The 110,739-nt window shown below is 43.8% G+C and overlaps 16 protein-coding genes across 26 annotated transcripts in view; 6 read left to right on the forward strand and 10 right to left on the reverse strand.

Annotated features, from left to right (window-relative positions):
* Window positions 1-9,390: 9,390 nt before the first annotated feature.
* LOC4329854 (uncharacterized) lies at window positions 9,391-12,530 on the reverse strand. Its single transcript, XM_015771715.3, has 2 exons — window positions 12,086-12,530; window positions 9,391-10,837 (listed from the first exon to the last, which is right to left on the reverse strand). The coding sequence occupies exons 1-2, from the start codon at window positions 12,152-12,154 to the stop codon at window positions 9,737-9,739; spliced, it is 1,170 nt and encodes a 389-aa protein (XP_015627201.1). The 5' UTR covers window positions 12,155-12,530; the 3' UTR covers window positions 9,391-9,736.
* An 11,430-nt stretch (window positions 12,531-23,960) lies between these two features.
* Window positions 23,961-28,172, forward strand: LOC4329855 (uncharacterized). 6 transcript variants are annotated; one of them, XM_015767236.3, is made up of 2 exons: window positions 23,961-24,641; window positions 24,747-28,172. In XM_015767236.3, exons 1-2 carry the CDS (start codon window positions 24,136-24,138, stop codon window positions 24,793-24,795), a joined length of 555 nt encoding a protein of 184 aa, XP_015622722.1. In that variant the 5' UTR covers window positions 23,961-24,135; the 3' UTR covers window positions 24,796-28,172. The 6 variants fall into 6 exon arrangements, with proteins under 6 accessions (XP_015622722.1, XP_015622720.1, XP_066163888.1 ...); XM_015767234.3 differs by having other exon boundaries at window positions 27,117-27,601; XM_066307791.1 differs by having other exon boundaries at window positions 27,122-27,601.
* LOC4329856 (uncharacterized) lies at window positions 24,819-28,909 on the reverse strand. 2 transcript variants are annotated; one of them, XM_066307790.1, is made up of 5 exons: window positions 28,457-28,909; window positions 27,950-28,181; window positions 27,111-27,434; window positions 25,460-26,223; window positions 24,819-25,368 (listed from the first exon to the last, which is right to left on the reverse strand). In XM_066307790.1, the coding sequence occupies exons 1-3, from the start codon at window positions 28,832-28,834 to the stop codon at window positions 27,385-27,387; spliced, it is 660 nt and encodes a 219-aa protein (XP_066163887.1). In that variant the 5' UTR covers window positions 28,835-28,909; the 3' UTR covers window positions 24,819-25,368; window positions 25,460-26,223; window positions 27,111-27,384. The 2 variants fall into 2 exon arrangements, with proteins under 2 accessions (XP_066163887.1, XP_015622719.1); XM_015767233.3 differs by having other exon boundaries at window positions 24,819-25,548.
* Window positions 28,910-31,778: 2,869 nt separating this feature from the next.
* On the reverse strand, window positions 31,779-32,625 carry LOC4329857 (uncharacterized). Its single transcript, XM_015767643.3, has one exon. The coding sequence runs from the start codon at window positions 32,563-32,565 to the stop codon at window positions 31,957-31,959; it is 609 nt and encodes a 202-aa protein (XP_015623129.1). The 5' UTR covers window positions 32,566-32,625; the 3' UTR covers window positions 31,779-31,956.
* A 471-nt stretch (window positions 32,626-33,096) lies between these two features.
* On the reverse strand, window positions 33,097-36,414 carry LOC4329858 (isocitrate dehydrogenase [NAD] regulatory subunit 1, mitochondrial). Of its 2 annotated transcripts, none has more exons than XM_015767276.3 (4): window positions 35,829-36,414; window positions 34,396-34,623; window positions 33,975-34,053; window positions 33,097-33,683 (listed from the first exon to the last, which is right to left on the reverse strand). In XM_015767276.3, exons 1-4 carry the CDS (start codon window positions 36,369-36,371, stop codon window positions 33,409-33,411), a joined length of 1,125 nt encoding a protein of 374 aa, XP_015622762.1. In that variant the 5' UTR covers window positions 36,372-36,414; the 3' UTR covers window positions 33,097-33,408. The 2 variants fall into 2 exon arrangements, with proteins under 2 accessions (XP_015622762.1, XP_015622761.1); XM_015767275.3 differs by having other exon boundaries at window positions 34,396-34,635.
* A 1,595-nt stretch (window positions 36,415-38,009) lies between these two features.
* Window positions 38,010-39,740, forward strand: LOC9270837 (elongation factor Tu, chloroplastic). The gene has a single exon (XM_015771575.3). The coding sequence runs from the start codon at window positions 38,130-38,132 to the stop codon at window positions 39,531-39,533; it is 1,404 nt and encodes a 467-aa protein (XP_015627061.1). The 5' UTR covers window positions 38,010-38,129; the 3' UTR covers window positions 39,534-39,740.
* Window positions 39,741-42,270: 2,530 nt separating this feature from the next.
* On the forward strand, window positions 42,271-46,551 carry LOC4329860 (eukaryotic translation initiation factor 4B1). Its single transcript, XM_015767066.3, has 3 exons — window positions 42,271-43,586; window positions 45,654-46,031; window positions 46,204-46,551. Exons 1-3 carry the CDS (start codon window positions 42,430-42,432, stop codon window positions 46,226-46,228), a joined length of 1,560 nt encoding a protein of 519 aa, XP_015622552.1. The 5' UTR covers window positions 42,271-42,429; the 3' UTR covers window positions 46,229-46,551.
* Window positions 46,552-47,229: 678 nt separating this feature from the next.
* LOC4329861 (high-affinity nitrate transporter-activating protein 2.1) lies at window positions 47,230-49,240 on the reverse strand. Its single transcript, NM_001416699.1, has 2 exons — window positions 48,986-49,240; window positions 47,230-47,922 (listed from the first exon to the last, which is right to left on the reverse strand). Exons 1-2 carry the CDS (start codon window positions 49,143-49,145, stop codon window positions 47,462-47,464), a joined length of 621 nt encoding a protein of 206 aa, NP_001403628.1. The 5' UTR covers window positions 49,146-49,240; the 3' UTR covers window positions 47,230-47,461.
* A 3,772-nt stretch (window positions 49,241-53,012) lies between these two features.
* On the reverse strand, window positions 53,013-56,065 carry LOC4329862 (rhodanese-like domain-containing protein 11, chloroplastic). The gene is made up of 10 exons (XM_015768364.2): window positions 55,830-56,065; window positions 55,614-55,730; window positions 55,343-55,450; window positions 55,137-55,233; window positions 54,703-54,742; window positions 54,543-54,617; window positions 54,286-54,373; window positions 53,898-53,965; window positions 53,484-53,556; window positions 53,013-53,399 (listed from the first exon to the last, which is right to left on the reverse strand). Exons 1-10 carry the CDS (start codon window positions 55,956-55,958, stop codon window positions 53,316-53,318), a joined length of 879 nt encoding a protein of 292 aa, XP_015623850.1. The 5' UTR covers window positions 55,959-56,065; the 3' UTR covers window positions 53,013-53,315.
* Window positions 56,066-58,204: 2,139 nt separating this feature from the next.
* Window positions 58,205-66,421, reverse strand: LOC4329863 (mRNA export factor GLE1). Its single transcript, XM_015767359.3, has 15 exons — window positions 66,039-66,421; window positions 65,799-65,945; window positions 65,534-65,689; window positions 65,276-65,399; window positions 64,498-64,646; window positions 63,284-63,455; window positions 62,788-62,974; window positions 61,967-62,061; window positions 61,745-61,815; window positions 61,433-61,514; window positions 60,707-60,802; window positions 59,889-59,972; window positions 59,561-59,689; window positions 58,901-59,023; window positions 58,205-58,808 (listed from the first exon to the last, which is right to left on the reverse strand). Coding segments are annotated over exons 1-15 (1,839 nt in total). The 5' UTR covers window positions 66,041-66,421; the 3' UTR covers window positions 58,205-58,586.
* Window positions 66,422-68,033: 1,612 nt separating this feature from the next.
* On the forward strand, window positions 68,034-70,370 carry LOC4329864 (glycosyl hydrolase 5 family protein). The gene is made up of 2 exons (XM_015768998.3): window positions 68,034-69,455; window positions 69,554-70,370. The coding sequence occupies exons 1-2, from the start codon at window positions 68,084-68,086 to the stop codon at window positions 70,114-70,116; spliced, it is 1,935 nt and encodes a 644-aa protein (XP_015624484.2). The 5' UTR covers window positions 68,034-68,083; the 3' UTR covers window positions 70,117-70,370.
* An 8,407-nt stretch (window positions 70,371-78,777) lies between these two features.
* On the reverse strand, window positions 78,778-80,989 carry LOC4329865 (cytochrome P450 86B1). The gene is made up of 2 exons (XM_015769317.3): window positions 79,273-80,989; window positions 78,778-79,125 (listed from the first exon to the last, which is right to left on the reverse strand). The coding sequence occupies exons 1-2, from the start codon at window positions 80,897-80,899 to the stop codon at window positions 79,115-79,117; spliced, it is 1,638 nt and encodes a 545-aa protein (XP_015624803.1). The 5' UTR covers window positions 80,900-80,989; the 3' UTR covers window positions 78,778-79,114.
* A 4,945-nt stretch (window positions 80,990-85,934) lies between these two features.
* LOC4329866 (vacuolar protein sorting-associated protein 20 homolog 2) lies at window positions 85,935-89,403 on the reverse strand. The gene is made up of 6 exons (XM_015767926.3): window positions 89,186-89,403; window positions 87,496-87,648; window positions 87,193-87,345; window positions 86,534-86,617; window positions 86,227-86,395; window positions 85,935-86,146 (listed from the first exon to the last, which is right to left on the reverse strand). The coding sequence occupies exons 1-6, from the start codon at window positions 89,285-89,287 to the stop codon at window positions 86,121-86,123; spliced, it is 687 nt and encodes a 228-aa protein (XP_015623412.1). The 5' UTR covers window positions 89,288-89,403; the 3' UTR covers window positions 85,935-86,120.
* Window positions 89,404-98,531: 9,128 nt separating this feature from the next.
* LOC107276987 (BTB/POZ and TAZ domain-containing protein 1) lies at window positions 98,532-101,003 on the forward strand. The gene is made up of 4 exons (XM_026022650.2): window positions 98,532-98,800; window positions 98,927-99,054; window positions 99,138-99,806; window positions 100,598-101,003. Exons 1-4 carry the CDS (start codon window positions 98,699-98,701, stop codon window positions 100,782-100,784), a joined length of 1,086 nt encoding a protein of 361 aa, XP_025878435.1. The 5' UTR covers window positions 98,532-98,698; the 3' UTR covers window positions 100,785-101,003.
* Window positions 101,004-103,562: 2,559 nt separating this feature from the next.
* On the forward strand, window positions 103,563-108,256 carry LOC4329867 (actin-related protein 3-like). Of its 2 annotated transcripts, NM_001416700.1 has the most exons (10): window positions 103,563-104,038; window positions 104,141-104,378; window positions 104,490-104,714; window positions 105,314-105,460; window positions 106,113-106,205; window positions 106,623-106,742; window positions 107,001-107,111; window positions 107,184-107,309; window positions 107,429-107,527; window positions 107,722-108,256. In NM_001416700.1, exons 1-10 carry the CDS (start codon window positions 103,992-103,994, stop codon window positions 107,800-107,802), a joined length of 1,287 nt encoding a protein of 428 aa, NP_001403629.1. In that variant the 5' UTR covers window positions 103,563-103,991; the 3' UTR covers window positions 107,803-108,256. The 2 variants fall into 2 exon arrangements, with proteins under 2 accessions (NP_001403629.1, XP_015623038.1); XM_015767552.3 differs by having other exon boundaries at window positions 103,658-104,038; window positions 107,001-107,309; window positions 107,722-108,140.
* Window positions 108,257-109,240: 984 nt separating this feature from the next.
* The window catches only part of LOC4329868 (ultraviolet-B receptor UVR8), a 3,313-nt gene continuing 1,814 nt past the window's right edge, over window positions 109,241-110,739 (reverse strand). For all 3 annotated transcript variants that reach the window (XM_066307705.1, XM_015771761.3, XM_015771763.3), the window contains exons 4-6: window positions 110,290-110,688; window positions 109,801-110,167; window positions 109,241-109,709 (exon numbers count right to left, since the gene is read on the reverse strand). In XM_066307705.1, the coding sequence (XP_066163802.1) occupies window positions 109,437-109,709; window positions 109,801-110,167; window positions 110,290-110,688 (1,039 nt within the window). In that variant the 3' untranslated portion in view covers window positions 109,241-109,436. The remainder of the gene's footprint in view (window positions 109,710-109,800; window positions 110,168-110,289; window positions 110,689-110,739) is intronic.

The following is a 110,739-nucleotide window of genomic DNA, read 5'->3' on the forward strand; positions in this document are numbered from 1 at the left end:
GCGCGGTGGCGGGGCGAGGAGGAGCGGTGGCGGCGACGAAGTGAGTAGGAGGAGGTGCGACGCCCGTGGAAAGCGATGGGAGAAAAAAAAACAAGCGAACCGTTTTTTTAATGGCAGAGGTGGGTAATTTTTTTCTCCCAAAAATAGGTGAAAGCAGGGGGGTAGATGTGCTTTTGATTTGTACTACACCAAAAGCTGGCTTTGGGTAAAAGCAGCCGTAGCTTTTGAACCCTTTGGTTGGCTTTTGGCTTTTCCAAGCAGGTTGAAAAGTCCAACCAAATACACCCATAGTATACCATTTTTTAAGGAAAAAAATATAAAATGAGATGCCGGGGTTAATATCGATTTGCGTTAAGACCATAATACACACTCAAATGTAAAAGAGCCAAATGGATGATCCGCCTCTAGATGGGGAGATTGGCAAAATTCATGAGCAACACTATTTGTTTTCTTCTAGTTTTGATGACTCTTTTAACTTTTATTTGTGATTATAGGGAAGATGAATAATGGTTACGATTGGTTGAGAGGAGGAGTATATAAAAAATAGTTTTGTTTAGAATAAAATTATTGCGCTAGAAACCAAACGTGTTTCTACCCATATCTGTGTGTAAGTATTTCCCATATTTTTATTATATGAAAGACATGTGCACGCATATCACTATATATGCACATCGCACACACTCTCCGTAAATGTGTCCTTAACACACCCTCAAATTAAAATGCACATGGCAACGACAAATTCATAACCTTCAATTAATTTCCTTTTTATCTCTCTCTCATTATATGATAGGTAAATCGATTTTTCAGTGCCAAATGTGTATCTTTGGCACGCTGTTAGTTTGAAACTAAGTCGAAACAAATACACGCTTTCTCAAATATCTTTGGCACGAAGGAAAAAAAACCCTGTCCTGGTTGGATTCGAATATTTTTTGCATGGATGATAATGACGAGGATCTAGGATGTAATAACAAATCAGGCATCTCGGCGAGATGCTTCCTATATGCTGATCCATGTACTTAGTGCCCTGCACTTTTTTTTTCTCTCTCTCCATTCATTCTTTTCATGACATGGAAGTATGGAACTATGTTAGACTGGGGCTAAATCATGGCAGACCATGTGCAAATTGCCAACTAGCGTGTGGCCTTTTCTCCATATTAATAACATATGCTAACTGCTTGAATGAAATAAAGTAATCCCAAACGTTAAAAGCAGCTGAGCATGTTAAGGTGTACTACTAAGATATATAAAGTATTGACAATCTAGTAAGTTTTCTTCCAAAGAGAAAGAGAAGGTTATGAACCGATAAGAAAAACATACATTTAGTACGTCCTCCCTCCATTCTTATTTCCATACGAAGTTGGTTAGTTCAAATTCAAGTAACCAATGTTACATAAGAAGAAAAAAAAAAGGGAGCATATAACAAAAATACTGCAACAATGTGACCAATTCTCATCGAGGAAATAAGCGCGCGCACATAATAATTTTATTACCTGATAATGAAAAGAAAATCAACTTAGTACTCACATAAGCTAACAGAACGGCCATCTCGAAGAAATAATATTAGATATTTTCTCCGGTTTTCAAAAGATATTGCCGTTAACTTTTAAAAATATGTTCGATCATTTATCTTATTCAAAAGCTATGAAAACATGTAAAAATTATAAGTCATGTGAAAGTTACCTTTAGTGATAAACTAAACCACAACAAAAATAAATGATAATTATTATGTTTTAATACGACAAGTGTGTACTTATAATCCCATAACTGATTAAGAAAACCATTCCAACTGAATCATTGAGAAACACAGCAGAATTGAACAAGTCATTGCAGCGAGTGACGAGTCGGTCAGCGGAGCATATGCAGCAAACACTCGAAACAATCAGATTCTGACTGCGCGGCGCGGTTCCTGTGTCCTGTCGTCTCTTCTTCTTTCCCTGAAAACGGAACCCGTCAACACTGCATCGCTGCTTCTCGTTTTCGTCGATCGATAAGCAGCATATGCTGTCTTTTCTTTTCTTCTTCGTTCGAGCCAAAGCCCAAATTAAGGCAAATTATCAAAGTGCAGAGTTTGTAAGTGTCAGCGTTGTACTGTGTAATTCTAAGAAGAAAACAGAGTCATGTGCCGCGTTGTGTTTTCATTTTTCTTATTCTTCCTTGTATCGACTGCTCGTCGATACTACGTACTTCTCCTTGGTGGAGCTTTAGCTAAACTGGGGCTTTTAACTATTTGCCACTCTTACGGATGTTGCTTAACGATTTGCCACTAGGCCCACATGTCATAGACACATGAGGGCCCACATGTCATTGACAGGGTGTGGCAAATCGTTAATTGCCATGTCACAAGAGTGGCAAATAGTTAAATTTCCCAGCTAAACTGTACCACGGTACAGCTCACATGAGTAATGGTTTTTGAGTTTCTCGTAATGTATAATTCTACGGTCGTCGCGAAGTCATGTTTGATATATCTGCTTTTGAGATTTTCTTGAGTAAAGTATAAGTTGTGCCAAACGACAGAATGATGCAGTAATTGTCGAGTATTTTCTATAAACTTGTTCAGATTGTAGCTAAAATAAACTTTACTAAATTTTGGCATGATTTCTTATGTACTTCCTCCATTTCACAATGTAAGTCATTTTAGTATTTTCCACATTCATTTTGATGTTAATGAATCTAGACATATATATCTATCTAGATTCATTAACATTAATATGAATGTGGAAAATGATAAAATGACTCACATTATAAAACGGAGGAAGTATTAAACAAAGTTTGGCAACAAACTAAACATAGACATATTTTTAGCAACTATGCCAAAAAAAATGATATGGTTGAAAATTGCATCAATCTGAACAGCCCATATGTATAAAAAACTTAACCTAGCAGGGGTCTACAACGAATCTAGATATGACCCTGCTAGGTTGAGTTTTTTGAAATGGAGTGAGTAGGTTTTTAAGAATGAGCTAAAGCAGGTACTACTCAACACTAGATTTTTCTATAAAGTAGTATATTCTACACAGCCATACCTATATAAGATGGTTGCAGCAAAACGCACACACGATATCAAAAATATAAATGACAGGAGAAATTATTCCTTACTCTCTTCATCCTAAAATATAAAACTTAGAATCGGATGAAACATTTTCTAGTAGCCTGTTCAGATTCATAGTACTAAAAAATATCATATCCGATTTTTTTAATAAATCATATCCGATTTTAAGTTCTTATATTTTGGGACTAGGGAATACTCCTCTCTCTCCAAAGAATATTTGGAATGAGCTTCAGTCGGTGGTGAACCAGTGATTGGTACATGAACCAAAGGAGCTAGCCGTTGCCTCCGGATTAAGATAATCTGCACTAAGGCAGAGAGCTCATATGCTAACAATAGTCTACTACAGTAACTACAAAATGGTACTGTAGCAAAACTCCTGTAGTAACAGTGAGCCCTTAGGTTTAATATTGAGCCTCTCCTGTACATAGCACGCTACAATAGCGATGTAATATGAACCGTTAGATTACTGTTCCTTATCTGTGTTAGGCTATTCCCAACTCAAGACTCTAGACATAGTTTTTATAAACTCCACATCATCAAGAAACTAGTACTAGACACTACTCTTCCAATACAAACACCACTATTCCATACTTAAATTTAATGCTACTTATCTCACATGATGTTTTGGATATTGTGTAGAAATCAAGTCTCATGCAAGACATGGTTTCCTTCTATTTTCTCATTTATTCGCTTGCCACATCATTTTTTATTTTAGGTGACATCTTATTTAATGCTATAGACACCATCTCAGTCATTGGGTTAGGAATGGCCTTAGTACCTCTAAGAGCAAGTCTAATAGTACAGTCCACTACTAGCTCCAATTCATCTATAGTCAATCTAATAGCCAATTATACAATAGTTCTTATTACATTATTAATATATGGTCACGCCTATCATACACACAGTGTGTCTTAGAATCCGTGCTGCAGCTGGCTACAGATCTGTAGCCCCTGCTTTTCTCTCTCATCGTTTATCTCATTAAAATATGTTTATAGCTGGCTAATAGTCTGCTATTATACCTTCTCTAATGGAGACAATCTGAATTCTACCCACATGGGCATGTACCCCGGGCCACATGGAGTATTATGTGGGTATTGGCAAGTGCCCAAGCACACTGCATTTTGATTCGGCAAGTGACGACTTGAGTGTTTATTCCTCCCAACATCTTAAAAAAAATCTAAAATTAAATGTGATATAACGAATATGGATAGAAACCTGTCTAAATTCGTTACGAATCCGAACAGACTCCTGTCCAGATTTATTATATTAGGATATACCACTTTTAATTATAGGTTTATTTTTGGGACGGAAGAAGTATGATTTAGATGCAAAAAGGTATTGAGCCGTTGCTGGGGTCACCGTGATTTCGTCGTCATTGAATGATGGGTACTTAGACGTAGCCATGTGGATAATTTAAGAGCGCATTTTGCAATAGGATTCAACTTATCTGTCTATTTCCGTACGTGGATGTGACCTAAGATATGGTTTACTTAGTTTGATGTCGTAACAATGAAATTCGGTGGTATCAAAGCCGGGACAAGTTTTTGCGATTATGAAATTCGTTTTAGTCTTGGTACAGTTAGAAAATGATTGTTGTTTTTTTTTTCTTACCAGCCCTAGCGCACTCCGATAGGAATTACTACATCCGTTTCACAATGTAAATCATTCTATTATTTTCCACATTCATATTAATGTTAATAAATCTAGATATATATATCTATCTAGATTTATTAACATCAATATGAATGTGGGAAATGCTAAAATAATTTACAGTGTGAAACGAAGGAAGTACCAAAATAAAAATAAAAAATCATACTAGTACATTCGAAGGAAACCCGGAAGAACTATTAAAAAACAAGCTTGCGTTGCTGTTCTTGACTTGGACCAGGCAAGTCGTAGCCTTTTGACGTTTGGTAACGCCGCTGTCTAAGACGACTTATAAAAAAATTTAACATCTGTCGATGCATCGCCATTGGGACGTGCAGACTCGATCAACACGTACGGGCAGTATCTAATTAAGCGCGTCATTTTCTGCCGTTCGCAGATACTATACCGTCTACCGGCCCGGTTGCACTGCCAAAACCGGCGGCAGTACAAAACCCTGCATTTTCTGTAATATTGTTCCGTCTCTCTCATCGTTCTTGATAGTAAAATAATAATAATAATAATCTAAATTAAAATGTGATACAATCTTAATATTATAGATCTGAACAGAATGTCTAGATTTATACTATTACGATGTCACACTCCGTTTTAAGTTTGTTTATTTTGGAACGGAGGGGAGAAATTCGAATGAAATGTATACGTTGTTTCGTCTGAATATATCAGAGAAATGAGTTCTTAGCAAGCATTTTTTTTAAGCACAGTCCCAGTGCAAATTCTGAACATGAACTCTGAATCTCTGATAATGCCGCTGTTGTCTTGAGCCAGAATAATTAAGCTAAGAAGATAAGACAAATACGGTATTTAAGGCTTAATGTCACTGAAATCTACTCCCTTCGTCCATCGGTCCATATTGTACATGAATCTGTCTCGCTGTCATGAGTTCTTAATAAATGCTAAAAAAACGCATGTTGTTTGTCTGAAACTCTGAATATATCAGAGGAATGAGTTCTTAACAATCATGCTATTTTCAGTGCATTCGTTGTGAAAAATCTAAACATCTCTGATGTTTTCTTGAGCTAGAAAGATACAGTTTTGGTTCTGGCTCTTGACCTGTACTGCGAGCTTGAAAAGTCGGAGGCCATATCCAGATATATATGCCATTTGTCGCACAGATTTGAAGAGTATTTTGTTCCGTTGCTTCTACCTCAGCCGTTAATCTTATGTAGAAAGATAAAGCCAGAGAGAAACACAAGCTACAAAGATAAGTTGTGTGCGTACAGCTTACCAAAGCAACAATACAAGGAGCAACAAGAGGAAAGCACAAGAGAAATCTGTGGACTCTGAACTTTCTGAACTTTTCTGAAGAGATAGTGGACTCTGAACTTCCTTGAAACTGCTTGATGGCCTGTAGGCTTATAGTTAGCCTGTGGATCGGTGGATGTTCAGAAATACAGAATAATCAGAGAGGTAACTAGCACTAGTATAATTCAACTAGGGCATCTCTTAGGCAGTGCTTATGTCCAGGAAATTATATATCATGGAACATTAAGAGATTATTGCTGCAGAGTTTTTTTTGTGCCAAATTGGAAAAGGAGTAGAATATGTAAACATATGCCTGCCAGCGCCAAAGATGACTTGGAAGCAAGTCAATGAGGCTTACTCATGCATAGCTTCAACAAGTTCAACAAGAGAGATACTCCAAATTCTTGCATTTTGGCACAATGGCCGTTGGCTGCTGGGTATCAGAAAGCAATCCCAGTGTCATGTCCAAACTCCAAATTCTCCATCATAAACCTCCAAATTTCCAAATCTAGTCAAAATTCTCCGGTTGTACTGCCAAACCGACAACAGTACAAGCCTGCATTTTCTGTCATGCTGATGTCGTAGGACTAGTCATACTGTACCTGAAGTCTGCTTCTCTGTCATCATTCTGCATCGTACGATCCAGTGACATGTATACGTTGTTTGTCTGAATAGTCATAGAGAAATCTTGAGATAACGGTTATGCAACTGTTTATTAATTTTGGATGAAGATTCACAAACAGAATTCAATAATTGTATACTCCTTATCTTTGGTTGGTAGTTTTTAGTTTGCTTTTTCTTCACGGTTGGTGTCCTCTTTTTTATGTGTGAACCTTTTTATTTTTGAGTGTTACGCTGTAATAATTGGCTGTAGCTCGTTGAGCAAAGCCAGAATATTCTATTCCATTATCTAAAAAAAAGTCATCAGAGAAATGAGTTATTATAGCAAGCTTTTCTTTTCTTTTAGTATAGTCCCTGTGGAAATTCTGAACAAGAACTCTGAATCTCTGACAATGGTGATCTTGAACCAGAATAATTAAGGTCAGAAGATAAGACAAATATGGTATTCAAGGCTTTATCTGTACATTTTGGACATGGCTCTTGACTGGCTCTACGAGCTTGAAAAGTCGGAGCCATATCCAGATATGCCATTTGTCGCAGAGCTGGAGAGTACTTTGTTCCGTTGCTTCGAATTCACCCGTTAATCTTCTGTAGATAGATGAAGCCAGAGAGAGACAGAAGCTACACAAGTTCTGTAAAGCTAATTAAAAGCCATTGTGAGGTATGAGTGCTGAGTACCCAATACTCATACACTGGGAGGAACAACCGGACAAGAGCTCTTTAGTGGTGATCCAGAAAAAGTATATCAGGATCCAATAATACTAATAATAATATAATTATCATGTATAAGTTTGTAATTAATATATTATAGGATAGATAGAAATTGATATCTTACCCAGTGTCCGGTACAATAGGATAAGTTCCGGTACAATAGGATAAGTACATGAAGGTATGCCCCTCTCTCAGCACGGTTTTATTATCTTGATGTAATTAACTGAGTTTAATTAAAGTTTATATCATCTTTTAAAAACCTAGACTATGGCTAAAGAGGAATCTTTGGACTCTGAAATTTCTTTGAACTGCATGATGGCCTGTAGGCTGTAGGATGTAGTGAGCCTGTGAATATTCAGAAATTCAGAACAATCAGAGAGGGTAAACTAGTATTCAACTGTGGCATCTTTTTTGAACGAACTGGGGCATCTTTTTTTGTTAGGCAGGGCTTGTGTACACCAGCAAATTTTAAATATGGCTCGGGACATTAAAATATTCTTATTGCATTTTTTTGCCGGTTTGGTAAAAAGAGAACATGTAAATGTAAAGCATATATGCCCTTCAGTGACTGCCGTACATGACCTGAAAGCAAGTCAATGAGGCTTTATCAACAACTAAGCCTAAGGGACTCACCCACAGTCTTCAACAAGATATATTTACAACCTTAAATCTTTTCTTGGAAACTAGGCAGAAATTGATTAATCTTTTTATCAGAAAGAAAACGACCACAAAACTGTCACTCCGTATGTCTAAATTCCAAAGTTATTTAGGAAGAGAGAGATGCGTTTCAGATTCAGGGTATTCTTTTACTTGACCCATCAGAATTGAGATTTTCTTTCTCTTTAAGTGGAGGCATGGGCGACGCAAAGATTAATAGCGACATTACATTAGAAGTGGGGATCTACTCGGCCATGATTCTTGGAACCACGAAATCTTTTTGGGTTTTGTTTGTTTCGTCCTAGTGTGCCTCGACGATTTTCAATTGGACGTGGATGGATGCTCACTCGAGGTCCCAGACCACTTTCCGGGCAGCCAATCGTCGACCCTGCGAAAGTCTTCCACTTAGAATTATCAGCGATGCGCTTTGCACTTTTATGCTCTAATGTTTGAATTATTTATGGGTAAGCCATAGAAAAATGAAGAAAAATTGAATGAAACAATTAAAAGTAATTTATCAATAGGACTTTTATATCTACATGTTACTAGTGGTTTAAAAGGTGCGAGGTGCTAGTGGTGACTTCGTTTCTCAAGATATTGCGGCACAGTCTTCCGAAGATGCTCATAAGAGAAGAACATGCATGTGTGTTCATAGGAGTAAGTGTGTACGCATTATAGACACATGCGTTTGTACTATATTTAAAAAAGGATAATGTTATAAAATGATTACGATGAAAAACTCTGAAATCAATTCCAAAATTAAGTTAAAAATTTAAATTTTAGTTACGGTAGATAAGCTAAGAACCTGACCATGAGAGACCTCGCCTCAACGCAATGCAACGTGTATGAGAGCAAAAGGTAAACCTGCGGAATTCGTAGCTTGCAATGTTTTTTCAAAAAATATTTGAAATAATTTTAACAGAATAAAAATCCATAAAAAAATATTTCATTTTTTTTTAAAAAGGAATACTTGCTGGAGCTCGTCAGGCAGATGAACCTGTACATGATGTTTGTCAATCTGGCTGAAGCGGACGTCCGACAAGAACAGCCTGTTCCAACCCACTTCGTCCCACAAAATGCCGCCTTAACATGTCGCTTAACGGCACGAACAGACGAACCCTCACAATAACTAAAAATATATATATAAGAGAATGTGATAGTTTACCCAACTGAACCTGCCAGCCAAGCAGCTCATTAACCATTACCAAGAGGATAAAATGATAAAAGGCAGTGAAAACACTGCATTTCTTGCCAACCTGCAACGACTCTGGTTGTTTGCTCTGGTTGTTTGCAAACAGTTAGCTGAGACCAAACACCAACTGCATTATACATGTGCTTTCTGTAGTGTACAGCAAATATATCAAATGACAGGAGGATGATTATTGCCCGGAGAATCAATGCAGGGTAACTCGTCTGGTAAGTAAATGATACTGTACAGAACAAGATAAAAAAAAATTCTGGATGTCATCCAGTTCACAATCTACAAGAGTTTCTGAGTTCATATATCAACCATGGAAGTAATGGGTAAAACTCAGGAGGTAAAAGCACACACACTGCTGAGCTCCTCTAAAAAAACAAGAACGCAGCGCCCAAGCATGCGCTATGCTGTCAGGCCTTCTTCCAATGTTTGGCTACACCAGTACAAAATCATGAACTCACCCAAATCGCCAAGCGATCGCTCAACTAAGTCAGCCAAATTGTATCAGGTACAACCAATATCTCGCATGTTGTTCTCCAAAGGGGCATCATCCACGATCCCCATGCGCATCAGGTTATGCAAGCTGCAAGTGCCTAGCCACTCTCTCTCATGCATCGCCCTGGAAGAAGATAACTGTACTGATCTACTTTCTCTAGCAAATAAGCAGGAAGATGAACGGCAGAAAATGTGCTTGGGATTGGACCCAGCTTGGCAATGATTTCTTGGAATGTGTATTCTTCAGGAAGCATGTCGAAAAGATCGGCTCCTCGGCATATCACATGCTGAATTCTTTTGGGGTTCAGGAAGTACTTAAATCTAATCCGATCAACATGGCTATAAGCTTGCATTTTGAAGACAAAATCACTAATGTAGCGAAAACAAAAGCTGCAGTGCCATCCTGAATCAGCCAGAAGGTCATCTGTTTGCCGGAAATGTGCATACCTCGTCTTTCCAGCCCGGTATCTGTGAATTGAAGCCCTCCAACTTTTGTCATCAAGGAAAAATTCAAATGAGTACAGATAGTTCCTGAGCTGGAGATGGAGTACTTCAGGTATGTCATCACACCATCTCAAGAGGTTGATCGTATGCCCACTTGGAATCTCATCAACATCAGACATGATCAACAGGTCATCATCTGTGATCCCGGCAATTTTAATAAGCTGGTCAAGAGCAACCCTCTGATATGACTCCTCGACAAATGGGTTCTCCCCCTTCACAAACCGACCACCTATCATACCATAGGTCAACCGTGATTCAGCAAATTCAAAACGTTGACGGTTTTCCTTGAAGTGGAGATCCTTTTTAAGGCCAGTGAAGGTTGAGTTGGACTCAAGCAACACAAACTCTGACACATAAGGGCTAAGCTCATGCCAACGGATATCAAGAATATCAAGCTCGTTGCTGAAAAGCACAGCATCAAAAACACGCCGCGGCGTTTCCCTGACTTTCCATCCATGTAACTTGCATAAGTTGGCCATTGAGACATTTTCGTTGTAGTAGTGAGGAAGTACTTTGAAGGGCTTTGGGGGCTTTTCCCAGATTGGTCTGAGGAAGTAAGTGACTTTCTGGCCATGAAGGTATATAACAAAGATCAGAATTGGCAGACCAATCAAGAGGATCAAAAGTGCTCTTAAATCAAACCCCCGAAGTGCGCACTTCAGCCTTGACATACTAAAAACTGCCTTTGAACCATGCTGCAAATGAAATCAGAAGAAAGTGAGAAATCAGATCGTCAACTGGAGCCAAAACCTGAATAGAGCTAAAAGTAAAAAAAGGCAATCTATGTCGATATCCTTCCACAGCCATAGAAACCCCAGTGAAATATATATAAAAACCACAAAGATTTTCAACAACAACGGTTACAACACCCAGGACGTTGGTTTATCAACCACTAGCACAGCAAAGCTTACAAAAGATGCAGGTTGTATGGCAGAATTGAGGATTTTGGCAAAGATGCTTATGAATGTAGTCCTATCAGAGATGACAGTTACAAACGATGCAGGTTGTGTATGGCAGAATTGAGGATTTTGGCAAAGATGCTTATGAATATAGTCCTATCAGAGATGACAGGGTGGCAGTGGTACTAAGCAATGGAAAGACAATAAAACAGCATAACTTAGTACGCAGGAGTACATGAACACTTTCCAGTGATTCAAGGCACAGAATTGAGAAAGCAAGTTAAAAAAAATCAATATCCTAAGATAGCATCACCGCGGCATAAAGCACAAGATTTTCCAGCATCCACCGTGAATTTCGCGGCAGCATCCAAAAGATAATTTATTTTGTTTAACAATGTTACCGCGTACTTTAAGACAATAAAGTATAGCTGGAGCAAAGTACTCATTACCATGTCGGATTATTTTTTTAATTAAAAAAAAACAGCATCCCTATGAATAACATGCTAATGCAGATCCACCAAACAAAGAAAAAGTGGGGAATCATCTAATCATTTATTTGCAAAATTATTTTCTTCCACGGCATGAATGATCCAAATCTGGACTGCCACAAAGAGAGATGATTTCCAGATACTTTCTACCAAGAAAAATAATAAAGCTCCAGAATTATAGGCTGGACAGCCAATTCTGCCAGCTCGCGAGATTCTACCGGCACCAGATGCATCCAAGCCTCGAACTCCACCTAATCCCAATCTCGAGCAGATGCCCCCGATTCCTCGAAAGCAATCAAGCAAACCTCGCGACTAAATCAATCGAAAACCTGAGCTCTCCGAGAGAAAGCTAAAGCCACCACTAATCGAGATTGAGATTGAGGAGCAAATTTCTTTTTTTCTCATAGCAAACCAAACGCGATAAAAAGAAAAATAGCAGAACAAGGCAAGGCGCCGTCAAGAACGGGTTCGAGAGAGAGAGAAACACGCGGCGCGGGGAGTGAAAGCGACAGATCTGATGGCGGAAGGAGGAGGAGGAGGGAGCCGGGCCGCTCACCTCGCTGTCGCAGACGTCCTCGCAGATGCCGTCCGTCTTCTTGCAGTTGTAGTACCCGCCGGCCTCCATCCCCGCGGCGGCGGCGGCGGCGGCGAAGAAGACGAGCGAGGAGGAGGAGGATCACGGGGGGAGCCTCTCGACGGGGGGGAACGGGAAACGGCTGACGCGCTGCTCCCGCCTCTCTCCAGCCCACGTCTCCCAATGGCAGGCGGCGGCGGGAGACCTCGCCGGCGGCGAGGTGGGGGGGAGGCGGTGCGCGTGCGCTCCCTGGTCGTCTTCTCCTGGTCTTTTTGCGTTCTCCCCCTCGGACTAAGCCCGTAATTACCGCGGCCTCCTCGCCGCGTGCGGCAGTCGGGCCGTCGGGGACGTGTTCCGAAATACGGGGAGTGTGCGGGGGGTGGGAGCGGAAGAGTGTTGTTGGGGTTGGGTTCGGTGCGAGAAGGGCGAGAGGGTGGGATAATTGGAAGCGACTAGTTATAGCCGTTTGTGGGTGGAGGGGGGGGAGGCTGGATTGAGAGGAGCCGGAGCGGGTCTTGGTTTGTCCTCGTGCAAACGGGGGCATCTTCCGTCAGGGTTAAGCCTGCCTGTGTTATTTCTCAGTTTTCTAACTCAGCTTTCTCGTTTTTGAAACTGCCAGACCGTGTATTTTTTATTAAAAAAAATCTATATAAAAATTATTTTAAAAATCATATTAACCTATTTTATAAAAAGCTAAAACTTAATTACTCATGCAATAATACGTATTTCGTTTTACGTGCCCTCCTCCCGAACGCAGCCTAAATGCTTTAACTTTCTCATTTTCTGTTTCAAACTGCTATACTGTATATTTATTCGTAAAATAATATATAAAAATTGTCTTTTAAAAAACTAAATATATTAACTTTTAAGTTTATAATAATTAATATTTATTTAATCATCTGGTAATGAGTTTTCTAGTTTCAATATTCTTCTCTCTCGATGAAACGAATGATTAAGTCAAGGTCTTTTAAGTCATACTGTCATCCTCTTCTGAAAATCACCTTTTATGGAACTTTTTGTGACTCATCTCACGATGAAATAGATATTTTCATCGAGGACGATGGGGAGAGGATGAAGAGATACATATCAATATTGTATACCTACAAGTACTCTCTTTCGGAAACACACAACATACCATGCACCCACAAACAGGCGTCTTTATAAACACACACATGTACACCGACCAACATACTTCCTCCGTCATCTTAATACTATAAATCTAAACAGCTTCCTGTCAATATTTGTAGTATTAGTATATATCTCATCTAACCATAATCTATTATATTTTGGAGTATTTTAAGATTAGTGAAGTCACCGTAGTCCATAGATGCTTTGATGTAGATAGGTACGACACCTACATATACATATCACCCCAAGATAATTGTGCCGTACATACATAATTGTAAAAGTTTATTTAAAACACAAGCATATTTGCACCTACAACCTTTTCCGTAAGAATTTTTTTGAGGTTGCGTAGAAATAAAGCACAATGTTGTATTCCTCTGTTCACTACTCCCTCCATCATATTTTGATCATCCCTTAAGGGTTTTGAGGTTTTCCTAAAAATGATTATCGTCTAACAAGTGTTTCTTTGTTTATTTGTGCAAAGATTAAATATGCATCATTTAATGTGTTGCATACAACCAACCAAGATTAATTTCTATTAGTGCAATGGCATACGATACTTAAAACATGAGCAATTCACATGATACGAAGCGATGAATCACCTTAACCAATGAGCTTAACCAATGAGGATTAATTTGAGATTAATAAATATTTTGTTTTCCTTGGTCTTAGTGTCATTTGTTTAGGGGATGATCAAATTGAAATGGAGGGTTGTGCTACACAATCTCAAATCCTCAATAAAGCATATAATGTCTTGAAGGAAGCACACCCTTACACATAAAACTCATCTTTGTTGGAAACACAAACGATCAAGTGCAATCACAAGATTATATATTTCAGTTGGTTAGGTTTCTTATAGTACAATATATTCACGTGTAAGTTATAAACTTAACGATGGTGCTTGTATATTTAATTATAAAAGCATATGATTTCATCAAAACTCATATCAGCTCAACCTCTTAGAGACGTGTTCACAAGGCTGCGCGCGGATATGTATACAAGCATTGTGATTGTACCGTGTTTAAAAAAACTGCAACCATAATCAACCAATCGGAAGTGTTTATAAAGGTATGGCGTGTGAACGTGTAGAAGAGGCCGGTTTCTCTGACGTAATTTTTCACCTAACATGATCACTGACACGTGACCCCATGAGCGATGGGATCCACGCATTAGTGACCACGTCCCTCTAACTTTATGTTAGAGGATCCTAATCCATATACGAGCGTTTATATTGTGTGTGAAAAAAAAATTGCCAACCGTAAGAAGTATTGTACGGTGTTGTAGATGATCCATTTTCGTTCAATCGCGTCCTAGGTGGTGCCGTGCTATGTTCGTGGGAAATTTCAGCACTTGTTAGCTACATTATCGAAAACAAATATACGCTTTTTTTTTGCTTTCTCAAGGAAAAGGCGTATGATCGGCAGTCCAAAACTATACACTAATGAGCTTGCCTGTCTTTCTGTCTATCTGTCTAGCTAGGTTGGATTCGAGTATGAACGATGATGAGGATTGAGGAGCATATTTATGAGATGTAACTGACAATGAGATCTCTCGGCGAGACGCTTTCAATTCTATACTCCCTCCATCCCTAAATATTTGACACCGTTGACTTTTTAAAATATGTTTGACCGTTCGTCTTATTCAAAAAATTTAAGCAATTATTAATTCTTTTCCTACCATTTAATTCATTGTTAAATATACTTTTATGTATACATATAGTTTTACATATTTCACAAAAGTTTTTGAATAAGACGAACGGTCAAACATGTTTAAAAAAGTCAACGGCGTCAAACATTTAGGGAAGGAGGTAGTATTCTGGTCCATGTACTCCACGCTTTATGTTTCTGGGTTTCTCTCCTCCGTTTATTTTTTTCTCATTTGGATAATATATAAAGACAGTTGTGTCTGAATCATGGCAAACCATGTGCTGTTAGTTGTTTACTAACCATGCAAACTTTTCATTGTTAAGGAAATAAATACTTTATAGACTTGAAAGTAACTAAGCATGTAGCAATGCCAAAAAAGTGCTAGATCCTCCAAAGGAACTATGCATAGCTATACATGCAGTTAAATTGGCAAAGCCTCAGAGCAGGTACAATAGCAGGCTATAAACCAGCTATAACCATATATCAAGAAGAAAAAAGAAGACAGAAGAAAGCGAGCTACAGATTTATAACCAACTGTAACACGGACTCCAAAACATTATATGTGTATGAGAGGTGGGACCGGGTATTAATGATGTAGTATATTTTTATAGCTAACTATTGTATGAATAGGCTATTAGATTAGCTATATATGATTTGGAGCCCGTAGTTGACTATACTATTAAACTTGCTCTCATGAGATCATGTCCCCCATTACAAGATTAAGATAATTAAACATGCCAATAAATCAAGGAACAGACATCGAAGTGAGCATAGCTTAACTGGTAGATTACTTGTGGTAGAATATGTCCATCCACGTTTAACGTCCTAAACTTGATACATGTGCTCGAATTTATGGATAGTTATTTTTTTCAATAATAGACAACGTACCCATTAATAACAAGACGCCCATATGTGATGACTTCATCAATCTCAAGATATGTTGATCCAGTCTTTCGAAGGTATACATCGAGGTAATAGGTAATGTGTACGTGCATGGGGGATCGATTATAGGAATAAGTGTGCGCATAGACAACAATACGTCTGTGGTGATTTCGACAATCTTAAGATATGTCAGCTCAGTCTTTCGGAGACGCTTATAAGGGTAGGATGTGCGTGCATGCGTATATAGCGGTGAGTGAAATTTGTGTTTGTACGTAATTTTTTAAAAAAATCAGGGAAAATCAGAATTAAACAGGTCTTTCAGGCGGTCGGCAGCTGGATTATCAGGCCAATCAATCAATCAATTATCAATCCCTCTTGCGGCGCATATCAAGTTGCAGTTTTTGTGTTCGTTTCTTTTTTTGTTTCCCTGAAACCGGAGTCGTCAACGGCTGCTTCCCCTTTTGGTTTTGGATATTTTTGTTTAATTTGCTTTCTCTTTTCTGAGGCAGAGAAGGGGAACGGCGAAAGTTTCGTCAAAGCGGTCTCACACGGTACGGTACGGTGTAACAACTTCTTCCTTTACTGAATTTTTACTTGAAACAAACACGCATGAAAACGTATTTTGTCGCCTAAAAACGCATCAAATTCTGTTTGCTTCCGACCGAAGCAACGCGCATTTGTTTGTACCACCGCCGTTGGTCGGTAACAAAATCTCAGGTTTTAGGACCGGTCGTATCTGTTGACTACTGCAAAGTGCCAATGTGACCACAGAAACAGTACCAAGCAGGGCACCTAGTACGACTTATCAAGGACCTGTTCACTTTGATGCTAAAAAAAACCTTATCGAATTTTGATATTACCAAAATTTTGGTATAATTGACAAAATTTTAGCAGGATTTCTTATATAGTTACCAAAATTTGACAGCAAACTAAATGTAGCCACTTTTTTGGTTGAAAATGGCATCAAAGTAAACAGGTCCTAACTGCTACTAGTAGTAAGGGCCTGTTTAGTTCGCGAAATGAAAATTTTTGTGTGTCACATCGAATGTATGACCGGATGTTGGAAGAGGTTTTTAGAAACGAATGAAAAAACTAATTTCATAACTCACCTGAAAACCGCGAGACGAATCTTTTAAGCCTAATTAATCCGTCATTAGCACATATGGCTTACTGTAGCACTTATGGCTAATCATGGACTAATTAGGTTTAAAAGATTCGTCTCGCGATTTCCTTCCTAACTGTGCAATTAGTTTTTCTTTTAATCTATATTTAATGCTTCATGCATGTGACCAAAGATTCGATGTTAATGTTTTTGGGAAAAACTTTTGGGGAACTAAACGGGGCCTTAAGTTCTAGCTAGAGTCATCGTGTGTTTTTTTAAAAAAAATCATATCAATATATTTCTCAAGATTATTTTAACTAATGATTAATTAATCACGTGTTGATGTATTGTTCCGTTTTACGTTAAGAAAGGTGAAGTTTTCACCCTCTATCTCCGAACAGAGTCTTTGAAAGAGAGGTTGGGATTGAATTCTTCTTACATGAAAAAAAGAGAAGTTATTAGCTTTTATTAATTTATATTAGTTATTATTGTAAACTTGAAAATAGATTTAGCTTTCTAAAAGAATCTCCATATATAAAAGGTTTCTAAAAAATATCATTTAGTAGTTGAGAAACATGGTCACAGAAAATGATGGAGTACGTAGGTCCTCCAACTTAAATTTGGAACTCAGCTAGGCTTAACCACCATTGGAAAAATCAAAGCTCCCACTTTAGGATTCAGATCCGGTGCAGTTTATACTTGAAACTGCAATTTAACAACTGCAAACAATTTTGTCGTTTCTCCGATCAACGGTTTAGATCCTATGCTACAGTAATCTGTACTACAATATATTTTTGCTACCATGATATGAGCCGTACAGTGTGTGATCTAGACTGTCCGATTTTCTTTCAATGACACACAATGCTACTTCTTAAGTTGCAGTCACCATTTCCCTGTGTAACTAGTTTCGCAGCTTATGACCCTTACCCAGGTTAATTTGCCTAATTTCAGAAGAGGAGCACTACTATGTTTGAAAACCGACCTAATTTACCGTGGTCACTGTTTAGTCAATTAGCTATACTAGGGCTGAAGTTTGAAAGTTTGGTTGAAATTGATACGATATGATAGAAGAGTTATGTGTGTATGAAAGATTTGATATGATGGAAAGTTAGAAGTTTGAAAAAAAAAACTTTGGAACTAAACGGGGCCTAGAGTTCGATGGGTAAATATAATAACGGGATCAGTGTGGATTAACTTAATCTTTCTCAGCAGCAGAATGTTTTCGACGTGATTGGCCGGCGTTGATGGGTACAATACAATTAAAATAGTGGTACAAACTGAAAGGAGCCGTTGCCCTCCACATGGACTTGTACCCCCTCCCACATGGAGAGGCATCAATCAATTAGCTAGCTTGGATTATGTATGTACAATGCATTGCATGCGTGACCCCGGGTGTTAATACGCGGGCGGCAAAAGTTTCGGCTAAGTACCCCCTACCTAACCACGTGATAGTGCCTCGAGTGCTCCAAGTAGGAAAGCACAGAATTTTATTTCCTTAAAAAACAAACTACAAACTCACGCCCACACTATCTCTATAAATACCTTCAAAATATTAGACCAGTATATTTTAAAATTAACGAAGTTACAACGGACGAGTATGTCACCTACCACCACTATAAATACGAGTTGGGAAACTATATGGGTGATAGTTTCTCAAATAGCATCCTACTAGCAACATTGATGGGGAATAATCAAATGTGTTGGTTTAGAAAGTGATACCTTTGAGGTTCCATGAATCGAGTCGATACTTCGAGCGGCCTCCATCGCCCTTAGATTTATCAACATTAAAAGAACAAATACACATAATCAGAGCAGTTGATCTCCCCGAATTCAATCAGTGTCCCACGACAAAATCGACAATATTCAAGAGCACAATCAAAGAAACAATATACAAGAACAAAATTGACATCCACAGATCAACACAAAGTCTAAAAACGCAGCTAAGACATGGTGAAGTCCGCCGTCAAACCGATGCATCGTCCAAATCCGACTGACCCCAGATCCAACGATCGATGAGCTCTAGGCGGTTGGATCTGGTGTTCCTCGATCTCCAGATGGCTGCCACCACTACATGCCATCACCTCGCCGCCAAGCCCCTTCGTCTTTCCTACAACGGCATAGGGACTTCCGTTGTTGAGTCGACAAGCTCCCCCTATCCCCACTGAGCCGACTATCTCCTCCACCGCTATGAAACCACATGTGTAGCGCCTTCTTCCCTAACCTCAATGAGCTCCACCATTGAGCCGATGCCGTTGCTCCTAAGCGCTTTCCAGCGGTTGCTTCGTCGAGGGCTCTGGCCCAAAATGCTCCCCTTCGTGTAGATATAGCTGGTCATTTCCAAACCATATCATCGACGAGTTTGCTGGATTTTAAATAATGTAGGAGGAATGAAGTAGATTGGATGGAGGGGATGACGACAACAATGGCTATGACAAGGGAAGAGAGGGTCGATTACGAGTTTATGATGGTGAACAAATAATAGAGAGGGCTCCGGCAACCAAGGGGAGAGGGTTACGGCTACAATCGTGGCATGCGAGAGGGTGGAGGCGACCGTGCTTGCATCGCTCGAGAAGCCGAGGGGAATATGGGATACCACATGTGCGTTGTTGGGGATCCTTTTCGAAACATCGGGGATGATACCCAGTAAATAGCATTTCGGGTGCTAAAAAGACATACGCCAATGATAAATTCTTGACTTGGTTAAAGTTTTATTACGCACACCGCGAATATTAGAATTTAAACCATGGTGTGTAGCCTGGAGCTTGAGAGTTCAAACTACTTTGAGAATATGTAGTGACTCATAAAATATTATTTCACGGCATAACTTAATTATTAAATCCTCTATCAGTGTACTTTTGAAGAGGAGTGACAGAAACAAGAAAAGCACGGAAGACTCGATTTTTGTCTCCTTTTCTTGTGAAGTGTTAACTCCTATATAAACTGATTCCCGTGAAATTTCCGTGGTTGAAACCAAAGAATTAATGAGGGTCGCGAAGTGAGCATAGTCAACTGGTTAGGTTCCTTGTGGTGGAACCAGCCCACCCGGGTTCAAATCCTAGATTTGACACGGGTACTCGCATTTACGGCTAATTATTATTTCAGTGGTAGGCGACGTACCCGTCGACAGCGAGGCGCCTGTGGTGACTTCGTCAATCTCAAGAAGGGTAGGGTGTGCGTGTGTGCGTTCATAGGGGTGAGTGTGCGCATGTTGTGAGCGCCTGCGTTTGTACTGTGTTTCTCAAAAAAAAAAAGAATTAATGAGGGTCGTGTGATTCCTTGATCACATTCCTGTGTAGTTGACCTCGACAACGCAAGTCTTACACCTTAATTCGCTAAAAGTAAATGCAATTTTCTCAGACCACTTGTCTAGTGATGCTCGGACTCGATCAACACCAGCAGTATTAATGACAAAGCGTCATGTTCTGATCAGACAGGGGCACATATATATGGCTGGGTAATACACTAGCTAGTACTACTTCCAAAATCGGAGATACAAATTAAACCGTTATGTACACTAGCAATTTAGCATACATAAAATGGATCGTTTTGTTATTAGAATGTGTGCTTAGCAACAAGCATCTAACTGTTAATTCAGTATAATTCAGAGATGAGACAAGAGAAGTACTCCCTCCATCCAAAAAAAAACTAAATTTCTAGAGTTTGATTTTTGTCCCACAGAAAACCAATTTCTACCATCTTACTTACCTTCAGCTCATAAAACGAGAAGTTTTATTTTTTAAATACCCTTTACCTACCTATCATCACTATTACTTTTTCCATTGTGAGGGTCATTTTGATCATTTTTACTCCTCACTGAATTTGTCTTGGGATGCTAGGAATTCTCTTTTTTGGGATTGAGGAAGTAGTCATCAAAATCTAGCTATTTTGCACTTTTTGGGCAGATCATTGATCGAGCTCAGTCCGAGGCGATCTTGAAAGGTCAGAGCCTTATCGAAACATCTACCGTCCAATCCAGATGTCACTTGCCAGTTACTACCACAGAATCAAAGTGTTGAACAGTATATTGGATGTTCTACTGTTTCAATACCCACCATTATCTTTGTAGAAATATACATATCCGGTCCAGAAGTAAAAGCAACAAAATAAAATCTGTAAGTATAAAGCAACAAAAGCATCTCTGAACTGATCCTATCCTATCCATACAAGTCATTTGCACACAGAGCTGACGTGTTGAACAGTGTCTTGGAAGTTCCATCGCTTCAATACCAACCATTTATTTATCTTCTGTAGATATACATATCCCAGAAGTAAAAAAAAAAAAGGGACAGCAAAAGTTCTGTAAATAAAACTGGTGCAAGATGTACCCATCGTAATACTCTGTTTAATATATGAGCAGACAGAAGATCAGAGGAATCTGCTGAACCATTCAACTAGGGCAGCTCTTATGTCAGCCAGGTCCTATATGTATCAGTAGAAGATTTAGGGAATGTTTGGTTGATGCCTAACATTGCCATAACTAAGTTTAGACTAGTTGTGGTATGGTGGCATAAATGTGGCTTAGAAATAGTTGGCCATAAGTGTGGCATGCTTATCTCTAATTTTGAGAGCATGACATGTGGATCCCAAAGTTAAGAAAGTGTGGCATAACATAATTGCGGCAGCGAACCAAACACATGCCTTAAAAAACTATGGCATGGCTAAAGTGTGGCGTGGCAAAGTGTGGCAACCAACCAAACAGCCCCTTAATTATGGGTAGTTCTTATTCATAACAGAGGGCATTAAGAGATGTAGTACTAAGTACAGATAAGCATATTCATTTGAAGTGGGAGTACATGCTTATATAGAATTTTTTAAAAAGAGAGAGAGAGAGAGAAGAGAATATGCAGTTAAGGAATATGCTCGCCCTACACATGACTTGGAAAAAAGTCACCTAGGATTCCTCAACAACTATGAATTTAGCTATGTGATCAGACACTTGTCCAAATTTTAAGTGTTCTTTTCCAGGTCGATCTTTGTGATTGATGATCTCTCTTGGCTGCCTAACCTTGACATTTCCAAAGTTCCAATGTATTTAAGCCCATCAAATCGAGATTTCAGAGAAGACGCATGTGTCATTACGACGCAAAGTAATAGAGACATTTGGCACGCACGCATGTATGCTTTTGCCTACTCAATGCTAATATGAAAAATCTATAGTTTGATTTGGATGGAATGAGTTGTTGTTGAGATCATGGTTAGGAGGAAGTCCTGTTGTTTCTGTCAAACTCACTAACATCGACTCGTGTTTATTTGACAGTCAAGTTTGGAACGGCGGAATTTCAATACTAGCTTTTACTGCAAAATCGTATAATTTGCAAGCTATTCTTGCTAAATTCTCATGTTCTGAAACAAAGTTCATCTCTGCCTCTCTGGTCATAACCAATCGATTGCATGGCTATTGCCTACTCGTTTCATCAGACTTTCAGTTCAGCTCAGCCACTTCTTTTTCTTGCGATCAAAAGGCGATCACCACAGTAGCACGCACACACAGCTAGCTAGTGCAGACAGATGACAAAAAGGAGAAGAAAAATGGACATAAGAGACCACTGCAAATCAAGATTTTCTCCGGGTGTGTGTGTGTGTGTGGTGCAGCGGACAGAAGTTCAGACCACCGGGAGAGAGACGAGACGACGACTTGGAAGAAGCAGATTAGCAGAGCAATTTGACTTGAGACAAAGGCACGGATAATTCGTCTAGCTAGGATCTGAATATCTCAAATGTGATGGACGCAGTGGTCGCCATCATGTGCTCATCCTCCACCGGTTGCCAATGCCAAACCACATGTGTGTATGTTTGGCTGAGCTACCACCAGTTTGCCTATCTCCCAGGACACCTTGAAGCAGATCCATCTCGACTGACCAAGAAAGATTTGATGGCAATTGACATGACTTAAAGGATGGCAATTCGCCGCGTGTCAGATATCCAATTCTGTAGCAATCCAAAGCGTTTTTTATAGTGCTGATCACAGTATCCAGAAATATCACTTCTTCAGAAGCCTGATCTTTCTCTTCTTCTTTGGTCTGGTTTGTTCCTCGCCAGGAAATGTTTGGCTGCTTTTTTTTTTCTGCACAAGAATTTACTTGCACCATGCATGACAGAACAGGGAAACTGAAATGACTGCAAATTGGATATCGAATAGTGAAATTTCTCAAAACTTTGATTATCTAGCCACTAGCAGCAGACATTAGACGGACCATGGATGCAGGTTCTGCAACAAAAGCTCATCAGAGTCTACACTTGACAGTCACTTGGAGCTTCGGAATATCCCCATAGCATCTTCCATTTCTGTGGCTTGAATCTGGGGTGTTCATGTCAGCAGCAGAGACAGTGAGTGGCCATTACCACTGTTTGTGGAGTGTGTGCACACACCACCTCCGATGGCTGAAAAACCGTGGACCTACACATGATTGTGTTTTCAACTCTGAACCTTTTCTTGTGTTTCGTCAGAGTTTACTCAAAAAAACGCTTTTCTCACAGGCATCAACGGAAGTAGTACAATTTTTGTAGCGGATTACTGACTTTTCTTTTTGTCAAAATCAACCCGCGTTCTAAAGTGCTAATTAAGGTTAGTTACTCCTCATTTTTGTTAACACGTCTTTTAAACAGTTAAACTGTATGTCCTGTAAAAAAAGTGCTTACAAAATTAATTAAATCGATTTTTAAAAAAATTAATAATTATTATTTAACTAATCATATACTCCCTCCGTCCCAAAATAAACTTTTAGCACTCAGGATTTGTCCTAAAATATAACAGCATCTCCACCAACATTCTATTTTCAACCAATCACAACCCTTTACCATTCACATTTCTCACATACATCCACTACTTATTCAATCACAACCCTTCACTACTCATTTCTACCTATTTTCTTAATAACCGTGTCTAATTATAGAACTTCTTATATTTTAAGACGAATGGAGTACTAAATATATTTCTCGTTTAACGTGCGACTAATTAGCCAAAAACCTAATACATCCTATTTTTTCGCTTATACTTATAAGCTAAAATTTGAATTTTCAACCTTAAAATTTAAGTTAATTTTGGGATTTTTTTCATCGTAGTTTATTTTTCAGATTTTGCTTTAAAATTATTTAGAATACATGCATAAAAATTTTATTAATAAATTATTTTTTATTTGCAAATATGTTGTGCTTGTTCCGGCTCAATCTTGAATAAGCCAAACGGCGTACACTAATCCGAAAAGAACGCGCCAAGTGGGACATCCATGCGAGCGCAAACGAGAGGCTGACGCGCGCGCGCGCGCGGGGCGGCGGGCATGAAGGGCTCGGCGGCGGCGGGCGGCGAGGACGACGTGGAGCTGCTCAAGGCGGTGGCGCAGGCGTGGCACGCGCAGTCGGGCAACCCGCGCGCGGTGGCGTCGGCGGCGGCGCAAGGGGCGGACGACGACGGCGGCGGCGGCGGCGTCTCTTCCTCGGGCACGCGCCGCGCGGGAGTGGGAGGCCCGGGACGGCGCAGGCCGTCACGGTTCAAGCTGGAGGCCGCGGCGATCCGTGACCGGGACACGCGCGGCGGCGGCGGCGGCGAGAGGGCGTGGGACTTCGCGCAGTCGCTGTGGGACACGTACGAGCTCGTCGCCGTGGCGCGGAGGCTCGAGTCCGGCCTCGTCCTCGCCGACCACCATCCCGGCGCCGCCGCCGCCCAGGAGCGCGCCGCCACCACGCGGGAAGGAGGAGGAGGAGGAGGAGGGGTGAAGCGAGCGAGGGAGAGCAGCCGCAGCCTGAGGAGCATATTCCTCCGGTCATCGTGGTCATCGTCCAGGAGGTTCGACGAACCACGCAGCTAGTGCTCTCTCTTCCTCCCCATTATATTGACGTGCAATCCTTTTCCGCAATCGTGAAAAAAAAAATCTGTTCTCCCCATTAACAGGTGTAAAGCTCTCCCAAACACAGATCTTCTCCATTGTTTTTTCAGATAGAGAATCATCGAACAATCAAATCATAAGCATAATTCAAGATGCCTTGTTGCAGAAAGCACCTCTACTTCATCCATTCAGTCAGAAAATGGTAACAGAAACAGAAATTCTTAGATAGGGATACATCATCTGAGCTCCTCCAGTGGATTTGGGGTGAAGTGCACCATCAGAAGGACTGAAGGGGGATCAGCTGCTTGCGCGACGACGACGGTAGCCGCTCCACCGCTTGTCTGAATCACGCTCACCGCATCAGTCGCGGCGCCGCCGCGACCATAAGCTGCCTGGTAGCCATGATAGTTGGAGTAGACATTCTGAACATACCCAGCAGGGTAGGGATGATAGTTGTAGATGGCATTTTCTGATCATAGCCAGCATGGTGGTATGCAGGATTGTTGGAGATGGCATTCTGATCATGATCATCAGGGTAGGCAGGATTCTTGTAGATGGCATTCTGATCATAACCTGCAGATGGTTAGCCAGCATTCCCATGAGCCTGCTGGTAAGACATAGGGTTGGCATATGCATAAGGTGGAGCACAATATGGCCCAGCATGAGCTCCTTGCTGATAGGATGCAGCTGCAGGAAGATAAGGCACAGCTTGAGCTCTTTGCTGATAAGTGATAACCGTCAGAGTGGTTGTTACATGAAGCTGCAAAAGGGGTTATACATGCTGGTGCAGCTTGAGCTTGTGGCATGATGCCACTGGCATCCCAGATTGACCTATTGGTGCTTGTGCCGCTGTTAGCCATATTGCATCTGCTTGTTCAAGAACCAAAGTATGAAATATGTTAGAATCATGGTGTTATCTGCTAAGGGAACATCTTAAGAGTGGGGCTCAATGAATTGATGACCAATTGTTAACAGAACATATTCTCAAAACACACACTCACAAACTGACACACTAGCACTGACACACAAACACTAATACACATCAACTGTGACACATTTTAAGGGGATGCAAATTGGCAAATATTACTAGGACAGAAGAAGGAAATATTATAGTAACAATCTCCAAACTGTAGCTAGATCAAACTTTGCAATGGGAGATACTCCAGGCAAGCTGAAAAAGTGAAAATGGCAGTTGGACATAAGCAGGTTGAAAAGAATTGTACGATGCTGGCAAGGAATGTTTCTTGCCATTCACTAGTTCTGCACCAGAGTATAACTTGCAACATGCTAAGATTGTAACTCAAGCATGTAAACTTACACAAACTAGACTAAAAATGCCAACCATTAAAGACATCATCGTCAAGACACTTGATTTGGTCCTAGTCACGAACTTGTCCGGAGATAAGGATCTCTTCCTAGGCACTTCCTGTTGCTCGCAGCCGCAGCTCATCTTCTTCGTTGATTCCTCTCCTTTTCTTTTGCTCTCTTAAATCTTCAGCTGGTATATCTCACCAAATGCATTTTTGTACGATGGATGCATACCTTGGAATATTTCATTTTTAGAACATGCATTTAACAAAGTGTAATAGTTGTTCTCAGTAAGCTCTATTTGTAACTTATGCTATATGTGTAGTCATTCAATCAAATCATAGTCTCAGAATTGAACTCATGCTGCATTGCTGCCACAATTTTCAAGCACAGTTGTTTTATCAGTTAATCATACAACGATACAATATATTTCATTACAAACTCAAAAGATAGAAAGATAAGTAGGGTGATAATAAGATTATGTGCCAAGTGACAATATGTTCAGATTCAATGAGAAGTAATATCGACAACCAAAAGAACTAGTTTTACCTGCACATAATGATCTAAGAGAAGAGAAACCAGCAATCATTATCAAGCACAAAATAACCACCAGACATTTCAGTGCCAAGGTCGTTAAAAGCATGAAATACAACACTACAATACAAACAATAGGTTATAGCTTCATTTTACAACTAATCTTACTGATTTATCTCACTTCATTTCACCTGCTTCACCCATTATACCTCACAAATGCATCTTGATACTTGATATGACGGATATCTACCTACTATATTTGTTTGCACAACATGCACTTCACTTAATGTGGACATATCTTTTTTAGCAAGCCTAAGGAATTCCACTTTAACTGAGCGTCAACACTGCAGTCTAACAGCAACAATTTTAACAAATGAAAAATAAGGGTATAATTTTACTTGGAATATGTAGGGACAAAAATTGAAATATGCAGGCTTGGTTGTAATCGAATTGCAATTATATTCAGGCATCAGAGAACTAACCACAACCTGCATGTTAACTTTCTATAAAGAATGTTGGCATTTTCCTAACAAAAAGCACCATAAATTGCACTTGTTTGTCAAAACAAAATATTCATATGGTCATACCTGCAGAACAGCCAATGCAAAGTGGCAGATGATGTCACCAGTTCAGAGATCAGCTTGATGTCTTCAAATTTTCAACAAAGGAACAATACAACAAGAAACAGAGATGTCACGGGAAGAATTTGAAGGAGAATTGATTTTTTGGTGGTCGGCACTTGGCAGGAAGCCGACACATCCTCTGAGACAACAAATATTAAGAAGACTATATGAGCTCTCCTTTGGACAGTATACTGGCTTCACAATTCCTCTTCCTCCAATCCAAGTAGAGCAAAAATAATCAGAGATTCAGTAAACTGAGATGGTACTCTGTAGATGCCATGGTGCCAACTGCATTCAAAGTTATGGTATGAAACACTAATTTCTCCACAAACTGGCATAACTTAACTGTACAATAGTAGCAATATCCTGGATAAGAATTTGAGTTTTCAACTTGTCTACACAGCAAGTTGTATTTGGAAGGTGCAAAAATAAATTTATGCCAATATTGTGCTGAACTCCAAGAAGTAAAAGATCATCATTTTTGAAAAGCACGAATTTCATATAAGCAAACAAGGCACAACAGCTCTTCCATACATAGCTACAATTCCAACAGTTCTGATGGCATCCCACAGAAAAATAAATTAACATCTCAACTCAAGATACCCTAATTAAATTAAATTAGTTACAACATGCTGATTTGCCCCCATCCTTAGTACAACAGCGGCCGTCTCAGCCATTCTACAGCATTCACATATGAGCCTAATTTCAGCCACCAAATTAGATGACCACAATAACGCAAATTATCTAGGTAAGCCGTAAGCATAGAAAGCACCAATAGAGTAGGTGGGATGCCTAATTGGTACCAGAGACAGGCTTCTCGCCGGGGCTGCACAAGGAGCTCATGACCTCCCGTGGATCGCCACATACTGGCAGCTCGGCGGGGCTGCACAAGGAGTTCATGAGCTCCCGTGGATCGCCCCATACCGGCAGGTCGGTGACGGCATCCACCAAGGCTGCCTCGTGCGCGTGGCAGAACTCATCGATCTCGTCGCACACCTCCGTCAACCGCTTGAGCAACTGCTCCGTCACCTCCGCCTGCAATGGCCACCACCCCCACAAATGGATAGTGAACAATAAGTCTTTATAAGTACATCAACATACCATACTAACATTCTTACTTGATGATCTACAGTGGGGATTAGAGGATTAGGAAAAACATGTTAAAAAATTTGCAACCTAGCCAGTTGGCAAAAACATGCTGTAACAGTTTCATATCAAGGGTTCTCAGTTTCATTTTTATTTTTATTTAAGAGCAAGGGTTTTCAAGATTCTGGGAGGTGAGGAATGGGCGAGTTGTTACGGTGAGTTACCTGGGCGAGGAGGCCGTCGATGACGGTGAGGTCGGAGGAGGAGGAGGAGGAGCCGGGAGGCGGCGAGGCGGCGACGGGGTCGGAAGGCGGTCGGGGAGGAAGGTCCGCGGCCGGCGCGGCGGGGAGCGGCGCGAGGACGTCCGAGGAGAGCGACTCCCAGCGGGAGAGCTCGTCGAGGTACCTGGCGCGGAGCCGGAGGAGCGCCTGGCGGCGGCGGCGGCGGAGTACGGCCTCGGGTGGCGGCCCCGGGGCGGAGGAGGTCGCGGCGGTGGCGGCGGCGTCCTCGAGGTCGGGCGGGTGGAGGACCCGGCGGCGCTTGTAGACGAAGCCGTCGCAGTTGCAGATCTCCCAGTCCTCGTCGCCGTCGGCGGCGGCCATCCGTGCGCGTGTAGACGGCGGCGGCGGGGGAGCGCGCGTGTGGGTGAGGGAGGAAGGGATTTCGATTTGGGTTTCGGGTTTTTTTTTTTTTGGTTTTTTCGGGGGGTTTAGATTTGGGAGAGATGCAGATTCGAATTCGGAATCGTGGCCGCGGCTCGGCGGGGCGCGTGCGTGCGTGCGTGTCGGCTGCGCTGAAAAAAAAAATCAGCTAATCTGATGGAGTGATGGTACAGGTTGCGCGGCCAGTGTCTTCACTCTCTAGTTCAATTCCGCGCTCGATCCCGGGTTGGGGACGGACACATCCTAGCCCTCGATACCCGCCGCGGGGCTCGATCCAACGGCGGAAAACACACGCGCCTGCCATGACGCCACGCTCCTTTCCGCCTGATAAAAGCACGGCCCGATTTGGCACGAAGCACGCTGGGCCGTGCCGTGCTAGCCCGGCACGGCCCAAGTCCCAGCTCTACTGCCGTCCGTCAGGCCGTAGAGCGTAGTGCTGGCCGAACGGGCGGCCGGCCGAGCACGGCACGGGCATGCCGGTGGCACGGCTCCTGTAGCGGGCCGGGCCGTGCTGCACGGGCCCAAATATAGCACGTAGGCTGGTGTAGGCCCATTAGCACGTTTGCCTCACAGAATTTGAATATGAAGCCGAAAATAAATAAAAAATGTGAAAAGAAGATGAAAAGGTGAAATTTGTGAAAATATTAGAAAAAATGACGAAAAGTAGTGGGAAATAGAAAATAACTTCTAGGTCGGTTACAGGTGAAGCCAATTGCTGCTACTTGATCTCCTGAAGAAAGCGAGCGGTAGTTCAGTCTCCGACAAGTGAGGCCGAACTACTACTACTGCTCCTTCTTACTTATTTCCGTTTTTTGAAAAATTGGGAGGAAATGAGAAAAGTGAGAGAAAATAGACATAATATATGAAACAACATCTGGATCGTGCATCTTGACTTATTCCTTCCTTGAGGAACCAAAAGGCCATAGCGCTGGAGCTCAGCCATGGCGGCGACAAGGTCACTCTCGAGGAGGCAGCCAAGGGAGGTGGAGGTCACGACAATGGCGGTGGCGGGGGACGGAGGCTGAGTCGCACCCTTCTGCTACTGGCAACGGTGGTCACCAGAGGACTAGGGAAAACAAAGAGGGGGTGGAGGCCGAACTAGACCCTGCCTCCATCGGCAGCGATGGCCGTCGTCCTCGACGGGGAGACCAGTGCTCAATAGGGAGTTGCAGGCTTAAAGTGGCTGATGGGAGGAGACTGAGGAAGAAGACGAGAACAATATAGTCTACACATTTTGTTCGATGTATCGATGGGGTATGCAGTGGCATTTTTTTTTGATACGCCAACAGTTATAATGGCATGACTACAAATAAGTAAATATTAATTGTACATTTTAAAACTGAAGAATTTATAATTGTATAGATTAATTACCTTATTTAAGGGTATTAAACCTATTTTTCAGTTTGTTTGGTTTGAGGACAAATAAGATGGGATGATCCATGACACAGAATATTCCCCTAAGACCAAGATCAAGTTAGCCTAGTCCCTTAGAAATTGGCGGACCAATTCAACCTATTATTTTTCTCACTGACACGTGGAGAAAATTCCAATTCTAAAAATAAATCTAAACATACACCATATTCAAATTAATCTTTATTTTTGGGACAGAACGAGTAGCGTATTCAAATTAATCTTCAGGACTGAAATTTTTTGGGACTGAACGAGTAGCAAGAAGAGACCATTAACGGGCAGATCGTCAGCAACATCTTTAGGCTGAGGCTTGTTTATTTCCTAAAACAAAAACTTTTCACCCATCATATCGATTGTTTGCACACATGCATGGAGTATTAAATGTGGAAAAAAAAACCTATTACACAGTTTGCGTGTAAATTGTGAGACGAATCTTTTAAGCCTAATTGTGCCATGATTTGACAATGTGGTGCTACAGTAAACATTTGCTAATGACAGATTAATTAGGCTTAATAAAGTCGTCTCGCGGTTTCCTAGCGGAATCTGTAACTTGTTTTTGTTATTAGATAATGTTTAATATACTTTAAATGTGCGTCCGTATGTATGTCCGTATATTCGATGTGATAAACTGATACCCCAAAACAAAAATTTATGGTAACTAAACCGGGCCTGAATGTTTCTGCGGGGAGACATGAGAGACATAAATCGACGTTATGCGGCGTATGGAGAATTGGAGATCACCGGTTTGCATATATCAAAGGCCGGCAAAAACTTACATGCATCGATGTGCCATCCCTAAACAGTGTCAGTGAAAAATGGATGTTTAGTTTACAGTTTGCAAGAATCGAGCGTTCACAAATCTTTGCACCTCGCCACCACACAGCTGCAACAAGGTATTAATAATTAATTGTCACATGGATCAAGAGCAATAAGCAGTTAAGCACCCAGCACAGATGGTGACTCGGTGACCAAGGTCTCAAAATTCCAGAACATAAACCAAACCAAGCAGCGCGGCATCTTACGATCTTCAAGAAAGCTATGAAAGCAGCTCGGGAGCAAACAATAGGAAATACAGTTGATCCAGGGTTCACCAAGCTGTTCTGGGTAGGGTTACCGCCACCTCACGATTTGACTGGTGCAATTACTGCGAGATATACCATTATTTCCACACGGTTTGGTAAACCCTGGTATGATCACTTCATAGAAACAATCGAACATCAGACCAAAACACTTCAGAGAAACAATCGATCATTGGGACCAACCCGAAATTCAGCTCGTCGTTTTACAATCACTGCTCCCTGCTTGTTTCAGTCCAAAGAGATTTTGAATTTTGATGGGTGGATTTTTTCCCCCTCTCTTCTCAGCAATCATCAAAACAGATAATAACAATCAATGAAATTCACAAAGAGAACACCTAAAATTAATCCTAAGATAATTTCAAGCAGGCAATCAGCAATGCATGGAACACAGAAAATCAGCAACGAACCTGCACCCAACATCATTCATACCAACATAATTGCTGGATTGACCATACTTAAAATCTCATGCTAAAGCATTAGTACAAAATCTCGTTGCGCAATGTAAAAACTAGTAAGCTGCACTGTAACATGGGTATCACAGATAACAAAAGGATTTGTTTGGTAAGGCGATCTTCAGTTGTCTAGGCCGGGCACCTGCATGCGGCGGTTGGCGTCCGACTTCTTGCCGCCGAGGAACTCGTCGGGGACGACCTTGAGCTGCTTCCGCTTCTTGGACTTGGCGATCTTCTGGATGGTCTTGGGGTTGGTGACCCGCTGCAGCTTGGTGCCCGAGCGGAGCACGTTCTCCTTCTTGCGCTTCTCCCGCTCCTCCCGCTGCTTCCGCTTCGCCGCCTTGCTCTGCCGGATCTCCTCCTTGAGCTCCGCCACGCGGGCCTGGTACGCGCGCTTCAGGGACTTGTCGCGGGCGCGCTGCTCCAGCGGGGTCGGCTTCCGGGACGCCGCCAGCGCGGAGGCGCGGCGGGTGCGGGCCTCCTTCCAGCGCCGCCCGGAGACGCGCCCGGCGATGACGCCGTCGTAGGTGGGCTGCCCGAAGGAGGCGGGCTTGGAGGGGTCGGACAGGGAGGGCACCGCGCGGAGCTTGGACGGCCTCGGCGCGTCGGCGTCGGCGTCGAGGTCCATGGAGTCGGCGGCGGCCGCCTCCTCCGCCTCGCGGCGCTTGCGCTTCCCGCGCTCGCCGCCGAGGCCCTCGTCGAGGTAGCGGAAGTCGAGGTGGGACGCCATGGGGGGGATGGGAGAATCGGGAAGCTAGGGTCGCCGCCGCCTCGGGTCGGGGAGGAAGAGAGGTTGGAGGCGAGCGAAGGGGAGAAGTTTTATTAGGGTTTGCATCACAAGAGGCGGCGGGCCATATGGGCCAGCTTGCAAATATTTGGGCCAGGCCAGCTTAGCGCGGCCTTGTTTCTTTTTTTTTCCTTTTATGTACTATTTCCGCCAATAATGTGAGAATAAATCCTCTTTTACATTGCAAAATTTAGACTCCATACCGCAAAAACAAGTCATTTTAGACTTTTTTGTCAACATTATACAATTTTTTACTACCTTTTAACATAAATTTTAAAAGTTACATATTTATACATCCAAAATCCATATTTTGAATAATTTTTATTGTTAAAGTAAACTCATGTTCACTACATGCATTTTAAACTTATTATTTTGAGACCAGAACGAGTTCTTAGAATATATAACAAGAATTAGTATTTTGCCAGTTAACTGCAACACAACTCTTTCTACAAGGAAATCAGGCAGACATTATCATTATAGTAAAGATCAGAATATGTAATAATAAGTAGAAGTAATCAACGCAATAGTGTTACAGTTAAGAGAATCGTTCTCTCTTATTTCCAGTTAAGACCGCAAAAACATTGCGTTAAAAATCGATCCTGGATTCCTGGTGATTTGCTCCATCATTCCGAAGCAAAATCCACCAGACACAAGACACCTGAAGATTGTACAAGGCTGTGACGAACGAAATGATGATCTAACGCTATAAGAAACGAAAATCAGTCGGGACTAGACACCTAGTCCAAAGGGAAAATTTTGTTTCAAAAGAACGCAGCCGGCCAGCAATTAATCAAGATGCGCGATCACTGCATCCGTGACTTCCTGCGTGGTGCTGCTGCCGCCCAAGTCTTTGGTTCTGTACTTGCCTTCTGCGATGACACGCTTCACCGCCGTCTCCAGCCGGTCAGCGAATGATGGGAATTGCAAATGCCGCAACATCATGGCAGATGAGAGGAGCAGAGCAACGGGGTTAGCTTTCTTCTGCTCCACAACTTTGACGTTTCCAACATTTCCTGCAGAAGCTCCTTGCTCGAAGACAGCATGGTCCTGACCCACATTACCTAAAATTTGTGCATTTCATGAGGATTGTATGTATTTGTTTTTTGCATATGCACAAATATGAAATATGCACAAGTTGAGAGTTAACACATTTGTAAGAGGTTCTGGCAGCATACAAAATTGAGTGGGTCCAAGAAAGTGTATAAAATGCAACACAAAATATCACACAACACATAGCCTGTAACTAACAGACAACTGCAAAAGCAAGCCTGTCGGTTTCCAGCTCCTGATAGCCGTATTGACTATTTGTGCAGGTAAAAGTACAGAATTACAAGCGATAGTTCAAAATTTACCTCCAGGCATGACACCAGTGCCTCCAGCAATACCTGCAGCCGTGTTAGCCACCAGATTGCCATAAAGATTTGGCGTGACCTACAAACACACAAAACAAGAGCATGCTAAATCAAAAGTTCCTAGTTAATCAAACAAACTTGATCTGAAAACTCTGTGACAATCAAGAAAACATCCTTCAGACAGAAGTGCAAAGGGAATTAATATTCTATCACATTCATTGCAGATAATCTACTAAGTACTCTGATAATGTGCATTTGATCAATATATGTAAACATCAAGCAGAAACTAAAAACTTTACTTTGTTTTTGTTTTTATGACATGATAAAAGCATAGATCAGTAGGTGAGTATAGAATATGGTGACGTTACAAACAGAATGCATTTGTTAAGATGCATAGTAATGATAGAACTAACATACTTACCATAACATCAAATTGTTCAGGCTTAGCAACAAGCTGCATACAACAGTTGTCCACGATGATTTCATTATATTGAATTCCAGGATACTTTGTTGCAACCTCACGGCAAGACTCCAAGAATAAACCATCAGCAAGCTTCATGATGTTTGCTTTATGCACGGCAGTCACTTTCTTTCTGTTGTTGAGGTACGCGTACTCAAAAGCATACTTGGCAATCCTTTCAGAGCAGAACTTTGTGATCACCTAGTAAATCCATTTAGTAACAGTACCATATAGAAAAAAATTCCTTTAGATGATGAAATGAAAAGTGACAAAAACATTTACATACGTTCTATTTCAGAAATCGGTACTCACGCAAATTTGCAAAATAGGAGTATAAAAGAATATGTGCAGTAAAGGACTGCCTGCCAAGACCTAATCAGCTAGAGTGCCATCAACAGGCCATTTATGGAGGCAAAAGTGTTAAAAATATAACTAATTGACTCAGATCACCATGGACTAGTGACCAGATTAGCAATATCAGATATAAACTATGTAGATATACATCATGCGTCAATATAACATGTATCAAGTATTAAACTGTTTACACATTCAGGTCAATTGTTAATGCTAACGCATACCATAGCATCTGTTCCAACAATATAGGATCTAACCAACATCAAGAGCCGTTTGAAATCAAAGCACTGCTCCTAATGTGCAGCTAGCAACCAAAACTTCAACTGTGAGATCCATTCACCTAAGAAAATTGTCACAGGACCCAAAAGGAACTTGTTTCCTCTTCAAATCAGAACTACACCAATGATAGTTAACCTAATAATTTTATAGCTTTCTCAAAGGATGGATAATTGGATACCGCAAGTTATCAGATTATTTTTATGCTTCATTTGGTGCTTATTAGCATAAGTCCTTCTGGATCATCTCAGAGATTTATCAATTTCTACACAGGTGATTACATAAATTTTGTAAAACTGACTTAATTTGAGGATATTTTGAAGCCCATCCATCGAAATCTGTATTGAATAGTCCACATAATTCGATCATAACCACTATCTCAACTACAGCAAGCATGCTTCATTGCAACAAACAACTTACCAGTTACATATGCCTAAAGTGTTTTATGCACAACCCAGCAATACATGGATCTCGAATACTCATTATGCAAACCACTAACATCTCAGAAAAGCGTCAATACACATGGTAAGTTTCATCAATTCAACTGAATACTAAGGTTACTAGATGTGGACAATAAACCTACCAATCCAGTAAAGTAACAAGCAGTAGGTAAAACAAACAGTCCTAAGTATATAGACGAAATTGCTCGATAAGTGGCAAACCTAAGTTGCATTTGGGGTTCTCTCGGCACACGCATTAACCCAAGCACCCTGGCAAACACTACATCAACTAGGTGAGTTAGCAGCAAGCGGAATTCGCCATACCTTAAGGCTCTCCACGACGCCAGGGACGACCTCGTGCTCAAGCCCGGAGTACTCGCCCTCGGTGTTCTCCCTGATGACGACAATGTCGACGTTGTCGTGCCTGGTGGGCAGCCCCGGGAGGTTGAAGCAGTTGACGAGGGAGGCGTAGAGGTCGAGCTCCTTGCGGAGCTGCACGTTGAGGGAGGAGACACCCCCGCCGACTGGGGTGGCGAGGCCGCCCTTGAGGCAGACCTTGTTGCGGCGGATGGAGTCGATGACCTCGGGGGGAACCGTCGGCATGTCGCCGCGGACCTCGTAGGACTCGAAGTAGACCGGCGCGTGCATGGCCTCCATCACCTGCCGCACGGCGCCGGTGACGAGGGGCCCGATGCCGTCGCCCGGGATGAGCGTGACGGCGCGCGGGGCGCCGTCCCCCGGCCGCGGCATGTAGGTGACGGTGCGGCGGGAGACGGCGGCGGCGGCGAGAGGATGGGGCGGGGAGGGGGAGGGGGAGGGAGTGGGGGAGAGGAGGCGCTGGAGGAGAGGGGCGGATCGCCGCGCCATGGCCGCCGCGTCTAGGGTTTGGAGGCGGATGCGATCGGTCTTCGAGGAGAGACTCCAAAAGCGGGGGTATTGGGGAGGAAGAGAGAGGGAATGGGTTTTCTCGTTTATTTTTAAGTACCATATTTAGAAAAAAAAATAAATTTGCAATTAGAGTCAATTTCGTAAAGAAAAACAAACTTTATTGTACCAAACTGTAAATGGAGGATTAATCATGAATTATAGATATAGTATTTGGCATGTACTCTATTTTAAGTTTTTAAGTTAACACTTAATTAATCATGCGATAATGAGTTGCTCTAATTTACGTGCGCAGAAAGAGAGTTATACAGATCCATAAAATCCGAAGACACACATGGAGACTACTTGCCCTACAGTGGGTGTGAACGAGGCCACGTCGTGGCCTAATGGCCTTGTAGACTAATAGCTACAAGTGGGTTAAATGACATTGCTACCCTTATGTTTTCTATTGTGACTTATCGCCTCCTCTCACGACTCATCTTTTCCATCCCTCCTCTCGCAATTTCTATCCTCGCCTCGTGATGCTCCGTGTGTTGCCAGTCCTCGCCGTCAAGAGTACTGAAGATGAAGCTCCGCAGTGGCTACGAGTATGAAAGGAGTTGGTTGTGGTGCCGCCACCGTCGAGACCTAGGGCGTCGCCGCTTTCCCCAACGGAGATGCGGGATGTGATCATGGTCCCGGGACCGACGGCTCCACCACCGGTAACTCTAGCGCCACCGCCACCGCTCCAGCCCCAACGTCAGTTGCTGCACCACCGAAAGCTGTAGATTTGAATAGTACCTAGGGTTTGCTGGTGAGTTGAGAATCTTGTAGATGTAGAAATTAGGTGATGATTTCGTGTTTTGGTCCTGTATTTATGTTGGAAAACTTTAATTTTGTTGCTTCCTTTATTGGCTACTCCTAGCCATGGTGGGATGGCAATGAGGGAAGGGATGGTGAGGACAGGCACATGATGGGAAAAATGGCAGCCGACGCGTGCGCGAGAGGATGGCTGAGGGCGATTTGGGAAGTGGGGACCGAGCTCGTGGGTGGAGGATTACACAGCGAGGTCACGACCCCCACAACGCACTGTTCTTTGTCGCTCCACACTCCACTCTCCCTGAATCAGATTGAGGAACACGTTACCAAGTTTGGTATTGCGGACTTCAAGTGGATGCGGTAGAAGCTAACGTGGTGCCCAATATTTGTTAGGGGAACGGTTAAGCCCAATGCACTAACATCACCTCTTTTTACTATCTTGAAATAACAACGCTCGTTGCACGGGAACACGGCACCATCACCGTCACTCTTCCCGCTTCACAGTCGACATCACCCCCCTTAACATCCGCGGGAATGGAACGACCAGGGCCGCGCGGTTTTACGTGCACCGGCAGAAGAGAGCGCCACCAAACAAAACAGACAACGCGAAAAGAGAGGTTGGCGTTCCGGGTGACGAGGCCAAACCTGGGCCTCAACCCCATTTTTTCTGGCCCAAACGCCGCAAAACCACCGAGATTTCCCGTCATTTTTCACCTCCCCCACAACGACGACACAGGCACACGCCTCCGCGAGACCCAACCCCCGGGCCGCCCAGCGCCTCACGATTTCGCCGCACCTCCCCTAATCCGTGGCCCTCCCCTTATCCCTCTCTTCTAGATAAGCAAGCGCAAACCCCTCTCCGCTCTCCCCTATCCATCCCCAAATCCGAACCCTCCCCCCCCCCCCCACTCCTCTGCGCCTCCCTCCTCCGCGGCCTCCGCCATGGCCTCCCTCGCCTCCGCCTCCGCATCCACCTCCCTGGTCTTCTCCACCTCCTCCTCCAAGCCGCGCCTCGGCTCCTCCGTCGGATTCTCCTCGCCCGCGCGGTTCCGGCGCACGGCGGCGGCGGCGGCGTCCAGGGGCACGGGGCGGCGCGCGGGGCTGCTGGTAGTGCGCGCGGCGAGGGGGAAGTTCGAGCGGACCAAGCCGCACGTCAACATCGGCACCATCGGCCACGTCGACCACGGGAAGACTACGCTGACGGCGGCGCTCACCATGGTGCTCGCCTCCGTGGGCGGGAGCGCCCCCAAGAAGTACGACGAGATCGACGCGGCGCCCGAGGAGCGCGCCCGCGGCATCACCATCAACACCGCCACCGTCGAGTACGAGACCGAGACCCGCCACTACGCCCACGTCGACTGCCCCGGCCACGCCGACTACGTCAAGAACATGATTACCGGCGCCGCGCAGATGGACGGCGCCATCCTCGTCGTCTCCGGCGCCGACGGGCCCATGCCGCAGACCAAGGAGCACATCCTGCTCGCCAAGCAGGTCGGTGTCCCCAAGATTGTTGTCTTCCTCAACAAGAAGGACCAGGTCGACGACGAGGAGCTGCTCCAGCTCGTCGAGCTCGAGGTCCGCGAATTGCTCTCCTCCTACGAGTACGATGGCGACGAAGTGCCCATCGTCGCTGGCTCCGCGCTCAAGGCGCTCGAGAACCTCATGGCCAACCCTGCCATTAAGCGCGGCGATGATGAGTGGGTGGACGGGATCTTCTCGTTGATTGATTCCGTGGATAACTACATCCCTGTCCCACAGCGCCAGACCGACCTCCCGTTCTTGCTTGCTGTTGAGGATGTGTTCTCCATCACCGGTCGTGGTACCGTTGCCACTGGCCGTATTGAGCGTGGCACCGTCAAGGTTGGGGACACGGTCGATATCGTCGGTATCCGGGAGACTCGCAACTGCACGGTGACTGGTGTTGAGATGTTCCAGAAGACCATGGATGATGCGATGGCTGGGGACAATGTCGGCCTGCTTCTCCGAGGTATGCAGAAGGATGATATCGAGAGAGGCATGGTGCTTGCGAAGCCTGCTTCCATCACGCCACACACCAAGTTTGATGCGGTTGTGTATGTCCTGAAGAAGGACGAGGGTGGACGGCACTCACCGTTTTTCCCTGGTTACCGCCCTCAGTTCTACATGCGGACTACCGATGTGACGGGGAATGTCACAAAGATTATGAACGACAAGGACGAGGAGGCGAAGATGTGCATGCCTGGTGACCGTGTCAAGATGGTTGTGGAGCTCATCCAGCCCGTCGCTTGTGAGCAGGGAATGAGGTTTGCCATCCGTGAGGGTGGAAAGACCGTCGGTGCCGGCGTCATCAATACGATCTTGAAGTAAACTGGATGGAGCATATCCACCGTGAGAATTTTCCTTGTTTACTCTTTGCGAAATGCTCTGTAGTTGTTATTACGCGTTGAGTTTTAGGGGTTGCTCATGTGAAATTGTAGTATGGCACTTTTCTCTTCAAGTGAATTTGCATACTTTGTGATATTCACGACAAAGATACATCTGTTTGCAACTAATTTGGCTATGCAGTGCCATCTACTGTCATGTGTTCAATTGTTCATCTATTGAGCTTGATGCCACATGGAATTGTAGAGTTACACATGTACGGATGTAGTACATTTCTTGCTTCAGATTATATAAGCTATCAGCCTAGCATCATCTGTGATGTGGTTTGCTTGCTTGACAAACCTATCTTGATGCTAGTTCTGATGCTTACATATATATCAATTTCATTATCTTCTTTTTCTTTGGGGAACTAATATTAATTATCTGTTGGTTAACAAATTGGTGCGTCCAAGTGATTGTTCTTTATGTGCCATTTATAATGAGGTTGCTTAATTGCCTATTGGAATTAGGTGTATGCAATTTGAGCTGTTTGAGATGATTGTCTCAGTCTATGCACCCAACCATACTAATTCTTTCTTTGCATTTGTTGTACCACATTTACATGCAGTATTTAGCTTTCATGAATCTGCCAGTACTTGTGTAGTTGTGTTTTCTTGGGTGCTCTGACATGTAATTGTTTTCTTCACCCTTTTGTGCTGGGCTAATAGTGCTAACTCATTTAGCTCCCTGTTGTTATCTTCGAATAATTTAGTGCATTAACCTCTTATGGGCTTCAAGTGTCTGCAGCATGAGCATGAACTCCATTAGCTGCACCCAACCTCTATAATAGGTGTGTGTGGCTCTGAAGCTGGTGCTGGTCTAACATTGTGGAGAAGATCACCAGTTCAGTACTTCAGTAGGCATATAAGCTGTGAATTTCTTTCAGAGATGCTCAAGCAACAAATACTGGCCTTCTGGGAGAGATGTCCTGAGAACCACATATGTTGGAAAATTGAAAGTTGGCAAAAAAGGATCAGTTATTTGTACATAGGAATAGTGCTGTTTTAGTAACTTTAATGTGAGGGTTTTTTTTGGCTTTGTTTGAGCTTTTTGCATTACTTTTTAAGCGGTAACATCAGCTTTCCAAAAACATGTGTTTTCTCTGATCATAAATATTCAGTTGACGTGTAGGATAAGATTTGGTAAATTTTGAAACTTTGATAATTAATAATGTCTCACATGCTTAGTTAAAAAAAAGAGAGATGGTATACGTATATTTACCTAAAAAGTATAGATTTTATAAACTTTTTAATGTAAAATTAATGGTTAAAAGTTTTAAAAATTTTATTCTAAATGTCAGATATTTATGATCGAATGCAGCACATTTTCGTAGCTAAAAACAAGTATTTTCAGTTATAACAGCATTCTGTTATGCAAACTTCATTAACTTGAAAAGTACCTAAAAATGTTGTCTTTTCTCCATCCATTGAGCAGGTATGATATCCATCACTAGGACATGAAGGTTTCCTCTTTTCTTTTCTTCTTTTTTCTTTTTTACAGGAACCAGGACAAGAAGGTTAACTCCAACGACTACAAGTTCGTCTCTCTGCAGTTGTCTGAGCAGCCTTTTCCCGTTTTCTCTAATCCATTCTGAGTTTCTGACGGCTAGCATCTCTTGTGTTTCTGTGTATGATGTGAGCTTGCTTTGCAGGGGATCTCATTCCCTTCCTCTTGCAACTCTGAAAGGGCCAACGAAATTCTAAACTAAGCCTCTGACCTGCTTGGGCATATTCCAGATAATTAGAATCGAACAGTGTACATTTCTCTCTTGTAAAACTCATATTGTTCGAGAAAAATTGGCTGCACATTTACTGGAGGATTATCCCAAGCATCGGTAGTATTTATTTGATTCCGTGGACGGCAAAGTCAGGTCCTCCATTAAAAAAGATCAAAAAGGCAGAAATTTCCGTGGACTTTCTGCTGAAGGATGAAAAAAAAGGCACCTTTGTAGGAAAAAAAAGAGGAGAGATCTCTTGTGAAAAAAATGAAGCAAGAAAAGGAGAAAGGGACAGAGGAGAGCCTCTGAACGAAGAAGTGAACTCGTTGGTGAGCCGAGGAGTGAGATGGTCGCCCACAGAATTTCCACGTGTCTCACGGTCAGCCGTTGCTGCCGCTGTCACCGGAAAGCTACGGATTTTCTGGCCCCCGGCGCCGGCGGCCGTGCTGATGCGATGCGTGCATGTCTGTCAGGCAAATAGGCAATCGGCCATGGGCACTGGGAAAAATGTTGAGGGCCCATTTGATTTGTAAAGAAAACATAGAAATTCTAGATTATTTTAATTCTATAGAAAAAAAATCCTATGAACACCTTAGAAACAAATGATTGAATCCCATCACATTCTTTAAAATTCATGAACAATTCTATATAGATGTTAGAAAAAAAAACTTAACAGTAGCAGTAGCACTGCTCATGAAGAATCTACAGGCTATTTTCGTTTTCGTTCAGCATCATCCCACGCGCACCACCCCCCCCCCCCCCCCCACACACACACACACCGAACAACTTGAGAACTCAAAGCCCACCCACCGCGTCACGGCTCACGGCACGGCACGGCACGCTCTCCACCCCGCACGCTGCACGCATTCGCAGCGAGCGACGCAGCCAAAAGCCAAGACAGCCACCGCGCCGCGCGAGCCACGCCCACGCACGCTTTCACCCACCCACCCACCACCACCACCACCCGGGGCTCCGCTCGCCTCGTCTCGTCCCCGTCTCGTCTCGTCTCGTCTCCTCTCCGCATCGGCATCGCCAACCCAACCGCCTCCTCCTCCGCCTCCCCGCCATCATTCCTCCTTCACCCTAGCCGAGCGCCAAACCCTAGATCTCGTCCCCGCCACCGCCATGTCCAAGGCCTGGGGCGGCCTCGGCGGCGCCGGCGCGTGGGCGCTGGACGCCGAGCGCGCCGAGGAGGAGGAGCGGGAGAGCGCCGCCGCACCCGCCCCGGCCGCGGGGTTCCCCAGCCTCCGCGAGGCCGCCGCGGGTGCGGCCGCCGGCAAGTCCAAGAAGAAGAAGGGGACCACCCTCTCGCTCTCCGAGTTCACCACCTACGGCGCCGCCGCCGGGAGGCGGCCCGCCGCCGCGGCCGCGGAGCCCAAGGGGCTCACGCCGCAGGAGATGATGATGCTGCCCACCGGGCCGCGGGAGCGGTCCACGGAGGAGCTCGATCGGTCCCGCCTCGGCGGCGGGTTCCGCTCCTACGGCTCCGGGGAGCGCCGCGGCGGGTTCGACGACGACGGCCGCCGCGGCGGCCCCGGGAGGGACGCGGATCTCGACATGCCGTCGCGCGCCGACGAGTCGGGCAACTGGTCGCTCAACAAGAAGTCGTTCACGCCGTCGCCCGCCGACTCGGGCGCCCGGAGCAGGTACGGATCCCTCGGGGGCGGCGGCGGCGGCGCCCCCGCCGCTTCCTCCTTCGGCCGCGCCGACGACGACAGCGACTGGTCGCGCGGGAAGAAGCCGATGCCAATGCCGTCCCGCTACCCGAGCCTCGGCTCCGGTGGCGGTGGCGGTGGCTTCCGCGACTCGCCTACCTCGACCGACTCCGACCGATGGTCCCGTGCCGCTCCTCTGCCTCCGCACAATGGCGAGCGTGAGCGGCCACGCCTAGTGCTTGATCCGCCCAAGCGGGATGCCTCGGCTACCCCTACGCCGCCTCCTGCCGAGGCGGCACGCAGCCGGCCAAGCCCATTTGGCGCCGCGAGGCCCCGCGAGGACATTCTTGCTGAAAAAGGGCTGGACTGGAGGAAGATGGAGACAGAGATTGATCATAAGACTAGCCGCCCAACCAGCTCACAGTCTAGTAGGCCAGGAAGTGCGCATTCGTCTCTTCCTGGGAGCCCTGGATCACAGACATCAGCTGTGGGTAGTGAAGGTGTGCCGAGGGCTCGGCCGAAGGTTAATCCTTTTGGGGATGCGAAGCCAAGAGAGGTAGTTCTTCAGGAGAAAGGCAAGGATTGGAGAAAGATTGATCTTGAGTTGGAGCATCGTCGAATTGATAGGTATGCCATAAATGGATTTGCCTCTTTATAACAAAGTTTACCTTTTATAGTATGCACAACTGTGCAATTAGCATTTGTCTTTGAATGCAATACTGATCAAAACAATTGAATCTTTGGGCCTGTGACCTTAACAATTATAGAGTGTGTTTAGCCATGACCTTTGGCTGCTTTATGCTTGTGAGTTGTGGTGGTGCTTAAGTGAAATAGCTTTTTGCAGAAGCATTTCGGCAGCACCTTGCAATAGTTCAAGTCAGCCAGACATTAGTTCTAATTCAGCTATGCACTCTTAAGTAGTTTCTATGCTTCTTTAAGCAAATTAATTTTGCACAGTGTTTACGAAATAAGCGTGGCATTTTTTTTTTGTGCTTGCTGGTTATTTCAATGGTTATATAACAATGAGCAGTTGTATGAATTGAACGGATATACCTTTTTTCTTTTTTTGCTTTGCTTTGAGAGATTATGAGAACTGCATTTACAGCAATAACTAGTTATGGTCTTATGGATAGTAACTATAATGGGAAACTTGTATTTTTTTTCATTACCTTTTCCATTTAAATGTCTTCTTATTAGTCCATATACTCCCATTGTAAGAACCTGGGAGGAAAAACTTTTATTCCTAATGAAAACTGGTTGGGACCTGTGCATGCATTTCCTATTTATATATTAACCTTTTAAAGGACATGGTCAAATTACAAAAACCATAAAGATTCCAAGTATATGTAAATATTAATATTCAACTGTTAGTTATGCCATCTTTTTATATTGCATATACAATACCACACTGTGCTATTTCGTCACATTTGGTTGATTAATTGGAATGCACGTAACAAACTTTAACTCAATAGTTTATGGAAATTTCACTTTTAGTAGTTTTTTTTTGGTGCGTGAATGTATAGGGTTTGTTCAACAGTATTCTGTTCAATTATTATGGTAATCTATACTCTATTACTACCATCGTGCATTTTACTTTAAAAATATAGATTCAATGATTTATAGTTATTGATGAAGATGACAATTGCTTCTGGCTTTCTGCAACGTTTTCCTTTCTTACTACTTTCACACTATAGCAAATTGCTCTTGCTTGCGTAACTCTGCGTTTTGAAATGTGTAGTGGTGTTAGTTTATTGAATTACCTCATTGGTCACCCACTTGCTCATGCTTGACACTTTGAATGGTTATGGTTGTTACTTGTCAGAAGCCTGACAGTTTTTAACCTGTTTGTGTCATGCATCAACAATCTTGAGTGAAATCTCTGTACAATGGAAAAGCTATCGACCGTCAATAGATATGTTAAATAAAATAAATTTCATCTATGTTCTTGTGTATGTTAATTCCTCCAGCATTATCTCTACCTTGTTGTGTTTTTCACGAATTTTCAAATTTACTTTCGAAATGTTCCAGATCTGTGTGACCAATAATTGTTACCTGCCAGGTGCTGAGATTACTGTGGAACTGAAATTGTAATTTCTGAACCACCCAAGCCCTGATTTGTAACAATACTTGAACTGTCTTTGGTCCTAATATGCTATCATGTAGGATAATTTATCACCTCTACCAGATATATGTAACTACTAGGAAAGACTAGCAAGATCATCGGTAAACTTTTTGAACCAGCTTTTCTTTTTGTGGAAATTTGTAGCATGATAATAGAATATTCTGGTGGTTCCTGGTTATCAAATACTTTGACTGTTCATGCATGTTTGCCTTTCTTTTTAACCAATGCCAATATTCTGGTCGTTGAAGCATGCATGTTCCTATAGTTTGTCGTTTCAACTTTCATATGGTTTGGGCCTTTGGGGAATGATTTTCTTCCTGTCTTTATGCTCAGTTCCTGGTTCCTACAGTCAATTGCTTTAGCCCTTGCCTTGTGGTTTGGACCTATTTACGTCCCTCGTTCCAATAACCAATCAATAATTGCTGGTCATGCCCAATTGCAAAATTAATCAATTTTACATTTCAATAGTTATATTGTGTAGTTTTGATGTTTTAAAAATCGCTGGTCCTACTGAAATTTACTCGTGTAATTTTATTGTTTTAAACATTTGTTCATGGACTTGAATGTTGCAGACCGGAGACAAACGAAGAGAAGGATTTGAAAGAACAGATTAACCTGCTTAGGGTGGATTTGAAAGAAACTGAAGCAAACATAAGTGACGAGGATAAAAAAGGTTTATCAGAAAAGTTATCCCAGATGGAAAGGGAACTGGAGCGTCTTACAGTTGAGTTGGACAACAAGGTTCGATTTGGGCAAAGACCTGGTTCTGGATCTGGCAAGGTTACTGCACATTTAAGTAATTCACCAGACGAATCACAGATTACAGAGTCAATGGAACAACCACGTTCCCGTAGCAGCATAGACCAAAATCCTAAACCAGCAGAAGAAAGGTGGGGGTTTCAGGGCAACAGGGACAGAGGCTCATTTGGTGGTAACAGAAATACAGACAGGTTTGTTTGTTCCTACTGTCCATGATGCTTATTAGCATAAATCCAACTGAACGCGATTAACATTGATCACAGTAACTTTGTCCTGTATTACTAGACATATCTGTCAAGTTTAGATCATTTATTAATTTTCAGCAGATGGTAGATGTGAACTCTTTGTCTACCTGCTTTTCAGGTCGTTAACAGGGCAGAGATGGTGAACTCTTCTGCCATCCATGGTTTTGGCCTTTTGAGCACTTCTATCCTCGGACAGATCTTTTTTTTTCTTCTTTTCCTATTTTAAACAATGAACAAATAAGTTGTCGCGTTCTTGTTGCTGCTTGACTCCCATTTTGTTTGCCTTGGAAGAGTGGAGGGGATAATGGAATACCTCGCAGGCTCGCTCAAGGGCCCAAGCTATTGTCACCTCCATGGTGATGCTTCTGTTTCCTTTTATTTTTCCTCTTAATTCCCCTTTGCCCCTCTCTTCCATGTCAAAACAGTTTGTTACCAAACTTTAATACACTAACTATTGTTCTTGCTATTTGCACAATTATGTTTCAACCTCCACATTTAGGCATTGCTGCTATCCATTGTTACATGGAATTCTTTATTAGGCCAGTGTTCACATCTGCCTGTGCTTGTGATTTGTTCTGCTGTTTGTGTGTGCCGTATGAACATATAAAAAATATCGGGTTAAAATTTCCGTTGCGGTTGTCATTGTTATTTTGCCTTCTCATACTACGTGTGAAGCTGAATAATTTAGTGGGAGGTTAGCTCATTGCTGTCCCTATTAAGTACCCAGAAAAACTATAATGTTTAGTCCTCTTGGCCTTTCACTACGCTGGAAGGAGTACAAATTACAAACATTAGGAAGCGTACACCTGTTTACAAAGTTGACTATGAGATGGCAAATATATGTTAGGCAATTAGTTAGCTTCCTATCATGTTTGCTGCAAAGTTGTAAACTGAACACTCCAACGAGATAATTCCCCTGGTAATTGGAAGCTCTCTGGCAAGAATGCATTTGATTTGATGCTATGTTTGGGAGTGGGACCAATTCATCAATTTTTGTTTTTCATTTTGGATTTGAATGCAAAGATAACTTTAGAAGCTTTCTTGTTCCTTTTGGCATCCGCTGCTCACCTGACCAAGTGCACACAATGTACATGCTGCCCAATATACTGTACATCACCATACCAGAAAAAAGACAAACTTTGAGTTACAGCAACCAATTTATTTTCATATTCGTTGCACGTGACCAAACAAAAATAAGAAACAAAAGGTACATATAATTTTTATAAAAAAGGTAAAAACAAACACAAAATTATATCCGAGGAGAACATCACTGTATACATTTATAACAGCAAGCTAAAGTACGCATTTCCTTTTTTTTTTCCGATAACGGAATTCAGTCCACTGAAGCTGCGAACTTGCGTTTGCAGCAAGACGATCTACTTGTCCTTCTTGCGCTTCTCGACGACGAAGAAGAAGGCGAGCGCGGCGATGGAGAAGGTGGAGAAGACGCCGGCGGCGACCTTGAGGGAGGCGTGGATGCCGGTGATCCCGGCGACGTCGAAGGCGGCGTCCGGCGAGCTCTGCCCGTAGGCCACCTCCGTGCCGGACGCGTCCACCGCGTAGGCGCGCACGAAGTAGGACGCCGTCGGGATGTCGCGCGCCACCACGTAGTCGAACCTGCCGGCGCCGGCGGCGTACGGCTGCACGGTGACCTTGAACTGGCACGCCTTGTCCTTGTGCAGGTCGTCGGAGGCCTTGCGCCACCCGCGGTCCGTCCGGCTCGCCGGCGCGTAGCACAGCTTCACCTTCACGCTCTTGAACGCCGCGTCGGCGCCCGCCGGCTCCGACGTGTTCAGCGACCACGTCACCGTCACCGTGTTCTCGCCGGCGTGCACGACTGCTCACCACCGGAATAATTTTCCCTTGATTAGTGATTAGTAATAGTAGTACTCTTTTCGTTTCAGGATATAAAACGTTTTAACTTTGATCAAAGTTAAAAGTTTGACTTAGTTTATAGAAAAAATTAGTAAAATTTTTAACCCAAGACAAATTTATTATAAAAATATATTCAATTATTGATTTGATGAAACTAATTTAGTATTAAAAATATTACTATATTTATCTATAAACTTAGTTAAACATATATTTGTCTATAAATTTAGTTAAACTTGAAACAGTTTAACTATGACGGAAGTCAAAACGTCTTATAACATGAAACGGAGAGAGTAGTAGCCAAAGTACATGTGACACTTTTAATCTGATTATTTTAACAGCCAAATTCAACGAAGCCTAACGTGCACTTATCATGATTTTTTTTAAAAAAGAAAAAGATAAACGAAAGTGAGCTAACAAAAAAAAAAGATTTTGTAGTACGGCCATGAGAAAATGAAGTGAACTTGAAATGAGAAAAAAAAATCTTATTATTATTATTCTTTAAAATAAAAGAATAGCATAGGCCGGCCTGGCTATCACTAGGATAGGAGTTTCTTAGGGACATATTCTTCTCCCTTGCTGTTCATCCCTTTTCGGATGCATCGATCACAGGCGACAAATCAGACAAATCATCATTCGGAGTTTCAGTTGCGCAAATGGGTATCGGAACATATTCTTAAGGCTGATTTTACATCAAACTTTAGGCGAAAAATACTTTTTTTTTATAATCGCTAGCTAGGTAGCCATGAAGAGCATTTTCGGTTCATAATGCTGCATGCTAATCAAGAGCAATCTTGGGTGGTTCAAACACGGTTTCAAAATGCAACAGTAAACTGCCTGGTTGTCGGTCTTGTCGAGCTGGTTCGAATTTAGAAACCGCTGGATAAACCGGCCAAGTTCAAAAAAAAAATCAAACCAAATAACTTTTGGCAAAATGTTAACTGCTCGATCAGTAACTGAATGGTCAAACGGTTTTTGTAAGAAAGAAGCAAGAAGGTCATCATCATCAGCTACTAGTTGTTATATACCTTCACCGTGCTTGGGCGAGACGCCGACGACGAGCGCTTTGGGCAGCTTGGAGAGGAACACCTGCGTCTTCGCCGCGGCGGCGGCCGCCGGCCGGGGCACGCCGGCGCCGAGCAAGACGAGCACCAACGAGAGAGCAGCAACGCCGGCTAGCCTCGCCATTGCTGACAAACCAAACCGACTGATTCTGGATATCAACCCAAGGACGGAGACGGAGACGAAGACCAAGAAATGAATCTGCTGCTGCTGCTGATGCTGAGATCGATCGATCGATCGATCGGTGAATTTATAGGCGGGAGAGCGAGGCTACGAGCTCGGAGAGTTGACCAGCTACTTCGTTGGATTCAAGAGGCAACTTAATTGTTGTAATGATCAAGTTGATTAAGTTTAGTGGGGTCGGGGATATCCAAAGTCAGAGGCTTTGACGACGTGTGAGAAGAGAAGAGAAGAGAGAGATCATGCGGTTTTGGGGGTAATTAAGCTTTTGGAGGGGTCCCAAGGGTTCAGGCAACCGGTGAGAAGCGGCAACCGCGAATGATCTTGAGTGCCTCGGTTGTTGTTAATTAAATTGTGAGCATGACGTTCATGGTAGGTTCATTTGGCATTAAGATAATAACATTGGAGTTATTAACGTTGAGAAGGCGTTCTTAATGGAGGAAAATTTGATGATATACCAGTGTTTTGGCAAAAAAAAATAAATTTAGATGTTTTCATATGGAAAAAAACTCAAAAAGAGTCCATTTCACTCATCCAAACTATTTTAGGTTCATTGAGCATTAAGATATCACATTGGAATTATTAATATTGAGAAGGCGTTCTTAATGGATGAAAATTTGATGATATACTAGTGTTTTGGCAAAAAATAAATTTAGATGTTTTTCATATGAAAAAAAAATCATTTCGCTCCTCCAAACTATTTTGCCACAGCATTTAACCTCCTAACAATTCCTCAGCTTAGTTTACACCCTGAACTATTGAAAACAGTTCAACTTACTCTCTAATAATATTCCTCAAGTACTGCTGTACTCCTACTTCCGAAGAGATGACATGCATGAGCGCAAGAGCAGGACAGCCATCCGTCGATCGAACTCGAACACGACCAAGTCTGCACTGTGTTGATCATATCAGCTCAGCTCAGCTAGCTGGTGGCCAGCTCCGTCTCTTGATTGCCTAGTGCTGCAATTATATCGACCCAGTTCTAGCTAGCTTTGCTCAAGTTGTCCAAGCAGATCGATGCTTTGAAACAACAGCCTGCCGAAAATAGGCAATCGATTCTTACTTACCACGATGAGAGTAATTATCCTATGAAATGGCATATGATCATTGAAACTTGGTAGCAGTTTCGCCACGACACACCGCAAAAATCCTTTTTTTAAAAGTACTACCTTTAATTTAAAATATCTGACGATGTTGATTTTGAACATAACAGCTGAAAGTTTATTTTATTTTAAATTTATCATTAAATATACTTTAAGTATAATAAATTTTAAAGTTTCACTAAATTTTGACAAATGATCAAACGCATATAACTATATAAGTTAACGGTACGTACATTTAAAATGAGTACAGTACAATGGACATCGGCTCACACAACACAACCACACCCATATCATCACAAACAGCTCTATTTTTTTCCTTCTAACTTTTACATGATACTCACTCTGTTTCACAATATAAGTCATTCTAGCATTTCCCATATTCATATCGATGCTAACGAATCTAAACATATATATCAATCTAGATTCAAACATCAATATGAATGTGAAAAATATTAGAATGACTTACATTGTGAAACGGAGGAAGTACTTTCGGCAGAGGACTAGGAGTGAGGTAGGAGTGAGGTGGGAGAGGTGGGGAATCGTGTGAGATGCCCTAGTGCCCTAGGACACATTTCCTCTCATATCTGATATGTTGGTCTAGTTGATTAAAGCCAATGTTTAACCCCAGCTAGTTGGTAACGATAATGTATTGAGATCCAATGCAGTTGTCACTATGACTGCACAATAGCAACTGCACACAATTTGAGCCCACACAATTTGAGCCCTTCTTGATCCAATGGTCCAAATCTATTGATACAGTAAAAATCAAAATTTTACTATTTGTCAGAGCAAATCGCTGCAGTATTTAGATGCGTCTGGAATTCTGAATCATGTGTTTTAAATCTGGTGGTGCTCGTGTGACTGCTTAACTTGTGGCCACACTAGCCACTGCACCTCAAGCGGATCCAACGGCTATTCATCTTAAAATAAGTTTATTTTTCACCTATTCCACACATAGTAATTCAAAACTAAAAAGACTATAATACTCATACTTTATCAAATCTCAATACAACTATTTCCACTTTATCTACTCTCAATACAATTATTTCGTACTTCCACAAATTTCAATGCAATGATTATTCTACAAATGAACTTATTTTGATACAAATAAAATGAGCTAAAAATGAACTTACTAGGAGACGTAGGAAGTATGCTATTAGTTCTTATAAAACAATTAATTTATGATATACCAGTTAGACATGAGCCCTAGCTATATTTCTATTTAAATAATAGAGGGGAAAATGTTATTAATAGGAAAACGAGTAAATTTCGGAAAAGCACAACTATTTTCGTTAAAACTACTAGTTTGCGACAACTTCACCTGGTTTTCTTACAAAGTGGAATGGAACAATAGTTGATGATTTTCTGCAACTTTTTTTTTGTCTTATTGGTTTTGGCCTATATGTCAGACATACATATAAATATATAATACTTATACTGTTGCAAGTTGGGTCCACATGTCAGACACTCATACCAGTTAAAGTTGTGGGGTTTTGGTAAAATTGTTCACAATCGTTGTAGTTTTGTTAGATGTCCTGCTATAGTTACAGCTAACTGATAAGCTAACTGATAATTTGCAGTTTTACGAAATCCACTCTAGGAAATACTACTCCCTCCGTTTCAAAATGTTTGACACCGTTGACTTTTCAGTACGTGTTTGATCATTCGTCTTATTCAAAAAATTTAAGTAATTATTTATTCTTTTTATATCATTTGATTCATTGTTAAATATACTTTCATGTACACATATAGTTTTACATATTTTACAATTTTTTTTAATAAGACGAACGGTTAAACATGTGTTAAAAAGTCAACGGTGAGTATTAGGGTATGCAGAGTCCAGGAGCAAACGGTCAAATTTCTCATTTTTAGAACGCCCAGCAGATGGGGTCAAATTTATCATCAAGGAGTACTACTCAATTGTTGCAAAACCCAGTGTCATATATATGATCATCCTCGGTGTATCTGGTAATGTTGCTTGATGGCATGATAGCAACAGCATGCCGGCATTGACATGGTAAAAACAAAAATAACTAATAATTAAAAGAGGACACACACTTCATGTGGGGTCATGTGGCTCTTAACACCGGTTAAGAGTTACAAGAAACATCATTTTGTTTGACTTGCCTCTATCGATTAGTGTGAAAATACAGAGAAGACGTTTGGCTTATCAACTGGCGTTTAGATGTCATGAGACTATGAGAGTGATAGGAGGAGAGTGGCAGGTCAGGAAGAATGATCGACACCGGGACAGATCATACTTAATTATATAATGTCGACATGATTGTTGAGGGAATGATACGTTTTTAGGCCTTGTTTGGGGCAAATTCTTGTGCTGGCTGTCATTGACTAGGAGTTGTGTTCTTCGCCCTGGAATTTAATCTTTCTTGGGTATTGCTTCCTTATCATTTGATCACCTATCTTATTAAAAATTACAATTATCATTTACTCCCTCCGTCTCAAAATATAAGCATTTTTAGTATAGTGACAAGTCAAACATTTTTAACTTTTACCATTAATAGCAAAAAAATAAAAAAGATTAATCATGTAAAATTGATGTTACTAGATTTATCATTAAACAAACTATCATAATATCATAATATGTAACTCTTTTTATTTAAAACATCTTACTTTTATAGATATTGTTAGTCAAAGTAGCATATTAGAGACCGTGTTAGGGTCTAAAAATGCTATATTTTAGGAACTACCATTTGTAAAGAACTACCATTAATTTCCTTGAAACTTGATAGCAATGATCCAGGCCTGTTTGGGAACAATAAATTTGACCAAATTGTATACGAAAGAAAGAGATTCCTACGGAAATTCTACCTCCCAAACGAGATGAAACCTAGTAACCTACAGGCTACAGCCATAAATTCAAAACATGGAAAGCTTGATTTTTCCCCCATACATGTACAATGGGCTTACATTACGGAGCCGCAACAACTCACAGCCGGAGGTGCTCGAAAAGCTTGGACGTCACAAGAGCAGTTTGCTCATAGACCGATATTCGTTAGCGAGATTGCAGTTCTTGAAGCAGAGGGCCAATCCTTTGAGCGCCAAGAAATAATGCGTCGACAAGCACGAGTGCTCCAACCTGTTGTTCCAGGAAGGAACATATAAAAGCATTTCCATTGGAGAAAAGAATTGATGTGTGCCTCTCTTGAATTCAGAGAATTACCAAACGGCCTGTGAAGATCAGACGGTAGCCCAGCCCTTCTTTCACAGCCTGCGCTCGTTGCTGATCCGTCCAGCTGAAATGAAGTCGTTGTCAGTACACAAAGCTTAAAGATTTGTAATCAGATGGAGTGCTCTGGAGTATGGAGGAGCGATAGTGCATGCTTCTGTGGAAGTCTGAAACATATTTCTAATAAGAAAATCCCATTATAATGCTCATCTGCCTGTGTAGACACAATCTGAAGTTTTAAGTTGTTGGCGAGTTCTAGCTTGCCTATCTCATTATCACATTATTCTGTTCTTGTACTCAAACAACTGCTTTGATTTTAATACATGACTTGTGTATGTAGATTGGACAGATAATAATAGGGATAATAAACCACTAGGAGGGGAGAATAGCTGGGGTCTTGAAACCTACCCGAAAAATTCCGAAACCCCACCAATACCAGCAAGCTTGAAAGGCTGGGGACCTTCTCGCTCAAAGTCCTGAAGGGGTAAAATTATAAACCATAATTCAGTAAAAAGAAGTACTCCCTCCATCCCCTAATATAAGGGATTTTGACATTTTGCTTGCACTGTTTGACCACTCGTCTTATTTAAAAATTTTGTGCAAATATAAAAAACGAAAAGTTGTACTTAAAGTACTTTGAATAATAAAGTAAGTCACAAATAAAATAAATAATAATCCAAATTTTTTTGAATAAGACAAATGGACAAACAATGCAAGCAAAATGTCAAAATCCCTTATATTAGGGGACGAAGGGAGTAGCATATATGAAATAATTATTTCTTTTCCCAATTCCTACCTCCTCTTCAGCTGCTTCCAGTCCTCCTTGTACCCAGAATAAATTTTGGAAACCAGCACCATAGAGTTGCTCACAAGCGGCCAATGATCTGACCGAATTACGGGCAAAAGTGAACACAACTAATAAAATTACACATCCATGAAGGGCAACACAAGAATGCATTACTGAATTGACTTTCTCAAAAGGTAAACAACGCGATAAAGTATTGATATGCAATTATGCATATCAAATTCAGCATTGATAAGATAGTGAATTACCTCAGTCCCTTCTGGCAAACTACTATGATATCTGTATCTTTAGAAAACTTCTCCTCAACTTGTTGTACAAAGTTCCTAGCAATTTGATCTACGATCAGTCAATCTTACTGTTCTGAAAATAGCAGATGAAAGTTCTAAATTCAGTAGATGTTGAGCGTACTTGTTAACTGTCATTGTTGAGCTGCCACTCCACCAGCCACCTAGGGAAGTCATGGGAGTTCGATCATTTGGATGTCCCGAATTGTAGGAGGGGTGATGTAAGAGTTGAAAAATAAATTCACAGGCTCACAGAGGATAGAACACTAACATAAAACAGAAAGCTACACATGCCTTGGTTCAAGTAATTGTGTTTCATGAACTACTACTGTGGTTAGTATGATGGTAATCTAAAAGACGTATGTAAACTGGTCAAACAGCCCAGAGAAAATCATCATTGCATTATCCATTCTAGAGTGTACACATGGAAAACATTCCATGTTACAATCTCCTGTGCTTAGTTTAATGATGAACAATGAGAACAAGGTTTGTAAAGAAAGCATTCAAGAACAAGAGATTGACAGTCAGGTTTGCATATGGTGACCCTGTTTAGCATACCCATCACATAGTTGGTGAATTTCTTGCCGGCGCCACCCAAATCAAACGATGTATCCACATCAAATACAGGAATCCAGGTAGAGCCTTTCACCCAGGCCTAAAATGCGCCAATTCAAATACAATCAAGGACAACGAAAAACAATCCCATTCCGCAATAATCAAACACCCCTTTACTTTAAGAGTCTTGACAGGCAGCGAGACACAACCTTTTGACGCTCATTCGAGGGCCTAACATCAAGGAGGACCTTGTCAGTGAGCTTGAATGTATAGCCAGCTTCCCTGGGTGTAAGAGTCTTGATCTTCTGCTCCCTAATCTTCAGGCAGAGCATCATTCCCACACACACATGAACAGCAGAAGATCAGCATTTCAATAGCCATAGATCACGCAAGATGATACTGAATTGAAACCCAAATGTGGGGGAAATCGTAAGAAGAATTTGCAGGCAGGGAGGGTTAGGGTAAGGTGAAGGGACACACCAGAGTCTCCCATCGCCTCCGGGCGGCGGCCATCTCCTTGGCCAGCTTCACCTCCTCGTCCTCGCCCTCCTGCTCCCCTCCCACGGCCGCTCCCATCCTCACCACTCCACTCCACCTCTGCACCCAAGAAACCACTCACACAGTTGCAGTCACCGCTCAGTGGAAATGAGAGCAAAGGAGAAGGGGAGGAAAGCCAAGAAAGGAAAATGGCCGCACCTTTGAAGGAAGGAGACGAGGGCGGAGGCGCCTGGAGCGGCAGGAAGAGGACCACGCCGCGGCCGGGGTGGCGGCGCCGGCGCCGGATACGCGGCGCGCGAGGCCGAGAGGTGACGGTGGCGCGGCCATGTCTGTGAGATGGCCGTGTTCTTTCAGAACGGAGGTTTTTTTTAGCTTCTAGCCGTAGCTTTATCCCCCCAATCCAGTTCCCTGCCCTGCAATTGGATGATGGGGGTGCAACTCCAGACTTGTGGGACCCTCGACAGCGCTAAGCCAGATTGCGATGTAGTGGTATTTTCTCAGTCCCAAAATAGATCAACGTATAAATACGAAAGGTGAATCTAAAATGACCTTTTTTAAAAAATGAACACGTGATAAATGTTTATTTTTCACAAAAATAAGCTACCTTTTTAAAATGGGAATGCTATGAGACGGCTGCCATTTGTATCATGTCCTAACTGATATCAGGCGACACCTACTAGGTATCGATTGATACCTGATAAGTATCACATGATACCTCGTAAGTATCACCTGATACCTAGTAGTTGTCGGCTGATACCGATTATGTATCATACTACCTCCGTCCTAGAATATAACAATCTAAAATGGGATGAGACAAATCCTAGGACAATGTATGTAGACATGCCTCATGTCCAGATACATTGTCTTAGGATTGGTCTCATCCCATCCTAGGTGCTATATTTTGAGGCGGAGGGAGTAAGTTCTAAGTTCTAACTGGTACTATCCTGTTTGAATGGGATTCCGTTCTAAGTTTTAAGCACCGTCATCATGTATCAAGCCTACAGTTGGTACTTGGGCCGGCACGTCCCATAATGGGTCTAGAATCTTGGCACGACGGGCGGCCTGGCCTGGCCCAGCCTGGTAAATGGGCCATTCTTGTGCCAGCTCGGTACGCTGATAAACCAATAGCATGTGAATGGCTCGATAGCCCAACAAACACAAGGCCTAGGCTGCGAGGTCACCCCGGCCAGCTCACCACAGCGGTGTCGTGCGCTCGTCCGTCGGCCACCGCGGCACACTGTGTCTTCTCTCGAGACATCGACATTGAAGGTGCTCGGCGGCTAGCGGCGATGGAGAAATAGGCGGTGGCGGTGGCAGCACAAGGTATAGCGACGACGTTAGCCTTTCTTTAAGCAATAAAATCAACAATCAATACAAAATCATAGGTAAGTGCAAAACCATTATTTTATGGTGCAGTACAGAGTCTAGTGGAGTGCGAGTATATACTCCATCCGTGGACTTGTGGGCCCATTACCACCCCTAGCCGTGAGAGACGGCGACCTGGAGAAGGGTGGTGAGCTAGCATTGGAGGCGGGGCTAAAGCGAGCTTGTTGTTAGGACGTGGTGTGGATGGTGGTGGATCCAACTGCAGGGAGCCGTTCAAGATGAGGAAAACGGTGAGGCTGGTGCACCTCACTACCAACTACTAAAAGATGAGTTGGGGGGAGGGGGGAGGGGAGGTCCACCAAGGGCGCATACCAACGGATTAAAAGATGAGGAGAGAGGGGAGGGGAGGGGGTGGAGGAGGAGAAGGTCAGCCAAAGGGGCCTCGTTGGCGCTATTGACGTCTTCATACTAATCGATGGGGTCGGGCAATGACGCATTGGTGCAGAGGAGGCATGGTTGAGCTGATGTCATGTGATGCCATGGAGGGAAGAGAAAAAGAACAGGAGGGTTATGGTTTGGAGGGATTTACACGAATCTTAAAGCAACCCGATGATCTAAAATCTACAAGATTGTAGGGGCTCCCAAAATTTAACTCCAATTAATCTTGGATTAGGGCCGAAACAATTGATGATACTTGTTCATGCTGATGTTGCTGAAACAATGTTTCTTTGTAGAAATGAATTTACATCTTATGTTGCTTGCTTCATAGAGTAGTGCGAAAGAGATGCGCACGATCTCGCTTCAATCTGATCGCATTGTTGTCCTTGGAAACAAGACAACGCTACTAGAACAGGGAACCAACTCATTTACCTGGCGAAGTATGCAAGGCGACAATTAATGGAGGGGATACACTGACCAGGATTGGGCATGCAGAAATATGTGTTCAGAGCACTTCGGGAGATGCCTTAGCCTTTATGGCCATCCAGTTCCCAGGCTCCCAGCTTTGCGATTGGATCAGGGGAGTGCAAATGCAGTCATGTGGGGCCCTGGGGTCAGAGAGGAGCCTGAAGAACCTGCATCACTGGCTCACTGGCTCACTGCATGACAACACAATACAACGACCGCGAACATAGTTACACAATCCACAAGTACTCAGCAAATATGCAAAAGCAGGATATGGTGTTACACTATTGCCTTACGCCAGTAATCTACGAAGACTTCATTGTTCCCACAAGAGAGATTACTAGTTTGGCAACAAGCGTACAACAGATTATATAAGACAGCACATGTCCAGAGTAACATTTACTTCGAATAAATTACAGGCTCGCCCTCAATACAGGCGTACAACAAATTGCATCGCATCTAATCTATAGTATTCGTACATGGCATTTATACATTAAAATTGGTGGCTTAAAAAGGGAGACCTTGGGGGCGCAATCCAAGACATTTCTTCAGGGCGATTCTGGCCTTCTCTGCCATCATATAACCGTGCAGGTTGCTCCATTTGGACAGTATGAAATGTCTTGCTGCACACATAGAGCATTATCTGGCAACAGCCATTGCTAACCGCGGTGACAAACTTGGCCAGTGTGCAGTGCCACATCGCCATGCTGATCTGGTGTCTGATCCTCACGTGAACAACTCTTTAGATAGAAGCTGTTGCGCAAGGTACTGGCCTTCTGGTTCCTCAAGGTAAACCTTGTCAGTCAGATAATTCTGTAGATTACTTGCAGCCTCAGCCTGAATTCGTGAGCCTTGTTCCTTCAAAGCGGGTAAGAAGCACCGCAATATTACATCTAGAAGTTTCATGAACTGTGATCCGTATTTCTTGTGAAGTGCAAAACCAGCAACCTGAACAGAAACAGAATCCAAGTTGGCTACAACAAACCTGCTACAAGCACACACGCATAGGAGGGGATGGGGGTCTTGAAGCATATTTTTACCTTGAGGAAAGCATGAAGGGCACAAGCAGTTGCTGTGGTGGCCGGGAGAGTATTAAGGAACATGGCAAGCCATTTCCACCCCTCAGCTAAGCCATGTGGATGCCGCACGCCCCTAATTTCGGTCTGTAGAAAAAAATTGCGGTTGTATTTCAATTCTAAATAAAACATCAATTTGTTGAACAGAAGTCTGCTGCTCAAATAAAACGATCATATGAAACGGTATTAACACTGGATGAACTTATGGAACTGTGATAGTGAATTCAATTAATGTGCAAAGCAACACATGTTACACTCAGAGTCAGTGCACTGAAAAGAGTTATCTGATCACTGAGAGTCGTATGCACAATGCACTGTGCTAGTTGGAGCCATTTTGGCAAACTGTCTTTCACGTTGGTTGTAATGGTTTTTCTGTGAGCTCGTCACCTCTGTGGTGGCCCATGTCTAAATAATATCCCAGGAAAGAAAAACTGACAAATTGCAATTAAAGAGAAATAATAAGCCCTTTTTGCAACAACCAACAAGACAAGAAAGCACCATATTAGTAGAGAGGGAACCAACAAAACACTCAAAACCATTAAATGCATACCCATTTCTAACAATTAATAACCCTAACAGCTATTTTTACCACACTAGTAATATTAGAAAACAGGCCATACACACCTGAATCATTGCAGCATACAGCTTGACGTATGCGGCAACATATGTCAAATAACTTTCAGTGCTCTCGAGTTGTCCATTTTCTTCCTGGTAGCCAATCAGTCTGTAATAATCTCTATTCCGTACTTGTGCCTAAACAATTACAAGTAAAATCAGGAAAAAAAATACATGAGCTAAACACAAAAATAATTATGTGAATAAAACATCATTATAATTGTTCAAAACACCTAAATAGAACACCTCACTTGTTTTTTCCATTGCTGCTCATATATAAGCAAGAATATAAACAAGCTGCAAAGATATTGAGGAGTTTAGTGGCATGAAGACTTACGTTTAAAGCATGCAGATGCTTTGGAACTGTGTACATGCAAACTCTGTGGAACTCAGCTAGAAGATAATCCATTGCATCTGGTACCTGAGCATTTGTGTTAGTAAATTATTAAACTTCATTGAAAGAGCAAAGCCAGGATAGGAGTGTACAGAAATATTGGAACTAGCTATCGTCTTAGTGGTCATGCAGCAACGAATTTTGTTTTGAGTTCCAACCATGATAAGAAAATCACAAGATTGTGCATTATGTGGTTGCAAACTAGGCTGCAAAAAAGTTGATCAGTGTATGACAAAAGATACACAGTAGCCCTATGTTCATCGGAATCAACTGGAGTATCTATCCCAGCTACTGGCAAACAGCATGTGAGTTTCCATGCTCCATAATTATTAACCTTCCACTGTTTATTGCCATCAAATTTAAGGACACTTAATATCCACTTCCTCTAACCATGACGAACAGTGCAATAGTTCATCATTGCATGCCACTTCATGTTTAAATGAGGTGTCAAAAGCAGCTTCAACTTTTAAACTTAACATGAAACATAACGAAAATTAGTTACTGTGGGTTTCCATTCCACTTATTAAGGATGAGCTGTCATGTAAGGAAGAAATAGTCTTTTCCTACTATAAACTAATTTTAAGTATCAATATACTTCCACCAATCAAGAATTCATGATCACAACATATGCCTTCTGAAATATCAGAAGAGAGCTATAAGAAAGAAAACTGAGTGCGGTAAATGTCCAGAAAGTGAGCACAATTCGATATGCACTTATTAACAAAAGTAATGCCTAGTAAAACTAAAAAACACAAACATACCTGGCTGGTGACTAGAAGCATGACATATCCACAAGCAAAGGCCAAATTTCCAAATGTTTTGTCCTTTGTATTTCTACTCTTGACGATTGAAATAATCTGCAAATCAATATCAGGTCAGCTATGTAAGTCAACAATATCAAGTAGAATTCAGTATGTCAAAATGGACAGCCCGGTAGGACTCTAATTCTAGTACATGAGAAGGCCAAAAATTTCTAGTTAGAGTTATGTGAGCACACTTAAGTTCATGTTGGCAACAACAGACCAGTACTGCAGAGGTATACACTACAATAGAGAGACTATGCAAAGCCAAAAAGTGAAGTGGTAAATCCATGTTTCTAAAAAAATGTAACTGAAGTTTAGATGATTGGTATGTTAAATGGTGACATGATGCTATTACTTTACATATTCTAGACACATTTTTTCTATTAAAAAAATGTGTCTAAAAATTGTAAGGTCATCATGTAGGCAGTTAACATACCAATTATCTAAACTATAAAACAGGTATTTGATGGTTCATGTTTCGACTTTCAACTATTGACCGACAAGTCAGTTCATAAAGCAAGTGTTTGGGCCTAAGTTTATATTAGCAAGTATGTTCGTACTTATATTGAACATATGGATAAAAATATTGCATGGTCATGTCGTTCAACTCAGACTTTTTGACATTTCACACATATTTATGATGCTACTCGTTTGAAAAAAGAGGCCATTACCACATAAAAGTACCTTGTTTGCAAATATACGGCAAGCAATTGGACGTGGGCAATCCTGTCCATCCAAAGCTTTAATAAGCTCACCAGCCCTTGCTCTGCAACAAATGTTTAGGGGTAGATTTCAAATTAAATAAATATTCAAATCAAATACTCACTTTAAAACCCTTCAAAAACAACTATATGACCAAAAGGCAATTAGTTCTTATCACGCGTCAAATGATGGAAAAAGGAGAATAGATGTAGATCTTTTTTATTTGAATGTGCTTATGTGCATTGAGCTATACGGATCTAGGCAGTTAAAAATATGTTTTATATATATACTCACTTTACACTGTCAGTAGTCGGCATAAGTTTACCAATAGATTTTGCAATTTGTCGGTCATATCTGCTGAACTCCTGCACAATAAAAACAATAATAGTCAAATACAAGCTTACCACAATTCTCATCCATATGGCAAAAGAACTGAAACCAGCAGGGTGACCATCATTCATCATCAATGTTAAAACAACAAATTTGCAGCAAATTGTACAAATGCAGTTGGAAGACCTTGCTGGAATGAATGTTCGCTGGCACTTGATCAAGTAATGCACGCCTCCGCAATTCTGCTTCCAGTGCAGAATGATCAGCAAAGACTTTGATCCCTGTTATGAATGAGCAATCAACATTAATATCACAGTCCTTATAAAATCAAGCTACGATAGTCAGCCAGTGACCAGTGTAGTTAGGAAATTAACACCAAGGCTAGAAATTATTCTTGATACAAAAATGGAATGTCTGATGCAGCGCATGAATGTGAAAGCAGAACCACAGTTTTCCCTCGTGTTATTTATGTCTGTATGCTTTTAAGCGTTGAAACTGTGTATCCCTTCAAGTTTTGCATGGTTCCTGGATCCCACTACAATGGATTTTAATTATATTTCAAATATTGCTGTTAGGAGTAGGTTGTCTCAGTACCACAACCTTTGTGCTAATTAAGGAAACATGGTAAAGTTCTAGGGGCTGAACATGGGTTTTGCATAGTTGAAGATCAGTTAGGGGTGATTATCCTTCTGACATGTTATAATACTTTTACATGATATATATGGCCCTTCATGAGCCTAAGCCCACAGTCTAAATAAGTAAATATACAAGAAAAATGAGAAGGTTAATCCTTAAATTTACGTTTTAGATTAATATCCACCATTTGATGTTCATAAGCATTAAGCTGTGATAATGGCTGCCTGACTTAGTATGAAAACTAGTTTTTAAGAAATATGTATATAGACACAACCTGATTCTACTAAGCATATCAATCAGCAGATCTTCAGAATAGCTCCATAAAACATTGCGATATAAACTTATAATGGTTCTGTAAAAGCAAGAAATACCTGGTAATTCAGATTTAATTTCACTCTTGTTTGCCCTCATTGTTCCTGCAACGTTGTTCTGAGAATTTTGGCTGGATTTGGAAACCTCAGCTGCTGCTTTCTGAGCTTCTGCTGCTTCCTTTGCAGCAGCCTCAGCTGCTGCTTTCTGTGCTTCCACTGCTAACTTTGCAGCTGCCTTCTGTCTGGCCTGCATCATAGTTCATGAAATTTCTGGTAAACTGGTTATGCATTTAAGCGACTACCAGTGAAGTAAAGAAAATTAGGTTTCTGAACTACGTAGGTTGTAAAGAAGTTCAGTGAAGAAGTAACATGAATAACAAGGTATTAGATATAACTGAACTAGATGGAACTCAATGGACTAAGTATTATGATAAATACCAGAGCCAAAAGAAATAACAATGAATTAAGTCTCACATATTGACATATATCAAAAGAAATATATCAGTTTATGTTAACAAAAACACACCAAGTGACCAGCACATCTAGGCAAACAAACCTCTGCTTCTTGTTTGGCTCTTTCCTGCCTTATTTTTTCGTCCTTCATGGCTTGCTCCTTTCTTTTAGCTTCTTCAAGAGCAGCATCATCTCTTATTCTACGTTCCACAATTTGCGATTTCTGTTCATGATCCCTTTGGACCATAGACAAATGTTTATCAAGTACTTCTGCACTGCAAAAAGGCAACAATTATAACAAGGTACAGAATCCAACAAAAGATCATCAGAAAATCCAAGTATAACTTATAACGAAAGATCATCAGAGTATATGTCCTTTATCCTGTGAGAACTACTACAAAGGAAAACAAATACAAACGCTAACATGCAAAGTTTCTGAAAAAATATTTACAGTGCTAATGATTGAACTGGAACATAAAGTTACTACACAAAGAAGTACAAAAACTATATAATTGTGTCACAGATAGTTAATTCCTTATATAACACAAATAGAGCATTTAAAAAATAGTCAACCCTTAGTCTCAGTCGCTAATCATTTGACCAAACACCACAGGTATAAGTATGGAATATTTGTACGTTAAACCCACACGATTTAATCAGTTGTGAATAGAATATATAAATTGCTGCAAAATGTAAAGAGCTGAAACCTTGGGCTTGGAATTTCTCATTGATCATTTAAGTAGCAAATTTAACCAAATAACGATGAGGATAATAGCAAATGGTGGAGGAAACATTAAGGATCTTAGTATTAGTCCACAATCACCCAATAAACCTTTATATTGGAATTTGTGCATATAGGAGATGATTGTTTTCTCTTCAAAACTATGTGCACTAGAAATAATCCATGATAAACTGTGTAGCTACTAGCAAGGTCCGTCAGCCTTCATGAATATATACCTTTTCCACTCAGGAGTAATAAACTATATTGGAATGAAAAACTTAGCACTTTGTAAGCCCTCTTTACAATAAAATAAATTGAGTTATGACAAATAAAAATGGCATAACTTTACAAAGCAACCACCAATAAAAATTCAGTCTTGACAAACTAGTACAAGAATATCTTGATATGTGCCACAGAAAATCCTCCAGTAACAAAAGAGAACAAACTAGTACAGAAGTTAACCCTAGTCCCAGAAAATTGCATCACCAAAGACCTTGTAAAACATACAGTTTCCTCAAAATTTGAAAAATCAACAGTAATCATGAAATGTAGATTTAAAAAGACACAGGAGAAACAATTCAACAACAAAAACATACATTTTTCTCTGGAAGTGGACATCTAGCCTTCTGTCTATCTCTTTTCTTGATTCTGCGTATTTCTGTAGTCGAGCAAATGCAGAAACTGTTCGCTGGATTTCACTTTGGTGGCATACCTCCAATGCAGATAGTTTACTTCTGACTTCCTCCTGAAGAAAAAAAATCATATGAAGAAAATGAACAAAAAGGATTCAGCAGATTTAATAAATCCATCATGGTAAAAAATAAAGGCATGCAACATCAGCCAAAAAGATAATTAGTACTATGATACCCAATACTTAGAAATTTAGTCATATGACATCCCTGTTGGCTTTCTATGTTAAACTTCTTGGATCACAATATCCAATTTGAAGTAAATGCAGTATTGTATTTGAAAAATCTTCTTCAAGTAGCAACTAACAGAAGTGATGTATTGTTTTTCTTGAAATTTCATCATGTCATTATCCAACCATATCAGTGTGGCACTACACTAACCTTAAAGGGAACAAACAAAAGCTTCATTCAGGAATTCATATACAGTATAACCTTAGAAAGATGAAAGATAATGGAAGCATCCACATGCCTGGATAGCTTAAAATACCTACATAAAGGTGAGGAAAAAGATATAAAGTTGATCCGTAAAGTGTAACCTAATGCCATGGTAACCCTAAACTAGAATGAGGATTAATGGTAATGAAAATAATTCAATGGTCTATTGCCAACACATCAAAGAAAAATCAGCCCATAAGTACTGCATTCAGTAAGAAAGATATAACAGTATAGATTGATGAATACACACTTGAACTTTCAGATGATGCTCACGTTCCAGCTCAAGCAGAATGCTCTTCTCTAGGCTCCGTTTCTCCATCAGGTGATATGGTGCAATCCTGCCATCCATTTCATCCTCTGATTCTTCAGCATCACTAGGAAGAAAACAAAAGAAGGGGATATCTCACACAATACGCCATTCATTTAAACTTAATTGCAGATAATGTACCGTACTTCAAAGCAAATAAATTGCAATTGCAGTGGCCAAATTTCAGCATCAAATCTTCACCTGGATTCAAGATCATTGCATGAGAACCTTGCTCCAGTGGCCTTGGCCACAAGAGCCCGGGACTCCCCATCACTGTCGTAATCGTCCTCATCCGTGTCATCTTCCTCTTCAACCCGCATCACAAAGGCCTTCTCCCTCACGCTGCCACTGCTAGCCCTAAATGAACCAAAAAAAAATCATATAGAAGCAATGTAGAGGGAAACGATTGCAGCTTATCGGCGAAACCATAAGCAAGGGAGCGCAAGGGATTGGAGAATAGAGATACCACTCCGGCGGCTGCTTGAGGGGCGTGGGCTGCGCGGTGCGGCGAGTGGCCTCGAGCGCGTCGAGCTCGGTGAGGACGTCGCCGAGGGTCCAGCTCGGGCGGGGGTCGAGGGCCCTAGGGCACCGCAGCTCCACGCGCGCGAAGCCCCTGCGAGGAGGAGGAGGAAGACGTAGAGATCAGCCTGCCTGCCATTAACGAACACCAAGCGGTGACGAGCGGAAACGGCGATGGGGGGCTCACATGGCGGCCGTCGACCGGCGAGGTCCGCCCCGGAGCGGATTGGAGCCGCGCCGGCGCAGCAAAACCCCCTAAGTTGCGGGAGGCGGCGGCGGCGGTGGCGGAGAGGCGGTGGACGCTAGTTGGGTCTCCCGGCTCCAGTCCCACCTCCAGCCGCTAATGGAGCCGTGCAGACAAGACGCGGTCTCCCTTGCTGCCGCGCCCGGTTGGCTTCCTCGCCGTCGCCGCTGCGCCCTGCCCTCCCGTGCCGCGGTGCCGCTCCGCCTCAGACTGGCCGCCGCCGCCGGAGCGCGAGGCCGGGATGCGCCGCCGCCGGACGTAGAGGAGAGATGGGCCTTGGGCCGAACACTGGTTCCGGAGGTTTCGCTTGCTTATTTTGGAAGTACGGTTTTCTGAGAGCAAACGGCAATTCGAAATAAAACCCCAGAACGGAACTACGATAAAAAACCAAAACGGAGAACGAAACCGAAAAGCAAAGAAAAACGGTAGAAATTCGATTCGGTGGACCGACTTGGATCGGCGATGCGAGGAGGTCGGCGGCGCGGATAGACAGCGGAGCAGATCGACGCCGGAATGGGACGGGGAGGCAGCCGTCTAGGCCATGGCTGGGCCAATCTGGCGGGCTGGGGAAGACGAAGATGACGCCAAGGCTGGGCCAACCTGAGCTTAAAATGTCAGAATAAGTCTGTTTCACCTCTCTCTCTCTCTCTCTCTTCTTTTTCTTTTTCTTTTTCTTTTTGCCCTTGGTCGCATCGCATCCCTTAACCGTAAAACCGAGTCTAACATTCCAACTTCAAAAACGGGTTTAGATTGACTCCTTAGATGGTTTTGGAAGCGGCTTTTGCTGACATGGCAATTTGACTTTGGTTTAGGTATGCTGACGTGGTAGCCCGGTCATCAAAACAATTGAAAATAGAAATTTGTCCTATATGTAAGTGATAAGAATGAAAATAAAAAAATTTGGGACCCAATTGTCAGCTCCATTCCTCCCTTCTTCAATTTGTATGTGCTTCAAGCCGCACTATGACACGTCAAAGTGCGGCGGTGTGGCTTGCGGTGTGTACAGATTGAAGAAGGAGGAGTGGGGCTGACAACTACCCCTTCCCCTGTTTTTGTTTATTTTCATCCTTACCACTTACATGTGAGACCCATTTATATTTTTAATTCTTTTAATGACTGAGATACCACCTTAACCAAGCCAAATTGCTACATCAGCAAGAACCGCTTTCAAAACCACCGACGGAATGAAAAACTGGTTTTTGAAGTTGGGGGAGGTGTTATATCCTGTTTTGTGGTTTAAGGATGTCATTTGACCAACAGCAAGGGATGAGTGAGGTGAAAATAGACTTATTCCTAAATGTATGATCGGACTTGGATGTCCCATTAAAGAAACATTTCGGGCCTATTCAGATTGTAGCCAAAATAAACCTTACCAATTTTTTTTCAATTTGGCAATATTGCCAAATTTTGATATGATATCTTATGTATTTATCAGAGTTTGGTAAAAATTAAATTGATGCACATATTTAACAACTTTACCAAAAAAAATGGTATGATTTGAAATGGCATCAATCTTAACAACCCATTCATATGATCAATTGATCATGTTATTACAAGAAGCAAAACAACTTAAATTTTGTTTAAAAACACATAATTATATATTATCCCAACAAATAAAACGAAAGAAAAATTATTTTTCAGAGATAACAAAACTGAAGAGAAAAATAATAATGTTACGTAACATGGTTAATCAACAAGTCTCGGAGATCGATTAGCCACTGCATCCGAAGTTCCGAACATCCGTCTCGCAAAGTGCATGCTCCCAGACTGACAGAAGAAAAATTATTGTATGTTTAGTTAACATCAAAATTGAAAGTTTGGTTAAAATTAGAACGATGTGATGGAAAAGTTGAAAGTTTGTGTGTAGGAAAGTTTTAATGTGATTGAAAAGTTGAAAGTTTGAAATTTTTTTTTGCAACTTATCACGGCGTAAGGCGCAAGAAGTATAGTTAACCAACACCAGTAATATCGTACAGTACTACTCCAACATGTCACCAAACTTCTCTCGGCGCGCCCGGGGTGAACTCCAATCTACCCGGGATCCTAACTCGCCACCAAACCTCCTCGTCGTTCTTCTTTTACCGCGGCCGGACACGGAGCAGGAGCACGCACGCACGTACGGCGCGCGCTCGCCTCACTGCATTTCTATCCCGGCCATCGGTCCGGCCGTCACGATGCGCCGCCGCGTCGCTCTGTGCCTCGTGCTTTTCGCCTTCGCCGGCCTGCACGCGGCGGCGGTGGAGGCCGTGACGCTGTCGACGTCGTCGCGGTGGATCGTGGACGACGAGGCCGGCGGGCGGCGGGTGAAGCTGGCGTGCGTCAACTGGCCGTCGCACCTGGAGCCGGTGGTGACGGAGGGGCTCGGGATGCAGCCCGTGGACGCCATCTCCAAGAAGGTGGCGTCGCTCGGGTTCAACTGCGTCAGGCTGACGTACCCCATCGCGCTGGCCACCAACGCGTCGCTGTCGTCGCTCACCGTGCGGCGCTCGCTCCTCGCCCACGGCCTCGCCGGCGCGGTCGCCGGCGTCGAGGCCAACAACCCCGGGCTCCTCGACCTCACGCTGATCGAGTCGTTCAGGGCCGTGGTCGACAGCCTCGGGGAGAGCGGCGTCATGGTGATCCTGGACAACCACGTGAGCCGGCCCGGCTGGTGCTGCGCCGACGACGACGGCAATGGCTTCTTCGGCGACCGGCACTTCGACCCCGACGCCTGGGTGCGCGGGCTCGGCGCCATGGCCGCGCTGTTCGCCGGCGTCCCCAACGTCGTCGGCATGAGCCTCCGCAACGAGCTGCGTGGGCCGAGGCAGAACGCCGACGACTGGTACAGGTACATGCAGATGGGGGCGGAGGCGGTGCACGCGGCGAACCCGGCGGCGCTGGTGATCATGGGCGGGCTCGGGTACGACACCGACCTGTCGTTCCTCGCCGCGAGGCCCGTGGACGTGAGCTTCGCGGCGGCGGAGCGGGGGAAGCTGGTGTTCGAGCTGCACTGGTACAGCTTCGCCGACGCGCGCGCCTGGGAGTCCGAGGACGCCAACGAGGTGTGCGGCCGCGTGGCGCGGGGCGTCGCGCGGCGGGGCGGGTTCCTGCTCGACGCCGGGTTCCCGCTCTTCCTCAGCGAGTTCGGCGCCGACACACGCGGCGGCTCGCGCAAGGACGACCGGTACCTCCCCTGCGCCGCCGCCGTCGCCGCCGAGCTCGACCTCGACTGGGCGCTCTGGGCGCTGCAGGGGAGCTACGCGCTGCGGCAGGGCGTCGCCGGGGCCGACGAGGTGTACGGCGTCCTCGACTGGTCGTGGAGCAAGCCCCGCAACGCGACCGCGCTCTCGAGGATCCAGTCGCTGCAGCGCCCGCTCCGAGGTCAGTTCGCTGTCAACGGCGTCGCTCGCTCGCGCCATCATCGCCGGTGCAACGTTTCTAATTGACCGAAGGGTTCGCCGGCGATGCGATGCGTGCAGGGCCTGGCTACGACGAGGCGAGGCCGTACACCGTGCTGTTCCACCCGCTGACGGGGCGCTGCGTGGTGAGGCGCGCGGCGGATGACGCGGCGGCGGCGGCGGCGACGCTGGAGCTGGGCCGGTGCGAGGACACGGACGCGTGGGCCTACACGCAGCCGGCGTCGACGCTGGCGATGCGGGGCGCGGGGCGGGGCTCGCCGCCGCTCTGCCTGAGAGCCGAGGGGAGCGGCCGGCCGGCGCGGCTCGCCACCAGCGACGCCGGCGGCTGCCGCGGCGACGCCCTGTCGACGTGGCGCCTCGTGTCGGGCTCGACGATGCACGTGGCCGTCAACGCGACGACGACGACGACGCCATCTCGGGACGGCGGCGGCGGGCTGCTGTGCCTGGACGTCGGCGACGACGGCCGGAGCGTGGTGACGAACCCGTGCAGGTGCCTCGACGACGCCGCCGCCGGCGAGTGCGACCCAGAGACCCAGTGGTTCAAGCTCGTCACCAGCACGAGGTCCCCGGCCACCGGCGCCGCCGCGGCGGCCACCGTGGCGCGAGGGCTAATTGCTGCGTGAAAATCGACCGATCAATCGATCGTGTCCGTGCATTCGTCATCAGAGAATCGAAATCTTATTTAAAATCCGCGAACACAACACTATACTAGCTGCTAGCTGACTTGCATTGATCTTGGATGGAAGTTAGAGAGTTCGTGTCACGCACGTGGCGCGCGCCAAGCTGCAGTTCATGTGTGGTCGATGTATCCATGTACTGTTACTGAACAGTGCGCTTGAGCTGAACCATTGAACGGATCAAGAACTAATTAAATACTCCCTCCATACTGGTAAAGGAAGTCGTTTAGGACAATGTTTAAGTTAAACTTTAAAAATATAAATCATAAATAACTCTCAAGTTGTTGAGTTTGAAAATGTTAAAATTATATGAATAGATTTGTCTTGAAAAATACCTTCATAAAAGTATACATATATCACTTTTTAATAAATATTTCTATAGAAACAAGAAGTTAAAAGTTAAAGTTATGTTTTGAAGACCGTGTCGCTATCTAAAACGACTTTCTTTAGTAGTACGGAGGGAGTATTTAATTAGTTCTTGATCCGTTCAATGGTTCAGCTCAAAAAAGTTAAAGTTGTACACACCAGAGGTCACCAGCTATATTATTACTCGTATGGTTTAAGAGAACACACACCATATTAAGTTTTTTTTGCATGGGTTCGTGCTGGTCCCACATGTTCACTGCAGGAACGACCATTGGGAGGGTGTTAATTCGATTAGCGCGTTAATTAATTTGGGAACAGTAGCCACTAGCCACGCACGAACATGAGATCGTTGCACGGTAGGCATTGCCGCACACACGATCGACGACCTAACAAGCGGCTAGACAAGTCGAAGAAAGAGCTCGAGATCACTTTTCCGGAAAGTGTTTTCACATTTAAGGGACACTATTCATTTTCTTAAAAATACGCACAATTGAGTCATGAAATCCTTTTTAAAAAAGATTAATAATGTTGGTATAATGACTGGCTGTTTGCTGCATGCGGCTGCGCTGCACAGACGAACAGAAGAAATGCTAGTTGGGTTCCTGTAGCAGATGGCTGTGGCGCACCGAACAAGCCCTATAGTAATAAAACATTCCGACTGAGTTTTTACGTTAATAAAAAAGATATAGGCATAGGTTAGTGTGGAGATTATGGGTATCCCATATCTACACGGCGACGGTATTCGAACTGGGTACCGGATACTTAATGTAGATAGAATATCTTATCTGTATCTCGGGTTTGTTTCTTAACTTGTGTATCAAGGAAACACCCTGAGACTTAGTCGGTTACGACTGTATTTTACCTCTATCTTCATATTCCGTTAGGAATATAGATTATCTTTTGTAATCCGGACTCCTTCCCATATATAAGGGGGGTCCGGGCACCTCTAGGGGCATATGCTGATTTTTCCCGAATCATACAATTAATAATACACTCGGCGGATTCATCCCCGGACAGGAGTAGGGTATTACTTCTTTTATAAGAAGGCCTGAACCTGTATAAATCCTTTGTCTCCAAACCCATACACTTTCCGAGCTTGATAGCCACCCCCTTTTATTATTGCCGAAATCTAGTTTCGACAGTTGGCGCGCCAGGTAGGGGGAGCGTCAAGCTTTTCGCCGATCAGTGCAATGGGTTCCGTCTCCGGCATCGACGACCTCGTCTTCCCACCCGGGCAGACGTTTCGGTTCGGCAGCCTCGACTTCATCACCAACAACTTCGGCAAGATTTCTCTCCTCGACTCGGAATCAGACCAGTCGGGAGAGAACCGGCTTTCGGTCCCGTTTGGATTCCCGAACGCGGCTGAAAGCTACTTCAAGACCATCTCAACCGAGTCGGCTTCAAACCACTCGGCCGAGATCGCATCTTCTACAACGACACCAGATCAAGATGATGGGGCTTACCCACCGGTCCTGATGAAGCTCCCCGACGATTTAGCGGCCGTCTTCACCATGACAGCGTCTTCATCCCGTAGGCCTAGGCGGAAGTCGGCTTCAACACCGCTTTCGCCTAGCTTCAGGGAAGTCGGCGTCATCCTCCAACCACTCGGCACGGTTTCGACGGATCAGCTGGATGACTACAACAGCTCTCCCACCGTCGACTCACGTCCTACTGACATCGTGGAGTACGACGAATTCAGTTCTCGCTACGACGACTTCGACGACTTCGACGGAAGCCTAGATGACAATTACACCCCTCTCTACTTTGGCGTTTTCATGGCCAATAATGAGACGGAGGAGCAACGCCAAGCCCGGGAGACTGAAGAACGTCGCCGACTGGAGGAGGAGCATCAAGTACAAGAACAAGAACGGCTACGGCGTGAGCAGCAGGACCGTGAGCGGATCGCCAAGGAGGCTGAAGATCGACGTCAGCGAGCTTTGGAAGCAGGGCGCCGAGCGCGTGATCTCATCGGCCAACAAGATGTCGAAGGGACACCGGTTTTCCGCACCCCTCAACAGAATGCGGTTGCCGCGATCACCCTTCTCGACACCCTCCTCAACCAAAACGAGCTCAATCGTTCCGACCACGTCGTCAACATCTTGAACCAGACGAAGACCATGATCGCAGCATCGGTCCCAGTTAACTCCGAAAGCGTCCACACGCCGACTGGCAGCCGGGTCCCCCACTTCCGATCTCATGACTACCGTCATCCAAGCCCCAGCATCACTGGAGCAGGATCCAATCGCAGGAGCAGGGGCCACGACGAGCGGTCTGTTCACTCGCCTCCCGAACTTCATAGGGAGCGCCGAGTGGAACGGCCTCGCTCACCACCTCGTCGCCGCCCCATCGATCTTCGCGACACAATCATACAGCGCCGAGCAGCTCGAGGCTACCATCACTCGCCGGATCGGCACAAGTTATCTCCTCTATGGGAAGGGCCATTTATTATCTCTGAAGTTACCCGACCAGGTTCATATCGACTCAAGCGCGAAGACGGCACTCTCGTCGACAACTCTTGGAACATTGAACATCTTCGTCGTTTCTACGCTTAACTTTATCATTGTATCTCCCTATTTTGACTGTCAACATCAAGTTTTCTTCTTGCCGTTGTCAGTCGGGGGCTATTATCACAATAATGGAGTGTGATTTTTTATCAATTCAGTTTGCTTACTTGGTTTATCATTGCCTTGTTTGGTTTTTCTACTTAGTTTGAGAGGACTGAAAGTTTTTAATAGCTTCTTTGGGTTTTAGGCTCAACAAAGCTTAGCAAAAACTTTTAAGAAATCAAAAACTTTGCAAGAATCATCAAGCACAGCATAAATACACCAGTATTGTACAAATTGAGCCTCCATGTATTACATCCAAACTCAGTCAGAGTCAGTCCTTTCATCATCAGAGTCATCATTACTCGGCTGGAGGTCGTTGTTGCGAAATTGCTCCACAACATCACTCGCTATTTTGTCAGCCGCAGTTTGCGCACTACTGATAAGATCAAGGGCAGCTTCTTCACTTGTCCCGTCTGCAAATCCATCAATGGTGTCGACTTCAATTCTCGGGTACAAGGATTTTGTCATCGCCAAGGCCATGCCAGCTCCCATACTTCCAGCTTTCTTGATATTCTTGAAATACACTTCCGGAGCAACACTCAGCTTGTCAAATATTTCGGTTGCGTCGAGTGCACTCGGACCACCATTATTGAGGAACATGGCTTAGATGATTGGAGCAGCAGCATTGGCGACATCATCTCTTGCTCCTTCTAGCCTCTTGATCTTACCAACCAGGACGTCGAATTGAGCTTGAGACTTGATCTTGCGGTCTACAAAACATATTTATGGTGAGAATCTGCTGCATTAAAAAGAGACAAGTTCAGGCCAATAGCTGGCAGTACCTTCAACTTCCTTCAAGGCCGAGTCCCTCTGCGCAGCCAGTTCTACATTGTCTCTCTCCAGGGCTTCAACTTGCTTTTTCATTTGTTCCATTCTGGCGGCTTGCGCTGTTTGAGATCCAGATGGTTGAGGATACAGTTATGTTGGCCTAAATCAATGGAACAGATCTGGATGATTACCTTTTGATGAACCACTTAGTTCGAAGTTTGCATCCTGGAGCTGAGCGATTCGATCCCTTAACTCCTTCTCCGTCTTCTTGGCGTGCTCCTTGGCCTCATGTAGCTGGTCCCTAACCGCTTCAAGAGTTCCCAAATGAGGAACCAGCTTTTCCAAAGTTGTGGTCTTGGCTTCATTGCGAAGATGGATTCTCTGCATGATGGATCATAGTTCAGTTCTGCTAAAAAGAAAAACAAAGTTACCGAAGGCTGTCGCTCGGAAGACTTACATTTACAATACGAGTGGCCTCTCCAAGCGCTTTCTTCAGCTGGCACACTTCTTCATCTTCTTTTTGACGGTTTATGACTATACCGGCGGCTTGTGAGTTCTCGTCCCACCATTTGATCAAGATAGGAGGACGAGAGTCGTCGGTCGCCTTTATGCGAGGGATTTCTTCTCCGTCATCACCTGATGGTCCTGATGTGTTTCCAGGACATTAGACGGATACACTGAGGTTATTTAAATCACCGTTGTATGAGAAGACAACTAACCTGAAGATGTACCTAGCTGAGCGTGAGGTGATCTTTGTTCTTTGCCTGGAGATCCAGTTATCGAGTCATTACCAGCTTCTGGCCCTTGGGAAGCTGTCGTCTGCGCTTCTACTTCAGGGATTTCTTGATCAGGGCTTGCGTCCGACTGGTTTCCAGTCGGGGGCTCTTGAGTTGTTGCTGCTTCAGTTGTTGCCGACTGGTTTCCAGTCGGCGGCTGGTCACTCGGATTGGCCTGGTCACCCGAAGCATGGGCGCCGGTCGGCTGGCTTTTGGCAGTCGGCTGGCTTTCGGCAGTTGGCTCGGGGTCTTTGGATATATTTTGCTCTGCCATGGCTGGATCGGGGTCTTTTCCAGATGGATCTATATCAGATGGTTTCCTGCAAAGTATTCTTTCAGAATTTAGCATCATTTTCATGAGAGAGCTTACCAAAGTGAAATCATACCGAGAGGTCTTATACCTGGAAGATGTTCTAATTTTTAGCATTGCGCGGCCGGCCAGTTTTTTCCTGGGCATGGTGCGCTTTGGGGGTTTATTAGGCGAGCCCTTATCCCCAGATTTATCATCGTCGCCTTCATCGTCATCAAGCACCAGTTTCCTCTTGCGAGGACCCGTCTGACCAGTTGATTTGGAGGTCTGAGGTTGCGGATCTGGTCTGATCGTTGGCCCTCCACCTCCCTGAGCAGTGTGTTGGCGAGGAGACCGGCGCTGAGTGACTGGTGGATCTGATTTCATCAGTGCATATTCCTGAACAAGATGCTTCCATAGTTAGTCAATTCAGCATGAAGACAAAATTATGTTCTGATCATGGTTTGAAGATTTCCGATACATACCTGCGGAGGCGGATTGAATGCATTATATGGCACGACTGGCAGCTGGTGTGAGTAGCTGACGACGATTGCATTTGAGAAGATTTTATACATCCTCTCCTTCATGATTCTGAAATCCAGAGAGTCTGATTCTTCACGGTTAGGATCATACTTGCCGTCGAACTCGAATGCCGTGCGAGATCTTTCCTTGATTGGCGCTAGTCGGCATTTGATGAAATGCCGAGTGATCTGTTCTCCCTGTAAGCCTTGTTCTTTAAGATTTAACATACGATCCAACAACTCCAAGGCTTGTACTGCTTCATCTCCGATTGGAAGAGAGTTCCAAGTATCTTGATACACTGGAGGAAGACAAGAGTACCCGGGAAGAGCAGGTTCAGGATTCTGAACATAGAACCAGTTTGCATGCCATCCTTTGTTCGAAGTCTTGAAGGGCATTGAGAAATATTTTTGGCTCAGAGTTCCCCTTAGTTGGAATCCTGCCCCCCCGACTACACACGGTTTGTTCTTGTTTGGTTGGGGCTTGAGGAAGAAGATTCGGCGGAATAGGGCAAAGTGAGGTTTGATCCCCAAAAAGGCTTCACAAGCATGGACGAAATTGGCGATATGCACTATGGAATTCGGGTTTAGGTGATGCAAGCTGATTCCATAGAAATTCAAGATCCCGCGGAAAAATTTTGAGGTCGGAAGAGCAAAGCCGCCGTAGAAGAAATGCGAGAAGACCACAATCTCATGAGTATCCGGAGACGGGAAAGCCTCACCGTGCGCTGGTCGCCACCCGATGATCTCCTTGGCAGGGAGAACGCCGTGCGCCACCATCTCCTTAAGATTCTCCTCCGTTACATCGGATGACGCCCATTGGCCTTCGAAGCTTTCTCTCTCTTCCGCCATCGGTTTCACTCAAATGTGCTGATTTGATTCGAGGGATGGCTTGGGAGAGGTGAGGGATTGAGGCGGTGGATCACGGGAAGGATTTTAATGCACTTTTCGGAGGTGGATTTGGCCGGAGTCGTGAACCCTAGTTCGCCGGCGCAGCTTTGCACTGTAGCAGGGAATGGGGAAAATGGCGGGGAAGACGAAGCGTCGCTTGGATATAGGATTTTTCAGTTAAGGGTATCGGAGGTGCTAATGGGCCTAGGCCTGAACAGTACTTCAGCCCAATACTTTTAACAGCGTGGCCCATTGTGTTCCTTAGGGACTTAGGCATATTTTGCTTTGGCAATATTATGCGCACAACAGTGTTGCCCAATGCTGATGAAATCCTTTTTATGCGGTCATATAATTCTTTGGAATTATTGCAATGCAAATTAAAAAGGTGCCCGACAGAAAGGCGTTATGCTGTTTTTGCAAGCTTTTTTAGGCTACAAAAGCTGTTTGGGTTAACTAGGGATGACTTGTTTTTATTATAGTCATTTCCTTGGCGTGTTATATGCCTGTTTTCATGGTAAATAGTCATGGCCTAGGCTATTTGACTTATTTATTACCATAATCTTTATGATACTTGATGGGTAATCTTTAGAGTTTGTATATTCGGATGCCTGTCAAGTGTGTTCATTCGTGAACTTTTTAGAATGTAAACCACTCGGATTTCTTTTATTGTGGCTAAAAAGCAGTCGGCTAGCATGCCTATTTAGGCGCCGCGTATGCTTTTGTCATATAATGCACAATTGTGTTATTATTTTGTCTTTCAACTATATGTTTAGTTTGTTAACTAATCACATAGTTGGGGGCTACACCTAATTAGGTGCATCTATTCGATGCACCATATTCTTCATCTTTTCGCCCTTTACAGTCCACTCGGCAGGTTTTGGCTTGAAGAGTTTGAAGTACTCGGGTTATCAACTTTGAGAAGGCTACGATGGTCGACTGCAAAGGACTCGGGGGCTACTGTGGAGATTATGGGTATCCCATATCTACACGGCGACGGTATTCGAACTGGGTACCGGATACTTAATGTAGATAGAATATCTTATCTGTATCTCGGGTTTGTTTCTTAACTTGTGTATCAAGGAAACACCCTGAGACTTAGTCGGTTACGACTGTATTTTACCTCTATCTTCATATTCCGTTAGGAATATAGATTATCTTTTGTAATCCGGACTCCTTCCCATATATAAGGGGGGTCCGGGCGCCTCTAGGGGCATATGCTGATTTTTCCCGAATCATACAATTAATAATACACTCGGCGGATTCATCCCCGGACAGGAGTAGGGTATTACTTCTTTTATAAGAAGGCCTGAACCTGTATAAATCCTTTGTCTCCAAACCCATACACTTTCCGAGCTTGATAGCCACCCCCTTTTATTATTGCCGAAATCTAGTTTCGACAGTTAGGTACTTAATTAGGTGGGTTGTATTACTATGAATGTTGATCGAATTAAGAATCCATGTATACCATGCTCGATCTCTTTTAATTACAGTTGTTCTGAAATTTAATAATTTTGAAATTCAGAATCAACAAATGTGAGATGTACTCTTAGTTTATTAATACTCATGAATTCAATTCTAAAAATCTACAATAAATAATTAGCACGATGTAATTGACATGGACGTACTCTTCTATTAATCTAAGCTCTTATATTTCAGAAAAATAATAATCGATGTGTTCATCATGATTAACATTTTAATATTTGTAACATCAATAACAATAGTTTGTGTAAGACATGATTGGTGACTAGCACATACATATAATATCCTAGTAGAACATTTGAAGTCTAAGTTTGACCAACACATCAAAGAAAATCCAAACTGCAAACAGTATGTGCACTGTGTTAATTACCACCGTATTTAATTAATTTTTCTTCTCACTTTATATACATGTCAAGCTTAGACTAGGATTTTTGTGGTGTACTAGTAGATACCAATGTACTGTTTTTTTACTAATTCCTTACAAGTATTTGAATTATATTTTAAAACTAAAATATACACATTCAGTTCGTTGATTATGGCCTTGTTCCATTTGTTTTGGTCCCTTATCCATGGAACCGATTAATGTTGGTATAAAAAACCTTCAAAATCATTTATATTTCATCGTTGGACCCAAAAAATGGTGGTTTTTGGTACATTGCCCCCTGTTGCATCTTACTGACAAATCAAAAATAAAAACAATATCTACGAGATGGAAGATATAGAAAATAGATAAGGATGACATTATTTATGTTCTATTATTTGCTTATACGTTTCTCTATCTTTCTATTGTTTACTATCGTTGATTAATTGATGACATTATTGTTGTCTTTACGTAGACGTGGACGTAAAAAAAATTGCAACAGATGACACATGAATGATTTTGAGAACCAATTGTAAAAGATGGACCAAAACAATTGCTGATGGACAAAATTAAACTATGCTTTTTTCTTTGGAAATAAAGGTACATACACGGGCAGACATCCTCTTTGAGAGGTAGAATACACTTGTTTAGTATCACAATATTTAGTATCCATCCGCTCTAAAATAAACTATCTTCGTACTAGCATACGAATTTAGATATAGAGTCCACTTATTTCGGGACGGATGGGGTACACCAGAGATGAACACACATACACAGTCACACAGGCAAGAAAAATATACGGAGTAGTAAGCAGAAATGTCTGATGATTTGATCGATCGCGTCTTTTTCCGCCACACTGTAGTCCAGCGCGAGACGGCACCAGCTGCTCTTCACTCTTGAGCTGTTTCACAGTACAGCGATCAGTCCAGTCCTCGAGATTACGATTTTCTAATGACAATTAGCGCGGGAAAGCAATGTGTGTGAGTAGTTTGTTAATTAGCAATGCGGAGTAACGACAGAGACTGTTTGGTTGGTTAGAGATGGTTACTGTTGCAGCTTCCGACAGCAACGTGGCGACCGGCTGCAACGTCGTCGTCGTCGTCGTCGTCGGCGACGACGTGGCGCGGCGGCGGCGACGGTGGCGGCGGCGACCTCCTCCTGAAGCGCACCATGAGGCCGTTCTTCATGTACAGCGTCGTGGTCAGCTTCGGCTTCACCTCCTGCCCGGGCACCACCTCGACGGCGAACCTGGACAGCACCGCCGCCGCCGCGGTCTTCATCTGCGTGTAGGCGAACCGCTTCCCGATGCACAGCCTCGGGCCGGCGTTGAACACCGCGTACTTGAACGGGCTCTCGCCGCCGGCGAACGCGCCGCCGCGCATCCACCGCTCGGGCCGGAACGCGGCCGCGTCGTCGCCCCACGACGCCGGGTCGCGCCCGATCGCGTAGGTGTAGTAGATCACGCGCTGCCGCGCTCGCACCGGCGTGCCGTCCGGGAGCACGTCGTCGGCGAGGGCCTCCTTGAAGTCGACGGGCACCGGCGGGTACAGCCGCATCGCCTCCGTGAGCGCCGCGTGGAGGTAGTCCATCCTCTTGATGTCGCCGCCCGCGGCGAGGACGTCGCCGACGACGCGGGACTCGACGTCGGGGTGGCCGGCGAGCAGCCAGAAGAACCAGGCGAGCCCCACGGAGCTCGTGTCGCGGCCCGCGAGGATGAAGCTGATGCAGAAGTCGCGGAGGAACTCGTTGGAGTAGTCGGCGCCCGGCGCCGATGACATGAGCCGCGACAGGAGGTCGCACCGGCCGCGCAGGCTCCCGACCTTGCGCATCTCGTTCCGGCGGTCGGCGACCGCCCGCTCGGCGAACTCGCGGACGGCGCGCGTGGCCTCGACGAGCCGCCGCTCGCTGCCGGCGCGGAGGAGCCGCTTGGCCTTCCAGATGAAGGGCGGGGTGACGAACCGCAGGAGCGAGAGCTCCGTGGCGAGCTCGAACGCGCGCGCGAACGGCACGTCGGGGAGGCCGTCGGCGAGGCACCCGGCGTCCACCCCGAACGCCACGGCGCAGATGTTGTCGAACGTGAACCGGAGCAGCACCTCCTGGAGGTCGACGGCGGCGCCGCCGCCACTCAGCCGCTCGGCCAGCGGCACGAGGCGGCCGTACACCAGCTGCTCGATGCTCCTCACCGAGAACTCCACGAACCGCGACGAGTGCATCTCGGCGGTGGCCGCCCGGCGCTGGGCGCGCCACGCCTCGCCGTCGGCGTTGAAGATACCGCCGCCGAGCAGCTCGACGAAGCGCTCCCGGTAGTAGGGCCCCTTGGGGTAGTTGCCGAAGTTGGCCCTGAGCACGTGCTCGACGTTGGCCGGCGCGGAGGTTATGACGCCGGAGGAGCCCCCGCCCCACGTGCCGCGGTACGGGAACACGCCGCCGGCGCGCAGCAGCGCGGCGGAGCCCCACTCGTAGATGTCGTCGCGGTGGACGAACAGCGTGGGCACGATGCCCACTAGCGGCCACAGCACCGGCGCCCCGCGGCGCCGCGCCCGCACCGCGCTCACGGCGGCGCTGAACGCGAACAGCACCGCGCCGGCCACCGCCAGGTCGCTCGCCCGCACGTGCTCCCGCACCGCGCCGACGATCGCGGCGGCGGCGGCGGCGGCCATGGACGCGATCGCCATCGATCGTGTCGTGTCTCTCTCCGGCGCCGGCGAAGCTGCGAGACTCAGTGACCCGTTTCGATCGATGGCGCGAGAGACCGCGAGAGACTGAGCTAAGCAGCTGGGAGTGGAGCGTATTTATAGCTAGGGTGCATGGCAGCATGGGGGTGGTGTCGCAATATGTTGTTTAATTAATCCATTAATTAATTGACAAAAAAATAGTTGGAGGTTGGATTTATTAAGTAAGCTAGTGTTGATTATCTTTAAAGAAAAAGGAAGAGCGAGCAATTAATCTACTGTAGAAATGATATTGAAGGTTCAATTCTAGGCCCCGCGCATTTATACAGTAGCTAGGTAATTTAAGAAGTGATCAACCCATGGATTTAAGAATGTTAATTTTGTATAGCCGCATCGACGACGCCTCACGAATCTAGCATGCTAGCATTGGAGAGAATAATATCATTAATTTCGACGGATCTGCACACACACTGCAACGCTCATCGACATGCATTGGTTTTTCTTACGACAGATAGGTCCATGAGCAATCCGTTCGTGCTGAAAGAGCTTGTGTCACCGCACCGGAAATCATCGGGAGACGATCGAAACGCGTCTGGCGTGTTGGGAGCGGATTTTTTTTTTGGTGTACAGGCCAGGGGCGATCTCACTGGGCGGATATATAAGAAGTGGTTCTTGTCTCTCGAGACTGACATCCCCTCATTTCATACATATCGTTTAAAAAGTTACCAATTTTTTTAAAAAAAATTATTATGATAGATCAATATATAATATATCTTTTCGCAAACATGCGAATTAAAATTCGACTTATACAATTCGAAACAAAAATAACAAATTTGACCGTGAATTACGCATTATATTCATAGTCAAATTTATTGTTTTTGTTTCTATTTGTATAAGTGGAATTTAAATTTGCATGTTTGTGAAGTAGCATATCACATATTGTTCTATCCTACTAAATTATTTTGATGACTTTTTAAGTGACATATAAAAATAATAGGATATCCGCTTAAGGGATGATTCAGTACTCTGGGAGAGGAATATTTTTGTGTTTTTCTTAAACATATATTTCTCTTCCATGTGATAATTAAGACTTGTGTTGAATCTTGGTTTGCATGCAGTGTCTCCTGTGTATGCATATGGCAAACCATGCATTCTCCCAGGAAGAAGGCCTCCATGCCATGCTGCAGTACCACCCGGAGATGGATCCAGCATAGGGGCGTTGGGGTCTTCTGACGTAAAGACTGTAAGAATCATCCCACTATTTTTTTTTTACCATATCCGTCACCGGTACCACCGGTACGATCGACATGGTGCATGCACCGGCCGGCAACTCGATCATCCTGGGAGTGTGCATGTATATATAGTCGGTCTCCATGCATGTATCGATCCACCGGCACGATGGCCAGTCCCAGTACGGCCAAAATTAATCGAGCCGCACGTGAGGTGAAAAAAAAAAACACTTAAATTCATGGCTCAAATCGGTTTGGATCCTTGAGCGTCGTGATCTCCCTTGGGCCATTGTCGTCGTGCCTCTTTCTTCTCTCTGATAGGACTCTCCAGGTGAAAATCAGTTATACGAGTCATTGGATGAATAGCGACGGTACTTTCGGTGTCACGTTATTCTTACGAGCGTCGTTTTAAGAATATTCTGTTTCTATCCTATGTCACCACTAATTAGTAAGGTCTTCGACAAAGCTCTTGGGAATCGTCTTTGGGTTTGAAGTTTGAACGAGGGATGAGTGAATTTTCTTCTCTCTCACACTCTCCCTCGGTAAATCCATCTTTGTGGGGATGACCACGAGTGCGTTGGTGGCTTTTCTATTTGGAGATGTGATAGTACGGTGCGTTTATGCCATCTTGGGGCTGGCGGCAGCCAGCTTGGCGCTAGTCTTTTTTTTTTTCTCAGGAATGTGTGTTACGAGCTATCAACATGTGATGATTTGCCTTTGTTTTTTTCTTTTTGTGGTTGTCTTCTAGGTTATAATCTAGTATTTTTTTTCTTACTACATACTCCCTCCGTTACTTAATATAAGGAATATTGACATTTTGCTTGTACTGTTTGACCATTCGTCTTATTAAAAAAAATGGAATTATTATTTTTTTTGACTTACTTTATTATCCAAAGTAATTTTAAGTACAACTTTTCGTTTTCTTATATTTGCACAAATTTTTTTTGAATAAGACGAGTGGTCAAACAATGCAAATAAAATGTCAAAATCCCTTATAATAGGAGACGGAGGGAGTATATTTAAGAAAATTAGTTTGAATCAAATCGAACTTATAATTGTAACGAACTGAGCGGAGCCAAAGTTTTAACTCATTTGCAAGGCTACTTGCGAGCTACTAGTTTTACTCATTAGTAAAAGAAATATGTCTATTCTAACTAATATGTACTTCCTCCGTTCCTAAAAAAAATCAACTTTGAATACTATTCTTAGTTAGTGTTTATTTTCTGTTGTCGACGCATGGCATATATCACATTTTTAAAGCTGATATAATTGGGATAAAACTGATTAACGAATCTAACTAGGTTGACAAAGTCAGCTCACGAACCTAGCCAAGGCATGGTTTTTTGGTTTTTTTGGGGCTGTTTGGAAAACAGGGATTTGTCATGTTACATCCGATGTTTGGACACTAATTTAGAGTATTAAACATAGATTAAATACAAAACACATTTCATAACCTTGGACTAATTCGCGAGACGAATCTTTTGAACATAATTACACCATGATTTAACAATGTGATGCTAAAGTAAACTTTTAATAATCATAGATTAATTAGTCTTAAAAAATTCGTCTCACGGATTAACTCTTATTTATGAAATTAATTTTTTATTAGTCTATATTCAATACTCCAAATTAACGTTAAACATCCGATGTGACAGGGACTTAAAAAGTTTCCCCATCTAAAGAGCGCCTTAGCTTGCTAGAGTTAATGAGGCTCGACTGGCTCGTTATTCCCTCTTAGCCGCATGGACGCAAGTGGTCGGCGCAAACCATGGGAGCTCACCGTGGATCGATAAGGAAGTTTCGCGGAGCCCAGCCGGCGGCCGGTGGCCAAGTGGCCGGCGAGTGAATTCCACCTTCCACACGAGGGAACGGAGAGGCGCGCGGATGGGGCGGCCGTCGAGATTGTGAGAAATTAAGAGCATGCCCAAGAGATGCCCAATACTACTCCCAATCCTAAAATTTTGAAGTTTTATGGAAAATTTTAGCTCCAACAGAACTCCAATCAAGATCCCAAAAAATTGGAAATCCCAACCCCGTCATTCTCGATCTCCACATGTTGGGAAGACCGATGGACTCCCAATCCACCGATCGCACGAATTCGCGCGCGCTGGTGAAATGTCCTAGCCATCATGAGCTCGTCTACCACCGCCGGCAGCCCCCGAGCTCCTCCGTCGCCGGCTCGTTGCGAGCTTGTCTGGTGCCGCTGGCCCTAGAGCTCGTCCGCCATAGCGTCAATTCGCACTGCCGCCAGACTCAGAGCTCGTGTGCCGTAGGTCTGTCGCTTGTTCCTCCGCCGACTTAATTCGCGTAGCCGCCGGACCACTATTCGCGTCGCCGGCAGCCACAGCAAGCTTGTTCGCCACAAACCTGTCACTAGTTCCTCCTCCTCCGACTTGATTCGCGTCGATGCCGAACCTCGAATCACATCGCCGATAGCCGTCGCGAGCTCGTCCGCCACAAGCTCGATTCACGCTCCCAATGGAGCCCTGATTCGCACCCACGGCCGAGTCACTCCCTCGTCCACCCATGGCTCGATTTCTATTCGCACCTCCCGGAGCTCCGATTTGCACCGCGGCCGCCTGTTGCTAGCTTGTCGGTTGTCAGTTTGATTTGTGTCACCGGCCACCGGGATCCTCCTACCCCAGATACCCCCGTTTTATGCCGCCGGCGGTGGTCGCGAGCTCATCGGCCTGCGGATTGATTAGCAACGCCATCGGACGTCGCGAGCTCACCCACCACCAAACCCCGATTTGCGTCGCCACTGGCTGTCGCAAGCTCGTCCGCTATCGGCCCCGATTCATGCCACCACCAGCTCGTCGTGCAGCCGTGCAGGAGGAGAGAACAGAGAGAAGATGAGGAAGAGGAAGAAAAGGCACAGCTAGGTGGGCCCACCTGTCTATATAGGAAGGGGAACGGTTGATAGTTTTTTAGGTGGTCCCACTTTTTATTATACAGAACCATGTTTACATAGTTTGTTGGAAGAGAGGATATTTTAGATCCTCAAATCCTAGTTACAAATCCCTAAAAGGTCATTTTGGGAGTTGATTTATTGGTTATTTGTTGGTGATGCTCTAAGCGCGCGCCCGGCAACCGCCTGGCGGGGAGGGGGGGGGGGGGGGTGGGGTCAGCATTGAGCCTATTGCCTAAGCATTCATCACCGGTCAAGGGCCTTGGTGTTTTGTTGTCGTTGGTGGTGGTGTCTCCATCCCGCGGTTTACTTTACCGCCAAACTTTTTGCTCGTTTCGGCTGCACCGCTTGCTTCCTCGCTGCCTTGCAAACGTTTTCCGAGATGTCCAAGATGTCCTCTTGAAGATGATGGTTTTGTAGCTAGAAAATGGAAAAGGATTTGTTGGCCTCAACAACCAGGGGACAAAAACCATCAGAAAAAGTAGGCTGCAGGCTGTTGTGATGATACTGTAGAATAGGGCCCGGAGCGATGCGATGCGATGCAACCGACGCTGCCGGATTTGGTAGCCTTTGTCGTTGGGCTGCATTTTCGTCCAGGACTCGAGATCAGTCAATACTGCAAGCAGTGTGCGTGATATAATATATCAGTCAACTAATGCACACAGGAGGGTGCAAGCAGTAGTAGACAACATCAAAGGTGAGGAACTAGGGGAAGGGGGAAAAACAAACTTACAAGTACAGCAGCAAACATTTGCACAGGTGTCAATCAAGAGACAAAAAAACTTAAGCTAAACGTAGGCAGGCTTGAAGCACTGTGAATTTGTGATAGAAAAGACCCGGCTGTACTTTTCAAAGAATGACTCGAGGCAATATTCTGTTCACTCATTGGGACTATTAAACAGACAAAAAGCAATCCAACTTTCCAAGAATTGATAACTGAAAATTTGAAGCAAACATATTTAGATGCTGTACACATTAAAATTCTGAGACAACTTGCGGGTGTGGTATTACAATGAAATGGCAGATAATTTACAACTCCTGCAGATTTGGCAACCTGGAGGTCCCTATCCAACTCAGTTCCATCCCCCTATGCAGGTAGGGGTTCTTCCAAAACTGTGATATCATAAAGTATCATAAAAAGAACAGAAAAAAATTGCATAATGCACATTAAATGTCCATAGAAACAAAAATACCTTTTGTTTTTTCTGCAGCTTCTGGTCTCTCTGGTGCCTTAGTGGGTACATCAGGAAGCTCAATAACCTCGTCAATGTCTTCTGCAGCCTCAGTGACAGCAGGTGTTTCTGATTTCTCCTCAGGCCGTACTTCAGTAACTGGAGCATCTGGTAGAGACTCAACGGCAAGCTGCAACAGACAGTCATGATCAACAATAGAAGAGATAAACCGTTTATGGCTCATGAAAGTTCAGAATTAAAGCATTTTCATGTTGGTAGTTTGCTCAAAATGGAAAATGCATAAAAGCTCCTGAAAATCAATAAAAACCTGTGCTTCCAAGTTCTCAAATTCAGCCATAACAGCCTCCTCATCCTCAGCAGATAGCTGCTCACCCAGAGCAGCATTTATCTCCTGCAATCAATATTGGTCGATAAGTAAACAATATAAGGAGGTCCATGCAATTGTAGTTGGAGCACCAACACAACAGAAGGTAAGGCAAGTGCATAGACCATCAATAGAAAAGAAAAACGATAGCGCTGTTTGTGTAATCTGACACGTCGATCACAAACTCGCAAATCTACAAATGTTATGCAGGTCAGATCCATTCATTCTTAAGCTGTTAACTACATAGACCAATGTTACACTCATGCACAACTGTTTCCAATTAAATCCAATTATAGGCACACAAATAGAGCACATCCTATACAAAATCAGGAGACAACTCATACATTCAAGAAGCATATGGGTGTAAACAATAATGCCGCCATTCCAGAACCAAGACTGCTATAATCTTTCAGAAAACCTACAGAGTCTATTTAGTCTGGCATAAGTTGATCAAAACAGCTTTTATAGGAACCCGATGTGATACCAAAGGTGTAACTGAGGATACAGTAAAACAATTTGAGACCATGACTTCCAGACAACTAAGGGGATAAAACAACTGTAAATGTAGTAACAAGCAAGAGTGTAGAGTTTATTCAACTTACATCTTGGTAAGCCTTGGCCTCAGCTGTGTCGTCCATCAACTTTTGGACATCATCAATATTTATCTCATTCTGGATAGACTTAAGAGCAGCATTTCCAGCTTTTAGGCTGTCAAATACAGCCTTCTGTTTACTTGCTAGTTCAATGTCTGACAGCTACAACAAGCAAACAAAAAGAGGATGTCAATCATGCATCTTAACTGAACGTTTCACTGATTATCAATTCCGATTGTAAGTAACAGATATTACCCAGTCAAATTATTTTGAATTCATAAGGAGACAGAATATGTCCAATAGACTACGAACCTGTTGTTCGACATTCATTTGCCATGTGTCAACTTGTTTCAGCAGCTCTTCCTGTGCTTTCTTCTTCTTCAGTGCAATCAAAGCTCTGTCTTTCTTCTTTTGTTGAACTAGCTGCCGTGCAGCTTCCTTTTCTGCTTCAATCACCTTCTCAAGCTGGAAGAGGGCAAAACAAAAAAAAAAGAAACCATCATAAGCAAAACTCATTAGGACCTCCATGATTGTTGGTACAAAAGAATTGAACTGATTTAATGCGACATATGTGCACTAGCGCAGTCAATAATCATGCATAGTCCTATTGTACTACACACAGCAGATGCAACCTGAAGCTATTTCATGAACAGAAAAATATTCTCTGCGGCAGTGCCACACTACACAGCCAGTGCAACACCGCGCAGAATAGTGACACGTGTTTGATCTCCTGCTACAGGCCAAGCCCTCTTTGGTGTCGAGCTGAGCCCATCTCTTGCTGCCGCTGATTGGAGTCAAGCTGACCAGGAGACAGGAGTACATCCTGCATATGGCCGATATATAGCTAATTAGCTTGTATTAGTCCTGAAGTTTTCGGGTTTCCTATGTAAAGATGGTGTTTTGGCTCTCTTTTTATTTCTGCAATATAGACCAAATGATTTTACATGCTGTACAAATATGATGTTGTGAACCTGCCAACCTGGTTTCAACACCAGTTGTGTTTTTAAGTTGTCAATGAACACATTGTAATTTTTACTTAAGTGGTTGGGTATAGTGTTAGAATTGGTTGTGTTTTGCAAACTTTCAGGCCTTCATGTGGTTGGTATTCCTGTATAGCTCAACACTAGTACAATTAAAGATTATCGGAGCTACTCCTTAAATGTTCCGTGATTTGCTATGTCATCAAAATGTAATTTCCGAGCACCCGAGGCATCTTGATAAAGTCTAGGTAAAGGACTTATATATTACACTAGAAAATCTCCATGTATATTATCATCAACGGTTGCTTAAAAAAGCTCTATTGAAAATTGAAATCATTCAGGCTTCACATGTAGCTGGTAGATGCGGCTTGGTAGCATTTTCAACGAGTTGACAGATGTGTGGGTGTAGGAGACCAGACATCGGCTCGGCTCCAGAGTTGGGCTCAGGCTGCAGCGTGCTATTGGACACGCATCATTATTCTACGCAGTGTTGCACAGGCTGTGGCGTGCGGCACTGCCGCGGAGAATTTTTTTCCTTCATGAACAAGACAATAACATGCTAATGCAGAAAATAAAGTCGTTTTGTGGCCAAATTTGCGAGGACGAGATAGCTGCAATGCACTCTGGCGTGCACTAGAAGCAAGCCTGGTTTCTGCAATAACCCGAACGTGTAGTGGCATTTACCAGAAGTACTAGACGCATAATGAAATCATCAAATCATCTCTTACTAGTTACTGTTTACTACTACTGATTGTCACCTGGTGCTCTCGCTGCTACTACGATCCCATCAATCCATGATAGATTGAAGAGCTTCATGAATCAGGCCACGAGAAAAAAAAAAAACTAACAAGGCGACAGGCGAATTCACCCGAAACCTAATCCCCAACCACCTCTCGCACAACCCGCCGCGATGGGCGGCCGCAGCGGAGACCAAATCTGGCACGATCCCGAAACCCCCCAACACGCGCGATCGAACAGGAGCAGCAGGGGAGGAGATCAGCCGGGTGGGGACGGGGGCGCACCTGCTGCTGGAACTGCGCGAGCTTCCGGCGCTGCGTCTTGAGGGTGAGGATGGCCCTGTCCACGTCCGTCACCTTGGGCTTCTTCACGAAGATGTTCCCCATGGCCGCGTGCTGCTGCTACCTACCCGGCGCCCTCTTCTTCCTTCCGACGCGGCGGCGGCGGAGATGGCCGGAGAGGGGAGGTGGAAGGGGAGGGGGAAAGGTGGACTCTCGAGGTCGAGGAGGAGACGGGCACGGTAACCGTAAGCTGGGGAAGTCGGGAAGGGAGGTTTGGGGATGATGTGGATCGGGTTGGGTGTGCGACTCAAAGCGGATCGGATCTGGATTTGTTGTTAGTGGGCTAGCGCTCAAAGCCCAGGAGAGATGGGAGGCCCATTTCTCAGATCGACGTTGGGCCGCCTGGTACGCCGATGCTGTCGCAAAAGGAACGAAGAGATATTATTTAACTATTTTGCTTGTAACTGAAACCACGTGCCATAGATATAAGACGGTATACACCGTGAGAGATACTCCCTCCGTCCCATAAATAACGAATCTAGAACCGAATATGACATATTTTAATACGATGAATCTAGACATATGTATGTCTAGATTCGTAGTACTAAGATATATCACATCCGGTACTAAGTTGGTTTTTATGTGACCGAGGGAGTAATAAATAGTTAAACGTAAATGTCACCAAAATGACTGTTACTAATAACCCCATCCATAATTTTTTTCACCTAACATAGCAATGCAAAACTAAAAAACTAAAATACCACTATTTTATTAAATCCTATGCAACTATATCCAATTTTATTTACTCCCAATACAATTATTATCTACTTTCACAAACTTTGATGTGAAAATAAACTTTTTTAAAAACACAGCACGAACGCAAACGCTTACAACGCGCGTATACTCACCCGTATAAACGTGAACACACACTTTATCCCTATGAGCTTCTCCAGAGGACTGGACATATATTTTTTGAGATTAAAGAAGCCACCACATCCATCTCGCTATCGACGGTTACGTCATCTACCATTGAAAAAATAATTAGCCTTAAGTCTAATACTTAAATTTGGATGGGTTGGTTTCCTCGCAATAAACCTAACCAGTTGAGCTACGCTCACTTTGCAACATAAAATTTATTTTAGAATAGGTTGAACAAGCTTGTTATTACGGGACTGAGGGAGTACTAATTACTGTCAATAAATAATTTGGGCACAGTAGATTTTATCATATCTTTCAATCTTTCATCACAATATATATAAATAAAATGGATTGGCCAAAGTAGCATCTCTCGCTCACGTTGCTCCAGCCTAGGGGCAACGCGAGCGCCCCCCGCGCACCGACCACCGCCATACCTTCCTCCTCCCCTCTAGCTCGCCATCGCTCGAGTGGCCCACCGGAAAGCCATCTGGCCGCAAGGACGGCGGCAGCGGGGCTTCTTCTTCACCAAAACAGCGTCAGCTGGGGCACCCGGCACCCATGGTAAAGGCGGCTAGATCCAGCAAGGGCACGCCGGCGCCCACAGTGGAGGCGGCCGGATCTGGCAAAGGCACGTCGGCGGACGTCGTGGCAGCCCCTACAAGGAGTCGAAGGTCGTCGAGATGGCCGCAAGCGAACGGTAGGCAACGTTGAGTAGGCCATGGGCGACGGTGGCCGGCGGCGGCATGGACGACGACGGGCCTTCGGCGGCGGTGGTGGAGGACGCGGGTCCGGCACGGCCGTGCCCGGATCTGGCCGTCCCGTGGCTGATTCCAACGCTCCCGCGATGGCGGCACGGCAGCAATGGCGTTGGCGGTTGGACAGCGGGGAGGCAGCTGGTGGCGGGACTAAGCGGTGGTGGCGGCGGCGGCGACGACTGGTGGTGGTGGAGGCGGCGGTGGGACCATCCAGATCCGCGCCATCCCAGGAGGATCTAGAGGGGTAGCGGAGGGATGGTGGTGGCGGCAGAGCCCGAGCCTTGGCGGGTGACCAGCGATGCGCGACACGCATGCCAGGTTGCGCCGGTAGCGATGGTGGAAGAGACGACGTGGCGACCCAACGGCCTCGGCGCGGCGTAGCCTTCCCTGCCGGCTTTGGATGTGGCGGTTGGCACGTGTGGTGGACGATTGGCCTCTCCCTCAGCAAGATCAGGTCCCCTCCGCCGGATTTGAGGCGAGAGCGTCGTGCTTCGGCGGACGTTCCAGTGCCGCAAGCACTGTGACGGAGGGTGTCATCGGCATGGCGTAGAGGATGGCAAGGCGACGGCAGAGACGGTCTTGTGGCCTGAGGATGACGCGGGCAACAGGATCATGGCGGAGTCGGCAGTTGCATTGTCAGGGGGGAACTGCGGTTCTTTGACGGGCTTCAATCCAGACTTTTGTCCTCTTGCGACAGCGCCTTTGCCAACAAAAGATGGTCACGTCAGGCAGGCTAGTGTGCGGGAGAGGGGATCAATTCTTCTCTCTCACCCTCTCCTCATCCAACCCAATTGCATGGATGGAGCTGGAGCGAGCCGGGGTCGAGCTCCTCAACGATGATTGGCTGGCGATGTGGCGCCGGCGCAGTGGCCGCGTGTTGAAGGCTTTCGTCGATGTTGGCAGTGGACCGTGCAGAAGCTTGTTCTTGGGAGGGTTGAAAATTATGGGTGAAAGTTCTGCCTTCGGGTTGGCAACAACGACGCCTGAGGGCGCCATTTTCCTCTTGTGGTGTTGCTGCATTTTCTTTCCCTCTCAATTACTTTCTTTAGGTGAAAACCTTGTCCTAGCTCTCTGGGACGGGACACAACGGTGCTATTGGTGTTGTTCCCTTTTTGGAGGCATCATCTCGAAGATATCATGTTTCATTCTTGCTGCGGGTGTTGTTGTAGACACGCGTTGTGGTTGTTTTTTTTCTTTTTTGACTATAGTCTTCCAGGACTATAGAATTGTATTTTTCTCCTGCTATATCAATACTTGAAACTCGTATTGTCTCGTGCGGTTTGTTAAAAAAATATATAGATAAAAGTGATATTTGGGGGTAGTTTTTTAATTTTCTCATTAAATTAACTGTGGGTCCACCGTGGGCCGTGGTGCGGGCATAGCTGCACACGCGGCAGTTGCAAAGTCCGAAAATGGGTGGTTGGCACGAACGGTACGGACCCATCTCAAATTTAGTCACGTTTCCTTTGTCGCTTTCGCTGTCGCTGCTATATGCTTCAATGTGATCATCGATTAATTAAGCAGCTTAATTTTGTTCTAGATTAATCGACGCCCTTTGCCGATCTAATAGTCCTACGTTAATAGTCCTAGATTAATTAAGCAGCTTAATTTTGTTCTAGATTAATAGTCCTACGTTACTATGTCTACTGTTGTTGTACGGTTTTCTGAATTTCTGTCATCTTTTGAGGCTGGGAGAACAGAATAGTAGAGAAAATAGCTCCACTCAACGAACTTGGCTCCAACGGCGCAAAAAAATCTTCTTTATCTGTTTGTTATTTGACAGCCTCTTGCGGTTTAAGAAAAAAGATAATCGCCACACGTGCCAATTATTAACTTTCACGTGATCAAAATATCTTACTGAAGCTTAGATATAACAACAAACCAAACAACCTACTTCACTACTCGCTCTGTCCAAAAAAAAAAGGCAAACCACGGATTTCCGTGCCAACATTTGATTGTCCGTCTTATATGAAAATTTTTTATAATTAGTATTTTTATTGTTGTTAGATGATAAAACATGATTAATACTTTATGCGTGACTTATCTTTTTAATTTTTTTTATAATTTTTTTAAATAAGACAGACGGTCAATCGTTGGACACGGCAACCAGGGTTTGTCTTTTTTTTAGGACGGAGGGAGTAGCCACTTGTGACTATGGCTGGCTGCAGTACAGTACGTACAAGCCAATATAAATTTTACTGTATTTGTTGTAGATGTTGTATTTGTTGTAGATATACTACGTCCACCAAACACACACACTAGAACTCCGACGACACATGACTATAATGAGCTAGCTCAACAAACCATTGGTTGTGTATATCCTAGATATCAGGCTTTTAATTTATTTATTTATTTATTAAAAAACTCAACAAACCACAGTGATCTTGTCTGATCTGTTGCTAACATGATAACCTCCTTGCGGCCCCGATTAAAAAACAGCCAAATTTACCAATTATAAAATATAATTAAGTTCATAAAACTACCAAATTTACCAATTATAAAATATACTCCGTAATTAAATTATTAAGCTCATGCCATATATTCCGTACATGAAGAACATTATCTAACTTTGCACATATACGATAATAAACCAACAATCCACTAAAATTATGATTATATGCGCCAAAATGAGCTAGCTTAAAAACCAAACAACCCACTAAACCTCAAACTATGGCCCGTTATTTTCTCCAACAAAAGTCGGATGAAAATTTGAATATTCGTGGCATGCTTTTCAAACTGCTAAATGGTGTGTTTTGTGCGGAAAATTTCTATATGAAAGTTACTCTAAAATATCATATAAATATATTTTTCAAGTATATAATAATTAAAACTCAATTAATCGTACATTAATACCACCTCATTTTACGTAAAAACACTTAATCTTTATTTTTATCTTCATCTACCTGAGTTTCAAACACCATTAATGTACAAGTTCACTAGCTCCATTTGATAAATTTGGGAAGTGTGGTTATGGTAAACGAGGGAGTTGCAAAAGCAAAACGAGCTTTCGAACCAGAGAAAATTCCTTGTGTACACCTCAGAACTCTCTCAATCCCTTCTATGCACCTGAAAAATACCGAATCCCTTGTGTGCCCTCGAAAATTTGTTTGGAACCCTTGCGTACCCCTCCCGTCAAGTTTCTGTCAGTTTAGATGTTAATTTTCTTAGAAATGTCCATTATGCCCTTTGAGAATGGTGGATATGAAATTTGATCATAGTTGGCTGATTAAAGAGCTCCCTATATGTTGAATATTTTTTTTCATGATGTGTGCTTTATGATACTAAATAATCAGTTGATAGAAAATTTAAAATAAATTTTGAGAAAAGTTAGTACACTGCAATTTTGAAAATAAATAAGTGGATATAGCTAGCTGAAAATACTAAGATTAGTACATTGCAATTTTAAAAATAAATATGTGGCTATAACTAGCTGAAAATACTAAGATTAGCTGAAAATACTAGATTTAGTATTTTCAGCTAATCTTAGTATTTTCAGCTAGTTATAGCCACATATTTATTTTTAAAATTGCAATGTACTATTTTTTTAAAAAAAATATTTTAAATTTTATATCCACTAATTATTTATGATAGCACACATCATACAAAAAAATTATTTAATATATAGCAAGCTCTCTAATCAGCCAACTATAATCAAATTCCATGCATGCCCTCCATTCTCAAAGGGCATAATGGACATTTCTAAGCAAATTAACATCTAAACTGACAGAGACTTGACGGGAGGGGTACGCAAGGGTTCTAAACAAATTTTCGAGGGCACACAAGGGATTCGGTATTTTTTAGGTGCATATAAGGGATTGAGAGAGTTTTGAGGTGTACACAAGGAATTTTCTCTTCGAACCAAGCCTAGTCAAATCATGTGGTGAGCTTAGCTTTCACCTCTGATCCACCAACTAATCATATATTAAAACAACACAAAGAATATGTGGACCAAGTTAGCAATTTGGATTCAAAAAAGTTTTTTTCTGAGTAAAGTGTATGGACGGTCCTTAAATTTATAGCGGTATGTCATCTAGGTTCTTAAACTCTCAAAATGCATATACAAGTTCCAGAACTTGTCATAGTGTGTCATCTAGATCCCAAATCGCCACAGCCCCTTCAGGATCCTACATGGTGCTTGTGGTGCTGATGTGGCATGTCACACGGACATGACGTGGCATAATTTTGACTGACAAATGGGACCCATTTAAAAATTTTCTTTTTTCTTTTTTTTCTTCTCTTGTATTTTCCTTTCTTCTCCTTTCTCTGTGACCCGAGCAAAAGAGAGGAAAAAAAGAAGAATGAGAAGAAAGCGGAAAAGAAAAAGAAGAAGAAGAAAAAAAGACATGTCACGTCCATATGGCAGGTCACATCAGCGCCACGTAGGATCCAAGAGGGGATGTGTCGATTTGGGACCTAGATGATACATTTTGACAAGTTCTAGAACCTGATATGCATTTTGAGAATTTGGGGATTTAGATGACACACCGCTACAAGTTTAAGGACCGTTCGTGCACATTACTCTTTTTTCTTGTGGAAAAAGAGCTACTCGTTTGTGTCCCCTCCTTCCAATCTGTTGCTAACATGGCAACCTTGTAACCCCGGTTCACAAAAAACCAACACATTCTGGCACTTTGGGCATAACTAAGGGGTTGTTTGGTTCTTAACTAACATTGTCATAACTCACTTTAGGCAATGTTAGGCAAGTGTGGCTTGCCACACTTTTTGTGGCCTACAAATTGTAAGCCACACTTGTGGCAAAGTTAGACAAATAATTGAGTCTATGACATGTGGGGTAAGATGGTAAGAAAGTGTGGCTTGCTATATCTATGGCAATGAACCAAACACAAATCTAAGAAGGTGTGACAGTCTAAAGTGTAGTGTGGCAATTTGAAGTAGTGAACCAAACAACCCCTAAGGTACGACCTTAGTATGCTCAGGTACGACGACAACAAAACAAGCAATCCACTGAAACTCTTAACTACAGTCTACATGCGCCAAAGTAATCTATCTCAACAGTCAAACATTCCACTGGACCTTACAATACATACACCAAAGAGAGCTAACTCCAGTTATACAATAAATCAAACAAACTATGACTCTATGAGTCCCGTCGGTTAGCCTAATAAACCAAAATAAAAGTCAATTTGAATCCTCAAACTTAATTTTAAGATATTTTCAATATAATTTCTTTCAGCGTTGGCTTTTAAGTTGCTACAAATAGATATATAAAAGTTTCACCTAAAAATTAATTTTTATTCCCTAAGGGCAAGTACTATGGGCATCCAAGCACAATTTCCTAGATTCCACATAAGCTAAAATAGTGAGGTGGAGGAGAGAAGAGATGAGAGAGATAAGCATCCACCTCTCATGCAAGAGGCAACCGCTACACAAAATTCAAGACAAAATGACAGAGGGAAAGAGTAGATTGGGCAAACAAACATTGAGGCTAGTGTATTAGAATTAGTATAGATGTGATATATTGTACATGTTATCTCTATATTTATTTGTTGATGATGTGGTCAAAATTAGATACAACATCCATCTCTTTTATAAAACTTGCCCTAATAAGCCATTATGGACAACCAATGAGGTTCTATTAGGCTTCGCACCACGTGTCCTGAAAGTGCTAGTTACAGCTGTACAACGGGCAATTAAGCGCACACTTAAGGAAGAGTATTAGAGCGTGTTTGTCATGATATGAAAAAGTAAAAGCATGGGTTGCCATCTAAAAAAAATCTTCAATGTACACTACTTTATACTAAGTGTTTGTTTATAAGTTTAGTGATCAAATCAGAAAAAATATGTAGTGCAAACCACATATGTAGTAGAAACTTGGAAACTACCGTTGGATCGAGAAATGGACGTCCGAGATTCGTCCACGTCACCATGAGTTAAAATTTAACTCTAACCAAAATTTTAACTCATGAGTGAATCCGTGAGTGAATCCGCGAGTTAAATTTTAACTCATGGTGACGTGGACGAATCTCGAACGTCTATTTCTCGATCCAACGGTAGTTTCCAAGTTTTCACTGCATATTTTCCCATCAAATCATGTGTTAACCCTTAGCTTCTAGCCTTCTAGTACTCAAACTTTCGCTACTGTTCTACCAGAACGCCATCTGACTACATGTTAGCCAAGAACAACACAAAAATACATAGATCCAAGTCAGCTATTTCAACAAACAACCACCACATTCTGCCAATTACAAATTAAATAAAGATCATTCCTGATTTCGTGCATGTGAGAATAATGGCTTGCTCTGCTCAGGTACGACGACAAACCAAACAACCCACTGGAACTCTTAACTACATGCGCCGAAGTTAGCTAGCTAGCTCAGCACAATCCACTGGACCTCACTACCTCAGACTACATACAACAAATAGGGTTATCTCCAGTTGTAAGATAAATCAAACAAGGCCCCGTTTAGTTCCCCAAAATTTTTTTCCAAAAACACCATATCGAATCTTTGGATATATGCATTGAGCATTAAATATAGATTAAAAGAAAAACTAATTGCACAGTTAGGGGGGAAATTGCGAGACGAATCTTTTGAGCCTAATTAGTCTATGATTAGCCATAGATGCTACAGTAACCCACATGTGCTAATGACGGATTAATTAGGCTCAAAAGATTCATCTCGCGGTTTCCAGGCGAGTTATGAAATTAGTTTTTTTATTTATGTCCAAAACTCCTTCCGACATCCGGTCAAACGTCCGATATGACCCTCAAAAATTTTCATTTCGCGAACTAGACAGGCCCCAAACCGCTAGGCCTCACTCCGCGTGTCCCGGAGAGCTAGTTCCAGCTGTATAAGATGCAATTAAGCCCGTAGCAGTTAAAGAGGAATATTGAAGCGTGTTTGTCACAATTTATAAAAGCAAAAGTATGAGTATTTCTTTTTTGAAAAAGCTTATAATATACCCTATATACAAGTAAATACTAAGTGTTCATAAGTTTAGCGACCAAATCACGTGTTAATCCTTATACTCCCTCTAGGTTGATAATATTTGTCGTTTTGAATAATGGCACGGTCTCCAAAAAAAAACTTTGACCATTATTTTCTATTATAATATGTATAAAAGTGTTAAAAAATATATGATCTTATTAAAGTACTTTTTAAGATTAATCTATACATGTAGTCACTATGTTTGAAAGACAAATATTTTTAAAATAATTCATAATCAAAGATTTTAAAGTTTGACCTCACCCTTATCTAAAACGACAAGTATTATCAACTCGAAGGGAGCAACTACTCAAACTTTTTAGACCAAGGCCGCCACCGACTATAATGTTAGCCAACAACACCACAAAAATGATACGTGGTTCCAAGTCAGCAGTTTAAACAAATGTCCTTTATTTTATATTTTTTAGAAAAAAAGAAAATGGCTGCTTGTTCGCACCGCTTCCTTCCTAATCTGTCGCTGACACGGCAAACCCGTTGCATCCCCGGTTCATAAAACGACCACCCACATGTGTTAATTATAAAAGCCCATTTTAAATGATTAAATTAAATCCTAAGCTAACCCCTCTCGTCACACTAAACAAAACGCCCTCAGAACCAGAAGTCTTCAGTTGCTTTCCACGCCGCGCGTAGCTGCGCATGCGTGTGCGTATGATTCGGAAGATCGTTCCAATCCCTCCTATATAAAAAGGCGTAACCCAGAACCCAGAAGATGTGTTCTACTGTTGTTGGAGTTGGAATTGGAATTGGAATTTCTTGATCTTCTTTAATTCTTTCGCTTTCTCTTTGTTCACTTTCTTTAGTTTAATCCTCTTGTTAAGGAAGCATAAAGGATTTTAGGATCGATCGAGGGGGACGAGAAACTCGGGGAGTTGGTTTCGATGGCGCTCAGCACGGCCTTCAGTGCGCTCCCGACCTCGCCGGCCGACGTGCGGGTCGTCACCGCCGACGGGAGCGGCATCCGCGCGCACTCGTCTGTTCTTGTAAGCGAAGGAAGAGATCGCCGTTGCTTCGATGCGATTTTTCTCGTTCTTGTTTCGAATTTCTGATGAATTTCGCTTTGTTTTTCTGTTTGGAATCTGGTGGTGTGATGTGATGTGATGGCGAAGGCCTCGGCGTCGCCGGTGCTGGAGCGGATGATCGAGCAGGCGCCGCGCGGCGGCGTCGTCCCGATCGCCGGCGCCTCCACCGGCGCCGTCGTCGTCTTCCTCCGCTTCCTCTACGCCGCATCCGTCAGGTTTGTACTAGTAGGCAACCGCACGTACGCGCGCGATCACGCGAAAGGGAAGTTAACATGTGCGGCGGTGTGGTGGCGCGCAGGGGGGCGGCGGCGGCGGCGGCGGCGGCGGAGTGGGAGGAGGCGGCGCTGGCGGAGCACGGGGCGGCGCTGATGGCGCTGGCGCACGCGTACCGTGTGGCGGGCCCGCTGAAGCGGCGCGCGGAGGAGGCGGTGGCGGCGCGGGTGGCGGCCGAGGGCGCGGTGGACGCGATGAAGCTGGCGGCGCTCTGCGACGCGCCGCGCCTGTACCTGTGGTGCGCGCGGCTCGCCGGCAGGGAGCTCGCGGCGGTCCGGGAGTCCGAGGGCTGGCGCTTCGCCGCGCGCCACGACGCCGCGCTCCGGGCCGACCTGCTCCAGCTGATCCGCGACGCCGACCAGAGGAAGGAGAGGTGGGGGAGGGAGCGGGGCTCCCAGGGCGTGTACCTGCAGCTCAGCGACGCCATGGCCGCCCTGGAGCGCGTCTTCGCCCGCGCCGCCCACGGATCGCCACCGCCGCTGCCGCCGCCGCGCACCGGCCAGTGCTGCAGGATGGCCTCCCCCTGCGCGCACCGGCGGGGCCTCCTGCAGCTCGCGAGGCACTTCTTCGCCGGCTGCGGCAGGAGAGTCGCCGGAGGCTGCACGCCCTGCCGGCGCTTCTTCCTGCTCCTCCGGCTACACTCCTCCGTCTGCGACAAGTCCGACGACGATTCTTGCGGAGTTCCCCTTTGCAGGTAAACAATAAACAAAAATAAAGGATAATCACACATGAAGAACAGCTAGGAAATATCCCCGTACAAATTTACAGTACGTGTTTGTTGAATTGGATTCATCGTATACGACTCTAAACTCCTACTCTATATACTGGAGTACTATATGGATGTTAAAAGTAGGATTAAATTTAATATTTAACTCATTTCTTCTATTTCTATATATAGACAATTGTACTTTGCATAGCTATCAATTTACACTGTTATAATTTGGTCCATCAAGATCTTACGGCTAACTTTTTTCTATTATAATGTGGTAATTTCTAAGTCTATACAACAAACATGATGCCTTCTTTCGGCGCTATTTTATAATATAACCTAATAAAACCTGGGATGGTCCTTGCAAATGACACGGTGCTAGATTTTTAAGGCTAGATTTTTAAGGTATGACTGAATTTGATATATATAACACTTAAATTATATTCCATTTCAATAGATACAACTGTATTTTCTACTCCACAAATTTAAATGAAATATATTTCACACAACTCTTAACTTTTATGTTCTATAGATACAGTTGTACATTGTATACGATCAATCTACACCCACCAAGATCTAATGAATCAAATATTTTCCTTCTTCTCTGACTACCTAAGTAATTTGTACCCTTTTTTTCTAGTTGTTTTTATAATAGATAGATAGATACATATTATTAGATAGATAGATTGATTGATTGATGCCACATGCCATTGCCATGTCAAAAGCTAATAATGAACCCTTCCGTTCATTTGTTTACGTTCTTCCCTTTGCTCCAGCAACTTCAAGACTAACATGGAAAAAGGGAAAGTGGACAAGACATGGAAGCTCCTTGTGAAGAAGGTGATGAGAGCTAGGGTGATGTCTGCATGGGCCAAGAGGCCGGTGCCAGCGCCGGAGATAGTGCAGAAGTCATGGGCAAAGTACAACAGCAGCAGTAGGAGTAGAGCAGCCAGATTCAGATAGATAGAAGGAAAAAAAAAATACAGATTTGATACAAGTTCAGGAAGGCAAAGCATAGTTTTTTTTTTTTTTGGGTATAAGCTTCTTTCAGGAAAAAAGGATTTAGCAGTCTGGGAGGACATTCTTTTGTTGTATTGCTCCTGCAAATTTTTGAGAGGAGGAAATGCTGAAATTTTGCAACCTGCAAACCGCAATCAAATTGTGTGGCCAGTTCTTTACCAACCAGCTTGTATACATTTGTACAGTGCAGAGTTCGGCCCGTACTAGTCATTAGTACATGTGTATCCAACTGCTACTACCTCTATCCCATAATAAGTGCAGCCATGAGTTTTCACGCCTAACTTTGAAGAATGTATAAATCAGTAGCGGAGTAGCCGTATTAAAGTACTACTCCCTTCTGTCTATCAATGCATAAATCATGCGTAAATCAGTACTAGCAGTATTATGTAGTACTATCAGTTGCTGAGTTGCAACAAGCCCAGGTACTGTAAGTAGACCTCAGTTTTAGCTGCTTCACCGACAAATGCTATATACAAGCTACGAGTCTACGACTAACAAAACAAGCCGTACTAACCATCTGAATAATTACCGGTAGAGTTTGTGTGAACAACCCTTGGTCAAGTCTTCATTGACTCCTAAGTACTACGGAGCCCTAGATGAACCATGTGATTGCATTTCACTAACATCAATGACACTTTTTTTACTATTCAGATTGCCACATCCTGTAGGATAGCACTGGTGGCACCAGAAATGAGGATATTCAGATTGAAGTTCCCTCATGATCATTTTCATTTCTCCTTCGAACTTTGAAAATCCTAAAACCCAAAATAATTAAGGAGCATTTGCAGTGCTATAGGGACACTAATCTTTGCTTACCATTTCTCCATCAGGCTGCAGTTTAGTTATCCATGATCAGTACTACTGTTCACCAGCGGCTTTACAATCTGCAAACACCTCTAAAGATGAATGCAGAAAAGGGAACTAGAAAGTATAAAAAAGACTTGTATTTTTACCCAACATATACTAAAACAGTTTCAAAACTACAAAACCTGAATACTCCTTACAAAACCTCACAAAAGATAGAACTATTTCTACAATCATAAGGGAATTCTATGGTCAGGGGTTGCAAAATTTGTGTGAAAATTGCTGCACACTTGCTAGGGGACAGATTAAACATGAGCTTAGGACTAGCCATTATATCCAGCGCCATCAAGGCATCAAGCCATCAACATCACGCTAAGGATCCAGCCGGTTGTTCCTCGGCTCGTGGCGCCGCGCGTGGGCGTAGTCCCTGACCATGAACCACCTCATCTTCTTCCTCTCCTCCTCCCACTCCCTCGCATGCTGCCTCCTTCCGTCGTCGCCGCTGCCATGGAGGAACCCGCTGGCTGCTGCGCCTTCTCCTTCCACGGAAAGAACAAGATCAGTTTCATACTCTTCCCTCCAGTAGCAATCTCACTGAATGCTCTTCAGATAGGCAGTAGCATTCATAAAAGCTGGCAGAAAGTTAGTAGTAGTAGTAAAACTTACCAACAAGAACTTGCTGATGAATCAGAGACCTGAAGCTGAGGAGGAAGATGAGAGCAACCAAGCTCAGGAGACCAAGGAACCTCATCTTGCTTTGCCTCTGCAAATTAATTACCTTGCACCGTAACACTGAGCAGTTGTGGCTAGAGCAATGGATATATAGGCCATGCCTCATGTCAGAGCATTTCAGAGTAGACAGACAGGTCAAAAAGATAGTAGGAAATTTTTGGTGGACACCTCTACCATTTGGCCTCTCTTTGCCTTGGTTGAATTTCATTAGTGTTCTCAAGATGTCCTACGAGAAGAATCTCTTGTTTCTGGAGCTCATCGATGAGCTTAAAAAAAACAGAGAGAGAAAAATTCGAGCCTTTCCTACGCGCGGTTGCATTCTCTTTTTTTCCTGGGGCCAAGAGCAGCTGCAGAGCTAGTTTTATCCCTACGAGCCTCGGCAACGTCTCCCCGTGCGAGCTCTGTACGCTATGGCATTTGATTTCGTACGTGTCCACGGCACGCACTCGGAGGAGTCGGAGGATCATTTTTCTTGGGGAGGGATTAGGAAAGCTCATTGTGTTTTGTTTGGGGTCTTCAACGAAGCATTGTTTTATTTTGGCAGAACCAAGTAGCTATCACTATAACTCTTCATTACTCATTATTATCAATTTCTGCCGCAGAAAAGAAAAAATAACTCATACTATCTCCATCTTAAAATTGAAACTCAGTACTGCATGGTCTAGGAGGAAGAATTACCGAATGACATATAGAAATTGGCATTTTAGGATGGGCAAAATATAATTTATCTGTTTTAAGATAAGTTAATCTAGTATGATATGTGACATATCTTATTACTATATCCGTGGACAAAATTAACTTACTCCATTTCTGAAGATGAAGTACTCCGTATTGCTGAATGACGGGCAGAAATCGGGCCAAGTAGGGGTCATTTTCTTCAGGTATCAGCTAAAACGGTTGGCATTAAAACGGGGGAAAAAAAAACGATCACCCTCTGTCACATGGGACCCACATTTCTCAACCGGGAACTCCCTGCGTAGGAGTACGTCAGTGGCGCCCACACCCGTGCCGGAGACCGCAGAGTGGACACGGTGGCGTCGGTGGCGGTGTCGCAATCATCCCGCACGCCCCCCACCCCCACAACCCCACACCACCACACCAATCCGAGGAGGAGCAACACCAACACCAATACCAACGTCCCCCAAGTCTCCTCCTACTCCCGGCCGCCGCAGCCTGCGTGCGTGCGTGTGCGTGCGAGAGCCTACGCCTACGACGCCAAACACGGAAACCACCACGCACGCCGAGACAAATCCCACGATACCCCGAGAAAAGCAAAAGCCAAGCCCCCCTCTCACTCCCTTCTCCTCCCGCCGCGCCGCGCCGCCCCGATACCTCGCTTCTTCTACAAGCTTCCATTCCTCGGTCGGTGCCGGCCGCTTCGGGCGCGCGTGGAGGTGGTTGCTGCTGCTGCTGCTGCTGGGGGCGGCAGAAGCTAGTGGCGGTGGGTGTGGGATGCCCGCCGCGACGCCGACCCGCTCTCGCCTCCTCTTCCCCGCGTTGCGGCCGCGGCCGGTGGTGGTTAAAGCGGACGGGGGAAGCCTCGCCGCTGCCGGTGACTGACTGGCTGACTGACCGACTGCGCCGCCGCGGTGCGGTGGGACCACGCGCGACGCCATGGACGCCGCCTCCCGCCCCGCCGTCGTCATCGACAACGGCACCGGGTAAGCCTCCCTCTCTCTCTCTCTTTCCAGATCTGCGCGCGGAGAGCGTGCGCCGCGGCGAATCTGAGGCGGGTGATGAGAATGGGTGGCGCGCGCGCGCAGGTACACGAAGATGGGGTTCGCCGGGAACGTGGAGCCCTGCTTCATCACCCCCACCGTCGTCGCCGTCAACGACACCTTCGCCGGCCAGACCAGGGCCAACACCACCAAGGGGAACTGGATGGCGCAGCACAGCGCCGGCGTCATGGCCGATCTCGACTTCTTCATCGGGGAGGACGCCCTGGCCCGCTCCCGCTCCAGCAACACCTACAACCTCAGCTATCCAATTCACAATGGCCAGGTTTGTGCGCGCGCGCGCGAGCGAGCGTTAATTTCCTCTTCTGACACTCTGCGTTGCTATCTTAGTTTGCGGAGCTTCATTTACTCAAGCTGATATGGGCTAGATATTCAGGTTGAGAATTGGGACACCATGGAGAGGTTCTGGCAGCAGTGCATTTTCAATTACCTGCGGTGTGATCCGGAGGATCACTATTTTCTGCTCACCGAGAGCCCCCTGACTCCTCCCGAGACCCGCGAGTACACCGGGGAGATCATGTTTGAGACTTTCAATGTGCCTGGTCTGTACATAGCGTGCCAGCCGGTTCTTGCCCTCGCAGCAGGATACACCACCACAAAGGTTAGTAGAGCAAGAATTCCTTGAGATGAGAACATGAATTTCGTTCTCAAGGCCATGTTTATGTTGTAGTTGAACTGTTTTATTACACGCTTTCAATATGCAATATTTCTGCTTAACCTTAATTTGATAGGTGAAAGAGACTACATTATTGAAATATTTACGTTTCCAATAAATTTTAATTCTATAGTGGTTTTTCTGTTTCATTTGAAAGCTCATTGTGTTGGCATCTTATTTCTAGCCATGCATGGACTCTTGAGCTTCGTAGTTGTGCTTAGTTTGCTCTACAATACTCCTTCCATCCCACAATACTGTCTTTCTGGTTTGTTTAGCACAAATTAAGGTTTAGCAATCAAAGACTAAAGTGCCTCTCATTTGAATGGAATTGTGAGGTTGTTGAGGATAGAATGTGTAGAAATTTGAATAGGAGGTGATTGATTGGACATATAGTACTCTTAAGTGACAAGTATTGTGGGATAAATTTTAAACCCTAAAGAGACAACTATTTTGGGACGGAGGAAGTACTACATTATTTGCCCCTCTTTTTCCTTTCGTCTATGTTGAGAGATATATTTATGAGGAATTTCATGCTTTGTTTTCAGTGTGAAATGACAGGTGTTGTAGTCGATGTGGGTGATGGGGCTACCCACATTGTTCCTGTTGCTGATGGTTATGTTATAGGAAGCAGCATCAGATCAATTCCAATTACAGGCAAGGATGTTACCCAGTTTATTCAGCAACTCTTAAAGGTAGTTACCATTGCTTTCTTGTGGGCCGTCACAAGATAGTACTTAACCTTCTATTTGTCAACAGATGTCACTGATCTTACATTACTGTGGATCTATGCCTTTGAGAGTCCAAATGTCCATCATAACTGCACAAGGAAATCAAAGATTCATGAAAATAACAGCCACAAATAATGAAAGGGATAAAATGCATGAAATAGAGGTAGAATTGGTGGAAAGTAACTGTCAATTTTTATCTAATGATGCACAATAAATTCCACTCAAAGTTTTACAAGCAACTCCAGCCTGCAGCTGCAATCATGCGCCATGGCAAATTTTGTAAACACACCTGAGATTATTTGAGTCACCTCACCGTGGTTGTCAAATAAGCATATCAAGTATATCATTCTGAACAAATGAATACACATGGTTAAGACTAGAGGACAAGCTGAAATTATCGTTACCTGTATGTGATGAGAGAGACAACTTCTCTTCTTGTGCCATTTAACCTGCATGTGAAATTGACTTGGGACTTGGGAGTGTGATATATCAAGAAAGGATATATAAATATATAACAAGTTTACCTCATAATTTTCTTGAGATTTTCATATTTTATATAGCGAATCTGCATAATGGCAGTGCACTTATAAGTCACTGAGCCAATTAGTTCTTGCAGGAAAGAGGTGAGCACATTCCACCAGAAGAATCTTTTGATGTGGCAAGGAGAGTGAAAGAAATGTACTGCTATACATGTTCAGATATTGTGAAGGTATTAACTACTACAATAAATACATGAACTGTCAATTATTGAAACATGGATAGTATATGTTCTCGTTTATTCTAGGATGAGTGTTACTTCAAAAGGAAGGATTGCTTTTACCTCATAATAGCATTGCAGTTGACTGACTGTCACAGTTATAGCAGCCTAGGCATTGGCATTTAAGGCTTACCCTGCCTGGAATCTAATTTTGTAAAGCACTGTTCCAGCATGCTTGATGTCAAACAATGCATCTGCTTTCCTCTGATTCACTTTTTCCTGCAACTGGTGATTGTTTTCAGTATCGAATATGTTGTCTCGGTTCTTCCCAGCTTTGAACCATTGACTTTGTTATTTGTACGACAAAAAATAGAGTCCCTAAGAGATGAAAAGAAAAATAATAATATAACTTTATTGTTGCCTTTTTAGGAATTTAATAAGCATGACAGAGAGCCCAATAAGTACATAAAGCACTGGAGTGGCATCAAACCAAAAACTGGTGCCAAATACACCTGCGACATTGGATATGAACGCTTCCTAGGGCCTGAGGTAATTGATTTTGCATTAATGTGTTCACCATTAACTGTGGCTTCTACAATGTAACATTTGATTTAGGTTCAAAACTTAACTGCGATCATAATTTAACTCCAATTCATGGATAAACCAGTTTGAGTTCAGGCTTTATGTTCATAAATATAACTGCTTTGTACATGATATCTCTAGTAGTTCTGATGCATTTTCTAACTAAACATTTTGATTGCACTATCATTTTAATCTAATTTCCCCACGTTGCTGTGAACCATGCAGATTTTCTTCCACCCTGAGATTTACAACAATGACTTCACCACTCCTTTGCATGTAGTTATTGACAAGTGCATCCAATCATCCCCAATTGACACAAGAAGGGCTCTTTATAAGGTTTGTGTTATCAAAATGCCGTCTTATGATTCAAAATATCACAGTGGTTCTGAGTTTCATTTTATTGGACAGAATATTGTCTTGTCCGGGGGATCAACTATGTTTAAGGATTTCCACAGGAGGCTGCAGCGGGACCTAAAAAAGATAGTGGATGCACGAGTCCTTGCATCTAATGCTCGACTTGGTGGAGATGCAAAGGTACAAACTTTTCATGTTTGCTCTGGCTCTCTCCTGATTGCAGAAGAACACTGGCCAAACCAGAAACTTTATTGTGATATTGGAACTTGGAAGCTACAGCTACATTCTGTTTATTTCAGGCCCAACCTATAGAAGTAAATGTAGTTAGCCATCCTATTCAAAGATATGCTGTCTGGTTTGGTGGTTCTGTGCTTGCCTCTACCGCTGAATTCTACGAGGTATTCAAACTTCTATTTCTATGTACAGTAGTAATGAACACTCATATCACTTGAAACTAGTGCATAGCGTTTACTTTTGCAAGTTGTTTCCAAAGCTTAAATTTTTTTGTTGGAATATATCCCCATATTCGGGGTTTCTTTTTCCTTTTTCCATTTTAGAAATTAAAGCTAATTCTGGTAGTTTTCCCAACCAGGCTTGCCACACAAAAGCAGAGTATGAAGAGTATGGCGCAAGCATCTGCCGGACGAATCCTGTTTTCAAAGGGATGTACTAAACCACGGCGCAAAGCTTCTGTAGACATCACCAGTGGCACCCCCAACGCGATCCAGCTGCACTGCCCAGCATGGTACAACTGACGTTGGGGACCGAGGGGGATCCTGCAGTAGCCTCGCTGTTATGAGTTGTACAAATCTAGCAGGCGCATAGATAGATCCACTCTTTCGGTAATACATTCCACATGTTCATCAGTTTTTGCTAGCCTAGCAGCAAAAACAATATGACCGAACGGCATGGGCAAAATATATGTTTCATGCTGCTGTATAATCTTTGTTGGTGACGGTGTAGCATTACGACATTGTTTTTTTTGTTGGTGATTTGGTTTTGATCTTTGTATGTCTCATGCTTATTACGTAGTATTAACTCCATTCCGAAATATGAAATATAAGGGATTTTGACGATACAAATAAATGCATAGCCAAAATTTCTTATATTTTGGGATGAAGCCAAAATTATTTATATTTTGGGATGAAGGTAGTAGTCAACTGGTCATGATCACTTTGGGATTTCCTAATTTTGACGATACATATAAATGCATAGCCAAAATTCTAAAATTCCTTATATTTTAGGATGAAGGTTAACTAGTAATAATCTCTTTCCTCTGAATTGCTCCGGGATTTCATTTTTTAGATAATGGAATATAATATCCCGGCCTTTGCTTAAAAAGAACTACAACCAATTATTACAAAGATCCACTCCAGAAGAGAGTGTTAGTTCAATACAAGTTGAACACACCAAATAAGAGAAGAGAGGACCCAAACTGAGAAAAGCAAAACAAAATGTGGAGCTAGAAGGCCTTGTCAAGGCCTAGGACTGAAGTTTGAAGCCAATGCATAGACCAATGACAATATCCTTGCACGAAGAGGTTTCTCCAAAGCGATGCCCCCAAGGAGGATGCGACGTGGATCGCCGCCACCGCTTGTTTAGAACCGAAGCAAGGTTTTCACCCGGAGAATATGGTAGGGAAAGGAAAGGGGTATGCTAAAACAACGCCTCCAAGGAGGGGAACGACGCCAAACGGCGTCGCCGTTGTCAGCCAGCCAAATGGCTCGGCAAGGCTTTCGCCCGCGATTCCCTGTCCAAACCCACACCACCAATCCGCACAAGAAGGATCGTCGTCGGTCAACAACATTATCCCTTCAGCGATTCGGCCAAGGCCACCACCCACAGTTGTTCCTGCCCACGGTTGCTCCGGGATTTCATAATTTCTGACTCTTACTTATGTACTGCAAGTCTGAAATTGCAGGTATAGCAAAGATTTCAAGGCTTGATTTTGTTCCAACTATAGCTAATTTTGATAAGACTGCCTACGTGATGAGTTTGAAAAGAATTCAACCATGCAATGATCTCACTGCTAACCGTGCAATATGCAGAATGAGGCTAGAAATCAAGAGGCTAAAGCCACACACGAACAATTCAGAAGACTCGGTCAGGACTTGGCTGCACCAACAATTCAAAATGCAAGAACTACCAACAACCACACTGTTACTTCAGAGAAGAACCAAAGGTAAGTGCCCCTAGTATTTACATCGATGCTAACATTTGAGTTCCTCCTATGAAATTCAGGAGGGCATGCTAACCACAGATCACAGAATATGTCATTGCAAATGGTCACCAGAATGCTGGTTGAAATTAGCAGAGATCGATCGGGACTCGCTCTGGGTTCTGAGCTCTTTCTTGACCCTCAGAGAGCTTGACACCAAGCTGGCCTTTGATCCCTCCCCCAAAGGCATACAGTTTACCGGATTCCATGAGCGCGAACGTATGCGGGTATCCCATTTCTGAGTTGAGCCAATATGAAGAATTTGTTGTGCTAATCTGTACAGCCTTATCATTCAACACCTTCAGTGATTCTACCAAGCTTGGGGTAGAAAAATCTGCATCATCTGCTGCTTCCTCATCCTCCTGACAAGAAGCATATCAGGTAGAAATTCTTTATTTTTCATATCATGGTAGATATTTTGCAAGAATGAATGTGATAGAATAATGATCTAACCTGGAAACCTATATTCAGGGATTCAGCGGATCCAAAGGAGTATGTATCGCCGTTATCGGAGACAACAAAGGTGGTGTATTCACCGGTGGAGACATGCACAGCCTTCACATTGCTCAATCCTTGAACCACAGTGGGGAGAACCCTGTACTCCTCATCGCCATGTCCCAAACAACCAGTATGGCCCCAACCCCAGGTGCAGACACGCCCATCGTCACCTAGAGCTGCAGCATGCCAAGTGCCAGCCGCAACTGAAACCGGATTAAAGCTCAATGTCAGGAAATGTTCAATCAACTTGGGGGTGCCCTTATTGTTTTTGCATCCGTGACCAAGCTTGCCTCCTAAACCACAGCCTACAGAATACACTGACCTGCAAAGTAGTTAGCACTGTTAATCGTCTCAAGAGAAGCTCCAAATACCAAGCACTCAAATTTGTTTCAAAGATTATCATTCAAGAATAAATGAAAAGTTGGCGCAAGAGCAAAAACTTACATTCCAGTTGGCTGGTAGGCCAACATAAGGAGATAGCAATTCCCAGCAGAAATCTGTGCAACAAGAACACCCTCAAGTGGTCCAGAGAGAAGACGAGGCTCAACATCTGAAGGATCCGAACTATGGCCAAGCCTCTCGGTTCGCCCCCACGAGATCGTGTAAACCTGACCCTCTCTAGATAGAAACGCAGAGAAGTAACCACCAATGGCTGCTTGAACTACAAACACACCCTTTAGCGACTCCACTATCTTAGGAGTGGTAATGTGATCAGCTGCATCAGAAAGCTCTTCCCACACAAAGCTACCCTTCCCAAATGCATAGACACTTCCTGTGTCACTCACAAGCATTGTCTGCCTTGATCCAACTGCAGCCTGTGTGATTTTGATGCTTTGCAAAGACCTAACAAGAAGGTGAACGTTTTACTACATTGGTAAACAATCATATATTTTA

Source organism: Oryza sativa, chromosome 2, assembly GCF_034140825.1.
Source record: "Oryza sativa Japonica Group chromosome 2, ASM3414082v1".
Lineage (NCBI taxonomy): Eukaryota > Viridiplantae > Streptophyta > Magnoliopsida > Poales > Poaceae > Oryza > Oryza sativa.

What these genes read in the sequence shown, in the direction of transcription:
- LOC4329854 (XM_015771715.3), bottom strand. Translation starts at nt 12,154, where the DNA reads ATGGAGGCCGGCGGGTACTACAACTGCAAGAAGACGGACGGCATCTGC. An exon ending in AGGACGTCTGCGACAGCGAG is followed by an intron (nt 10,838 to 12,085) that starts GTGAGCGGCCCG and finishes TTTCATTTGCAG; the next exon opens with CATGGTTCAAAGGCAGTTTT.
- LOC4329855 (XM_066307791.1), top strand. Translation starts at nt 24,136, where the DNA reads ATGAAGGGCTCGGCGGCGGCGGGCGGCGAGGACGACGTGGAGCTGCTC. An exon ending in TCGTGGTCATCGTCCAGGAG is followed by an intron (nt 24,642 to 27,121) that starts GTTCGACGAACC and finishes CCTGCAGAACAG; the next exon opens with CCAATGCAAAGTGGCAGATG.
- LOC4329856 (XM_015767233.3), bottom strand. Translation starts at nt 28,834, where the DNA reads ATGGCCGCCGCCGACGGCGACGAGGACTGGGAGATCTGCAACTGCGAC. An exon ending in TCGACGGCCTCCTCGCCCAG is followed by an intron (nt 28,182 to 28,456) that starts GTAACTCACCGT and finishes TGGCCATTGCAG; the next exon opens with GCGGAGGTGACGGAGCAGTT. An exon ending in CGGCGAGAAGCCTGTCTCTG is followed by an intron (nt 27,435 to 27,949) that starts GTACCAATTAGG and finishes CTTTGAATGCAG; the next exon opens with TTGGCACCATGGCATCTACA.
- LOC4329857 (XM_015767643.3), bottom strand. Translation starts at nt 32,565, where the DNA reads ATGGCGTCCCACCTCGACTTCCGCTACCTCGACGAGGGCCTCGGCGGC.
- LOC4329858 (XM_015767275.3), bottom strand. Translation starts at nt 36,371, where the DNA reads ATGGCGCGGCGATCCGCCCCTCTCCTCCAGCGCCTCCTCTCCCCCACT. An exon ending in GCGTCGTGGAGAGCCTTAAG is followed by an intron (nt 34,636 to 35,828) that starts GTATGGCGAATT and finishes TGGATTTACTAG; the next exon opens with GTGATCACAAAGTTCTGCTC. An exon ending in CACTGGTGTCATGCCTGGAG is followed by an intron (nt 33,684 to 33,974) that starts GTAAATTTTGAA and finishes CACAAATTTTAG; the next exon opens with GTAATGTGGGTCAGGACCAT.
- LOC9270837 (XM_015771575.3), top strand. Translation starts at nt 38,130, where the DNA reads ATGGCCTCCCTCGCCTCCGCCTCCGCATCCACCTCCCTGGTCTTCTCC.
- LOC4329860 (XM_015767066.3), top strand. Translation starts at nt 42,430, where the DNA reads ATGTCCAAGGCCTGGGGCGGCCTCGGCGGCGCCGGCGCGTGGGCGCTG. An exon ending in GAGCATCGTCGAATTGATAG is followed by an intron (nt 43,587 to 45,653) that starts GTATGCCATAAA and finishes TGAATGTTGCAG; the next exon opens with ACCGGAGACAAACGAAGAGA. An exon ending in GGTAACAGAAATACAGACAG is followed by an intron (nt 46,032 to 46,203) that starts GTTTGTTTGTTC and finishes CCTGCTTTTCAG; the next exon opens with GTCGTTAACAGGGCAGAGAT.
- LOC4329861 (NM_001416699.1), bottom strand. Translation starts at nt 49,145, where the DNA reads ATGGCGAGGCTAGCCGGCGTTGCTGCTCTCTCGTTGGTGCTCGTCTTG. An exon ending in CTCGCCCAAGCACGGTGAAG is followed by an intron (nt 47,923 to 48,985) that starts GTATATAACAAC and finishes GGTGGTGAGCAG; the next exon opens with TCGTGCACGCCGGCGAGAAC.
- LOC4329862 (XM_015768364.2), bottom strand. Translation starts at nt 55,958, where the DNA reads ATGGCCGCGCCACCGTCACCTCTCGGCCTCGCGCGCCGCGTATCCGGC. An exon ending in CTCGTCTCCTTCCTTCAAAG is followed by an intron (nt 55,731 to 55,829) that starts GTGCGGCCATTT and finishes TCTTGGGTGCAG; the next exon opens with AGGTGGAGTGGAGTGGTGAG. An exon ending in ATTCACCAACTATGTGATGG is followed by an intron (nt 54,743 to 55,136) that starts GTATGCTAAACA and finishes TGACTTCCCTAG; the next exon opens with GTGGCTGGTGGAGTGGCAGC.
- LOC4329863 (XM_015767359.3), bottom strand. An exon ending in GAGCCAAACAAGAAGCAGAG is followed by an intron (nt 62,975 to 63,283) that starts GTTTGTTTGCCT and finishes ACTATGATGCAG; the next exon opens with GCCAGACAGAAGGCAGCTGC. An exon ending in AATTAAATCTGAATTACCAG is followed by an intron (nt 62,062 to 62,787) that starts GTATTTCTTGCT and finishes CATTCATAACAG; the next exon opens with GGATCAAAGTCTTTGCTGAT.
- LOC4329864 (XM_015768998.3), top strand. Translation starts at nt 68,084, where the DNA reads ATGTCACCAAACTTCTCTCGGCGCGCCCGGGGTGAACTCCAATCTACC. An exon ending in GCTGCAGCGCCCGCTCCGAG is followed by an intron (nt 69,456 to 69,553) that starts GTCAGTTCGCTG and finishes CGATGCGTGCAG; the next exon opens with GGCCTGGCTACGACGAGGCG.
- LOC4329865 (XM_015769317.3), bottom strand. Translation starts at nt 80,899, where the DNA reads ATGGCGATCGCGTCCATGGCCGCCGCCGCCGCCGCCGCGATCGTCGGC.
- LOC4329866 (XM_015767926.3), bottom strand. Translation starts at nt 89,287, where the DNA reads ATGGGGAACATCTTCGTGAAGAAGCCCAAGGTGACGGACGTGGACAGG. An exon ending in TTGAGAACTTGGAAGCACAG is followed by an intron (nt 86,396 to 86,533) that starts GTTTTTATTGAT and finishes TGTCTGTTGCAG; the next exon opens with CTTGCCGTTGAGTCTCTACC. An exon ending in AGCTGCAGAAAAAACAAAAG is followed by an intron (nt 86,147 to 86,226) that starts GTATTTTTGTTT and finishes ATGATATCACAG; the next exon opens with TTTTGGAAGAACCCCTACCT.
- LOC107276987 (XM_026022650.2), top strand. Translation starts at nt 98,699, where the DNA reads ATGGCGCTCAGCACGGCCTTCAGTGCGCTCCCGACCTCGCCGGCCGAC. An exon ending in GCGCGCACTCGTCTGTTCTT is followed by an intron (nt 98,801 to 98,926) that starts GTAAGCGAAGGA and finishes GTGATGGCGAAG; the next exon opens with GCCTCGGCGTCGCCGGTGCT. An exon ending in CTCTACGCCGCATCCGTCAG is followed by an intron (nt 99,055 to 99,137) that starts GTTTGTACTAGT and finishes GGTGGCGCGCAG; the next exon opens with GGGGGCGGCGGCGGCGGCGG.
- LOC4329867 (XM_015767552.3), top strand. Translation starts at nt 103,992, where the DNA reads ATGGACGCCGCCTCCCGCCCCGCCGTCGTCATCGACAACGGCACCGG. An exon ending in AACGCTTCCTAGGGCCTGAG is followed by an intron (nt 106,743 to 107,000) that starts GTAATTGATTTT and finishes TGAACCATGCAG; the next exon opens with ATTTTCTTCCACCCTGAGAT. An exon ending in CTACCGCTGAATTCTACGAG is followed by an intron (nt 107,528 to 107,721) that starts GTATTCAAACTT and finishes TTTCCCAACCAG; the next exon opens with GCTTGCCACACAAAAGCAGA.